At 45.7% G+C, this 126144-nt stretch overlaps 9 protein-coding genes across 9 annotated transcripts in view; 4 read left to right on the top strand and 5 right to left on the bottom strand.

Annotated features, from left to right (window-relative positions):
* The window catches only part of ptprn2 (protein tyrosine phosphatase receptor type N2), a gene marked incomplete at both ends in the record, with an annotated part of 142683 nt that extends 142513 nt beyond the window's left edge, over positions 1-170 (bottom strand). The window contains one exon of the mRNA XM_084454216.1: positions 134-170. Coding sequence (XP_084310342.1) covers positions 134-170 — 37 coding nt within the window. The remainder of the gene's footprint in view (positions 1-133) is intronic.
* A 10552-nt stretch (positions 171-10722) lies between these two features.
* LOC311322167 (protein NLRC3-like) lies at positions 10723-18632 on the top strand (the record flags this gene model as incomplete). Its single annotated transcript, XM_084454205.1, has 7 exons — positions 10723-10990; positions 11761-13759; positions 15383-15556; positions 15953-16107; positions 16868-16985; positions 17345-17388; positions 18094-18632. 7 exons carry the CDS (start codon positions 10723-10725, stop codon positions 18630-18632), a joined length of 3297 nt encoding a protein of 1098 aa, XP_084310331.1.
* Positions 18633-29777: 11145 nt separating this feature from the next.
* On the bottom strand, positions 29778-43391 carry ncapg2 (non-SMC condensin II complex, subunit G2). The gene is made up of 27 exons (XM_084450307.1): positions 43316-43391; positions 42348-42458; positions 42064-42261; positions 41769-41883; positions 41413-41570; positions 41022-41156; positions 40231-40325; positions 39826-39982; positions 38954-39046; positions 38716-38841; positions 38401-38580; positions 37758-37910; positions 35533-35755; positions 34771-34868; positions 34374-34547; positions 34066-34136; positions 33829-33982; positions 33321-33491; positions 33061-33171; positions 32685-32837; positions 32231-32330; positions 31730-31941; positions 31235-31378; positions 30750-30853; positions 30431-30531; positions 30093-30195; positions 29778-29912 (listed from the first exon to the last, which is right to left on the bottom strand). The coding sequence occupies exons 2-27, from the start codon at positions 42423-42425 to the stop codon at positions 29864-29866; spliced, it is 3456 nt and encodes a 1151-aa protein (XP_084306433.1). The 5' UTR covers positions 42426-42458; positions 43316-43391; the 3' UTR covers positions 29778-29863.
* Positions 43392-43829: 438 nt separating this feature from the next.
* esyt2b (extended synaptotagmin-like protein 2b) lies at positions 43830-70275 on the bottom strand (the record flags this gene model as incomplete). Its single annotated transcript, XM_084461567.1, has 24 exons — positions 43830-45095; positions 45243-45292; positions 45751-45856; positions 46369-46500; positions 48095-48193; positions 48494-48852; positions 50020-50169; positions 50473-50559; positions 50766-50840; positions 52265-52327; positions 53332-53424; positions 54545-54640; positions 54762-54851; positions 55048-55096; positions 55804-55886; positions 56062-56238; positions 56547-56667; positions 59508-59563; positions 62904-62993; positions 64303-64375; positions 64759-64835; positions 65289-65423; positions 66103-66144; positions 69868-70275. The coding sequence occupies 24 exons, from the start codon at positions 70273-70275 to the stop codon at positions 45050-45052; spliced, it is 2757 nt and encodes a 918-aa protein (XP_084317693.1). The 3' UTR covers positions 43830-45049.
* Positions 70276-71036: 761 nt separating this feature from the next.
* Positions 71037-83497, top strand: dync2i1 (dynein 2 intermediate chain 1). The gene is made up of 23 exons (XM_084454193.1): positions 71037-71148; positions 71397-71450; positions 71541-71857; positions 72415-72475; positions 72574-72798; positions 73039-73107; positions 73568-73642; positions 73967-74195; positions 74488-74590; positions 74698-74827; positions 74930-75041; positions 75814-75902; positions 76000-76129; positions 79271-79443; positions 79849-80011; positions 80340-80453; positions 80592-80653; positions 80767-80818; positions 80933-80993; positions 81465-81564; positions 82055-82186; positions 82681-82904; positions 83166-83497. The coding sequence occupies exons 1-23, from the start codon at positions 71134-71136 to the stop codon at positions 83335-83337; spliced, it is 2862 nt and encodes a 953-aa protein (XP_084310319.1). The 5' UTR covers positions 71037-71133; the 3' UTR covers positions 83338-83497.
* A 10725-nt stretch (positions 83498-94222) lies between these two features.
* LOC311328778 (leucine-rich repeat-containing protein 14) lies at positions 94223-98042 on the bottom strand. The gene is made up of 3 exons (XM_084461318.1): positions 97492-98042; positions 96222-97097; positions 94223-96114 (listed from the first exon to the last, which is right to left on the bottom strand). Exons 1-3 carry the CDS (start codon positions 97791-97793, stop codon positions 95544-95546), a joined length of 1749 nt encoding a protein of 582 aa, XP_084317444.1. The 5' UTR covers positions 97794-98042; the 3' UTR covers positions 94223-95543.
* Positions 98043-103263: 5221 nt separating this feature from the next.
* On the bottom strand, positions 103264-112322 carry maf1b (MAF1 homolog, negative regulator of RNA polymerase III b). The gene is made up of 8 exons (XM_084460704.1): positions 111830-112322; positions 111238-111326; positions 106288-106416; positions 105963-106125; positions 105674-105795; positions 105296-105415; positions 105020-105112; positions 103264-104611 (listed from the first exon to the last, which is right to left on the bottom strand). The coding sequence occupies exons 2-8, from the start codon at positions 111318-111320 to the stop codon at positions 104587-104589; spliced, it is 735 nt and encodes a 244-aa protein (XP_084316830.1). The 5' UTR covers positions 111321-111326; positions 111830-112322; the 3' UTR covers positions 103264-104586.
* A 451-nt stretch (positions 112323-112773) lies between these two features.
* Positions 112774-120903, top strand: shrprbck1r (sharpin and rbck1 related). The gene is made up of 14 exons (XM_084461527.1): positions 112774-113211; positions 113630-113804; positions 113957-114037; positions 114244-114385; positions 114514-114604; positions 115168-115465; positions 115697-115818; positions 116161-116331; positions 117471-117631; positions 118243-118354; positions 118792-118971; positions 119222-119320; positions 119583-119726; positions 120239-120903. Exons 1-14 carry the CDS (start codon positions 112954-112956, stop codon positions 120317-120319), a joined length of 2115 nt encoding a protein of 704 aa, XP_084317653.1. The 5' UTR covers positions 112774-112953; the 3' UTR covers positions 120320-120903.
* Positions 120904-122496: 1593 nt separating this feature from the next.
* Positions 122497-126144, top strand: part of LOC311328850 (uncharacterized protein) — a 5412-nt gene continuing 1764 nt past the window's right edge. Inside the window, exons 1-2 of the mRNA XM_084461327.1 lie at positions 122497-122757; positions 125550-125831. Of these exons, the coding sequence (XP_084317453.1) occupies positions 122628-122757; positions 125550-125831 (412 nt within the window). The 5' untranslated portion in view covers positions 122497-122627. The remainder of the gene's footprint in view (positions 122758-125549; positions 125832-126144) is intronic.

Genomic DNA, 126144 nt, shown 5'->3' with positions numbered 1-126144 from the left:
GGAGAGCTGCCATTGTGCCGTAGCCTACCGCTTGACACCTAGAGCCGTGCGGTCAAACATAACTCTCCCTGAGTTTCTCTAGAACTTTCCCTCCAGGAACTCGGGAGGGGTCGGTCGCTTCCCCGTCGCTCACCTGGCAGCTCCCGGCGACAGGCTAGGACAACGGCCATGAATTAAAGATAGCAGGGACGCCGCCCGCACGCGGCGTGAGGGCCCAGAGATAGGCAGGCCGACCTTTTTCTCGGACCCGCCCTGAATGATTTAGATGTTTGATTTTCCGCCCGGGTGCTTACAGTAAGTGGAGAATGGGACAAGTCACCTCTGTACCCCCCCATCACACTGAGCAGCTTCCAAATTTCCAATCACCCCTGCTGGTCCTATCCCCTTCTGGGATAACCAGCACTGTAGGCTGCCATCTTAGAGACACACCGAGTAGACATCTTAACACTCATCATCTGTGGGAGTCTGTTTGATTAGAGAAAGCCTGATTAAAGACACACGCAGGCATAGGCATAGGTTTGAGTATCAATAATTTTGACAAATCTGAAATGTCTTTTGTCAGTTTATCTGCTCCAAAAAGGGTTGTGTCTGAAGATGTGTTTATCCACCAAGTTAGAGGTTAAAGTTAAAGAAACTTGTAAAGTAAAATTTGCTTGAGGTGACACCAGAACCCCCCCACACCTGAAAAAAGGCAGCTCAAGATCCTACTGACAGCCTATTATTGGCCCACAGGCAGGGTTGTGTCTTGTTTTTGATGACGGTGAACTGAACGCACCCGTCTGAAGCTGTTGAACGTGAACGTGAGCGACGTTTACTCTCACAGGAGTTAACATAAAAAATTGTGGGTTTTTTATGTTAAAATAAAAATATATATCTATGAACTAGTTCATTTTTGAGACTGCCTTTGTGTCTCTAGCCCACTCAGGGGCTGAGTTGTGGGGCCCGTGGCATGGATAGTGGCGTGGTGGTGAGACTCCGCCCCCTCAGGTCAGAGCCGGTTGGGGTCAGTGCAATGACCTCCGGGCAATCTCCATGCACCCACCAGCGAAGACCGTGTGTCTCTAGCTCATTCAAAGGCTGAGTTGAGGAGTCCGTGGCGTGGTTAGTGGTTGATGGCGAAACTCGTGGCGAAACACGCCCCTTCATGTCATAGCAGGTCGGGGACAGTGTACCTCTCTCTGGGCCACCCATCTGGCAGACTAATACCCAGATTGTTTAGAATACTATGGTGTGTGTGTGTGTGTGTGTGTGTGTGTGCGTGTGTACTGTATGTGCGCGTGTGTATGGCGCGGGGTCATACTTGCCAACCTTGAGATCTCATAAATAGGGAGCATTTCAAAACCAAATTCCGGGGGGTGGTTGAGACATTCTCCTGTATCCTACTGACATTATGAAAATGATTTTTTTTTAAAGCACACAGCAACATGATTTATATTGTTCAATAATTGGGGATTGAACTGAAATTGAATGGGCAATATCTGTATAAATTAGTATATATCAGTATCATATTAGTCATATCAGTATCAAATATATCAGTATCAGATCTTATCAGTATCATATATATTAGTATATATCAGTATAATTTACATTCATTTCAAATAAGAGTTATAAGAGTTTACTTTTTACCCAGCTGCAACATGGAGTCTAGGTGCATGCCTCTGCCGATCAGGTCTACCTTTACCCATCAGGCTGACGATGCTTGTTTGCCCCTGGTGCTGTGTCGCGGCCTTTTTGTGTTTTTGAGTGTCTCCGTGGTGCTTTACGTCTGTGCGACCACCATGCTCGATACAGAAGTCTACACAGTTTACAAAAAGCATATCCCTTTCCTCTAAAACTCTCAGTGAGAAATGTAAACTCTACTTTCCACTGAGGCTGTAATTTACATGAGTATTTTTTTTTTTTTTAAGAGCTCATTCTCTCTTCTGTCAGTCAAGAGACGGTAGACGCTAGATCCTCAGGGAGAAAGTCCTGTAGACTACACAGCTACCATGGAAACCAAACAACAGTGTAGCTGTATTGAAGTCCGAGTGGAAACAGTAAAATTTGGAGCGTTATGTTGAATGAAACAGGTCGTGACTCGTGAGTAAGTCTGATTGTCAGAAATCGGGAGAAATGCGGGAGAAATATGACCCCGGGAGAAAAGCGGGAGAGGGCACTGAAAATCGGGAGTCTCCCGTGAAAATCGGGAGGGTTGGCAAGTATGCACGGGGTGGCTGTTTTTTTCCTAAAGTCTACAATCATCTCCACTGTCTTGAGAGCCTTGAGCTCTCTCTAAAAGTATTGACCTCTCTCTGGGTTAGAGGATATCTAATCAGACAGAGAGGTCAGTGAAGGGGGCCACCTCCATGTCAAGTGTCCCTGAGGCACTGTTCCAGCTGCCCAAGCCTGGGAACACGGTGGACCTGGTAATGAAGTATCAGGCTCAGCCAGCCAAAGCCAGAGTGGTGTACAGCCCAGAGGCACAACGCTGCCCAACACCATCTAGCTCTGCGCAGACATAGCAGAAGGATCTGGGGTGATCTCACCGGGCGATTGAGAGGGCCCTCCCAGAATGTACCCATGCTGCCCCAGAAGGACAGGAACGTTTCCCCCATGGCAGCCACGTAGGAAGAAGCTCCATCTAAAACTGTGCAGCCCCTCAAGAAAGCTGAGACCAACATGATGGAGGACACCTTTATCTGAAACAGTGGAGCTCCTAGGAGCTAGTGATTCGTGGATTACATTTATTGGGCAACAAAAAATAACATAAAAACATACTGTACAGCGTAAACCGGCAGTACATCAAAGCAGTACAGAATACATACATTGATACCGCATACCGCTAAGACCATTCTAAAGTACAGCTTGCGGTTAGAAATTAACCAAATGAGTAAAGATGTTGGTTTCTGCCTGAGGTAGAGTACACTGAGATGAAACATTGCTTCTGATGAAATCTCCGTCTTACAGGAAGGAGTTTTGTGTTCCTCCGGTTCTGTATCAGAATAGTGTACTGATACAGAACCGGAGTGTTTATCAACGGCCAGACGTGACCCATTACCGACGTTAATCAGAAATGGGTGTTGCTCCACGTACATCCAGCACACCTGAAGTGCCAGTGTCCTGAATGCTCGTTAGCAAATTACGTTATCCTCATTACACACCCTCACTACACCGCCATGGCTCCCTGACAATCCGCTGACCTTGTGTCTGACCTCCTCCATCAACAGTTTAAACTTAGGACCCTATAGCCCCCAGGCATGGATGGACCGGAACTGTGTTCTCTTTAATACCTGAGAATATGACCCATCTTGTCACAAATGTTTTCCAAAGGTTACCCCCCCAAAAAATGGTATTAACCAAACACTTTTTATGACATACTGTACTGTATATAATTGTCTTTCACTGGATCTAATTGACTTGTATCCTGAAAGGTACATATGCAGAAATTCAGATCTAAGCAGAGGCTGCATGCGTAAGGAGAGACAACCAAGCCCTGACCTACATGCTGTTCTGGCTGCCTGCTACATTTAAGAGGACATTAAGACATGGCTCCTCTCAGCATCTCCGGGGGCATCTACGGCACAATTCAGATGCTCGTCCTTTCGATACAGTGCGTCAGAACACACACATACACACACACACACACACACACACACACACACACAGAGTCCGTTATACTTTCTTTCCTCATCGCAATAAACACTCAATGTCAGTATCCTCCTTAGAGCATTTGTTGAGTCTCAAAGCAGCTCTCTGCTTCATCGGTGACGAGACCGATCATGGCTGCCTCCCAGCCTTGAATACAGTCTGCTTTACTGTAAGATATTTTACTGTGGCTCAATACAAAGTCCTTTGAGACAAACCAGTCGGGTGAACTACAGGCTTGAGTAAACTTAAGCACAAACTCAGAATCCGATTTTCTCTCTGTGACTCAATACAAGACATAGTGAGCAGAAGACGTACGACTGTAACCTGCATTTTGAACCGTACCCGGAATTATGGCATCTATTTTTGATGTTACTGAAAATTGGAAACTTGAACAGCTGTATCTTGGGTTTTAGCGCAGCTGAGAGGAGGTTCATGTTGCTTGTTAGTCGGTATCAATAGCCATTTATTACATCACAGAACAGACGCTGGGCAGAGAAGTTCGAACGTGACGTTAGATCAATTACATTCCAATTGAATGCAGCAGCTGGTGAGATTGTGAATATATGAAAAACAGGCTTTGCAAATGACACACCAGTGCTGGGTGATCATCATTTAGCTCAAGGTTTTCTGCCTCTCATTTTCAGCCACATATAAAGAGGGGTATTATAGTTTCAGATCACTCATTATCCTGCACTCATTCATATAGTGTGTAGTTCATTCAAAGCAGGTGTTACGTCTCAAATGTCTACTAACTCTAATAGAGGTCTGGCTTGTTTCTCTTCAGGTGTCTCTAGCTCACTTATCCTCAATGGAAGCATAAGCTAGTGTAGTAAGGTCTAGAGTTGTTGTGTTGTGTTAGAAACATAGGCTTAGGCTTTGTTAGTTACCAAGTGAAAAGAATTGGGGGCTTCTAGGTCTGAACCCTAGATCCAGGGCAGGGATTAGGTCTCTCTCTGCTGTCTGTCAGTTGACAGTTGGCAATGGTATCCCTCTCTAAATGAGGCATGGCTTTGAGGCCTAAGAGGACAAGTGCTGTCACTCGTCTGCATAACTTGTGGAGTTGTGAGAAAATAACAAGCATCCGAGTGGAGATTGGTCCTGTGGGATTGACCGGGGGTGCCGTGGCAACCCGGGGACCCACCGTAAAAACACACAGGCAACGGGAAGACCGCAGAAGCTCGCCAAGGTAGGCAACATAGGGCATCCGTCGTTTGAAGCAGCCTAAATTCAAACCGAGAATAAAGGAAGAATAACTCATTCTAGGGCAAACAATCTTTCTCACCTTCGCGTCTCTATCCCCACATCAAGTCGCATTTCAATCCGGCGAGATGATTTATAAAGTGGAAGTTAATGTCTCCACTCACTTGAGATGGTCTATGGGTTGACAGGCCCCCGTGGCTGAGATAGAGCAGGGAGACACAGCGCAGCCCCATGAATCAAATCAAACGTGTCTGGCCGTATCAGGAGATCGGCTTTGATAACCAGGAACAAAGAGAGGCGTGGACTAAACACAGGCACAGGAAGACATCTGAGGGAGGACAGGCCATATTCACATACTCTTCCTTCCGAATCCTTCTCCTGACTGGTCACAGACAGGCGATAGATCACTGCATCCGCCAGTCCAATAAATCTATCCCTAAATCCCTACCCAATCAATACTGAGTTATGTACCTTGTATCTATCCGCTTCGCCCTGCATCTATTTTCAGCTGTTCCTGCTATGTAATAGAGAGCTGGGTCCATAGGGATTGTGCCCCATGCAGGTGGTCTGAGGAGATAGGCCCACCCCTGAAAGCTTGGGTCCAAATGACATCGCCATGGATTCACTGATCAAACAGCAGCTAGACTAGGAGGCGGATCTGAGCATTACAGTATGTCCTAGGCTATATAGCCTGGATGCATTTCAGTCTCTGTCTCAGATTGTCTTCACTTGTTCAAGGAAGTGGTAATTATAGCTCAGATATCACCTGTTCTCTGCCTCCCACTCGTGTCTGGTGTCTTCTCAGTTTTCCCATACACTCAAATGTGCAGACACATGCACACACCCACACACTCACTCTCTCACACACACACACACACACACACACACATACACATACACATACACACACACACACACACACACACAAACACACACACACACAACTACTGCACCTTTGGCCATCAATTGCAAGTACATTTGGGAATGTCTAGCACTGAACCCAGATCCAGTCAATCTGCTTTTCAGTGACATGGCACAGTGCACATTGGGACTCATTAAAAACAACCAGGTCCAGCCTGGCTTATGTGCGTGGCTGGCTTGTTTCTGTTCAGGGCTGGTAGGATGGAATCTAGTCATGCCACTGAAATAGCTGTGAATTGAAATGACATGAAATAATGTCTGATAAATTAAGATAGGTCTTGTCGCCTGGACACATCAGTTCCAATGCTTCCAATACTAATCCAGTACAATAAGAGTGGGATAGCCAGTTAGCTCATGGCGGGTTCCTGGCCATTTGCACATCGAATGGCAAGCGGACCTCTGGGGGATTATTAGCGTCAGGGACAACGGTCCGCTAGTAATCTGAAATGCTCCCGCTATTGCTCCACCACCATTCCACCGGTAGTTTATTGTCTATATCCTAGGCCCATTGGCCCTAGGTTTATGGATTTCTATTGCTAAATTAATTTACTCTGAGCATTTTTTGGGTAACCCTTCCTTTCATATCCCCCAATTACTAAACATTTACCTGGTAAATACATGCAACGTATAGCCTAATATATAATGGGTAATTACTGAGATACCTATACTGTAGGTATAATTTAAAAACAGGAGTATTTCAAATGTTCAATTACTGCACATAAATTCAATAACTGACATAGCACCACCAGGTAACCACATTTTTACATAGCTTCTATAACATCCAGTGACAAAAGAAAATCTTCCCCACCGGGGCTTGAACCCCTGACCTTCCACATGGGAGGCAGATGCCCTATCCACTACACTAATATAGAAAGTGTGTAGTGTCATAGTGTATTTATTTTGGTGTGCTGGGACTACTGCCTCTTGTGGTGGCAACATAGAACTGCAGGTCAACAACGGGACAGAGGGAGGGAGAGAATGAGGGAGAAAGGGAGGGACGGAGGGAGTGATAACCAGACAAATGTTATCTATGGTGCGCTGGCTTACAGCCACGCAAAAAAACGTCTCAAACAACTAACCACACACAGACAGGGGGGACCCCTCACAGTAACAGTGAAAAAAACAGAAGCATGAATTTTAACAATGGGACGAATTCACAAATTCTCAGAGGGAACAAGCTGATTCAAAATTAACCAGAACAGCTTCTGCACTTTCATTTTCATAACGTTAACTTGTATCATTATGTATCAAAAGATGTAGCCTAACCCTGTTTTTAAATCTGAGTGCAAACAGGGATTGTCAATATCTCTTAATTCTCCAAAGAGTATCTAGCCTACCTAAGATAATATTACAAAGTTAAGATTTGATAGGAACAAATTGAAAGGATGAGAATGACAAGGACAGACAGATATTACAAAAAAAAAATGTCTGCTCTACATATACAGTAGAATAGAGAGATAGTAGAATTCGGGTGACAGAGACAGAGGGGGTACAATTGGCATATCCAAACATGCAGATGGTTCCTCCATATGACTGATCCCAGATCAGAGCTATCCCTAATGCTACCTCGGGTCACCCACTCCCACACCGACACCAGGAAATGAATCAGGATCAGAGAGGTGGAGATGATGCCTGTTTATCAATCTGACACCGGCAACTGTCACACACTCAGTTCTGCTCTGCTCTACCATCTGTCACAGCCCTTTAGTAGGCTAGGCCTACAGTCTCTGCGGCATTAACTCAACTGAAGGGGACATTTATCCACAATGGCGCGTCCTTCCAAATGCAACACTTTAGCATTTGGAAGTGTCAGAAAGAGGACAGGTCTAGCCGATCAAAACATAATGAGTGCTGATCGTGCCAAGACTGAAATCAATCAGGGATTATGAGCTTTTCTTCAGAGAATGGATTAATATTCCGAATGAAAGATTCCTTTAAGTCAAGGGCAGAGCCATTCTGTAGTTGAATGATACTTTTTCAACACAGAAACCCATCGTTGCCCAAGATAATTTTTTTTATGAAACGAATTGAATTTACAAATTGAAGACAGAGTGTGGGACTCAGCAATAGGCTAGGCTAAATCGTCTGGCAATTAGACTAAATTGCTAGGTCTTCAAATTAAATATTGCTCGGCTTTTATGATAAAACTGAGAACCTCTCCTCCCACTTCCATTCTGGCGATATTAGCCTATATCTGTTCAGGATTAACCTGGCCATGGGATGCTACAGTAGCCTGCATGTTATGAACATTTGACAAGACCATGTTTCGCTACAACCAAACAGCATCACCTACATTAGACTATCTACTCCACCCAGTAACCACACATTTTGTAAACTGAGAAAAAGTTTATTATTTTGTTTTGCCTACAAACACACCTGGGTAGGTGTTGCCTGTCAAATGCTCAGGTAGTTGAAACAACGTTGAAATACAATATTATTGAAACAGACCGAACCCAAAGAGGAAGACTGTCAACTTACCAAATTTCCTGTTAGCGGAGACAGTTGAATGACAGAGGCAGAGAGCCAAAGCAGCGAGGATGATGGAACACAGCGAATCCATTACGCTTTACTAATCCATCGCACACCTTAACTAAAACAACATGTCTACTGTCAGTTCTTGAACGGTATCTGTTTGAAACTCACAGGGACGTTTAAGGGCGATAGTAGGCTACGAATGGGAGGCAAACGATGGCCAATGCAATGTTCGGCTCGCCTCCCGTAGCTCGCGACAGGATTCAGCACCACGAACAGCAACCTTCAGAACGCGCCCCTCCTAAGTTTCTGACGTCAAACACGCATGGCGAGGGGCCCGTGGTCCTCATGCAACACAGCGCAAGACAACATGAAATACGCTACGCTGCTTCTACGTTAACAGCATAAACGGCAAGCATTGCAATTGATTGAATGCAAGCAATCAAACTATTCGGCATCAGAGAAACTATAACCTATGCATACATTTTTATATGCTATACGTTTTTTTATTTAGACCTACAACATATCCAATTTGAAGTGTGACATAGCCTATAGCCTAGGCTGTTACATGCAACCACATGACAAACAACAGGATCATTTTGATCTATACAAACTTGGTATTTATGCATAATTAACTTCTAGCTCTTACTTTAACTGTAACATAAATGTTATGTAGCACATACAGAAATTGTTTTTTTTATTGTTTTTAGAATAGTTTGATTATTGTCAATTAATTTCGAATGGATGGGGCTAGGATAAATCACAATTGGAGAGCTAATATCATTGATATTTAAATTACTGACATAAATAACGCTTGGCCATTATAAAAAGCATGCATGTGTGAACAAATCATTAAATGATGTGAATAACAGGATTATTTTCAATATTTTCCAAATCAATAAAATAACTTTTACTATTTCCTTTTGATGTGAACAAGCCAAAAACATTCATTTGAGACTAGAAGGGCATTCAAAGAGCACAACCTCCACCCCATAATGCAGGTCGTCAGCATGTACAGTGACAACCCCTTGGCTCCACTGCATCCGTCAGCGTCAACCGTCAGCTCATTCACTTTCATGTATTTCCAAACGAAAGCCGAGGCAATGAAAAACAATGAGAGCTTTATTTTTACATTTCAGGACCAATCCAGTCTTTAGGGCGTAGCTTTCGTCAGGTTTGAACCAATCCAAAGCAGTAGGCAGTCTTGTTACCGACCATTCACGCCAGTATTCTAGCAATTATTTCGGAGATCACAAATGGTATCGCGAGACTATCGATTGTATGGCAGCGGGGTTATTCTTCACATCCCATCATAAATTAGCCTTGTGAGACCATCCTGATTTTGCAAGCTCACCTCTCGCAAATCAGTCTGGATACTCTCCATAGAGATTTGTTTGTCCCAGATCAGAAAACGATCTCACCAATCAGTGTTGGTTCTGAGGAATTTGAAATAAAAGCAGCTACGCTGGGCGGGTTTAAAGTGTCTGCCCTTTTCCAAACAGTTTCCAATGGAGAGTTCGTAGATGGTTATGCGAAGCAAACAATCTGGTGTGTCAGGTTAGTCATAAATGGAAGTAAATCAAAAGCATAGCTACTGCAGAAACTGCCTGGTGAAAATATGAGGTCTATTTTAAACGTTCTGTATGATATTGCATCTATAAACGGAATAATAAATGTTTTGCAGCTCTTCCCCCATTTAGTTTTTTCAAACCAAATTGAAAAAAACCTTCAGATTGGAAATGAGACGCACATCTCTACGGTCAACAGTAGGCTAGCCTACTGTATTGTATGTTGAGGTTTTCACAATAAACATGTTCTTTTCCTTTTCAGCGGGTAGGTCTACGTTTAGAGCCGAGCTGAGGTTTTCTATTTACAATTTAGGCTACATTTTAATCATTTAGCAGACACTTTTATCCAATACAATGTTTGTCAGTGTCTCTACACTATAATGCCGCAGTCTCATAAACCCTTTCAACTACCATCAACATCTCAAGTTAATGCCTACTGTAGGTCCTGGCCTTTAGCTTAGCAGGCTTAGAGGGGTTTCCTCTGCAGGGGAGGGGAGGATGATAGTTTGAACACCGCCACACCCATGTTTACCGCCTAACTTCTGTCATATCTGATTCTCCACCTAGTATCTGATCAAAGATGCGTGGCATGGTACAACAGGTAGCCTACAGTAGATTTCAGCCGACAGCTCAAAGTTCCCAAGCTCAAAGTTCTTCTCTGAGGCAAGGTATTGGTCAGACCAGAGAGTTCACATAAATGCAAAAAGGAAGCCCTGGAGCCTATAGCATATGTGCTGGCCTTGCTCTCTCCTAGATGAGAACAATAGGTAAGGTTTGAATTGATAATTCATTTTCACCTAATTCTTTGGGTAATAATTGGGTAGTTCTCTATGATTTTCACTTGGAATGGTTAAAGCAAACCTAACAATTAACTTCTATACAAATGTTTCCCTTCTGATTTTCCATTTACAAATATTGTCATTTTAGGGCCATCATGGTGAAGACAATGTGGACACTCCTCCTGGATCATCTGGACGACCTGGAGGAGAAACATTTCAAACTCTTCAAAAAGCGGCTGAGGAATGATGTCCCTGAGGGTTTCAAATTCACCAAAGTGGATCTGGATCTGGATAGATCAGACACTGTGGACCTACTGATCGAGACGTACGGCAGCGATGACTCTTTGATCATCACGCAACACGTCCTGAAATCGATGAACATGAACAATCTGGTCCAGCAACTCCAGGAGCAAAGCAAGAATGGTGAGTATCTCCTTAGAATAGAATAGAATAGAATAGAATATTATAGTAGAAGTAGTATAGTAGAATAGGATAGAACAGAACTGATCAAGATAAATCTAGTTAACAGACTTTGTCTTCACCACACCTTTAAGATAAGATAAGCAATCACGTGATCCTGGATAGTCAAGTACAGATACAGATACAAGCACAATCTATGTTATTGCAGTACAGACTGTCTCTTAGCTCTCAATTAAATACAGTAAAGGATGCTGAGGAAAGTGAGTTGAGGTTTTCGGATTAATAGACCTTCCACTGAAGGCCAAGCGCAGACAGAAACATTATTCTCGGGTCTGCGGTGGTGTAGCTTACTAATGCATCGTTTGTCGGTGCAGCTGCCCACCGGTGACTGATGGAGTTCATGCCCTAGTCTCGCCATATCCGAGTATGGCCAGATCCCAGAGGGAGCAGCACATTGGGCTGCTGCTCCCTGAGGGTGGTTAGTGTATCTCGGCTCGAGGATTCTGTCGCGCTACAGCGACAAGTAGTTCTCTCTCTCTTTTGCATCGCCAACCGACGGGGTTGTGCAACGAATATGCAAAAGCAACAATGGGGCAATTGGACAATATGTTGGGTGTATTTGGCTACCAAATTGGGAGAAAATTAGACAAAAATCTGAAAATAAATGTATTTTAAAAAGAAAAGAAAAATAATCAGTTCTCCAGTTGCCATTGTATTTCCCACATTGCCATGGTATAAATTTCTGAAACTATTCTCTTTTCTGGGGTCTCCAGTTTGTAAATCACAAGCTTCATGGGAGGAGGCCCAACAAGAACACAAAGCAACGCTGAAGAGAAAGTATGAGAAAATACATGAGGGCATTGCGAAGGACCCGGTGCAACTAAAAGACATTTACACAGAGCTCATAATCATTGAAGGTAAAAGTGAAGGGGTCACTGTGGAGCATGAGGTGGTGTTGCCTGAGGAAGCGTCTGTGACAGCGGAGTCCAAAGGTACTGTCATTACAAGCAACAATATCTTCTTCAGTTCATTAGACCAGAAGATCAAGACTGTCCTGACAACAGGAATTGCTGGAATTGGCAAAACAGTCATGGTGCAGCAGTTTGTTCTCGACTGGGTTGAAGGAACCGTCAATCAGGACATCCACTTCATCTTCGTCCTTCCATTCCGAGAGCTGAATTTGATGAAAGACGACAAAAGTATGCTTCAGCTTCTCAGCATCTTTCACCCTGATGTAGAAGACGTCAAAGAATTCAAATATCTGAAAGTGCTGTTCATCTTCGATGGGCTGGATGAGTGCAAACTTCCTTTCAAATTCGCAAGCAACCACGGGCTGAATGAGCTCGACAAGGCTTCGTCAGTTGATGTGCTTCTTACCAACCTCATCAAGGGGTACCTGTTCCATGACGCGCACATCTGGATAACAACACGACACGCTACTGCCCATAAGATCCCACACACGCTAGTCAATCGTTTCACAGAGATCAGAGGGTTCAACAATTCCCAGAAGGAAGAGTACTTCAAAAAGGCAGTCCCCAAAGACCCAGAATTGGCAACTAACATCATCGCCCACATCAAGTCCTGCCGAAGCCTGCACATCATGTGCCACTTACCAATCTTTTGTTGGATATCAGTCAATGTACTCAAGGAAATGATGAGAAAGGAAAACAGTGGGGCAAAGATTCCCAGGACTCTCACCGAAATGTACATCCACTTCCTCCTCATACAAACTAGTGTAAAGAATGAGAAGTACCACGGGGATATCCAAGCGGCGAACCCCAAGAGGCTGTCAGACCATGACAAAGTGCTCCTCTTCAAACTTGGAGAGCTTGCCTTCAAGCAGCTGGAGAGTGATAAGATCCTGTTCGGCGAGGACGACCTGAAAGCTTGCGGCATCGCCGTGGACGTGGCATCAGTGTGCTCTGGGATGTGCACAGAGATCATCAAGGTCAAGTCGGGTCTGTACAACGAGAAGATGTACTGTTTCGTGCATCTCAGCATCCAGGAACTGTTTGCTGCGTTGTATGTGTTCTGTGTGTTTGTGAAAACCAACGGGAACCTTTTGACCACAGAGAAGAGTATCAGAGAGGTTTATAAGTTACCTCCACAGCTGCCGATGACATTCGGCAAGAAGGAGGAAATTGAAAATGAAGATTATACTTATTTTCCCAGTGCCCCTGTTCGCGAGTATGAAACAGTGACCGTCAAGTTTCAGAAGATTAAGGGAAGTAATAATTGGGAAAGAGTTAGTTGTAATGTCTTCACGCCATTGTCAGGCTTGCTCAAAATTGCGCTCGACAAGTCATTGGCAAGCGAGCGTGGACTCTTCGACCTTTTCGTCCGCTTCCTTGTGGGGATATCCCAAAAGAGCAACCAGGACCTTCTGCAGAGCCTCCTGAACCCAGTGGAAGGGAACCCTGGGATCCTTGATGAGACCGACAAATGTATCGCAGAGACTATCAAGTTCATCAATCGCAAGATCCGTGCAGATCCTGAGCCTTGCTCTATGAAGAGGGAGAGCCAGAGCCACAACCCAGAGAGACTCATCAATATGTTCCACTGCCTGACTGAGTTGCGTGACAACGCAACAATGCAGGGCCAAGTGCTTGCTTCCCTTAACTCTGGGAGACGTGACAGAGAACTGACTGCCCCAGAGTGCTCAGCCCTGGCCTACGTTTTGACGGGACCAGATCAACCTTCGGACGTCTTTGATTTGAAATCCTACAACGCAAACCCAAATGGCTACTCAAGGGTGATGCCACTCATCAAGGGGTACACAACTGTCCTGTGAGTAGTAGTACCACTTGATACTGTTATTAAATTGAAGCCCAAGGGTAGTTGGGGTGGTTAGTTTGCTGATGAGGTGTCCTATCTGACTTGTAAGCCCAAAGTTCACTCTTGGTCTAGGAGGATGTCATCCTGGTGTAATGGTACTGTAGACATTTGTGTTGGATTGCAGGAGATCCAGGTTCTATACCTTGTCCGTCACAACAGGAAACTAGGCCAACAGCTATCAGAATCAGGTTTATTGCCAAGTAGGTTTTCAGAAATTTGATTTGGTCTGTTGGTAAGTAACAATACACAAAGGGCAAGACAGGACAGTGCAAAATACACAAAGTGGCAAATACGGATACAGATGTACACATACTGTATACAGTATGTGTCTCTTTCAGGTTGGATCGCAGTAGAATTGAGCTGGAGGTGTTTGAAGCTGTGGTGTCAGCGCTCAAGGGAGCCAATAGCATTCGGGAACTGGACTTAAGCAATAATGTTGTTCCCAAGGAGAGGGTGGAGCTACTCTGCCATGGCCTCAAACATAACAGCTGTATGCTGCAGACACTAAGGTGGGTTCCCCATCAACTATGGAAGTTGTGTGTGTATGAACTATGTGTGTGTGTGTGTGTCTTCCCACAGCTGATCACTGTTTATCATTCTTTTCTCAAAAACACTGCACTCGATGAGGACATTGTCATATTCACAATCAAGGGCAGATTACAAGTCCTACCTACCAGATTCAACCTCTCTATCTGGTTTCCTTCCACTCAGGTTCCTCATTGCTTGCATCACACCACATAACAGGTTACCGAAACACTATCGCATATCTTGAATGGCTGTTATGCTTACAAAGGAATGTACATAGCATGTCATGATAGAATAGTGAACCTATTAGTTAAGGACATATCACACCACTCCCCAGCATCAGTGAAAATGTACACACATGCCTACGTCAATGCATCTATGTTCCATCTCTGTAATGACCAATATGCCTTTTTCACAGTTGTCTGCTTACACACCAGATGTTGTTGTGGTTAATGAAGACTCCATAGAAGTGTCTGTATTAGAGATAGCACGCACCTTTGATACAAGCCTCGAGGAAGCCTTTATGACTAAGGTCTTGAAATACCAACCTCACATAAATACCATCTCAGAGCTAGGCTATAGGTATACTACACTACTTGTTTTCATATTTGGCAGCCTTGGACATGTTCATAGGTTGGTTGTCAGAGGACTATGTCTACTTGGGACTTCCAAGAAGGAAGCTAAAAGGCTCACCAAGTATTGCTCTGTCTCTGCAATTATTGGCAGCCGCCATATATGGCGAAGACGTTGCTACCCATGAGTGATGTGTTTTGTATGTGAAAGACATTGTCCATGTTAGTTGTGAGTGTAGACTAATCTGTGCCTTTAGTATTTGTGTCCCTGCATGCATTGTTTAAGTATGTGGACATAAATAAATGATTAAAATGTGTGTGCGTGTGTGTGTGTGTGTGAGAGAGAGAGAGAGAGAGAGAGAGAGAGTGTGAAAGAGAGAAGGATTTTCAATTTGATATAGTTATGTCGTCTCATCTTTCCCTCATCCTCTTTTCCCCCCTTCATCAACTCCATCTTGTGAAGACTGGAGAGGTGCAGTCTGACAGGGGAGGCTTTTGAAGCTCTGGCTGCTGCTCTCAGCTCCAACCAAACCAGGCTGGAGTGCCTGAGTATCAGTGGCAACGACCTGCTGGACTCAGGGGTTAAAGTGCTGCTTTCTGGGCTGGTGTCTCCACATAGCAAACTGCATACACTCAGGTACCGTAGGTTCATTTGTGATAAGAATGAAGAGGAAAAGTTATTTTTCATGAATTTCTTTTAAGAAAATAAAAGTTCTAGGCCTAGGTTCCTTCATTGGTTCCTGCATCTTCTGCTTTTCTACCACTACATAGTTCAGGCCCGTAGCCAGCCTCGTGGAAGAGGGGGGTTGTTTTTTTTCAAAAAGTGGACCTAATCGCACTTTTTAATTTAATTGTCATGCGAGTTGTTGATGGGGGGGGGGGGCTGACAGATAGTTTTTATTATTTTCTGGACCTTTCGTCCTGAATTCTGGACCTTTGGTGGTGAGGGGGGGTTGGTTCGATCCCCCCGACCCCCCCTGGCTATGGGCCTGTATTTCTAATATCACATATTTATACTCTCCTCTGCTGACAGCCTGGAGTCTTGTGGACTCACAGACAACATTTGTGAGGAGGTGGCCGCAGCCCTGCGCTCTGCAGACTCACAGTTGAAGGAGCTGGACCTGAGCTCTAACCACCTGGGAGACTCGGGAGTGCAACGCCTCTGCCAAAAGCTGGGGGGCGCCACATGTACCATACAAACTATCAGGTTAATCAGAGATTTGATCAGAATAGATTTGATCGTTGTTATTGTCTGTTGTTGCGTTCAGTCATTCGGCCAGTTCATGCATACTGCATATGATTTTAAGATGTTCGGAGGTGATGTACTTTCCTCAAATAGAGTAAGATACAGTTAGGCTATATATGAATGGAACCTACTCAAATTATTTTATTTTTTCTCCTCCCCCATCTCTCTTTCCCTCTCACTTTATGCTTTTCCATCCTTCTGAATGTTGTTTCCATTTTTTTTTGGTAAATTTCTCTTCTACTTTTTTATTTATTTATTTAAATCTCTCATCTTTCTACTTTTCTCCAGGCTAGGAGAGTGTAACTTGACTGAGTCCTGCTGTGGGGACCTGGCGTTGGCTTTGCGTTCGTCTTTGTCTGACCTGATCTGCCTGGATCTCATGCACAACAAGCTGAAAGACCGTGGAGTTGAACTGCTCGCTGCTGCACTGGCGGACCCACTCTGCAAACTGCAAAAGCTGGGGTTAGTGATTCAGGCTTTGTCGAATGATTTTCTTTTTCAAAAGCATCTTCACCTCCCCCCTTGAAGTAGAATCAACTTCCAAAAAGTGGACTTTTTGATTAACAGCACATTATGCAAGTAATTCACTTCACTTTCTGGTTTACATAAATATATCAGGTCAACAGTATTTCCTGTCTTCCTATAGGCTGTCTGGTTGCGATGTTACAAAGGACGGTTGTGTCTTCCTGGTGCGGGCCTTAGTGTTAAACCATGTCCACCTGCGAGAGCTGGACCTGGGCCACGACAGCACAGATGACCCAGGGTTCGATCTCTTCACTCCCCTACTGGACGAACCCAGCTGCAGACTGGAGAAGCTTGTGTAAGTGTAGAGTAGATGGTTTGGATCCACACTCTAGTGATAATGTGATCCTGCCAGAGACTTTGAACTAAGAAGGTGTCATCTTGGTCTCATAGTGGAGCAATGGGACCAATTTTCATGCTGCCATCATTTGATATTCTCATCAAATCAAATCAAACTTTATTTGTATAGCGCATTTCATACACAGAGGCAACAAGTGTGCCATCTACGCATGTGCAATTCTCAAACCCAAGTCATTTACCACACAGGCTGACCGAAAAAATCATGTCAATCTCCCATTGAGATCACGCATGATACCCAGTGTTATGTTCGTAGTGTTAGTAACTCTTATTTACCCTCTCCCTCTGTCCTTTGTCCAGAGTCGGCCAGGGGAGTGAATGGAGAAGAGCAACGCTCCTGAAATGTAAGTTACATTACATTACAGTCATTTAGCAGACGCTTTTATCCAAAGCGATTAACAATAATAGGCTCTGTGCACCAGCTCCACTACTTCCTGAAACTCACCTGGCATCTTTATTTCCTGTCCTATATGATTGGATTAAGTGATTAATCAGGTGTGCGGCAGACCCAGCGCACACCTGATTAATTACTTAATCCAATCATATAGGACAGGAAATAAAGATGCCAAGTGACTTTCAGGAAGTAGTGGAGCTGGTGCACAGAGCCTATTGCATTTAACGTAGGAAAAGCCACTGTACTACTACTCGCCAGAACTCACAAGTGCATCTCATTTCTAAAACAAGTGACTGAGAGCATAATCTAGTGCTGAAGGCAAAGTGAAAGAATAGCAATCTCAAATACATTAGGTGCTTAAGAGGGAGGATCGTTGTAGTACTTCTTGAAGAGATGAGTTTTGAGCCTGTGACGAAAGATGGGCAGCTACTCTGCTGCCCTGATGTCAGTGGGCAGTTCGTTCCACACCCGCTCAAACAACAAACACTTTATTGTCCTGTCATTTTCTTCGTCACTATAGCCTACTGTCATACAATTCATATCAATAACACAGAAACACATACCACACATCAGCTGCTTGAGTACATCAGCTGCTTGAGTACATTTGTTACATCCATGTTCTCCTCTCATCTCTCTCTCCATCTTGCCCCTCTAGATGCCTGCTCCCCCCTCACGTTTGACGAGACCTCCATGTCAACGGTGCTGTCCCTCTCCGAGGACCTCAGGAGCGTCTCGTGCAGAGGGGGTCAAGGACATACGGTTCCGCCCAGTGGGTGTTTTGCCTACCCCCAGGTCCTGTGTAGAGAGGGTCTGACTGGACGCTGCTACTGGGAGGTTGAGTGGAAGGGTCAGGGGTGTCAAATCGCTCTCACGCGCCAGGGAATCCCAAGAGTGGGGGGGACAGAGGAGTGTGTGTTCGGGGTCGCAAAGGGGTCGTGGGCTTTGTTTTGCTCCGAGACCGTCTACCAGCTCATTGACCAAGGGAAAGCATCGGAGAGGGTGCCTGTAGTCGGTTCTTCGCAGAGAGTGGGCGTGTTTCTCGACGGCGAGGAGGGTCGTATCTCGTTTTACGCCGTCAGCAAGGACACGGCGAGGCTGCTGCACGGTGTCAGCGTCAGCGTCACAGAGCCGCTGTTTCCCGGATTCTACGTGGGGCCAAACACGACGATATCGCTATGCCAACCGCTGAAGTGATTTGTTGGCAGTTCCTACTAACAGGGGAAGCAGATCAAAACCTAAGAGTATTGCTCACCCCAGATTCCACCCAATTTATAATGTCATGGTCATGTAATATTTGCAGTAAAGCGGGTCCTAAAAAAAATGTAATTTCTGTTTGAATTGTTTTCTCATGACTGTAATGTCTATATTAGGTACAGTATGTGCCTTGTACCTATTGTCTACTGTAAAATGTTATATTTCTTGTAAACACTTTACTCTGTGAATGAGACCATGCAAAATAAAACACACAGAAATGTTCACAAAATCTGTATTTGTGCATAAACGTCACCTGGACTTAGTAGCCTAAAAGCCAGACTCCTGCCTGCATTGTTACACAACAATCCTAGTTAGGTAACAGCAGTAGACGCCAGGTCCTGCAGAGCGTACCATGTGTTTGAGGATGACGAGTTGAGAGCTAAAACGTCCCAACAGGTGTCTCCTAAACTCAGACATGATGTGGTCAGAGCAGAGGGAGATGGTGGTCAGAGCAGAGGGAGATGGTGGTCAGAGCAGAGGGAGATGGTGGTCAGAGCAGAGGGAGATGGTGGTCAGAGCAGAGGGAGATGGTGGTCAGAGCAGAGGGAGGTGGTGGTCAGAGCAGAGGGAGATGGTGGTCAGAGCAGAGGGAGATGGTGGTCAGAGCAGAGGGAGATGGTGGTCAGAGCAGAGGGAGATGGTGGTCAGAGCAGAGGGAGATGGTGGTCAGAGCAGAGGGAGATGGTGGTCAGAGCAGAGGGAGATGGTGGTCAGAGCAGAGGGAGATGGTGGTCAGGGCAGAGGGAGATGGTGGTCAGGGCAGATGGTGATGCGTAGTCAGTGGACAGAGATGGGTTGAGATGATGATTAATTTAGAATTGAAGGGCCTAGGACAAATCACAATTGGAGAGATCTCATTTATCATTTATATAAGAATTACTGGCATAATAGACAATAATAATAATAATAATAATAAACAATAGTTTAAAAAAAGTTAGTAAAATTTCATTTTTACGTGAACAAGACAAAAATAAATAAAATTAAAGCTGCTACGCAGCGATGAGGCGGGGCCAGGCAATTTCCGACAAGTTTAGGAGCAATAAGTGAGAGAATAGGAGGACAACAAGAAAGTTGACATTCCAATGTTCATTTTGTACATTCGTATCGTATCGTAAAACATTTGTAAAACATTTTGATGCATTGTAAGCTCGATTTTGATAATTCAACAATCTGGTCAGTGAGATTGTGAATTACAGTCTGAAGATCCAGTGTAGCAAGTTTGGTGTTAATTGATTGAAAAATATGGGATGAGATATGTTTATTAATTTTTACAGGTTTTGTTTGCTTTTCTTCATAATTGAACATTAACTTCAGCAGCTGTGTACTCAGTCAGTTGCCAATCAATCGATTTAGTCATTGTAATCCTCGGCGGGGGTTGGGTAGGGTTGCCAACAGCGATGTCTCCGATTCGTGGAGCTTGCGTTGGATTGTGGGTAACGTAGTTTTCTCTGTATGAAGTGTTGGTTTCAGAGGACAGAATTAAACATATTTTAAAAAATTAAATTTTTGAGATAAAATTCTGAAGAAAATCACACTACATCTTGGATATGTGGCCAATGTTGTCACTTTTTATGAGGATGATCAGACATTGATTTGGCGAGAATTAATAGGAACTGTATACAGAACTGTTAACAGTAAAACTTTTTGATGTGCTGTGGGCTCAATTTTTCATATTTCAAAAATCTGTGAGGCTCGTTTGGTAAGGACAGTCTGAAGATACAGTTTATCCATTTTTGTGTCAATTGAACAAAAAATGTGGGAGACTATAGGTTTGATAGTGTAGTGTATTTTTATACGGTATTACATCAATACATCTGTATTACTCTCATGTAGTAATCATTTTATTAAGAATAATGAATAAACTCCAATTCAGTAGGAACTTGGTTAACTTAATTAGTTTAACATCTAGATGACAACACATGTCCTTTCCTGAGTCAACATTCCTTTGCCCCTGAGGAACAATAGAGATGGCACCTCTGAAGAAGAAGTCAGGAAGCCTACAGGTGATCAAAGCAGGACCGGAAAAACCCCAAGACTGCCCCCATGTCCGGAGGGGGGGCAGAGCCCAGTGACACCTATTGACCAATTACAAGACTAGTTGTAAATGTACCTCCCTCGTATGCAAAATTGTTTTGTGTTCATTGGCCTGAAGCCAAGTATATCAACTCGGGTGCCACCTTGTTGAGATTCAGTACCGCCGAAATTTGACCTGAATGGCGTGCTCAATAAATTTGGTTTAAACTGCATTTTTCTCCAGAAGATTCTTTCCAAGTCAAGACAAAAAGATACGACATATTGGCGATGGTTGATGGGATGGCGCGCTTCTAGCTTACGATTTTCAAGACCCTTGAAAGACAGCGACTTCAATTAACTCTCGTGAACCTAACGGCCAGAGGACGACAAGAGCGAACGACTTTGCGAGTCTTGATGAGGTAAACCGTCTTGCGAATTATTTTATGCTTACGCCATAAAGAACTTCCAATAAATAAGGAGAATAGATTTAAAATTGTGTACGCATTGTTGTGCTGACTCGGTATGGGCATTGTCTTAGAAAGACGCATACGAGTGCGCAGAGTTTAGAGAAAGACTTGAGCATTCAGAGTGGAGTTCTATGTCTCTAAAGGAAAACCGGTTAAATTAAATGCATAGGATTGCATATTTTTGTTAAATGTGTGAGGTACCAGTAAATGTAAAAGCAGGCTAAACCGGAGTCCTGTATGTCTCGTTTTAAGTACGTTTTTAGCCGTCTGCTATTTGGTCCTGTTTCTTGTAATTGTCTAATGTAGATATTCTTACTTTCTTGAATGAATGATTGAGGAAGAGAGATCCTTTGTTCACTCTTCCACGTGTGTGTAGGCTACTGTAGCCTGTATGTGTGTGTGTGCCTGCCAGCAGCCTTTGTGTGAGGAGACGGGCTGTGTGAGGTGTGAAAGTTGAGGTGTGAACGGAGAGAGTGAAAGGAGCGTGCGTTGTGGGTTTTGTGCTTTAAAGTTTAAAAGTTGAGATTGTGTGTTTGTTGGTTTTATACATTGTAAGGTTTGAAAGTTGAGTTAATGTAAATAATATTGGCTGATATTTCCTGTTTAATTGTCTTTTGTGGGTGAGGTTCAGGCTCCCCGTACCCTGAAAATTCCTAGCCCTCTTAAAACAGCTGTGAAGAGGGGGGGGGTCGGTGAAACGCGTTCACTGGCCAGGGGGGTTGTGCTGTGGTTTGTAGGTGTGAAGTCACCCAATTGTGTTTCTCTCTCTATCTATCTGTCTCTCTCTCTTTCTTTCTCTCTTATTTCTCTCTCTTTCCTGTCTTTAGAAATTAGGGAAAGATAATTCATCCAGTGGGTCGTGCGGTGTATGGGACGACTGGATTAGATAAGAATAGTTAATTTATAAAATTCATAAGTGGATGTTGAATCCCTAGCAGCAATCCACTAGTCAATTATAACTTTAGCCAGATTTTAGGGATATGAAGAAGTCTTTCATCCTTCTCACCTCTGTTGTCCTATGCCTCCATCGTGTGGCCATTGTTAGATATGACCGCTTTCTATATATTGTATGGATTCAAGTGTATTAGGTGGTTCAATGCTGCCATCGTGTGGCCTTTGTTAGATATGACCGCTTTCTATATTTGTTTGATTATTCGTGTGTTTTAGGACAGTTTGACTTTATAGCACATTTATTTTTAATTATCATTGCTTGGTGATTAATTGGTTTTTCCCCTTTGAGTCAATCTGTTTACAGTGATATCCGGAAAAGCTTTTGTCCATGGTGACCAGTCACCATTCCCCAGACCATCCATCCGTCCACCCATCCATCACCTGCTTGAAAAGTAAGCCTGAATTGCTGATTAATGCTCATTAATTGAACTAGACTGATCACCTGATTTAATTGTTTTGAGTGGTTGACCTGCATTTAGGGCTTGGTGTTTTATGATAAGGTGATTGATTGGTTTGGTTACTTGATTTGATAATAAGGATACATGGTTAGTTCATTAATTGATTAATTCTTCAATATTTTATTGATTACTTGATTAATTATTTATAGTTATTCAACTTTTTATTATTATAAGTATTATATATATATATAATAATTCTATTTGATACTGGATATAAGTGGTTTTGTGGGTGTTTAGTTGTTAAATGGATGTAGATGGTTTGGTGATGAGCTTTGGTTTTGAGTGATTGGTGGTCTGTTGGATATCTGGTTTAAAGGTGTCTTGGTTTTTGATAAAATAAACATCAGTTTAAGCGTTGCTTTAGTAGAGTGATATAGACGTACATACATATATTACGCTTTGCATATTGTGTGTATGGAGTGAAAGGACTGAGTGAACGGACAGTAGGACTCAACTTGCTGACAGGCAAAGTGGTGTGGACATTTCGATGTCTACGTCAAAATATTTTTTATTTTAATTCATTATTTTCTGGCATACAGCAATTAATGAGGGGATTGTCCTCTGGTGCACAATACCCTAAGCTTGCGTCAAACCGGGCTTTGTGGTTTTTAATTTGCAAAAATTAAAAGTGCTTAAATGGGACCGATCGCTCCCTGTGCTGAAGACTAGGGTTGAGATTGAGCAAGATTATATCTGGTTAGGCAGTTTTAGGCAGAGCAAGAAGTGTCCTATGTCTGTGAGTGATTGAGTGTTCATTTTTTATTAATTACATAATTGATAAAGCTTCATTTTTATAGTGTTAGATTTTTAATAGGTTTATTGATAGTTTGAATTGTTAACAGTTTATCAAGTTATGAGGATCTTAAATAGTCTTGACGCTGTTCAGTAAAGTGGTACGGATACAGAACACAGCATTGGGAGCAGTAATTATAGCTCCAACCGAAATAGAGGAAGTCAACAACACAACGGACAAGCTGTTGAGTGAGTGATGCTCTGTTCTCCCACATGAATTAAGTTTAGACTTCGCATTCTTATGACATTAGGAGGTAATCTAATATGGCTTATACACAGTTACTTGTGTTAAATACTAAGGGAAGATATGTAATCAGAGATGATAATAATGACATTATGCAGAAGGGAAATGCCAGGACGACCGTTGTAACTCATCCTGATGTGAAGTGCAAAACCAGGAAGTTAGCTCAGTCTCCGACACCAGCTGAAAAGAAGAAGAAGAAGAAGAAGTAGATGAACAAAAAGGGAAAGTGGAAGCGACAGTGACTCTTCTGTAGATGAAGGAGTGGATATTGGAGGATATGATGAAAGTATTAGAAAGATTATGACAGGTGCTGTATAGAAAGGAAGCGTTGCTAATGAAACAGACTAGTAGTACTAGTGAAGAAGTGAATGAGGAGTCTGACTCGAAGGAAGATGATACAACATGGACCAAGGATGTACCAGATTAAGAAGAATGAAGGAAATTAGGAAGTAGTTGAAGGAGATTAGGAAGTAGTTGAAGGAAATTGGAAAGTAGTTGAAGGAACAGGATGCTGAGCTGAAGAGGAAACTCACTCAAAGTCAGCTCTTGAATGGAAAATGGATAGAAGAGGAGTAGTAACAAGCTGTTGTTTTGCAGAACGACAACGACAACAACAACCAATGATGTGATCTTCACTCCCGTTCCCTGTTTTCCAACAGCCTCAGACAGGGGGAGATTATTAATTCTGAAGAATTCATAAAAAAAATAAAAAATAAAAAAAAGGGGGGGGTGAATAGGAAGTTGAACATGTCATTGGCTAGATGTCATCAGCAATTTATAATACAATAAGTATTTCTTAAGTTTTTAGAATCAATTTTTTAGGAGAATGATAGCGGTGATAACCTACGTTGTCACCTCTGAGCCTGAGTTCATTATTGAAGTTGAAGTGATGAGGAATATTTTTATTACATCTGTGACATTTTGGAGAAACACTTGTCTCCAGAAGATTATTATAGAAGCAAACTAGTTGAATATGGACTCCAGAGTATGAACCATCTTTTTGTTCAGAAAAACAAAAACAAAAGTCATGTGTGTTGAATGGTTATCAATGATTTGATGCTAAGTTCAGTTTATTACAGGAATTTCATAATAGTAGGAGTATTCAGTTATGGTTTCATATAACATCAGTTTAGATAATTGGTTTACAAAGCTGTTTAGTCAATTCAAATAGGTTATGTTTCTCACTTTGATTTAGGAGTTTGTGTTTCAATAGTCAATGAATGGCCATAAGCTGTTCGTTTATGCATTCTATTGAGGAGTTGGCTTTAGGCCTCCCCCTCTGTCATTAACCTCGGTTTGTGTTAAGTGTTGTTTTACAGGTACCGCGGACCCTGGGGGCCGGGCCCTAGCAATGCCTGGTGTATGCCATCCTGGGGGCTGACGGTCATCTGTTGTCTGTATATTGTTCTCTTGTTTAATCAGGCAGCAGGGGGTCGTCTACATTTCACCTGTGTTTTTGATTCAGGTGTGTGTACACGTCTCCTTGGTTAGATTGTTCTGTTTTGTAGTCATTTAGGTTTAGTCTATGTCTATAGGATGTTCTGTGTTTTGTGTAGTTCTGTGTTGATGTTTTCAGACTATCCTGGAGTGCATTTAGTGGGCTACCAAGGCGTGGTTGCCCCTCACCAGCATGAAGCTATGAACTGTGTGGAGTCACGGATGACTTGAGGGTCATTCTTGGACACTTCTGGAGTGTTCTCCCTGTTTCGGACGGGGTGAGCTTGCCATCTTGCTACGGACATTGTTCTCTGGGTGTCAGAGAGGATTGCGACACCTGGGGGTTTGATGTCTGATTGCTCCAGCGTGGGACGTGGAGATGAGACAGCGCTGAGGGCTGTTCTCCTTCGGAGGGGCTAAGTGCTAGTAACCTCTGGCCCCCGATTTGCTTTGTTGTTGTGTGATGATTTGGTTAGATTTGGTTATTTGTATGTGTTTTGGGGATTGTTTATGTTTAATGTTGTTTTGTGTCGAGGCGTTAGGACGCCTCGAAGGGGGGATATGTAGTGTATTTTTATACGGTATTACATCAATACATCTGTATTACTCTCATGTAGTAATCATTTTATTAAGAATAATGAATAAACTCCAATTCAGTAGGAACTTGGTTAACTTAATTAGTTTAACATCTAGATGACAACACATGTCCTTTCCTGAGTCAACATTCCTTTGCCCCTGAGGAACAATAGAGATGGCACCTCTGAAGAAGAAGTCAGGAAGCCTACAGGTGATCAAAGCAGGACCGGAAAAACCCCAAGACTGCCCCCATGTCCGGAGGGGGGGCAGAGCCCAGTGACACCTATTGACCAATTACAAGACTAGTTGTAAATGTACCTCCCTCGTATGCAAAATTGTTTTGTGTTCATTGGCCTGAAGCCAAGTATATCAACTCGGGTGCCACCTTGTTGAGATTCAGTACCGCCGAAATTTGACCTGAATGGCGTGCTCAATAAATTTGGTTTAAACTGCATTTTTCTCCAGAAGATTCTTTCCAAGTCAAGACAAAAAGATACGACAATAGGTTTTACAGTTTATGAAGAAATCAGAGTGATGGACTTTTTGTCTCACTTTTTGTCTCGAAGTTTTGTCTCACTTGGGACTACATTGACGTGGTGGTTTTACAGTGATAGCACCTATGGCTGATTTGTTATGATTTTTTAAAGTTCTAAACTTTAGACTGTTGCTGTAGCGCCACCTTCAGGTTTATTGACCTACAATGCAGGTTGAGGACTTTGGGTATAGTACTGGAGCTATGTGCACATTTTGGTGATTTTTTGTCCACGGGAAGTTAGACTTAACTGGAAGATGGAGAATAATAATAATAAATATAGCTGCAAGCAGAAATGTGGGGGCCAAGCAGGACAAGCGACCAGCGCATCAAAGACTACAAGTGAAATACGCCATAGGCGTATTCGAATCTCTACTGCAGTTTTGAAAATCTGGCATAAGGTTCAGAATAAATGCATTTCCAGCTTTGACAGGTTGGTGGCGCTAGAGAGTTTGAGGTGTCGACATAGACTTGGTGACAGGGGTCATGGGACTGTCCCCGATGAGTGTGCCTAATGTGGTTATGATACATCAAAACGTTACTGAGATATGACCACACTTCCTGTTTGGCGGCCTGGACGCCAAATTTGATTGGCTGCAGCGAGCGAACGCCTTTGACAATCGAAAATCCCTGTAATCCTTTTGTGGACATTGGTCTAGAGAATGGGTAGAGCCAGTTTCATGTAGATTGGTGAACATTTCTAGGAGGAGATACATTTTAAGTGTTTTACACAAAATACAAAATGGCGGGAAATCCAATTGGTGGAAAATGACATCATAGGGTGCGATGAACTCGGCATGAGCCAGGGATTCCAACGGTACCTTACTTTTCAAAATCGGTTACACAGTACAAAAGTTGTGCATAAACACACTTCCAACTTTGACATGGTGGTGGCGCTAGAAGGTTTGAGCTGTCGCGATGACACTTGCTGCCAGAGGTCATGGGACTGTCCCCGATGAGTGTGCCAAATGTGGCTTTAATACATTAACAATTTGCTGAGATATGACCCCATATCCTGTTTGGCGGCTTTGACGCCAAATTTGATTGGCTGTAGCGGGCGAATGCTTTCGAGAATGTAAAATCCCTGCACATCCTTTGTGGACATTGGTCTAGAGAATGTGCCTACTGAGTTTCGTGCAGATTGGTCGAAATTCCTAGGAGGAGATACATTTTAAGTGTTTTTCACAAAATCCAAAATGGCGGGAAATCCAATATGCCGGAAAATGATGTCATAGGGTGCGTTGAACTCGGCTTGAGCAATAATAATAATAATAATAATAATAATAATAATAATAATAATAAGAAGAAGAAGAAGAAGAAGAAGAAGAAGAAGAAGAAGAAGAAGAAGAAGAAGAAGAAGAAGAAAAGGTACAAACACAATGGTGGCCTTCGCAGCTTCGCTGCTTGGCCCCCAATAATAATAATATAGGCAAATACAATAGGGTTCCGGGAGCTACGCTGCCTGGCCCCTAATCAGAGAAACTATTTAACAATCAGACCTATAGAAATGCTATTTAAACCAAACAAAAATGAAACTCCCACAACTGACAACAGAGACCCACCTATGTTGTATTGCTGTAGCCTAGTTTCATTTCATTAAACGTTGACATCTGGCCCACTTGCCACCACTAACTGAGGACAGCTCCGTGCAGAACAGACATTCAGCATCCTCGTCTTCCTCTTTCCTAGCATCTTCTTATTTGCTCGGGGCTCACTGTTCTTGCCATTGGCCTTCTCCTCCAGAGCTCTCTTATAGGGTGAGGCTGTAAGCACTGCTGCTAACTCAGCCCTCCTTTTCCTGGGCCTTGCCTATAGCTTTGGCTGAGGCGAGAGTGCCCAGATGAGACTTGACACTGAAGATTCAGTGGTCTCTGTGCAGGAATGACAGAAAAACAGCGCTGAACTTTATAAATAGCAATGTCGATAAAACATGTAGCCTCTGAAATATTAAAGGACGCTTTTGTTGTCTTGCCATCTCAAGCAGCCAGTTGGGAGGTGTGTGGTATCGGCTGTAGCCTAGGAGAGGTTCTGGCTCCTGGGTTACATTACATAGCATAAGGCAACAGGACTGAACCCTTCCACCCCCTTCCCCACACTGACAGTCTGGCTGTAGGCTTTACCAAAAACAATCCCAGCAATCCCACAGATGCTAATCCTCGTCCCATGGGTTTCTGGTCAGCCATCGGTCGGCTGCTTTGCTGTAGCTAATCTTCATGCCTCTGAAAAAGGCCCTGTTGAAGGGGCTGTGTTTTACTGCAGTGGGGCTGTAGTGAGGTGGAGGTGCCCCGGTCATCGTGATCTCGGGTCATTCTTTCTCAGGAAGATAAGGCACTAGAGGAACAAATTGCCCAGCAGCTTTCATCATGCACACAGGACACAGCGGGAACATGAAATCCACTTTCAGCGCCATTTCTGTACATCCAAGTTCATTTCAAACCTTTATTTATACTCGTGAAGCACTGAGGTCTCATTTACAATGATGACGAGTTCACACAGAGACACAAATCAACAAAACAAATGCAATGCACAATAATAATAATAATAATAATTAAAAACATCCCATTATATTAACCATAAGAGAGTTCTCTCCATACTGTATATTGGATTTGGCACACCACAAGACAGCCGTTTGCCCCAGTTGAATATGGCCTGGCCTCTTCAGCTGGTAAAGGGTTTTTGGTCATATGCCAAACTTCCCAGACACTGATTTCAATTATTCGCCATCTTTGATGCATTTAAGTGCATTTTCAAGAGCCTGCTTCCTCTGTTACTTGTCCTCGAGTAGATCCTCATCTATAATGCAAGAAAAATGGTTCATCTTTTTTCCCATCAACTTTAAATGCTCCCCCCCAGTCACACGCACAAACGGGTCACACACAGTCGCATTGTCTGTCTGGAGACTGACTGACTGACTGACTGTCTGTCTGTCTAACGCGCGCGCACGCACGCACGCATGCACACACACACACACAAAGCCCCCCGCAAACATACACAAACCCTAGACTACAACCTTACACTCTTTGAACCAGGCAGCCTTGCAGGAGCGAGTTAAGTTCTCCCCTGTGATTTTTTCAGACAGGGGATGCTGAATTCTCTGGTGGTCTGAAGGACACCGCACCTATAGGGACTAGCTGCTGCTGCCCCCTGTTGACCTACTAACCTACTAGCACATATGGGAGGAGGTGCAGGTGTCAACTTCTGTCTTTCAGGCGCTTAGCTGGCTCAGAGGGAGGTTTAGAAAATAAATTTAATATCCGTTTTTGTGACATTGCCTTGAACCGCTAGCCTAATTTGACCCTAACTTGTGTGAGCACGTTGACCTAGTTACAGCTAGCATCAAAACATGAAAACATACTGTACAGACTGCATATCACGTGCACAACACATCATGTTTGTAGGTCATTTACGCGTTTATTTTGTATTTTATGAATGCACATATGGGCTACTGTATCAATCTTTATTAACATGGGTCATTTTTTCTTGCTAGGCTGCCAAGGAGCCCTTCTTGGCTTGACATGACAAACCACACTGGCCTAGACACAAGTGCTTTGAGCAGGAGAAAGGCTATTATTTCTGACAAATAAACTCTGAAAGCATCTATTCTTTATGTTGTAAGGAAATATGAAAGTCAGACACATTTTGTTTTGCATCAATTGCTCATTTATATTTATACATTTACTTAGACACATTAAAGATGAAGCTCACATGAGGATCTCATTCAAGGTGTTGACTGCAGATTCATAAATTAGTCTGAAAAAAAAAGAGAATTAGCTTAGACTTAATGTCACATGCCCATATCATTGTACATCATACTCAACATATCATTGTTCCACAAAAGCTAATAAACTACTGTATATATAGAATGAATGGCTCAGAGGAATAAGACCATTTTATGAGAGTACTGGACAGTTATTTTGGTCTGGCCCTCACCTCTTGATGTGTCCCTTGTCCTCGGCTGTGACAGAGGAGAGTTTCAGCAGCTGGCTCTGGGCAGACACCGCCGCGCTCCTCAGCTCGGCTCCAAACTTACCCGCTGAGAAGAAAAAACACATGGTTTATTTGTAAAAACATCAATATAACACAACTGTTAACCACAGAGACGTGCGTTTCATTTCCGATCTGAAGGTTTGGTGAATAATGGGGGAGAGCATAAAAACAGCAACAAAAAAAAATCAATATTCACAGTTTATAGATGCAATATCATACATTTAAAATAGCCCATATATTTTCACCAGGCGGTTTCTGCAGTAGCTACGCTTTACACTTACTCCCATTTATGACGGTCAGGATGTGAAGAATCGCAGCCAATCCCGCCACACAATCGATGGCCTCCGAGTCCACAGATGATTTTAACTCCGCCAGGAAGGCCCTGAGAGACACGACCGGGCTTTTATTTTGAAGAAACGCATTTGAACTAAAACTAGATGACCAGTCAGAAGCAGATGAGGTTAGTCAGGGGGAGCGCACACCCGTGGTGATAGGCTGCTGATGTCTTTCTACAGTATGACCAAGCATCTTTATCTTAACATTTGATCAGCGTGCCGTTTGTGAAGAGCTGTGGAAAGGGGTGGGGGGGGGGCTGGTTACCTGGTGACAGGAGGTGACTTGAGGACAACGGTCAGCAGGATGCTGGAGAGGAGAGGCAGGTCTTCCACCGACTCTGGGGAGGTGACTTCCTGAGCATCGGAGATCTAACAGACAGACATGACAGATGTTTGAAGGAACAGTCTGTATGTTCTTCATAGCGGACCTCCCCTTCTCATGCGTGTGGGACTAACATTGAATTTGCAGATATTCTCTTATCATACGGGTCGTCTTTGATGAAAAGCCTAGGTTTCACAGACACCAAAATGTACCCGCTATCTCAAACCGATAGAAGACAGGGTTTTTCCTGCATAGAGGAATCTTTGGCGCCCCCCGCAAGAGATTTCTGCCAGAGCCAAAGGAAAATCACAAGATGCTAAAAATTTTGTATAAAAATAGTAATTAAAATCCTCTCCAAATGTGTTTGATAGCTTGTTTCAAGTGCAGCCCATGGAAGATGCTTCCCATCATGCTCGGTCTCCTCCTACCCTCTGGAGCCTGTGTCGGCTCTCCACGATCACGGCGGCGAAGACGGTGGAGATGATGCCGCCGAGGGCGTCGGAGGTCCCGCCCCCCTGGGCCGCCGCCACCTGCAGGAACGCCCCCAGAGCAGGGGCCGCCGCCTGGAACAGCTACGGCGGGGGCAGAGGGAGAGAGGGGGGAGACATTAACCTGACATGGTAGAAGAGGATTGGCCTCTGTCTCGCAGGCAAGATAGATGGGTCAACTACAAATACTGTATCACAGACGAATTCAGTCCACTGGAAGTCAGTAGGCGTAATGGAGCATCTTTATTTGAAATATATGACATAGCATATAGAGGAAAATAAAGATAGAATCAGTTTGTGTGACAGGTGAGATGTGAAATGGAGGAATCAGTTTGTGTGACAGGTGAGATCTGTGAAATGGAGGAATCGGGAGGAGAAGATCATAGATGGTCCAATGTTGCCATGGTGAGGATGAGGAACTTTTTTTAGCCTCACCTCCTGACCCTCTGGCTCCTTCCTCAGCTGGCGAGACAGCGCCTCCATGACCTTCTGAAAGATGTTGGCCACCACCCCCAGGATGACCGGGGCCTGGCCGCCAAGCGGGTCCACTTCCTGCTCCTCTCGGCCCAGGGCATCCTGGGAGACGTAGTTCTCAGCCACCGCCGTCAGCACAGACAGCAGCAGGGGAATGCACAGGTGGCCCTTGTCTGAGGACACACACACACACACACACACACACACACACACACACACACACACACACACACACACACACAGTGTCAAGACATTCCTAGCTCGGGCAAGTAGCTGATATTCCCTGTGAAGACGGATCAAGAAATCTGCACAGCATATCAAGTGGGCCCTTCTGTATGATGGTGAAAACAGGTGGATGAACATGAGTTTTCATTACAATAAAAAAAAAAATCATAAAAAAAAAATAAAAAAAATACATGAAACATGTCTTTGTTGGGTCTATCAGTACGAGAACACACTCACCAGCGAGAAGGACAAGGGAGCACAGGTGGAGAATCTGACCAATCAGCTCTTGGTCCGCGAGGCCGAGCAAGATGACGTCTCTGCACACCGTCAGGAAGCTCTGGATGGGCGGTGGTGGCAACCACCAATGTTTGGTTTTGTTTTGTTTTTTAACAACAGAGACAACATTTTGAAAAATGACGTGTTGCGTCTGGCGGCGCGAGTGGGAGACGGGCACTGGAGAGCTATATATAGTGGGAGCCTGGTCCGTGCTTCTTTAAAATGATTATCCCATTTGGTTACTGTGCTGGTTGTCCCCAAGGGTAGTGTTAGGAAGAAAAAACGCTTCTTCAAGGGAAACCGCGTCCTCTATCCATCCATCCGTCCGTCACTCCATCCTTCCACCCACCCGTTCATCCATCCCCCCATCCTGCCGCCGACGCTCGCCGCCGCTGGGAAAGGGGTGGGGCCTTACCTCCGCCACCTGTCTGGCCAGGCCCAGCTGCTCTTCCGTCACCCCTGCCCCTCCCTCCCCGTCGGCGGGCTTGACCAGGAAGGGCAGCGCCCTCTCCGCCACCCACGCCGCCGCGTTCTCCAGGGACGCCAGGAAGTCACGGCCCTCGGACAGCTGAGGAGGAACGCAACCATAAGGGAGGGTTACATCCCAAATACAGATGCGCGTCGATACAGACGTTCAGCTGTCTCAAAGGGACAAGATTTGATCTTATTTATTCTTTTTTTTTTTAACCTCATTTCTGAACGGGTAGGTTTAAAAGGGACACGTCCTGGGTTAGGGTCCCGGGTCCCGAGGAGGAGGACGGGGTGGTAGGAGAGGTGGAGCTGGTACTCACTTGGTGTTGCAGATGGACGCTGAGGCGGGCGTGCAGGGTGAAGGCCCTCAGACACGTCTCTGCGCTGGGAGTCTCTGTCCCGGCGGAGCTCAGGTGAGAGTACAGCACTGACTACCCAGACAAACCGGCAGTTTGGTTTACAAAGATTCACACCAGCCTCGGTGCAATGATACTAGCTCATCATGTCACTCAGTAACACCGAAACGACGGTTCTGCCGTGTCCTGGTATATATATATGTATATATATATATAGATTTTACCCTCCAGGAGCCCAGGGCCTCGTGGAGCTGCTTCAGATGCTGCCTGAGGGGGAGGATGCTGTCCCGGGACGACGGCCGGCTGAGCAGGTACTCCAGGTAATCGAGCCCCAGGTCCGGTTTGGCCTCCACCATCTCCTGGATGCGCACCTTGCGCCTGATGTTGCCCTTGTCCTTGTCCTGTGGAGGATATGAGGGCGGAGTTAGTTTCAGTGAAAAGTCAAGGATTAAAATTGGTGTGTGTGTGTGTACAGTATGTTTGTGTGAGTGTGTGTGTGTGTGTGTGAGTACAGTATGTCTGTGTATGTGTAAGTGAGTGAGTACAGTATGTCTATGTGTGTGAGTGAGTGAGTGAGTGAGTGAGTGAGTGAGTGAGTGAGTGAGTGAGTGAGTGAGTGATTACAGTATGTCTGTATGTGTGTGTGTGTGTGAGAGAGTGAGTGAGTGAGTACAGTATGTGTGTGTGTGAGTGAGTACAGTATGTCTGTGTGTGTGTGTGTGTGGTGCTCACCGCAGGCTTGGGCAGGGCCTCGGTGAGCCAGTCTGTGATGAGCTCCAGGGTGCCGGCGGCCTGGCCCCAGCCACAGAGACAGTCTATCACCTGGCTGTACTGGTCGGGCTGGGCCCCGGGCTCCAGCCTCTTCAGCCTGGACAGCGCCCCGACACTGGGACCGCAGAGAACGGGGGGGTCAGCGCTCTCTGAGGGCGTGTTTGTGAGCGAGAGATGATGATGATGACGACGACTGACCTGAACGTGGGGATGGACGCCGGAGGCAGCAGGGAGGCGAGGAGGATGAGAGCAGCGGTGCAGCGGTCATCCTGGAATACAGAGAGAGAGAGAGAAAGAGAGAGAGAGAGAGAGAGAGAGAGAGAGAGAGAGAGAGACCGCACACACAGAGAGCAAGAGACCGCACACACAGAGAGCAAGAGACCGAGAGAGAGCAAGAGAGACCAAGAGACAGAAAAAGGAAAGGAGAGAGAGAGAGAGAGTGAAACACGAGGGAACATCTAACGCAAAAAAGAACAAAGACGAGGTAAAAAGTAGGGCCAACTCACCTGGAAGACGTTGAAGTACTTGGGCACGACGTCGCCAAACTTGGCGACCGTGTACTGGAGGGCGGGCTTGTTGAGCTCCAGGGCCTTCCGGATGCTTCTCCACAAGATGGCCACCACCTCCAGCAGGCTGGCCATGGACGCCGTGTCCTTCACGGACAGGACGCCTTCCAGAACCTGTGAGGAGGAACGGCCTGTTAGGCTCTCTCGACGAGGACGCTGCGCCCGTTTCAACGTATCTGCGTTCGACCACCGAGGAACGCTTCCGAGGGTCACGAAACGGTGCCGCAAAATTCAGAGGCACGGCGAAGAGAAAAAAAAACAAGACTTTTCGACTTGTGAAAGGTCACGGCGTAACGTCCTGAAGGCTCGGTATAAAAGGTCAGAGGCGCGCTCTTACGCTCGTGTTCTCCTTGTTGCTGGAGCCCGTCTCGTTCAGGTCGTCTCCGCTATCGATGCAGGCGTTCAGGCAGCGCCGGATGGTCAGCATCAGCTTGGCTGGAACACAAGAAGTTGCGAGGTTCTCCTCTGGGTGAATGTTTACTTTTTGATTTCGGGGTCGTGGAAAGAAGAGAAAACGCATGCCGCAGTCTTGGAGAGGTGCCGGTAACGGGTGAAATATACTAGAAAGAGAAAAGAAACCGCACACTCAAGCTCTCGATGATGATGATGATTTATTTAGGCGACGTTTCGGCCTAGAGGGGTTTGTCAAAGTCTTGAAGAAGGCGGCGACGTCAGTCTGAATAAATCCCCCAGCATCGGGAGCATGAGTGTGCGGTCTCTTGTCTTTTTCGTGATCGGGTCGTGTTTCATGATCACGGCTCAGTTCCTGTGATGAGTCACAGGCAAAAACATCCGCCGTGAATAGTCGGGTTTTTACGTCAACGGCTTACTGTGTTTGACACAGGCCAGTGGCGGAAGTACGAAGGGAAAATGTACGTTTGCGTAGCTGTTCGCGTGATCAATGAGCACCTTTTACAACCTACATCTAGGGCAGAATCACCTGCATCGTTGTGGCCAGTGTAGCCTCGAGACCCCTGACTTCCCAGATCCCCGCCTCCGAAAGACTGGAGATATCTCCATCGAAAAGCTTAGTGTGTGTGTGTGTGTGTGTGTGTGTGTGTGTGTGTGTGTGTGTGTGTGTGTGTGGGGGGGGACTCACCTATGTTGGTAGGGGCCGTGTAGAGGCTGGCGTGCTGGTAGAACTTCCTGGCGGCCTTGGGGTTCATCTGAATGAGGGTGACGCAGCGTTCGCACCACACCATCTCCGGCTGGTTGACGGGGAAGAAGGAGTTGAAGAGCAGGTTGACGATCCTCTTGCAGACGGGCTGGGAGTCGACGGCCAGGCGGGCCAGCAGGTGCTCCATGGAGCAGACCTTCCAGAACTGGACAGAGGGTGGACGCAATGAGCATCCGTGTCTGACCAAGACTGGGTGACACTTAAAACTGAAATATCATCGCCCTTAACAGTATCACACATGCACACTGGATGAATCGCTAGTTGTGCTTACATAGAGCATAACTGTTGTGGTTTTCACATGCCATGATCTTTCGAAACGTCTTTCGAAACGAAATAGCTTCCTCACTTGCTCCAGCACTAATGCGCACAGCACGCAATCGTTGCTCCAGCACGCTGTGCGCATGCGTGCTGGAGCAAGTGAGGAAGCTATTTCGTGTCTAAAGATCATATTACAGAGGCATGGGAAATAACACAACAGGCCTATGCTCTCTATGTAAGCACAACTAGCGATTCATCCAGACAGATTGATGAAAACAACCGTTTCGCGGCAGAAAATAGATTTTTAGAAGCTGCATTCTCGTTGCCCCGATCACCGCCATTACATGGATATACTGGCTCGCGCTGGATTTTACATTTCTTCTACAGGCCTCCGAACTACATCAAAGTGATCTCGGTGAGTCAAACGTCTTATAATATGTCGTAAATAAGGTCCAGGTTGTCAAAAACGAGCATTGTCCTTTAATTTCGTTGACGAGAACTATGACGAAAACTATTCGTCAACGACATTTTTTGGGTTATCGTCACGAGACGATAACTAAATAAAAATGAATGTATGATGACAAAAACTATGACTATATCTATTCACATTTTCGTCAACAAATAAAAACTAGACTAAAATGGTTATGGAGGGACGTATGGTTAAAGTTAAAATCAGAATGTCGAGGTTCGGGATGTGCGCAGTTGGATCATGGATGTATTAATAGAACGAGTTGGATGCAACCTACAGGTAGCCTGTGTGTATTTAGCCTACATTTGAATAGTACCGTTGCTACACCGGCCGGCGGGAAGTCAACTAACAGCATACGACTGCTGCGCCTGAACTGTTCAGTAAATGTTCAGAAATGTCTTTGTCAACGTTCGCACACACCGGGAGAAAGAGGAGAGCAGACATCTGGATAAACTTCATATTTGATGCAAAGGAAAACAAAACCATTTGTAAACCGTGTGGGGTGAAAAATGACAAAAATACAACAAACTTAAAGCAACATTTGGAGAACAGTCATCCCGAAATTCACGAGAAGGTAAGCCCCCCCCCCACCCCCGGCTAACGTTACTGTATTAGCTAAACCCAAGCTGGTGTGTTTCTGAAATACTTCAAATACAATACAAGCTAAAAGAAACCAGTGTTTCACGTAGGTTTGTGGCGGTGGAGAACTGAAGTGTCTGATCATTGCAACGCTAACGTTAGTGGCTAGCCAATGTTGGGCACAGGTTAGCTAACGTTACACTGTGTAGCAACAAGTGGGGCTATGCTTGTGGCGGCTGGCGGGGGTATCTAGCGTTAGCTAGTCTGGGTAAGATAGCTAAGCAACTACTGCTGCTGTCTAATGTTATACTGTAGCTAGATGGATAAGACACGAACAGTTAGCTACCTGGCGCCGCCATAGCCCCTCTCCTCCGGTGTGACGTTAGCTAGCCTGTGCCTGATGTTAGCTAGCCTGACTAGCCAACTAGTGCTGACATGATAATGTTATAGCTTGCTATATCAGGCACAGATGTATCTTACCAACACCGGTATGACTGTCTGAATGAATACTGGACTCTGTAAAGCGCTCTGGGTTTCATGAAGGGCGCTATATAAATCCAACTTGATTGATTGATTGAACTAAGCCTGTTAAATTTGAGTTGTCTAAATCTATGGTAGATTTTGTCGACCAAAATCGTAATGATATTTAGTCAACTAAAACTAGACTAAAACAAGTCAGATGACTAAAATATGACTAAAACTAAATGGCATTTTAGTCAAAAGTCTATGACATTTTAGTCAAAAGTCTATGACTAAAACAAAATCATAATTTGCTGTCAAAATTAACACCGACACGTGCACGCACACACACGCGCACGTGCACGCACGCACACACATGCACCTTGGCAGCTCGAACAGCCTTGGTCTTGAGCATCATGTCCAGGAAGGCCACGCGGACCTTCTCTGAAGTGTCATGGAGGCTGTTCTTCAGAGCGGGGAGGAGGTTCTCCAGCAGAGGGTGGCTGAGGGCGTTGTCCAGGACGATGGTCAAGCACTGGAGCAGGGAGTGGAGAACAGAGAGCACCATGTGGTCACCGTTCACGTCTGCTGGCGGACATGACCTTTATGTAACATGCCGTAGACACTAAAGCATTGGCTTGGAAGAACAAAGAACAGAGGAATACTTTATTGCAAGATGACAAATCTGGGAGGAACTATTGCAACAAGCCACCCATTCTAATAATAGCAATACTAATAATAATACAGTTAATTTATATACATAATAGATTATTTATATAGCACTTTTTAAAACAATGTCACAAAGTGCTTCAAATTCTAAAGATACAAAGATTTAAAAGTTAAACTTGGTTAACTTGGTATAACACGCTCATCACGCCCATGCCAAGAACATATCTGTTAGAAAACCTTTTCAAGAGCCACAGGGCTTTATAGTCCTGCTGGGGGGTTTAGAGGGCGGGGGAGTGTTGCTGGGGGGTCTAGTGGGCGGGGGGAGGAGGGCGTGTCTCCCCTCGCCGTGGCCCCACCTTAAAGACGGAGCAGCGCACGTCCGGGGAGCTGGCGTCCGAAGCCAGTTCCGTCACCAGCTTCTTGAGGAAGTCGGAGATGACGGCGGGGGGGATGAACTCCCAGCACTTGGCCAGGATCTTACACACCCCCAACGTGGCGGAGGAGCGCACCTGTGGCTGAGGGTCCTCAAGCAGGGACTAGACGCACGCAGGCGCGAAGACAGGGAAACACAAACAGACATTTGAAGTTTTCTCCTTAAAATGCCCTGTAGTTGCCTAGCTGGGATAAATACAGCCAAACGTGAAGGGTCATAGGAAATGAGTAGCACTCACCATCAGTATGTCCAGTTGTTTCTGAATGGCCTCCTCCATCTTCTCGCTGCTCTGGTTGGGGTCATGGATGGGGAAGGCCTCAGCGAAGAGGAGAGTGGCATTGGCCCGCACCTCTGAGTTGGTGGCCTGCACAGATAGGGCAGACACTGCTCTCAATGGTATAGAACAGACACTGACAAGGATTCAAGAGTGAGTGAATGTGTGTGTGTGTGTGTGAATACAGAAGCTTTGACTGTACACTGAGAGCTCTCCAGAGAATGGGTTGGTAGAGCCTGTGGAGCATCTTGTCCAGGTTGGGACGACCCTTCCTGGCGTGGAAGTAGCTCAGTATCTGCAGGGACAAGAGGAAGGTTAAGGGTGGCAAACACACTAAAGCACCGCAAACAACAACAACAACAACTAAAAGAATCAAAATCTCATCATTCAATGAAAACTTATCCGACTAACTAGTGAGCAGTGAAAGAGCTTTGCAAAAGCTTTGCTTGTGAGAGGCTGACGCCTAAACCGTTTCCTTTTTTTGTAATAAAACATTTACGTTCGTCTCCTTTGTAATGCAGCTCAATGTGTACTCAATGGCAGCTTAAAGTCCAAGACTCGCTGTTCCGTTTAAAAAAGTATTAAGAAGCCTTTATTATTTCAACGGAACAGTGTGCCTTGGACATTCTGTTAAGATGCCCCGGAAGTATTCAAGACACTGAGCTACATTACCCATCCCCAAGCCCCATCCGGCATCTGAACTTGCACTAAAACTACCTCAGGCGCACCTAGCACCTGCTGCACTTTACATGTGTTGTGTGCTGCTGTTTTGATGTTTGTTTGATGTGATGAGCGAACCTGACACATTCCTATCAATTTATTGTTGACATGGAAAATAAATTATTGAATTAAATACAATACAAGGGTGACACACTTAAATTATCATTATTTGATCTAACCTATCCCAAAGAGCACCTGATTCTTGTTTGTATGATTGGAACAGCACACAGCATTCCTACTACCTAATCATTTCATAGTTTCCCTTTTTTTTATTTTCAAAGAGGAGGATGTAGGAAGTATGTTCTTGTGGTCCCAGCAGGAGGACGTCCTGGAGGTGGACGTGGAGCCCTCTACCTGTCGGACTCTGGGGAGGACAGGCGAGCTCTTGTGCAGCAGGACGGCGTGCTGCATGAAGTCCTGGACGCAGGCGTTCTCCATCTCCTCCAGGAGCAGCCCCGACGCCTTCTTCCACGCCCTGAAGTAGATCTCGGCTATGTGGTCAGTCAGGGTCCTGAGGAAGGAAATACAGTTGAAGGCCCTCTAAATCATCCCCACAAAAATGCCTACTTCCTTCCTCTCTACCTTGGAAAATCACAGATCTGACAAGACAGGCTGGTAATAGGCTGTTACGAGGAGCACATGCTTTCCCTTATCCAATCAGGTGCATTTTAAAGAATTCACACTGTCTTCCATCTTTGAATAGGAGATGCCTGATGCCATGACGTTGACTGTGAGAAGATCGCAGATGTGAGCCCTTACTTGGTAAAGAACTGGAGCTGGTTCTTGATGGTTCCGTGGATCTTCTGGATTAAGGTGACGTCACAGCCCAAGAGGAATACCATCAAGCGCTTCCCCTGGGGGAGAGACAAGCAGGTTAGAGGCAGCAGGACACAGGGAACCACACCCAAACACTGTGACCAGGAGTCACTAAAACACCTTTATTACTACTCTAAAACACCTATTACTACTCAAACACATATTACTACTCTAAAACACCTTTATTACTACTCTAAAACACGTATTACTACTCTAAAACACCTTTATTCCTACTCTAAAACACCTTTATTACTACTCAAACACCTCTATTACTACTCTAAAACACCTCTATTATTACACTAAAACACCTATTACTACTCTAAAACACCTTTATTACTACTCTAAAACACCTTTATTACTACTCTAAAACACATACTAAAACACCTTTAATACTACTCAAACACTACTACTAAAACACCTTTATTACTACTCTAAAACACCTTTATTACTACTCAAACACTTATACTAAAACACCTTTATTACTACTTAAACACTTTACTACTCTAAAACAACTCTATTTTTACTCAAACACTCATACTAAAACACTTACTACTCTAAAACACCTTTATTACTACTAAAACAACTATTACTACTCTTAAACACATTTTACTACTCTAAAACACTTATACTGAAACACCTTTATTACTTCTCTAAAACACCTTTATTACGACTACACACATTAAGTGGCACACTTAGTCGCTTACAAGGGTGCGCACGCGCACACACATGCTTACATTATCATTTTTTATGTGATTGACGCTAAGGAAGCACTGGAGCAGCAGGTCAGTCATCTCCATGTTGTCCTCTGATGTAAAGTCGACGGAGAGCAGGACGTCATGTAAGAACCACAGCCTCTGGATCTCAGGCCCCTGACCACACAGAAAGAACGCAGGGACAACGCTATGGCAACGTTGACTAATTACAGAAATCTCATGTCAATAATCCCGAATGGACAATGTTGAATTGAGTAAAATTCAGCGCATGGAGAGTCAAAGCCACAGTACACGCACAAGAGCCAAGCAGTACTGATTGGTTTTCATCTTATTTTTCCCCAATAATAACACCCTTACCGCATAGGGGGAAACAATATTGGACAGATAATGCAACAGAAACAAGAGTACTGACTGGTTTCTTAAATATGAGGCTTTTCTCCAGGCAAGAGAGGAAGGCAGTGCGTCCCAGCTCCTCTCTCCCCAGGAGCCCCTTCTTCCACCAGGCCTCACACAGACGATGGACAGCCTGCCGTAGGACCACCTGGGAGGTTGGCAGGGAGGCCAGGGCGCCTGGGGGGGGGGGGTGGAGAGAGCAGAGCGAGGGGTGGAGTGAGATGGGATGAGACCATATCCACTTCCCTTTTCTGGTATGCAAAAGAACCACTTTTCGTTTTGGTGCGAGACATTTCTTGAGGCAAAAAACATGGAACATGTACAGAACGGTACAATAGCTCGTCATCTAAACAGAACTGAGATACCATCACCTACCATTTAGTATGTTGGCGCACTCCAGGAGAGAGTTGTAGTTGTCTCCGTCTTGTATGGCAGCTAGAGAGGCTGTCACCACCATCGTCACCGCCTCCATGACAGACATGGTGTGTTTCTGGAATGAGCGGACAGTGCTTTTCTTACCACAAGCAGAGTTGCTTCATGAAGCAAGCACAGATAATGGAAAAACGAAAGAGAGGGAGACTGAGGAACAAGTAGCACTTCAGTTCAACTGGGCCCTCTCAGTGTGACACGTAGAGATACGTCATGTGACACGACAACAATTAGTCCTCACCAGATCCGGTGACGCCTCCACCTCCATGTCGTCCTCCCTGTCGCCCTCTTCCTCTAGTCCAGTGTTGCAGCGCTCCAGAGGGAACTCGGACAGCGCACCACGCAGCAGACTTGCAAGTCTCTCCCACAGAGTCTTTCGCTGGGCCTTGGCAAGCTCCTGGACCACCTCCTTCAGGTCGAAGGGTTCGGCAGTGTCCTTCTGGGGAACAGAGGGGCATAAAGGAATGTCAGGCAGATAAGGATGGGACTGGGCTGCCGGTAAAAAATGAAGTGTAGCCATCTTACATGGAGTTTTGTGAAATTGAGGAAGTCCTCCACATTTTCTTTGCAGACTGCGTCTAAAAACGCCTCTCGCTTAGACATGTTTCGGGCGTTACGCAGTTCCTGTTGTTAAACCTGAATGAGAAGAGATGAGAACAACCAAATAATATCTAAACACATAAAAGCACTACCCTCGGCCTGCCGACTTGTCTGTCCGCGGCCTGTCTGTCGATCTATCTCGACTTTCCTCGGACACCGTCAGTCTGACAGCATTCATATTTGGCACGGATATCCGCAGGGGTCCCAGAAAGACCATGACAGGGATGGATTTTTAAATAATTTACGTTTTGGCTATTTTTAACATAAAATACACCAACCAATGGAAATGATGCTCTGAATAGAACCTTGCTCCAGTGTTCCGGCTGCCTACTATAGAATTATAGTATTATAATTCTATAGCTGAGCTGCAGCTTTGCCCAAAATTAGTGAGGCTGCCCTGATGCACCGAACTACTTCCTCGCGCCAGCCAACTCAAATTATTTTTTTGTTGCTCAGCTTTGCCCAACATTAGTATGTCCACCCAATAGTAGTAGCTAGCTAGCTTGCAAACAATAGCCAAACTATGCAAGCTATCGTTCAGACGGGACTTGCCAAACACATATGTCCACTGTTCTGTGGGGAGACGGGCATATTAATGCTGATTGCTCTAACGACTAACGTGATCAAGACTAGCAAATAAGTTGATTGGATGGGCTAAGATGGAGTGATAGTAGATGTACAGTATTTAGATGGTGTCCAGTATTTAGATGGTGTCCAGAGTGCTCCTACGGGTATCAGAACTAGTTTTGTACATTTTGACACAAGCCGGGTACGTTAGCACAGCTGATCCTTGTTTACGTTTTAATGCACTTTGCTAACCTAAAACGTTATTTACTGGCCGAGTGTAGCGCTAATGTAATATTGTTTCATAAGATAAAGTCATGAACCGTTACCTTATTGTATCCTTTCGTTGGCCAGCTACAGTTGTTTGATAGCATAAAAGTACTTTACGAGACGATAATCTCCAAACGCTCACACAGAAGGTCGCGCCAAAATTTGATTTAACGTCGCTTTATAAAGACGTCATTGCAAACTGTGCTGGCACATACTGGCCTTGACCACCAGATGGCCCCCAAGTAGCGTAACAAGTCTGGTTCGGTGATAAAGTGTTTAGAATACGTTTTCTGCAACCATGTGGATCTCCTTGTCTGCCCATTATTCTTTGCATGAAAAGTGCTATACAAATAAAGGTTATTATATTCACGGTGGACATAATATTTGATACAAATCGTGATTTGTATTTCTATTACAATGTACCACATCCATACTGCTCCTGCATAGACCACTGAAAGCCATTTAATGTAATACTGTACTGGAAACAGTCCTATACTATGTCTTGAAAAGTCACAAGAAAGTCCCTATCAACCATCAACACACACAAAAAGCTTTACATTTCTCCAAGTAACTCTTTATTATTCAAAAGCCATAAGGCTACTTATTTGAAACGTGAAACCTTCAAGATGCCAAAATGTATTTTTATGTACAGTGATTTTTTAAGGCACAGGATATGTAGATAACGGAGGACATGTCTATGATATGTGCTGTAGGTTCCAACAGTCACCATTGTATGGTTTACATTAGGAAGGCTACTGTCATGTTGACAAAGAAAAACACAACTTCAAACATTGCTGCTCAAAAAATGAGCATAATCCAATAATTGACATGTCTGCTGTAAAACCGTTCAGAATATTCCTCTATTCATTTACACACAATCTAAAACTTTATTCAAACTTGTCCAGTATTCTTCAAACATACTACAACAGTACCTTTGTTTCATAGCATAATCTACAGCACTGAACCACAGCCCTGAAATATTCTTCAGACAATATTGCACCAAGTCCCCCAAATCTATTCTCAACAATCAACTATCCTTTGTGGATGTTTGCATCCCTAATTGCAACTTGTAATAAAGTATAAGAACATGTACAAGTAAACAACAACCAAATAACACTGCATGGCAGAGAAAACACCAAAAAATAAAAAATAAAATAAACTTATTGGAAATCTGCTACTTTCAATTACTTTTGTGGCCCTATCAGTCTCTTTGGAGAGAATGTACAATACATCAATGTAGATATTAGAGAATCACTGAGTGTCTGACAATGTGATTTCAGCATTGGTTCCTTATAAGGACATAGTAGCATTAAAGTACAGTAATCAATAGAAACCCCTGCAAACGGTGATTGGTGCTAGCCTGGGTCCAGACCTGAGGCTCCGCCCACACTGACCGATTCTTGAACTTCTCAATGGAGTGTAATGAGTTGACAATTCTGTCTGATATCAGGCTAGATTGGTACTGTAATATTTAGCCTCATTATGCATATTTACATAAAAATGGACCACAAGGCAGTCAATGTGCCGACACATTACACTTATTCTTCTGTTGGGCAACACTTGCTTGGACAATTATTGTGTGACACTTTTCACTTAATGGGTAATGCAGGGAGAACCCCAGGCTACAGTACATTTCCGTATGTGCCATACAAACTAGAACTAAAAACATGACAATGATGTGCCCTTCAATTATATCACTATCTAAAGGGGAGGGTTGTGTATTTCTGTAAACGTCAGCAGTTTAAAACTGACATGTGTTTCATGATTGTGAAGGTGAAGTCTTGTGTCCCTTTCTATGCCTGGACAGTCTTAGAGGTGCCATCTTCAGTGAGGTTGTACCTGAAAGAGAAAATGAGAAATTGAACAGTTACAAAGTGCACAGAAATATTATGTCATGCGGGACGTTCAATCACTAGTAACAAGTTGCATATCAAACTTGAATCCAAAACAGCTGACCATATGGATTAGACAGGTAAAAGGATTTACCATTGTGTCCATCCTTTCGCTATATCCTCGCTGCTTAAATCCACCAGTGCCTGTAAGGTAACATAAACCACAGTCAACTCAGTCTAAGATCTCCTTTATGTTTGAAGTTGCAGCACAGAACTTTGCTATAATTCTAGCATCTAGTTCTGCTCCTGGTGCTCACGGGACAAAAAACCTGTATAATGATGTCATGTATCCCTGTACGTGGACAGTGTGACGCCACAGTACGCACACAAAGCTCATGTGTGCCACATTACACGACGTCCCTGGACATCAGTGTTCAACATTCAAGCCCTTGGTCCTGCCGCCTCACACAAACAAGTAGGGATAACGTGGCTGGACAGGGCAGGAAAACCAATACTTGTTTACGCTAGAGCATAAACATACAGTACTGTTCTTTCTTTTCGGACCAAAGATGTGGGGTTAGAAAAATAATAATAATTTGTAAATCCTCTTTGCGACATCATTAAGGACAGAGGGCGAGGTGTTTCGGGCGGTCTGACAGTACCTTCCCGAGGAGTCCTTTGTGTTTGGACAGTAGACCCCCTCCATTCTTCACAGCAACGTCCAGAGTTCTCCTGTGCAACTCCACCATGGACACACTGAACTCAAACCTGCAGACATTACATTACATTAGTCATTTACGTAGCTGACACACCAACAAACACACACACACACACACACACACACACAACCACTCAGTTCATCAGACTTGGCGTCAGTCAAAAGACTGTTCCAATAACAGCGGGCATCTTAAGTCGCTTTTTAGAAGTCACAACGTGTCGGCCTGGAAATCTGTAAAGTCTGTAGAGGACTGACATGCTATAAAGAAGAGACTGTCCACATCACTGGTATAGCTCATAGCCAATAGCCTCTATTTATTGAGTTAACACCCAAGCGTGTAACGTTTCCAGCCTTCCCGGCTCTTCCCCAGACTGACATGCTATACCTGCTTCAAAACAAGGATTCTTTTTTTTTTTTCACTATTGCAGAAAGTTCATTTGATGCTTTGACGCTGTGCGCAGGAAGGCAGGGCGCCACACCTGTTTTCCACTGAGGTGAAAGCTCCCATGCTCGTGCTAGCGGCTGCTCCAGACCGGAGAACACCCCCCGCCCGCCCGCTTACGTGTGATCGTAGACAGGGTTGAGGGTCTTCTTCAGGGTGCCGGTCTTCCTCCGGCCGGTCCTGCTCTTGTCAGGCAGCAGGTAGAGGCGGATGAAGGGGTCTGACCCGTCCTTGGTGAACGCGATGAGGTTCCTGAGGGAGACATGGGTAAACATGCCGAGGGTCGGCCGTAATAAGAATAATGATCATTATTGTTTTGTATCATCACCACCATCAGAGGTCTTCCTCAGAGGAACCTTCACGTTACAATCTAGTAAAGAACTAGAAAAACCGCGTAGCGGCTAAATGCCTCCGCCCAGCAATGCCAGTTGCAGTTAACCTAACTAACCCTATCCCTAACCCTAATGCTAGCTAGCTAACGGTAATGCTAGCTCTAATGCTAATGCTAATGCTAGCTAGCTAAAGCTAGCATTAGTGTTAGAATTAGCGTTAGCTAGCTAGCTAACACTTATCCTAATGATAATGCTAGCTAGCTAATGCTAATTCTAACACTAATGCGTTAGCGTTCAAAGTGCTTTTTGTGATGTCATGGTGACCTTGGCCTTTGACATTTGAATACCAAAATCGAATTAATCTAATTAAGTCCAACTGGACATTTGGCCAAATATGTACCAATTCTGTCAAGCTGTTCTTGAGATATTGTGATATATCACAAGATATTTATTATTATTCTCCCCAGTTTTTGTCTCCTTAACTACTTCTTCATACTTTGTGCTATAAACTTCATTCAAACGTTAAAATGTTCATAATATTTAGCTCTTTAAGGGATCCATTCAGATTTTTTATAGTTTTTTAGAAATTTAACTTTTAAAACTATTTTTTGTCCCATTGAAACAGCTTGAAACTGCTTTTGGAATGTTCAGAAACGTTATGTTTTTAGAGTGGTGGCAGCAGTTACTTTTAAAATACATTGTGTAAACTGCAGGCACTCACACACAATTTTGACAGCTCACACACATATTATATATCAAAATGTTCACACAACTGTGCTGATTCGTACAATGTAAGTATCTAAGCTTTGTGACGTACAGTTTTCGCTGTATGACGATTTGTTCGACAACTGCGCTCCCCATTGAAACATATGGTGCCGCACTAACTTTTGAGCTGCTAATTTTGCATTTTTACCCTTTTTCTAACTTGTCGCCATGCCTACAGTGTTTAAGCTATACGAACATATTATACATAGAAATGTTCTGCAAGTTCTCAGGATTCCTATGGTGTCAATATATATAAGCTGTAACATTTATAGTTTTCGCGATAGAGCTGTCTGAAGTGGACCATGTCTAGGATCAGAGTGTCAGTTGGGATTAGAGTGGTGGCAGCTGTAGCTTTTTTTGAATTTGTGTGCATGTGCAGGCTCTCTTAAAGGTACAGGCACCCTTTTATAACTAATGTGGTAGCACAGAACTTAGCCAAAGTGGAATAGTGACACATGATCTTTACTGGTGGGGGCCGGTGGGTAGCCCGGAGAGGAGTACTACGTCCCTGAGTGGCTATGACCGAAAGGGGCGGAACCTCGCCTCCATGCCACTATTCACGCCACAGAACCCACAATTCATCCCCTGAGTGGGCTAGAGACGCATGGTCTTCGCCAGTGGGTGCATGGAGATTGCCCGGTCCATAGTAGTTCTAGCAGTAGCTGTTACATACAGCTGCAGCAGCTAGCCCACGTCACATTTTCTCCAGGAAATGTACTTTCTAGTTTCTATCTATTGTTCCCACTCACCGACAGGCGTGCACCACCACGATCAGCCGGTTCCGCTGGGAGCTGTGGCGGACCGTCAGCTGCACCTCGCCCAGGGGGTACTGGCTAGCGGCAGATCCACTGGAAAAGCAAGGTTTATTAGGTCTGTTTGTTTGCTTGTTTGTTTGTATGTTTGTTTGTGTGCTAGTGAGTGAGTGCGTATGTGCGTATGCGTAGATAGATAGATAGATAGATAGATAGATAGATAGATAGATAGATAGAGATAGATAGATAGATAGATAGACGGATAGATAGATAGATAGATAGATAGATAGATAGATAGATAGATAGATAGATAGATAGATAGATAGATAGATAGATAGATGGACAGATAGATGGACAAATAGATGGACAGACAGACAGACAGACAGACATACATACTTGTGCAGCTGGTGCAGCCTCTGCTGTAGCTCCAGGGTGGCGAAGGGCAGGGAGATGTCCGAGGCCAGGCTGGGCGTGGACTCCCTGTGGGCCAAGTGCTTCTGGGAGCTGGAGATGCCGGCGCCCAGGTCGGCACCGCTCCGGACGGGGCTGGCCGAGTAGGGCTCGCCATCCCCCTCGCCACGGGGGCGGGGTGCGCGGGCGGAGGCCTCCGGGGCTGGGGAACACTCCGGGGCAGAGGGCCTGGGGGGTGGACCGGGGGGCGGGGACTCGGGGGACTGGGGGGAGGTGAGGCCCGCCTTCCTGACCTGGACGGAGGAGGGCTGGCGGGACGCGCTCTGCTTCTCCAGGCACAGGAGCTGCACGGCAACAGAGCAGAGGACGGCGCCTTGTGAACAGGGGCGGGGCTTCGTCGCCTGTACGCAGTGGCGAGCGCAGAGCGCCTTTGGACCGCAGAGCTAGAGTTCCAGTTCAATCATTCTGACTTGCAATCTTTACAAATTTAATTATGCAGAATATACAAAAATACACAAAGCATCCAATAAACAAATATCATGATAAACATCATTAAACATTCTGTCCTTTAGAGAGAGTTAAAAAGTCTGATGGCGCTGGAGTTTCTCAGTCTGTTTGTTCTGATCTGTGTGATTGACTGAGTGCTTTTCCTGAGAAGCCGGCCGGTCCTTTCTCCCTGGCTGGGAGGGAGGATGCTGTGGCGTTGATGGTAGGGCTGTAGGATTGTATCGATACAACGATGCATCGCGGTACGTAGTCTCGCGATACTGTATCGATCTTTCAGCCTGGAGTATCGATACAGCCGGGCGCTGTAAAATGTATTTATTTTAAAAAAAAAAAAAAAAATTGATTAAAATTTTTAAATCCAGTTTAAAAAGCATATTCTACAATATTAAGTTAAAAAAGCATACATATAAATAATTTTGAAAAACCATAAATACTACAATGTTGACAGTTTAAAAAGCATGGATATCAAATGTAAAATATTTATTAGCTAGCTCTCTGTCCAGTCATTGAGTTTGAGTTATCTATATAGTGCATTTGAGCCATTCAGTTTTCAGTCTTGAACACTTAAAATCTTTCAGTAAATGATGTGTGTATCGCAATACGTATCGTATCGTATTGTATCGTGACCTCTGTATCGTGATACGTATCGAATCGTGACCTGTGTATCGTGATGCGTATCGTATCGCGAAATCCAAGATGATATACAGCCCTAGTTGATGGGGAGGCCGGTCCTTTCTCCCTGGCTGGGAGGGAGGATGCTGTGGCGTTGATGGGGAGGCTGATGTCTTTGATCAGCCTCACAGAAGCCTCTTCTCTTCCAGTCTGGAGGTCTGGGAGGTGCAGAGGGCTGTTTGTGGACCTGGTCATTATTCTGACAGCCCTTTTCTGAACTTTGTCCATGGTGTAGCGTTGTTTTGCTGTACAGCCCAACTAAATCTCAACCAGGTCTATAGGAAGGGAGCCCATTTCTTGACTTAACTACTCAGTGTGCAGTGAATGTTTACCCTGAGCGCCATCTTGAGCTTGATGGTGGAGCTGGGCCCGGAGTTCTTCAGGGAGAAGTTCTGGGTCAACGTCATGTCCTCCTCCGCCAGCAGGCCACCGAGCGAGACCGTCACGTTGCCCAGGGTGCACTTGTGCTTGTCGTCCTTCACCTGAATCGCAATGAAAACGGTGCGCTGTACACTTTACTGACCCTCTGACCAAGCTGAGAAAATGCATTGTTTTCTCTGTCACATATCATAGTATGTGAGAAAGGAGATGCACTTGTGAGTTCTCTCAAGTAGTAGTACATTAGCTTTTCCTACGTTGAATGCAATTATTGTAAGTCGCTTTGGGTAAAAGCGTCAGCTAAATGACTGTAATGTAATATAATGTAATGTAATATAATGTAATGTATTAGACGTGAGCACCGCAGCTCATTGGAAAGAGCTTATGGGTGTCGAGTGCAGAAGTACCTCCACCTCCAGCTCCTGTCTCCTGGGGTTGTGAACCAGGAAGGAGAACGCTTCCTCCCAGAGAGGATTGCTGGTCTTGTAGCGTATCTAAGGAGAACACAAAAGCCGCCATTGATCTCTTTGCAACAGAAGACGCTACGGCCGGCAACCATCAAAGCGGAAATGGAGACGCTGTTATTAAAATCCGCAGAGGGCGTTTATCCATCAATAGAAGAGGGTCAAGAGGTAAATGTGTTCCATTTATCACATAGATGGACAGAATGTGGAAGGAGATACATTCGATCCTCGCCTACCTTACTATGAAAGCTTTTGTTGCCAACTGTAAACTGGACGGTGGGACTAGGCTCGCTGCTCCCCTTCTTCCCTGACTGTGAGAGCACAAGGAGAGGAGAGGAGAAGACTGACTTAAGGCAACCAAGGATGGACACAGCGTTCTTCAATAGACGACACACGTTATTGCTGTAGACACACACCATCCCTGTTAGGATTATTTCAACTGAAGTATTAGCCTCTGACAGGCAAGGCTGCTCGCACGGCAGCTGCCAAGGAAACAGACAAGCCCAAGTCTCCTTGGCACTCTAATTTTAGTCGTTGCGTGTTCTCGGGTTTCGAAACGCAAGAGCATTTAGTATTGGTTACAGATTTACAATAGCCTAGATACCACAAGAATAAAACAATGAATGCATTTAAGGTAATCAAGCTTCAGGGTATCGCCACACAAAGACAATAACCCACAATGATTTAGGCTGTATTGTATAACAGAGAACTGTGCAACACAGACAGAACAAGACAACAACAAATGACCACATGCCAGGGCTGAAATTCAATAAGACATTCAAAAAGACATAAGTAATAAGACAAAAGCACCAGATGATGAGGTCTAAAGAAGGTTGGTTATAAGGGGGGGGGGGGCGTAGTGGTCTAAAGCATCATGTTTCGTGCAGCTGCCCACTGGGAACTGGGGTTCGCACCCCGGTCTCACCAGATCTGAGTACGGGTCAGAGCCCAGAGGGAGCAGCCTATCGGTCGGCCACTCCCTGAGGGTGGTTAGTTTCACCTCGGCTGGAGGGTTCGTCACACTACAGCAGCCTCGGCTGGCGACGGAATTAGGAGCTGAGAGAGTGGAGGAGTTGTCTCTCTCCTGCACATCCTCCAACAATTAGAGGGTAATTGGACAGGAGCTCAGGGTCAATTGGCTGCTAAATTGGGTGAAAACAGGATTAAATCTGAAAATAAATGTATAAAAAAAAATAATAAGGACGAGCGGCAGGGGAAATCATTTGTCAACTCAAAGATGCTCCAAAGCACATTCAAAATCAATCAATTCAATGCACGTTACACACACTGAAATACTGTGTGCGAATCCTGTGTGATGTTTCCATTTCTCTCCCCAGTCCCTCACTCTGTCACTCACAACAGAACCAGACAATCCGCTTTCTTTCATTTGTCATTCGATATCCTACTGTGTTCTAGGCCAGAACACAGAGTGATTACAAACAGGTCCAGGTGTGAGAAAATCCAGGAAGCATTATGAGCGAGGATGTGTAAAAAAAAAAAAAAGCCAATGAGGCACATGTCCGAACCATGACAGAACAGCAGCATTTCAACGCCATCGTCCATTTGCGTGCATAGATATCACTGAGAAATAAGTGCCCATTTTACACGCAAGCGGTAACGTAAATTATCGCGGTGTTCTCATGACTTTGGATGGCGCAAACTAAGGGCACAGACACACACACAGAAGCAGCAAGTGCGTGAACTGTGCATGCGAGCCCGCTCTGTTTTACTGTACCTTGAGTGCCTTAAAGACTGAGGCTTGCTTCAACACACCGTGGTTGAAATCTAACAGGCTCCTCTTTTAGCCCAAGGGAGGAAGGGAGACAACCACACCCTCTGTTAGTAGGATGGGGGTGACGGCCTGGGTTAGACTGGATTAACAGTGATTATGTGAGAACAACAGACGACATGGGAGGAACTCGGAGGTGGGCCGACGCTATGGAAGCTTTCGCTCGTTGTTTCTGGGAGGACCGACACTATGGAAGGAAAGCAGAGCTGTCTGGAAAGAATGAAGCTTTGGAATGAACAATGGGCAGAAACTGGGAATGAGTACAGAGGTATCTGCTAAAAAGCTGTTCAAGTCTGGAGATATGAACACTACAAGGCTGTGAGAGGGCCTGCTTCTACAGTTGGAAAATTCCAAGGATATTCACAAACTTCCCCAAATTCCCAACGGGAATCTATGGGAATTAACTGGAATAAATTGGACATTTATGGGAATTAACAAGCATAAATTCTGTTTTCCAGTTTATTCCTGTTAATTCCCATTATTTCCTGTTACAGTAACTCCCATGGGAAGTTTGTGAATATTCCTGGTATTTTCATGGGAAGTGTGAATATTCCTGGAATTTTGCAACCCTACCTGCTACTGTACTATGCAAAAAGGTACTCAAAGCTCAAGTAATCCATGGCTGCCAGCTCTTTTTAGATCGTGTGAGAGGGACAGACGGCCCTCAACACGCTCTTCATGTACTGTGCCTCGAAGCTAATCCATCCATCTATAAACCTGACAACTGTGACTAATGTGTCTATTGAAGGACCATGCTTTCTCCCCTGCAATCGATTGCTACGCTTCAGTCGTAAACTCCCTTAAATTCAAATGACTCTTCGTAGCAATTACTTTAGATTCAATTAATCACAAGGGCACTTAAAATGAAGGTATTATTAGAAAATGCGCCATGCCGAGAAGTCACTTGACATGCTTTAAAGTAGAGGACGCCGGTTACGGTTTCAACCCCACAACACACACGGCTAATGCTGACACTAGCGCTAGGATGCAGAGTAGCCTACCAGAGGACTCACAAATAATGTTCTATACACTGAGGTACTGTTCTCACAAAAGACTAGGCCGGACGCCCTCCTCGCGCCGCAGGCCAAGCTGCCAGTGAAGACGCTCTTTGTGATGGAGGAACAGAGAGAGGAGAGAGGACAGGGGTGAGGCCTAGAATGCTAAAATGCTAAAGATGCTATACTGCTATAGCAGGGCTGCCCAGTCTCACGCATTGAGCAGGGTAGGGGGGGGGCGGTGCTTGTGACTACTGTAATTGAAAAAATTTCACTTCAAACTTGGCAGCCCTGGCTATAGCTTCTTAAAGGGACACAGTCACATACATAAATTCTGTAAGTTTTGCTGCCGTATGTATTTTTAAAATCACAGTCAGTGTAGCCGTTTCCTGTATATGGGAAATACAGCGGCAAAACTTCACACCAATGGCAGCAGCTGCCATGCAAGGCTCATTGGGAGCAATTTGGTCCAGTGTCTTTGCCCAAGAACACTTCAACATGTGGACAGGAGGAGCCGGGATTCGGACCGCCGAACCCTACGATCATTGGACGACCTGCTCTACCTCTACCTCTAGCCGACGTCACTGGACTTCAAAGGGTGATGTCACTGGACGTGTTTGGGATGATGTCACTGGACGTATTTGGGGTGATGTCACTGGATGTGTTTGCCCCTTGAGGTTTTGCCGTGGTATTTCCCATTTAAAGAAAACGGCTACACTGACGGTGAATTTTAAAAGGCATACACACAGAATTTAAGTTGAGTTAATATCAACTGAAACAAGGATGACTGTGGCCCTTTAATGATTGGTTGTCTTCTTCTGAGGCTGAGGTCCAGATATGTCATAGATTTCTTGGTTATGTGTCCTCCTTACCTAAAACAATTCAAGGGGCCCTAACATAGAGCAGAAGAGCTTCAACTGGGGCCCATAGTTTTTCTTGGTTTGATAAAACAATATATCTAATACCCCTAGGCACAGATTACACCTGATCAATGAAGTAGTCAAGAGAAGAAAAAGAGCATAGTTGTGGTGAAGGACAAAGTTGACAGAGGTAAAGAATGGACTTTTGACAGACACGCAGATGAAGGCAATGATTTCATTGTACTGTACAGTAACTGACCCAGGTCTGATTGTGACAATACAATGATAGCAAATGATATAGAATTCCCTCTTCGCCCCTACTCTCTCTCTCTGTCAACACCATAACAGTCCTGCCGCCCGACTCTACTCACCGGTAGGTTCTTGGCTGAGTCCAGATGCACCACCAGCAAGGCCGTTGAGAGACCGTCATTGGCCAGGCTTCTGTCAGCACGCACACTGCTCAATACCTGATTGGACGAAGGGGACAGGAAGAGGAAGTCAACGCTGAGTAGGACAGAATGACTTGAGAGATATGAGAGGTACTGTAAGACAGTGCTGAGGTTTTAATGGGTCTGTGACACACTATACCTGGTCCATCTTCTCTGGAGTGGAGAGAAGAGACAGCCACTCCAGTTTCAAGTGTAGTTTTCCGGTGGACGTTTCTTCAAGGTCAAACCACTGAAATGACAAGTGGGTTCGATCTCAATAGCGTAACTAGATCCACAAACAGTAACAAATGGGTGGTGATAAATAAGATGGAGAATATGATATGTTAGTTAAGAAAATTATAGATAGATCAATACTGTAGATAAATCAATAACTGAGGCTCATTCCTCTTGTGTCTCTTTTTATACTTTTCACTTCGTAGATTTACCTCATCGACCTTCTGCTCCTTGTGAAGCTCAGTCATATCGATCATCAGGCTGAAATTAAGAGGCACAAAAAGATTTAGCCAGGGAGAGATTCAGCCTAAGGGAGTAGGCCAAATTGATTCTCTGAACATCTGACCAGAGCTTAGAGCCAAATGTCTGTCAGTGTCTTGGCACTGTGCCCTGGTCAGATGTTCACACCAGCCCCGCTGTGGTATAAACTCATCTGCCCATGAATCCCAGCCGCTGCTCCATCAATGAGAGCTTTTTATCTGGGACTAGCAGCTCAACAGCTGGTCCACAAACATCAGGCCTGGCAGCACACGCACGCTTCAAATGCGCGTACATTCTTGCGGCTATTGCGAATGTGCGCTTGTTCAACCGTCCAGACCATCAATCATTTAAAAGCGTCAAGTAAAAACGCCCCTGGTACTGTAACGATGTTGCACCCCCCCCCCCCCCCCCCAACGCTTTACAGGAGGCAACAAGGCATAAAATCACATAACAAAGCATAAAAAAGATCAAAAGTCAAGATCAAGAGGACAAGGTTAAAGTAAAACTAAGCCTACGCAAGCAAACAGTGTTCGACAGGTAAAACATGGTACATGGCGCGCGTGTGCTGGGCCAGGGCTGTGCCGTAAAGGCCGTTGAAGCAGAGCGTGATATTGGGTGAGATGACTCAGGGCAGACGGTAATAATAAGCCTGGCTGAACACGTCTGCTGGTGATAAGTCAAGTCTAGTATATACGGTGTGATCGTACCTCCCCAGGAAATCATCTTTGTCCGGATCCTCATCAAACAGCTCAATCTCCAAGTGCTGGCCCGAGTGCTCGTACACCAAGGCCTGTCAATGACAACGACATAATGGTGTCAGTGTCGGGGCAACAAACACTGCAAGCCTGAGTACATTGAGAAAAAGAGCCCTCATGTCAACCGGTTGTCTTCCACACGTTTCGAGGCATCGCTTGGCGAGACGTCACTCGGCAGGCCTAATGTCTCCCTCCGTTGGCTTTTGTCACCTCGTAAACTTCGTTCCATTTCGGGTGGAGGCTCTCCTTGACCGTCTTGCTCTGGAAGAGGTGATTGCCGATCTGAATGATGCCGTACGGGTCGGACTTCCCCTTGATCAGCCCGCCCAGAAACTTGTCCTTCCCTTCCAGATCCTGCGCCTCCAGGAAGTGGATACGCAGGACTCCCTGAACGAACGCGAACACGGATATGCACACACGCACACAAACACAGGCACACACACAAACACAGGCACACACACACACACACACACACACACAAACGTACACACCATGAGGGAACACTTCAGGAATGGGGGGGGGGGGGGGTTATAGCACCTGGTGACACTTTGGGGTCATGCCAGGGAGAGGAGAGCTGACAGTATGGGGCAGACTGCTTGCAGCCGTGTGAAACATGTAGCTGCTGTTGTCGTACTATATATATGTAAAATAAGGGAAATCAAACACAGCGTGATGGTGCGTGTCGGGCCGGGCACCTTGGGCATGGGGAAGCGCAGCTGGGCCAGCTCCACGTCCCCCACCAGAGGGATGGTGATCCGGTTGGGCAGCACCAGGTAGCTGTAGATGATGTCCTGGATCAGACTGTCCGAGAGGCCGCTGGAGAGCAAACAGATGAACAAACAAATATAAACAAACTAGGGCAACTAAATAAACAACAGCAGCAGCGCGAGCATGCCCTTAGGATATAAATGACGTCATAATCTGATTTAGGATCAAGCGAATGCTGTTTTTCCTCTATATAAGACAGGCAGGCTAATATTGGAATGGGTTCAAGTGCATCGTTGCGGTAAGCCGACAAAGCCCTGGTTGTTGGAGTCAACACACTGACATTCAAAAGACCCTGTAACTCTACTGTACAACTGCACAAAGAACTACAGGCTGCTGTAAAATAATCTCTAATACACCTACATACACAAAATAATCCTACATACACAAACTACAGGTTGCTGTAAAATAATCTCTAATACACCTACATACACAAACTACAGGTTGCTGTAAAATAATCTCTAATACACCTACAGTACATACACAAACTACAGGTTGCTGTAAAATAATCTCTAATACACCTACATACACAAACTACAGGTTTCTGTAAAATAATCTAATACAGCTACAAAGGCTAAACTACAGCACAGTAACTACAGTCTGCTGTGAAATAAGCTCTAATACCCAACATGCAATGTCATGTACAATGCAGATGAACTAGCTCAGCTAGTTCCAGCTAAATCTGGCATGTTTACACAGTCATGTACTTGTATGTGTTCATTAATATGCACTGTCCTCACCAAATACACCAATAAATAAATACATAAACAATGAAATGCTCACTTGAGACCTCAAGTCTATCAAATACATAATCTTCAATACATCTTAATACAGTTGTGCTGCACTGCATCGAATCATGGTTCCCCTCTCTGTCTCCTGGTGTACTCCTCGCTAAACAGATCACACAGGCGTTAATGGGACCATGAATCTCTGGAGTGGGATCGATCGGGGCCAGATGTACACACACAGCACCGGGGACGGATCAGGGCCAGATGTACACACACACAGCACCGGGGGCCGAGGAGGATTCCTGCCACCTCAGGTCTTCATCTTTCCCTCCTGACTGCAGTGAGGGACCTGCTGGCTGGGTTGACTCCAGCAGAAATAACATTATAGCTCCACAACACACACACACACACGCACACACACACACAACGCAGTATCTGCCGGTGATGAATGCGTATCACGAGGGGGGGGGGGCAGAGAGAGAGAGGGGGTACAGCGTGGTGGGACGGTCTCTGGAGAAGCGGGTGTGTGTGTGGTTTCGGCCGCCATGTGATGCCGATGGTAGGATGCAGCTGTCGCCGTCAGTCCTGCGAGTGTGTGGGAGCTTGGGGGGGGTGAGACGGTCAACTTATCTGTGTGTCTCCTGACCCCCCCCCCGTCTGTTCTCAACACCATCCCCCCGCTAACCCTGCACGTGAGCGCTGGCCTCTGCACACGTACACAGACACGCACACACGCACACACACACACACATACCGTACAGTACACACCCCAAACAGAGCCACAGCCACTGGCTGTCCAGATCAATTACGCATCTCCAGAGAACAGGTGGTGATGTGGCGTAGGACAGGTTGTGTGTGTGTGTGTGTGTGTGTGTGTGTGTGTGTGTGTGTGTGTGTGTGTGTGTGTGTGTGTGTGTGTGTGTGTGTGTGTGCGCGCGCGCATGCAGAGTGCCCTCTGTGGGGGAAGATTTCGTCACTGGGCTCTGGTTATGTCGGCATCCATGTCTAAAGTGAGGTTGAGACAAGAGCGACAAAGTACTGAAATCTTTTATCAACTGTTTTTATCTTTTATCAAGTTGTTTTTTAATCTTTTGTCAACATGTTTTATCTTTTCAACAAGTTTTTTCATCAAGGTGTTTTGATCTATTGTCATGGTGTTTGCTACATTTCCTCAACATTGGTAACTGGCTTACTGAACTAGAAATACCAGACATTTGTAAACTCCCTTTCTGTCAACCATGTGTTTACAAAGCAATTAACGTATACTGTAGCCCCTTTGTCCCCAAATGAACCACAAGTCAAATGCCAAAACAACCACTGAACCAGTCCCTGTTTAGCTCGAAGATGACAGGACATCAATTTTGATCCAGGAAATTAAAATAGCCCATGTCAGTTCATGAACTCAAATAGCCCAGCCCCGTTCTTTCCAGTTACAGGAAGCCTTTGTTTTTGGCTGAAACACCAGATTGGCTAAACAGTTGCACATTAGAAGACACATCTGAGCTCTTTAAATCCAACGCTCAGTGAGAGCTCCCAGAGTACCCTGGTCATTACCCATAATGCCCGAGTAATGTTTCAGTTTAAACCCCACGGAGAGCCGGTGCCGGAGCCCAATTTAGAAACTAGATCCGCGGCGATGGGCTGGAATGAGATGAACGACCTGCTGAACAAGACGAAAATCAGGGTCTCTAAACCTGGCTGTTTTCTGCACCGTGGACCAAAAGATTAAAAGCCACACACACACAAATACCTGCCAGTATAGCAAGAGGTTGGCCTGTGACTGCAGTATCTCTTTCCCCCCTCTGCTACGGTCAGGGAAGAGATACCGCTGCTACGGTCAGGGAAGAGATACTGCACTCACACGGCGAGCACGGAGAGGCTCAGGAGGAGCTTCTTCCCGCGAGCCACCCGGCACCTGAATGACTATCTAGAACATCTAGTGTATATAGAATATGTAGTGTACATACTACATAGCATAACCACATGCAAATGCAAATGTCACTACACCTAACTCCCCTCACCCCGGGATTACTGATTATAGCTATAGCATGTACATAACACACCCATGCAGCAACGTTTCACTGTAACACTGTACATTACATGTGAGAAATAAAGAAATCTTGAATCTTGAATCTCTTGAAAAGCCACTTCTCTCTGACTTACTTGAGCCCGGGAATGTCTAGTATGTTGGTCAGGCCTGTCCAGTTGATGTCCAAAAGCTACATAGAGAGAATGAGAAAGTGAGAGAGACAGAGTGATTACCAGTCAATATAGAAATATATGCTTCAAAAGAAAACAAATGTGTCTCTGGTGATTATGTTATTCACGTTAATGGGGTCTTTACGGAAGGTCTCAGGGGATGGCGTCAGTGTGAGTGCAGGAGATCAAACGGCTTAACTTAAGTGATTTCTGCACTCAATTTTAATGTTTTGTGACCGTAGTATTACAGTACAGCTACACCATTTACAGTCAGTGAGAGAGTTGAGCACACAAAGACCTTGATTGATACAACAGCTACGTACACAGGCACAATGGCAGGTGTGGCACACTGAAACAAGAGCCAAAAAGGAAAACTATTATGAATTGCTCGACTTCTATACAAATTATCTAAAACATAATGCACATTTGACATTAAACAAGACCCCAGATTGAAGACTCGCTAAAACATTTCATTGATCTTTTTCTTAACATTTTTCACCTAATTTTGCTGGGCTATTTTCCGAATGCTTCGTAGTGTAAAAGGGGACTCGGCTCACCCAGGCAGCAGAGCTAACACCTGGCATGCTAAAACATTCATAACCATGATGGTCTTTTGCAGAGCGAGAATGAGGTCAAAGACTGTGTTAAAGACTTTCCATTATAGGTCTCCTATCAAACACTTGTGTGTCTGCCAATTTATCGAGTGGGAGTGCCAACGCTTGTTGTTCTGAGCAACAGATGCCGGTTTCAAAACACGGCTTATTTGTAAAGCAAAAAAAACAACAAACACACAAACGCTGGGAAAATCCTCAAAACCGCAGACAATGAACAGGAGAGATTTTTTCACAGACAGAGATGTGCCAGACCCTCTTTCTCAATGCTAGAGTTTTCTCATCTTCAGGCTCAAGGTATGGGTTTCAACGTGATTTAGCTGCCTCTCACACAATTACCTAGTTGCTTACTCGGCACCACGCTCTTTGCGGTAGTGACAGGAGGGGACACTGCAGGGCTATCAAGGCGGTCTCAGAGCAGTCCTGCATAAACAGGCTACGGCTGAGTAATCAGGGACTCGTCTAACAAAAACCCACCTGTTAGTCAGGGTCCAATGGGGGCATGAATGAACGCAAGTGTTGCAGTTACCGCCTCTTATGAGAGGCTTTTATGAGAGGCAGTGGGACAAAACAACAAACTTGAGATTGGTATTTTCAGGCATTTTCAGCATTCTTCCAAATTATGAATAATTGATTAGGTATGTTAGATATGTCAGATATACTGTTTTGTGTACTTATATCAACACTCTTCTGAAATTGTTCTTATAAAATATAAAAAAGTGAGACTTCCTTAGTGTATCAATGCAGAATGAGCATTCTCTGTCCTGAAACATGTATTGTACTGTAGCAGTAAGGGACCGTTTGAAATTTATGGGAGGGGGTCACTGGAGAACTTTTGAGTGCTCGGAAATAAAAATGCATGACCCTCCCTCCGACAGAAATATATATTTTTGACCCTCCCTGAGATATAAAAAAAAAAGAACAAAAGATTGACTCTCCCTCACCAAATAGGCAATATTCATTTGAATATGGTGTCACTTGAAATACAATGTCTTCCGTTTTTGAGTCAACACAGTTTCAAAGTGGCCCCTAGTTTTGCTTATTATAGGGTCCTACTGATTCCGTTATAGGCTACAGTACGTGTTACTGTAATGTCAGTAGCAAATTAAAGAAGTGAAAGCACACAGCAACGACCAGCGACAGTGAAATGCACAGCCACCGAAAACAGATGGGATGCCTGTATCAGTTCGTGATTTAGATGCTTTGTTGCTAAATCGTCTCTGTCATCACCAGCAGAGCGCCACTGGTTCACCAAACGACAGCCCACACTGGGTCATACAAAACAGCTTGCTGAATTCCGAAAAGATGAAGAACCTATTCTATTTTGATCAATTCAAATTTGTATGACCCTCCCCTGGCCTCAAATTCAAGAACAGTAACACTCCCCTGGACTACAATTAAAAAAGCACCTGTTTCCTCCAGTGACCCCGCCCCCTCCCCCCCTCCCCATAAATTTCAAATGGTCCCTAATCTCATAAACTGTACTTGTTGTTCCGCCAGGGCAGACACACACACACACACACACAATGTTTTATCCCCTCATTACTGTAGCATCCCCCTGACAACACAACTCTGACGGAGGCTTCGGCTATTATGGTCTGGGAATGTTTTCCTTTTGTTTGGCACAGAGGATCTGACCATTTAAGGAGAGAAAGCTGAGAATGACCTACTGTAAGCAGTTCACATCACTGGGATGCATTCTGGTACATGGAGTGCATAGTCGTTTCATATAGTCCTACTGTTGGCTCTTGATGGACTACAAATTCGTCAGAACACAGACATTTCCTCTTTCTCCACTCCTACCGTTAATAAGCATTTCCCAGGACCAGGCAAGCGAGGGAGAGAAATATAATGAGGCAGAAGGCCACAGGGACAGCTGCTGGTCCAGAGCCTGTGGTGTGTGTGTGTGTGTGTACGCTAGCACATGTGTATGTACCCTTTATGCATGCCTGCATGGTATGTGTTTGTATGTGGTGTGTGTGTGTGTGTGTGTGCGTGCGTGCATGCGTGTGTGCGTGCGTGCATGCGTGTGTGTCTGTGCGTGTGTGTGTGCATGTGTGTGTGTGTGTGTGTGTGTGTGTGTGTGTGTGTGTGTGTGAGATTCCTCCCGTCTCCTGCAGTACAGTATTTCTCCTCTCTGGTCAAGTCTGTGTGCTGCAGAAGCACTGAGGAGAAAACCCAGCAAAGTAGGGCTTGTCTGATCTGGAGCTATTTCAGGCTCCAGAATATCCACCAGGGAATCCCATACTGACTTACAGTATATCGGCCAAACGTTCTGGAGCTCTGATGGGCGACAGCAATGAAATACACACTGTCACACATAGGGATGTAACGATAACCAATATAATGATAAACCGCGATAACGTTAGATTAAATTTATCATGATAAAATTAAAATTTTCGTTCTTTGAAAAACTCACAGTAAATACTGTCCGGCATCAACCAAAGTTAGCAACAATCTAAATTATTTTAATGTTTATGCAAACAAAAAGTGCGTAGTGCTGCTATTTTTATTTGTGGTTTTGAATATAAAACTTGGTGAAATGATTTCAGTGTGTGTATCAGTAGTTTTTGAAAATGTTCAGCACATTTTATAAAACCGCAATATTATTGATAACCGCGATAATTTTGGTCACTATAATCGTGATATTAAATGTTCATACCGTTACATCTCTAGTCACACATTTGGTATACAAGCATGTGCGACTGAAAGTGGTCTAACATGTAGGAGGGGAGGGGGGGAAGCTCACAGGTTTCTTGAGGAAGAACAACGACAGGGCTCCGACGAGGGGCATGTCACCTAGCAACGGCTCCATGACAACGCGCAACACTCCGTGGAGCTGTGGAAGCAAAAAAAAAGGATTTTGAACACACTCACTTGGATACACAGACACACACATGATTGAATACACACACACACACACACACACACACACACACACATTACATAACATTAAGAGAGATTTTAATATCAGCAAACTAACACACTTGGGGCCCTTGACCCAGTGTCCTCCTAGTCTCAGTGTGTGATCTGGAATGTTCCACAGTGAGGAGCCCTCAGCAGGACATGGCAGAGAGAGACAGCGTTCAGTCGGCCACTGGGCACATGGTGATACTAAAGGCCAATTTATACTTTGTCGTACGACAGAAATGACATCACTGTCGAGACTTTTTTGTGTCGGACAAGGGGTGTCTCGCACCTAACCAACTTTATAATGTCGCAGACGTCGTCACTTTCTTCGCACAGCTGTGATTGGATAGCTAGATAGAAGGCACGTTCATTGCCATGGATCAATCAGCCACGCGTCTGCAAGTTACCATGGAGGTGATCAGACACTTCGCTGAAGTATAAATGCTAAATGTCGGCTGACATTTTTTTTCTGTCGACAGACATTTGTCGTACGACACTTGTCAACTGAGTATAAATTAGGCTTAACTCAGCCCTTGTACTGGAGTACGTCTCCCTCCACACTGTAGAAAACGGAAAACGGCTTTTCCGTTAAACTCAAGTCTCAATGTATGAAAAGTCCATCCAGACTAGACTCTGTGACTAGACTGTGTGTGTGCGTGTTTGTGTTGTGCGCGCGTTTGTATTGTGCGTTGAATAATAGAGCTGTGTGGATATAGAGCATAGGCCTGTTGTGTTGTTTTTCACATGCCTCTGTAATATGATCTTTAGAAACGTCTTTAGACACGAAATAGCTTCCTCACTTGCTCCAGCACGCATGCGCACAGCGTGCTGGAGCAACGATTGCGCGCTGTGCGAATGCGTGCTGGAGCAAGTGAGGAAGCTATTTCGTTTCGAAAGACGTTTCTAAAGATCATGGCATGTGAAAACCACAACAGGCCTATGCTCTATATAAGCACAACTTGCGATTCATCAAGACAGATTGATGAAAACAACCGTTTCGCGGCAGAAAATAGATTTTTAGAAACTGCATTCTAAGTGCCCCGACCACCGCCATTACATGGATATACTGGCTCGCGCTGGATTTTACATTTCTTCTACATGCCTCCGAACTACACCAAAGTGATCTCGGTGAGTCAAACGTCTTATAATATGTCGTAAATAAGGTCCAGGTTGTCAAAAACAAGCATTGTCCTTTAACTGTGGAAACATGTTGAAACTGACAAAATGTCTAATTTTACCTGGATGCTTTTTATACCAGCTTTGCAGTAGTATCTTTTAATGTCCACATCAATTTCTGTGTTCCCGACAAAACTGCAATGAAAACAATTCTCAGCGTCATCGATTATTCATTCAACAGCTTATTATTATGTTTAAAGGAGTAGTAAAGGAAAGATGCATGTTTAGCCCTGTTTTAAGGTTACTTATGATCATATACAATGGTTCAGATCAAAACGTTGACAAAACTAGCACTTTTGAGAAAGTCTGATAATTGATCTACCACCGTTTAGGTCATACAATGGATGTGGGTGGGCACCGTGAAAAATCTTTACTTTACTTATCTAATCTTTACTTTACTTCCCTTTACTACTCCTTTAAGTTAGAGCAAAGGACCCGGAGTTCTCCCCAGATGGGTGTTTGGGAAAATCTCCTGACGGTCCAGATGTTACATCCCATTCCCCGTAGGTCCAGGTCACCTGATCTGTAGATCCATGATGATCTGACGCTTGTCCACGTTCTCAGTGTAAACCTTGACCCCGTTGACCCTCAGGGGCTGTGGAGAAGCAGGACGCAGTTGATCACGTGACCACGTCTCGACTGACTCCTCCAGCTCGAAACCGAGGCTACAGCCACCCCCGTCCACCCTCCCTAATGGTTCGACCTGGTGTGTCGTTCCCCACTAATGTAAACCCCACGTGGAAACTATTCCGGAAACATCCACCCACTCCCCCAGCTGTCACTACAACACCTGCTAGGAATCGTATTTTGTCTTGAAATACACAACCAAAAGTCGACTTGTTCTTTCCTAAATTACTGATAATACACCAACAGAACATTGGATAACTTAATAAGACTAGAATATATAAAATCTAGATACAGTATAACACTTTGATTGAGTCTGGCAGTAAATGCTCATTTAACTACTAACTAACTACAATATCAACAAACATAAAACTAACAATTCATGGGCGAGAAAAACGAAGCACTGCCAAGCAGTGACACTCACTTTGTCTCCCATGTCGATCTTGCTGAAACAGAAGGTGCTGAGGTGGCCGTTGGCTCCCTTCACCGCCGGCTCGATTGTCTCCTTGAACAGCTTCTCCACAAACTGGCAGATGTAGGGCCACATCTGTCTCACTGTCTGAGAGGGCACATGAGGGGAGGGGTCAGGCTGGCACCGTGGACTTGGGCCTGGCAGAGTTACTGGACTTGTGACGGTGCAGCGTTGGTAGTGTGGCAAGAGCATGGCGCATTACATTTCTAACAGCTACGGGTTTGATTCCCGCTGGTGCATCTTCTAATCTTAAACAGTATATTAGGCTATATTGTAACTGCAGGTAATCATCGTCCAAGATTGTGATTGGCAGGTTGCGGTCAAACTATTTTCCACCGGATCCATTCATGTAAGGACACTCCCTGGTGAAATTTTCCCTGTGTTAACGTTCTACAGTACAGATAAATATTTCAAACTTGCCCATGTCAAACGACCAAAGTGAATGTGACTGGCTTCCTGATGTATGAGTATAGTGCTGCAAAAACAGAGTAACTGTGTTTCAATGTGCCGCAGTGTTCATCTCGATGCCTACTTCTATAGCTCGGTGAGAGAGAGAGAGGGAGAGGGGGAGGAGGAGGGTGGGGGTCTATATCTCTGTGACTTCTAGAGCCCAGATGAGCGGGAGGGAGAGGGGGGTGGGAGAGAGAGAACGAAAGAGAAAGGGGAAGAGAAGGTAGCTCCTCATCACAGCCCTTCCACAAATGCCAGTTGGGCTTCACAGAACAACGCCAGAGAAACAGCTGACCATCTTCTGGTTGTTTTTTACCTTGTTCAGCCACTCCACTCTCTCTACATCTGGGAAGTGGACCTGAAATGGAGCAAACAAGAGACAACAATGAAGTGTGCTGTCTAATTATCGATACAGTCAAGTTTTCCACACGCTGTATTTTCAGGCACTGATTTTTCATTTTGAAATATATTGCTGCGTATGAGATTCTCTGCTAAGCTTCAACTGTAGTTTGTTTTGCTGCAATCTGCCTGAACTACCCCCAGGCCATCACATGGACAGTGTCTGAACAGCCTGCTGCACACGGAGCACCAGTGGGTGGGATAAGAGCCCTGGACATGTACCCATGTGCTCACTCACTAACTCACACTCACTCACGCACGCACACAGACAGACACACACACACACACACACACACAGTCTTGTATGTGTATAAGTCCCTAGTGCAGAGGATACATACCCAGGACTCTCCTCTCTCCTACTGAAATGTATTGCAATAAACTCTGCACACGGGTAAATCTTCCTACTCCATAGATACTTGGTTAGATAAAACAAGAAATAACTCTTAATTCATCTTATTCCGTTGTATTTACTGTACCTCACTAGGCCTATGTAATTGATAAACTGTGAAATAAAGCATTGAGTAATGAGAGTGTGCCACTAACACGCCCTGTCATCCCACAGAGAGAGTGCAGCGTCATCTAATACTCCCCAGGCGGCAATATGCCCAGTGATGGAGCAGGAAAGATAGCCTGGCATGGCCTGAGACAGCCGCTGGTGACAGGCTGGGCTAAATGCTAATGTCTGTGAGAAAGGCGCTGATCCAGCACTATCCAGGCTGAGCGCGAAAGGATAATGAGGGGAGTGGGTGGACGAGGAATAGAAAGTGTAACTCGACTGGGTGCCTCGAAGCGTTCGGGCCCGGCTTTTCCAGAAAGTGGAAATGACTCAGCTATGCATTCTGGGAACACTCACAGGTCGTTGGCCAGAAACGGGAGCTAACGAGCCCATTCACACAATAGGGTACAGAAATGCCCTCAAATGTATTGCTTGCTCAACAAATAGCATGGCGCATTGCTTGCCAGTCTGAATAGGAAATCTGATCTATAATGTCAAGACTCGTCAAGAGCTATAATGTGGACAGATTATATGTAAAGGGGTTATTTTTCACCAATTCTAAACACGTGCAGGGAATGCGGATGGTTCTCAAAAGGATGGGGATTGATTTTTCTTTCCACTACATCCTCCTGAGAACTTGCTGGTGTCTCCCTGCCTGGGGTCTTAAATAAGCCGTGAGAATGTATTGGTTCTCACTGAGTATGCAACGTTAAGCAGTCAAATGACTCACTCTGGATTTATTTCCAAAAAAGCCAAAGCAGACTGAAGCAGTAAGCCCTGTACAGAATGCTAGTGCAGCATATTTCTGCTTCTAGCGCAGCTACCTCACACCAGCTTTTCCAAACCTTTGATCATTTGTGAGTTGTACTCTTGTGGTAAGAAGACCACCATACAATGCACAGGTCAGGGATGGACCAATAGGAGCAGGGGCAGCGCTGCACATGGAGATAATGTAAGCTCTGCTTTATTCAATACTGTATGAAAAATGGGACAAACAGAAGATTGACAAGTCTATCTATCATAGTGGCTTAAGATTCATCATGGGTAGGGATGAGACGGTATGGATTTTTGCATTACGGTAGGGTACGGTATCTAGTTACACGGTACAGTTTACAGTATTTAACGGTATGCGACATTTCACCTCCCCAACACACATAAAAAAAACAAGTATTTTACTTTGAAGGAACTACTGTAGCCTACAGTGCAACACATGATGGAAAATACACACTATTGTAATTAAGCTCAGTCTATTAATAGCAAGCTTATATTCAATTACAAAATAAACTGTTGCAAGCAACTTGAAATGTGAAGTTTCAGCAGCGCATTATTGTGTAATACCGTAAACGTAATACCGTAAACACAGGGAATCTCACGGTTCTAATACCGTGGACATTTTATACCGCAGTTCACGGTTTTACGGTATGCCGTCTCATCCCTAATCATGGGTGATGGGTTTAGAACTCACTGTCAAAAATTGGAATGGTCCTCCCTTGAGCTCAGGAGAATACAACATGAAGTCTTATTTATGTATAGAGCCCTCATTGCCAAATCCCCCGTTCCTCTCCAGCCTCCACTAACTCACACGTACCACTAAGATCAAACATCCCTACTGCACACGTACCACTAAGATCAAACATCCCTACTGCACACGTACCACTAGGATCAAACGTCCCTACTGCTAGAACGGATTGGGGAAACGCTGCTTTTCGCTAAGCTCTGGAACTTCTTTCAGAAACAAAACCAGCTTCCATCCTTATTCCCCTGCAAACACTTAAATAATTATTAACTGATAGCTATGGGACTGAAGTTTGTAAATGCCACTGATGCTAGTCATTTCCTTACTGTACTTTAATTATTATACTCTGTATTCCTGTACTTAGTCACTACATTTGTATTTTTCATACCCTGCTACCATACTACTGTTTGTAAGTTTGTACATTATCATTGTTGTCTGCATGCTGTCACTGTTCTTGTATTTCTCTGTTACTGTATACAGTATGTTGTTTCTAAGCAGGGTACATCTGTAAAAGAGACCTGGTCTCATTATATTCTTCCCGGTCTAAATAAAGGCTTCTTTCTATCTTTCTGTCCTTCCGTCCGTCTGTCTATCCATCTCACTCTTGCTCCATAGGAACACCAGCTCATGTGCCCTTTCTAGGAGTGTCCTCAAAAGGCTTAAAAAAAAACTCAGTCTGATAGCCTACTGACTCGGTGGTTGCTGCTACCAGCTCGCTCTGAGGAGAGACAGACATTTAATCTACAAGTAAATTAAATCAGGTCTTTTACCGGAGCCTCTGGGTCAATGTTTCTACATAGCAATATCCTTCTGAGACGTCAACATACTGAATCTGATGAGACTGGGAACATCCTGTCCTCAAATAGCAGCAGCAATAAACTTTGATTCTAGATTTGATCTCTATCCAGTCTCCAATTAAAAGCCTCTGAAGAACAATGTTTATCTCAAGAGCTGACAAAAACCTCCCAGAAGACTGCGTTTTAGGAAAGAGAGCCCACAAGATATTGTGTGACAATGCCAAACATCTTGGGATAAAAATAAGTGAAAATTGGTCCAGATATCCCATGTTTTCCCACTGCAAAATTAGCAGCCATCCTGTCAGCAGGGAGGGCATAAGAAATGACAGTTGGTCTGAAAAAAACGTATGACTTGGGCCGTCATAGTTCAGCCCTTGGTCGCATTGAATACTGCACTAATCAGGTTAATCTGACTGCATATGTACTGTATCAAGTTTGGTTTTGTTACAGTAAAGTAGTGACTAGGACCCCTAGCCTACCGCAATCAGACAGGAGGAAAAGTACAAGTTTAACCAACATGTCAGGATAGACTGAATACATCCTCCAGACATAGTTGCAGGATGGTTCGACTTCAGAGATGGCGTGTCTTAAAATAACAGGGTCCCTGTGTGGGCATGTCTGTCTCCCAGCTCGGTGTCCGGTTTACTATTGTGCCTGGCTGTATTTAGAAGGCGGCTCAGCCTAATGTCAGTGAGAACAGCTGGTCTGATCAAGGATTTACAGGTCAACACAGCTCAGGTGATGGTTTTCCTAGAAACCCTAAAATAAAGTTTCACATGTCCAACACACATAACCTATAATTAGAGATGAAATACACTTTAGTCACAGTCTACAGTCATGAGTGAGACATCATATTGGGCACTGCCATCTTACCCATGGTGGCAGATCTGAAGTGCTCAGACTTTGCTTGACTGTTCTTTCCTCTTGTTCAAAGAACGACAGGGCTCTGCTCAGTCTTGTGTTCTTGCCTCCCGTATTTCTCCTCCACCAGAAGAATATTACAAGTCCTATCAGTAGCCAACTGAAGCTGTATTCAAAGTATCCCAAAACGTATATCGGGAAAATAAGAACAAATGTCTTTGCAAACTGAATCCATGTTTGAGTGAGGTCACCCACCGTGGACGCGGAGCTGTCATCGGCTAGTTCCGCCGCAGGTGGAGGCACAAAGTTCGGATTGGTCGGAAGTGGGCTTGGTGAGTTTTGTCCATTTTCCTTGGATCCGGTGGAACTTGCATTGTGTGAATGGGCTCCTCGTACAGCCGTCATGCTGTCTCTTGACATTGTTTTCCCCTAATGGTTAAGGTTGTTCATAGCCTAATATTGTTCAGAGTTCTTCAGCGATCCTCCTGCCAAACTGGTTCCCATGCGCAAATAGAATTAAACATAATTTTTGAAATGCCCATGAGACACGTTCACCTTACGTCAGATCATGCCAAACCATTTTGCCCTGAAAAGAGGGTATATTGGCTAATATTATTCGTGCCTGCCGCTTTGTGGAAAAACATGTTATAAATATAAATTATCAAATCAAGGACACAATAGCATTTTCCTTCACACCAAAAGCACACCCATTCCGCGTACCGAACAGTCCACTTGCATCACCGCAGTTTCTGAAAACTGGTCAGAGAGGGTAGGAACGCAAGTTGTTGTGCGCACCTTCCGAAGCACGTGAAAGCCCTCCTAGTGCCACCCCGTGGTCATCGGCACACACATCCATGCACAAGAGACTACATAAAACACACTCAAGAAACAAATTCGAAAGCCAATGAATGTATGAGCATTTCATTTGAACAGTTAGCTACGTTTAGCTAAACTGGGCAAAAATAGTATTTTGCTAAAAAAAAAAAAAAAAAAAAAAAAGCTTATCTAAATGTCAACAACGAGAGTTTGATTGATTTATCTGACATTGACTGATCGAGACTGTGTATCCATGGTGATTTGTTGTTACCATCATGGATCGCTCCTCTATCGTTTAAAAATCCTGTTGTCAAGATGACGACGCGCTTACCTTAGTTTCAGTCTACTGCGCTTGCGCAATCGGAATTTGTTATCATGGAGGTGCTACAAAATCACAGCTAGCTAAGCCTTCTCTCACACATCATTCAAATTTCTTTACAAGGGTTAATTACAAGGGATAGTATGCAACCAGAGAAGGTAATGTAGTAACTGGGAATACACAAAGAATCTAAGTATGTTGTGCATGCCAAGTGAATGTAGAGGTCCACACCGCTAGCTAGCCAGCTAAACTAGCTTAGCAAGAATGCAATACTTAGCCGGCGAGTTCCATCTGTGTTGCTAGCTAGCTAGCTAGCCAACTAGATAGTGTTATCTTTTCACCTAGGTTTAGTAACGTCAGTAACTATGGATAGCTTAACCATGTTTTAAATATCCCAATTCTTTAGAAAATAACAAAGGAAGACACATGGAAGGCAGATGACCTGAGGAGACATATCAGGGTAAGTCTATGACAGGATTCTGCTGCGCATGAAAACACTGCTCTTATGGAATCATCAAGTGCACATAACAACCGCAAGCTGCTTTTGCAGGGTGGCAGACACGAGGAGGACCATGGCAGGAGGCGAGAGGAATATGAGAGGAAACGCAGAGGCGGCGAGTCTGTGGAGAGACGCCAGCGAGACCCGGAGAGAGAGGCCAGGAGGGAAAGAGACAAGCGCAGAGAGAGAGACAGCACACGAGATAGGGCAAATCCCAGAGACGGAGAGAAAGGCCGACATCCCGACAGGAGGACGGAGGCCTCGAGAGACAGGACAGGTGAAAGGGATGAGAGAGAGATAAAAAGAGAGGATAGAGTGGTCGTTAATAGCAAATACAAGGGCGGGGACAGAGAGAATAGGGACAGAAGGCATGACAGGGAAGAAAAGGAAAACGGAGAGAAGGACAGAGAGAGGGAGAAGACAAGAGAGAGGGAGGTGGAGAAGGAAAGGACCAGGGACAGGGAGAGAGGCGAGCAGAGAGACAGGGACAAAGGGAGGGAGGAGAGGGACAGGGAGAAAAGAAGGGAAGAGAGAGATAAGGAGCGAAGGGCGGAGAGGGAGAGAGACGGAGATGAAAAACGGGGGGAGGGAGGGAGAGACGGGCAACGACAGCACGAGAGAGAGAAGAGAGACGGGCAGAGGGGGAAGGAGTATCTGAAAGAGGGCGAACGGCACAAAGACGAATCCCAAGACAAGCGGAAGGACAGAGAGGGAAGGGAGAGACATGAGGACAGAGAGAGAAGAGAGAGACACGCAGACAGAGAGAGAAGAGAGGGACACAAGGACAGAGAGCACTCGGGACAAAAGGAGGACAAAGGTGAAGATGAAAATGAGACATTTTACACTATACCACCACTAAACTACTGTAGCTGACTGATGGTGTAACGCACAAAGGTTTTGGAAACGTTTTCATTTCAGAGTACAGGGAGCAGCGCAGAAAAGAGAGAGAGGAGCAAGAGAGGAGGCACAAAGAGAGAAAACAACTTGTAAGCATCAAATGCCACTAGGCTGCTCTACTAGCTTCCTATTTTCAATTTGAATTTAGAACTTTGACCTCTTCTGGGATTGTATGTTTGCTGGTTAGGATCCGGCAGAGGACCGGAGACATGGCGGCGAATCCAAAGAGGTGGCACGCGGGGACCGTAAGGGATCGGAGGGTCGTCTCCGTGGCGAGAGAGAGAGAGCAGAGAGAGACAAGCGTGGGGAGAGGAGACACAGAGATGGAGGAGACCTTGAGGGAGACCCCGCAGAGACCGGCAGCACCAAGAGATCATCCTTACACCGGGATCACGAGGCTGTGAAAACAAAGGTTGGCTTCACTCTCCATTTTTAAATGTTAGTCCTTAAAGTGATTGAAATAGGAGATTGGAATTTGTATTTTTGTTAAACACATCTAATAGTTTTAGCGGGAAAACTCTGTACAGGGGCAATTGAATCCATGGTACCCTTTATAACATGACATTTGTTTCTCATTCTTACATCAGTTGATGCTCTTCTTAAAATACAGGCATGGGGTTTTATTCTCCTGTGTCTCCTCTCTGTGACCCAGGAAACAGTTGTGCGATCAGAGTCCGTGTGGAGGTCTAGTCAGACGCAATTAAGTGACACAGAGGAGCCCGTAAGACTCTTATTTTGAAAAATGGGATTCCTCTCATGGCCGTTTATCCCTCTGCCAGCATGAAAACACAGCATGGATGCTGTCAACCACGGCTGCTTTATAATATGCTTTATAATATCTCCAATTCCCAATGAGACAATGCTTTATTTTACTATGCACCTTTTAAAATGTATGTACAGTAAGCAAAGTGTTTTAAATATAAATTTGTATGCCGTGAGCAAGAAATGTTTAACCGCAGTATTTTCCTACATTTTCTTTCTTTTATTCATTTTTTCCCCAATCCCTTTATCTACTATAGGTTTTTCTCTGCCTCCATTACTTGCCATCACTTTGTATGCGCCTGCTAGTTGCATGGTGACAGTCACATGGGATTGGATTGCTTAAACAAGCTGACAGTGGAAATACTACAGCGAGGCTGTCTTAAAATTAGCTGGTAAATACAGTTGTACTGAATCTGCAGGTTGAAAAGGAGGAGGCTCCAGCCGAGGACCAGGCTGATGATCAGGAGGCTCAGGAGTATGAAGAAGACTTTGAGGTATAAAGGGATAAAGAGCTTAGCTAGAAAAACTGTATGAAAAAGCGCTTGCATGTTTACAACACATTATTTTAGTAGTAGTAGTAGTAGTAGGTGCTTTTTTGATCCTCTGGTGGGAAATTGCACAATTTAATATCATTGCACAATATAATATCATCATGCTACATACTGTATACTGTTTTGCATGCTCTAAACGGATTGCTTTTCAAGAAAATGGTGAGTGTTCACATTCGTAGTGAAACAGTACCTTGATAACTCATACATCTTGTGTAGAGATGTAGAGATGGTATGGGCTGTAGTGGTGGTGATGTTTCTCTCCATAAGGACTATGAGGAGGATTTTGAGGATGCGGATGAAAACGATGGCGAGGAGGACAAGCAGACGCATGACCAACAAGAGAGAGGAGAGGGGAAGGAGCTAAGCCCGCGAGGGAGGGAGGAGGTGAAGGCCATACAGAGGGCCATGGATGAGGAAAACGAGAGAGTAGGCTCGGCCCACACCAGGCTCAGCACCGAGGAGGAGGAGGAGGAGGAGAGACCGAGGAGGACTAGAGGTATCAGATGACCATGGTGTTCGTCCTGCATGGTTGTTACTGTATTTTCAAGACGGGACAAGTAGCCTCTGCATCGTCTTGTTTGACGATGTTTTGAAGAGTAAAGTCTCTAAAGTTGCAACGTTTTGGATAGAGACAAGAACACTCGATGAAACTTTCAGATTGCAACGCAAATCTCATTCCAATACAGTTCTGCTTGAAAAACACACCGTGTAAATCACAGCGAACGGTGTTTCCTTTTGTGAGTGACACAGATACTGAGTTGTTTTTTCTTCCAATTCTTTACCCACAGACTCTGAAATGTCTCTGATTAAAACTCCTCGGCACGGGAAGTTTATCGACTTTGTGGCTGCGAAGCATCGCGAGGTCAGCAAGAAGGTCGCCAGCAAACAGAAGTAGGTCTAAATGGGACAGAGTGCAACCGTTCAGAGAGAGAGTCAGCAGGTTGAATTAGTCTTCTCTGAGACTGCCTTGCCTGTGTTTGCATATGAACATTCGACAGGAAACGCAGTACAGAGCTGCTTCGGCTGATCGACCTGGACTTCTCAATCACCTTCTCCCTCCTGGACCTGCCACCTGTCAACGAGTACGACATGTACATCAAAACCTTTGGGACAACCAACACCAAACAGGTGTGTGTACTGTGTTCGTTTTGTCATTGGCGTCATAGGTACTTTGTTTTATTCCTTTATCAGAGCTATGGTAACCACAGGCGTCTTATGCTTCCTGTCCAGGCGTATGTCCAGTGTAATGAAGACAACATTGACCGGGACGTCCAGACAGAGGAGACCGATATGATTGAAAAGTGGACGCAGCACCCAGCAGAGAGGAATGTTGTCTGTGGAGGTGAGTAGACAGTTAAACACACGATTCTTTGCCGTAAAGGTTAGAGGTCGACCGATCAATCGTCTGGACGATTCATTGGGCCGATATAATTGGTATATATATAAATATATATAAATATAGTCCGATCTGTCACAAGGCCGATATAAAAAAAATTGCAGAGTATGTCAATAGATGTCAATAGCCTGTGGTCTACTCTAGCATGTCTGAGCCTAACATTTTGTATTTTTGTACCCAATATTGACTTGTATTGTCAATTCTATTTTATATGATAATAAATCAGTTTCAGTTGTCAGTTTCTATTTTATATGATAATAAATCACATAAATTATATTTTATTCAGATTACAAATCTGAAAACAGCGTGATATGGGCCTATATATCGACCATCGGCCTCCCTGCTCTCTCTCAATATAGGCATCGGTAGATCAGCCTAAAACCCATAATGGGTCGACCTCTAGCTCTAGTAAAGATAGTTCTGCTTCCCTTGTTCAGATTCTGATTTTATTTGTCACATGTATATAGTACAGTGTCCAATGTACAGAGAAATATCACTGCTGGCTTCATGATGTACTCTAAAAAATTACAAATTACGCAAAAACTATACAAATAAATGCATGGATATATTACTGTATGTACATGATATAAATATAAATAATCCTGGGGGAGATATACTGTCATCTGTCACATACTGTACCTGTACACTATAAACACATACTATAGTGACACAACTGTATGTACACTAGTTTTATGCTGTTTCTCTGCTATTGTAACAGGTCCCAACCTTTCTCAAGAGGATGATTTCATGAGTAAGACAAACATCGACTCACAACGCCTGGCCAAGTTTTTGCGCTCAGCCTCACAGGTACACAAACCCTTACGTTCTCCCTGAATAGATAGGAAACCAAATGGACTCGACTCCCTGCGGTCAACCAGATCTCACTCTCTGTTGTGGTGGTCAGGTGGTGGCAGTGCTGCTGGAGGAGGACAGGGCGGAGCTGCAGTCACACCAGAAACTTAGGACCCAAGAAGATAAGCTGTCCTTCAGCGATGGCTGCTTACAACTCAACACCAAGCTCCCATTTCTTCATGGTATGCCACCACCATCACCTCACATCACAGAATCAGCTTACTATTATCTGACCTATTTAGAGTCATTCCCTGATCAAAAACGGGCAGGGGGATTTCGGGGGTCTGTCATGTATTATCCCGGGCCATCTGAAAGTTTCAGGTGTGGGCGGGTCCCAATGTTGGGAGACTGGCCAGTCCGATGAATATTCAAAACAAGAGAGATTAGATTGCAGTGGTAAATGGACAGCACTCATATAGCACTTTTATCCAAAGCGCTTTACAATGAAGGCCTCTCATTCACCCTTTCGCACACACATGCACACACCACTAGCGGCAGCTGCCATGCAAGGTGCTAGCCTGCTCATCGGGAGCAATTTGGGGTTCGGTGTCTTTGCCCAAGCACACTTCGACATGTCGTCAGGAGGAGCCGGGATTCAAACCGCCGACCGTACGGTCATTGGACAACCTGCTCTACCTCCTGAGCTACCGCCGCCCCACTTGCACTAGACAACAGTAGCTCTGTTTACATCAGGTTTGGGCTACATGCAGGAATAGGCTACAGTCAGAAATGTGTTTTAACCACTGCACATTATTCTATGCAAGCTACTTTAACAACCGACATCAAATTCTGTGATTTTGAATTAAAATAGAAATGAATTCCTCAACATTTAGCTTTCAACTTAATAACAACCCCATTCGCAATCAGTGTAGCCTAAATGTGGATAATGTTATTTCACCAAGCCAGCCTATTTTGTGCTTTCTCCGATCTGAAAAAAGAATATTAGTCAGTCCAAAGCATTTCAATGTGACCTATGGATTTGCTAATTTTGTACACATCATTATGTGTAGGTCAAGGTCAAGGTCAACCTATATAGCACATTTAAAATCAACCGAAGTTGCACCAAAGTGCTTTACAGTATAAATGAAATAAAAACAGACAATACATACAAACAATACTGAATATAAAAGTGCACCATTTAAAAACTACACAGTCATACCAGGGCCAGGGGTGTATGACTTAACTAGCCTCAGAAAGCCATTGAAAACAGGTGAGTCTTTAGCTGTGATTTAAAAATGTCTAGGGTCTGGGCAGACCGAATTTGTAGCGGCAGGCTGTTCCACAGCTTCGGGGCAGCCACTGCAAATGCTCGATCGCCTTTAGTCCTTAGCCTAGACCTTGGGACATCCAATTTAAGCTCATTTGATGTCCTCAGTGCTCTAGCTGGGGTGTGAACATGGAGAAGTTCAGCTAGGTACTGAGGGGCCAGGCCATTCAGTGCTTTAAAGACAAGGAGCAATATTTTAAATTCAATCCTGAAGCGAACAGGGAGCCAGTGCAGGGAAGCCAGCACCTGTGTGATGTGGTCTCGCTTCTTTGTACCAGTCAGGAGGCAGGCAGCAGCGTTCTGCACTAGCTGCAGGCGTCTAGACCCACATACAGACCACTGCAGTAGTCCAACCTGGATGAAATAAAAGCATGGATAACCCTCTCCAAGTCATTTGGAGAGAGGTAGGGCTTAAATTTGGACAGGAGCCTTAGCTGGAAAAAGGAGCCTTTTACTACGGAGGCTATTTGTTTGTCAAATTTAAAAGCACAAAAAGCAAAAGGAGTGAGAGACTCCCTCTCTTGGGGGAGTGGAGGGGGTGGATCCTCCCTGGTGAGTACTAGTGGGAGGTGGGAGTGAGAGACTCTCCCTCTTGCAGTAGCTCATCAATTTGGCTGAGCTTCAGTGTGGCAGCTTTGATGAGGCCCTTGATTGGTGAGCGTGGTGGAGGAGGGGAGGGGCATCATTGGGGTGTTGTCGGTGGGGGGTTGGTGTGAAGATTCTTCTTCCTGGCGCGGGTGTCTCCCATAATCAGAACTTTGTTGAAGCGGCAGCTTTTCAAGGTTTCTGCCATGTTGTGATATGTCTTCCTTCTGTTTTGGTATTTCTTGTCTCTTGTCCTTGACCATGGCAGAGGGAGCAGATGGACGACGCAGAGAATAGAACAGATTGGAGATAAATAGTTTTACTGCTGACCTGTTAAGGCAGAGTCCATTTCTCTGAAAAAGATGGTATCGTTCCCCAAAAAATGGAAAATTGTCAATGTAGCGCACTGAGTGAGTGGTACAGGCAGTTGAGAGCCATGTGTTCAGTGCCAACAGTCTGCTGAATCTCTCAACCCCTCTTCTGACTGGTGGTAGAGGGCCGCTGATAAACACCTCCGCTTTCAGAGAACTGACTGTTCAGCAGATCAATAAAGTCTTGTTTAAGAACTTCCGACTGCTGTTGCGCAACGTCATTTGTCCCCCACGTGCACAATGATGTTTTCCACAGTTGGATGTGTCGCCCCGATATGCAAGATTTTTTCTGTAATTTCAGAGACCATATCCTTGGGAAAGCAGAGTATTTTGGTGCTTTCACTGCACATGCTTCTCACATCTTTTACAGTAAAGTCACCCACAATCAGAGTTTGAGGCCCAGACGTTAACTTTCCTTGTAGCCTTTTACTTTCTGATTTACTCTCGGTCCTTACCCTGCTGTGAGGGGAGATGTGATCCAAGTCATCAGACGGAGATGCAGGATCCTGCAGCAGTGGGGCAAATTTGTTCTCCAGTTGTATGGTTGATTGTCGGGGAGATCTGTTTCTGGTTCTCCCTTTTGCGGCTGTCCACGGCAGTGTCCTTCTAGGGAGAGGGGCTGAAGAGGCACTCTTCCTGGATGATAATGCAGGCCAGTCAGTCGCATAGTTCTCCGGGCACGGGGCTCTGCCTTGCTCTTATGATCGGTCTTATGATCCACAGTATCAAGGCCGCAGTTAGATCTAATGTTACCAGGATAGCAGCACACCCAGAATCAACAGTTAAGATCATTGAACATTCTTAACAGAGCGGTTTCAGTACTATGATGAAGTCTAAAACCAGATTGGAACTTCTCATAGACATCATTTTTCTCTAGAAAAGATTGCAGCTGAATAGAAGCTACTTTCTCCAGAACCTTGGACAGAAAGGGCAGTTTGGAGATGGGCCTGAAGTTTGAAAGAACAGTGGGGTCCAGACATGGCTTTTTGATTAGTGGCTGCACTATGGCATGTTTAAAAGGAGCTGGAAAGACTCCTGAACTAAAACAGGCATGCACTAAAACCAGAAAGAACGAGCCAACTGGTCTCCCCTGGTTCCAGGTCGTGCTGTCAGCCTGGTGCGCTTCTCCCAGGTCCAGAGACAGACCATGCTGTCCGTCCACAGCCTGCCGGCCGTGCCCAGCGCCGCGCGCCTCGACGCCGCGACCGTCATCTGCGTCTGGAACATCTGGGAGCCTTCCCGTCCTCAGAAGATCCTGGTCTACGAGTCCGAGGTGCCACCGCTGCTCACAGTAGAACCAGGAATGATGTACCTGTCCGTGATAGCCTGTTAGCAGACATTGCAGCTCAGTACATAGATAGGACTAGGACTAGTTCCTGACCCGGTGACCTGAAATAGCCAGGTCCTAGATACAAAAGGCCAAGAAGACATCAAGTCCAGCATTCATAACCTTCGACCTCTCTTGTACTGCTTACATTGTTTTTTTTAGTTTCAAAAAGTTAAGGATAGAGGACATTGGGGTGTGCGGGAGTATTTTAAAACTATGAAGCTAAATACCCTGGGTTCAAATGTGGCACTCCCTGCACCACACAGAAGACCAAACATTGTGGTGTGCGTGTCATCTAGACCTCTCTGAGTTTTTTTTTGCCTTTAACGCCCGCCTCCCTCTGCCGCCCAGGTACGTAGCTGCTGCTTCAGCCCGGGAAGAGCCACGCTCGTGTTTGCGGGCACGGCCGTGGGCTCCGTGGTGCTGTGGGACCTGCGTGAGCAAGCCAGTAACCACTACCTGCTCAGGATAGGGGATGGCGAGTGGACCCTCCGACACCCAACCTTCTCCACGGGTCAGTGCCGAGCAGGACATGGATAAACTGTACTGTAGTAGGTTATCTCTGGTGTGTTTGTCTGTTTCTCACCTCATGTTTTTTTGACCAATGGGTTTTTAATATGACTCACTGTTTTTGTCAACCTGCTATTGGTGCTCTATGTTAGGATTAGGACTGCTATTTAAATTATTCACTAGACGTTTGAAAGATCCTGTTGACAGTGGACATTTACCTTGTGTCTAGACTGCCTTACTCTCTGGGTGCACAGGAGGCCGCTCCTCTTCCCGAGGTAGGGTAAATTATATGTGTAGTCGTTATCACCTCTTCCGTCACCCTGTCATCGCAGACGCAGTGCTGGCGGCCTCGGGTCACATGTCCCCGGTGTGCTCTGTGGAGGCTGTCCCGTCCTCTTTGGTCGGGGGACTGAGTCTAGAGCTCCCCCTGCTGGCGTCTGACGAAGGTACGGTCTGGACGCCCGAGGCGCTGGTCCTTGCTAGAAATAACTTCGTTTAGTTCAGCGCTGACATATTTTCAGGTTAACAATGGTGGCCATTTTTGAGCTTCTCTCTCAAAATCTCCCTTTCTTTTCGCAACACAGAGTCATCTGGATTGTCATTCCAGTTGGCGTCACTTGATGAAAATGGGATTTTAAACCTATGGGTCAGTGTGATGTCAGCGCATGTCACCCTCTTCCCTGTTTGCTGTGGTTTCCTGTGTTATGTGACACTGTTAGCGCTAGTACTGACGGTCCCCCAACCCACTCTGTCCCACAGGTCGTAGTGGAGCTCCCCACAGCCAACGAAGCAGGTTCTCAGACAGACCTGGGTGAGTCTGTCTGCCACGTTCACAACCAGGCTTCCTGTTCAAAAACAGGCTCCTTTGAAGTTCTTTCCTTCTTTTCTCCGCCCCGTCAGCGTTGTCACTCTTCCCCTCTCACAGGGCTCAGGCCGGGGGGCAAAGTGAAGCTGCTCCACAGATCCACCCTCCACACCGGTGAGAGGTGAGACAGATACATTTTCCCCAATTAGGGTTGCAAATTTCAAGGAATTTTATTAATCGATAACTGTTAACCTTAACAAACAATAGTCAATGAATTGATAACGACGTCCTACGCTGGACTGCGCTTTGCTCGCTTTATTTTTGTGTCTTCTTCCCTTGTGTCGATGAAATTTCCTGGCATCCCAATTAGCCATCACTACATGACATGGCGCCCTCATCTGCCTCATCTGAGTCAGACCTTAAATCATGATTACATTTCACGCAACTCCTGTTCATAACGGAAAGTTCCGTTCCATTAACAAGCAATTAATCAAGTAACCAAATCTTACTTAAGTCAATTCTTATCGGCAATTAATCAATAGTCCATTAACTGTTAACATCCCTATCCCCAATCATTAGTCACTGCCTGACACCGGTACAAAAATATCACAATGTGTACCCACAATGTGTCTCTCTCTCTCTCTCCTTCCAGGAACTCACTACGGGACGCTGCGAAAACAGGACCAACGCAAACGCTGCTGTTAAAATTCCTGCCCTCAGACTCCAGCCAGTTCTTCATCGGCACTAACATGGTGAACACATTCCCTCCTAACATTAACGTTCCTGATATCACACTAACATGGTGAACACATTCCCTCTTAACATTAACGTTCCTGATATCACACTAACATGGTGAACACATTCCCTCTTAACATTAACGTTCCTGATATCACACTAACATGGTGAACACATTCCCTCTTAACATCAACGTTCCTGATATCACACTAACATGGTGAACACATTCCCTCTTAACATTAACGTTCCTGATATCACACTAACATGGTGAACACATTCCCTCTTAACATTAACGTTCCTGATATCACACAGGATTTATTAGCGGGTCCTTGGTATATATGCCAAACATACTTAACTGTATGGTCATAACCTTCACTGTTCCCTATGGTAAACATTGTGTGTGGTTGTTCATAGCATAGATATAATAAATAAGTAAATAAATAAATAAGTACATAGATAAGTGAATAAGTAAATAAAAGGTTAATCTTCTAATTCTATCTTTCATAGAGTCTTGTGAGCCATGGAACCAGTCACGGGTTGAAGGCTCGTCCAAAGTTCTATAGGCCTCAAGTGGTTGGAGTCAGACCTGTAGATGTCACTTTCATCAACTTCTCTCCCTTCAGAGAAGCCTTTTTTCTGGTGTGTTCAGCCTCCCTCTGTATGCTACTACTACTGTCCAGTTGTGTCCTATAATATTGACTTATAGGATACAGTTATTTACATAATATGCAACCTTAGGGTTGATTGGTCACAAAACATGTACAGTACTGAAAACTAATTATTTTTAGTCATCAGTGTGTGTAGTCAGGATATGTACGTAAATAGCCATTTAACTTGTATGAGTATATAAGTCAATGTGTTTTAGATTGCTATTCTTGCACTTTGCCTTCAGCACTAGATTATGCTCTTAGTCACTTGTTTTAGAAAGAAGATGCACTTGTGAGTTCTGGCAAGTAGTAGTACATTGGCTTATGGTTATTGTACTTACTAGTACTTACATGTACTTACTAGCTTTGGATAAAAGCGTCTACTAAATGACTGTAGTGTAATGTGATTAGTGTGCATAAAACTGCGTGTTTTTTTGTATGTTGATGACGTGAATGTTGTAAGCTGCGCCTCCGTGCGTGTTCCAGGTGGGCTGCGGGGATGGCAGCGTCAGGCTGCACACGGTGGCCAGCGAGCAGCCCGTCATGGAGTGGAGCAGCAGCACAGCAGAGGAGCCGGTGGTGTCGGTGGAGTGGGCCCGGACTAGGCCCACCGTCTTCTGTGTCCTGGACGGCGCCTCCAGCCTGCACCTGTGGGACCTGCTGGAGAAAGACAACGAGCCTGTCATCACCGAAAAGACGGGTGCTGACAGGTAGGCTATAACGGGGACCTATTCAAAACATAACCGATAAATTACTTTGTTTGTTAACCTTTTGAATATGACTGTTTCACCGGCAAAATGTAAACAAATATCTAAAAAAAAAAAAACATTCCAACACTTCCTGGAAGATGAAAAACTGAGCTTTCTAGTAGGCCTATAGGAAAAATCCTATTCATATTCGTAATGTTGTTATTGTACTCACTGTACTAAAAGTTGTGTATTATAGGCTCAACTCTACTTCTCTGTCCCCAGGGTGACTGCAATGGCAGTGTTTGGAGACCCTTCGAAGCAGAACACATTTTCAGGAGTAGCGTTGGCGCGACAGTCGGGGAAGATTGAACTGCAGTATTTTACTAAAAGATTCACAGTGCCTGTTCCTGCGGACCTGGAGAAACTTCAGAGTTTGGTGGACGAGGCTTTCTGAAATTAGATAATAATTGTCCAATTTGTACATACTGTTTCATAAGCAGTAAATATAGAGATCAAATACATTTATGAGTGTATTTAAATATGAATGAGTATTTTTTCTAATGACACTCAGTGTTGTAGCAGTATTTTTGCTCTGTAGCCTAGGTGGCATACTGTATTAAGGTTATATATAACAAAACAATACTGAATTAAACACCATATCAAATGTATATAGGTTTTGATTTACTGTAATATCTATTTTGTCTACTCTGAAACAAATGTATTTATAATTTTTCAGTTTTTGTTACCAAATCAAATAAAGGGTTGCTCATATGCTCATGTCTTTTATTGAAAATATCTTATCAATTAAACCACGTTGCTATAATGTTTTATGTAACCATCAATACATTGATCTGAGATGGGAAAAACATGGTTGAGTTTAGGCTTTTTATTGCAGTTATTTATTAATGCTGCACAGGTTTTCAATAGGCCTATTGAATATTGCACAGGTATTGTATGACCCATTGATTTTTTTGTACCTATTCTGTTCTATCTTTCTGCTGCTGTAAGGCGCAGTTTTCCCCTCCTGGGGATCATTAAAGTTATGATGTGGGGGTCTATTTTACTTGCTAAACCGGGCTGCCGACTCTCCTGCCCAATCCGTTCCTTAGCAACGAACGGTGTGCCCTAGAGTCTGAAAGATTTTACAACATGGAAAGAAAAGTGACCAAGCCCGCGTTGCTGTTGTCCCTCATTCACTGACAACGTCTGTCTCAGAGACGCACTGCTGGGGAAAGAATGTGGCCATGTTCACGGTCAGTAGCGAATGTTTGAAGGTTGAACTTGAACCTGTTTCATCTGTTGGGTCTACTAGTAGCCTACTCAAAACAAGAGATTAGTAATAGTGAATGTAGCTAAAAGGCTATGACAGCAGAAGCCTATCTCTGATGGATAGGTTACTAGCCTACAATCATTTGATCTGAGAGAAACGGAATGACAAATCATCATGATGGAATTTTTAAATGTCTAGGCCTTGCCTACATGAGCCTCTCTCAGAGCCGTTATTGTGGGTGACTTGAGTAGGCTCTTCTGTGCAGACCATGATGGTTGAATATGGTTTCTTGTCGCAGACTTGATTCTGACATTTCAGCTGCAAATATGATAAAATATTATAGCAGGACAGTCAGAACTGTTTTCCCAGTGTTTTCGATTTCGCTTGACAAACAAAGTTAGCCTCGTGAGACCAACTTAAATGCATACATAAATGTCTCTTTTTTTAATCAAACATGTCTACATTGGAAGCTATTCATAGCTGTGGCTAGTCTGGTTACACAACTCGGGTTTGTCTATCCATTGTGACATTTTTATAACAACCCTCTTAAACCCTACTCTTTCTGTAGGAATATCTTTGACTGTCCCATGGAGTCTTACTTGTTTGGCCGAACTACAGAGCACAGACAAATTAGTCATTAAAACACCCCCAGACCTACAGAAGCAGGAGGACAGAGCATTGCAAAATGTCCACACCCAACTCAACGGAAGACACAGATGAGGAGAGCGGCTTGGCTCAGGTGTTGATAATGTCCTCCCCTGCCCTTGCGGGGCACACCGAAGGGGATTTGGAGAGCGCCAGGGAGAGCAGAACGCCAGCTCTCACCCCTTGCCCCGTCACAGGGGGCACGGGGGGCGCAGGGAGGGGGGGCAGACGCTCACGGGCATCGCTACGAGGGAGGGGTAACTCGGAGGAGCAGGACACCGAGGGGAAAGCACGTAGGATGTGGAAGAGGCTCAGCTCTGAAATGAAACAAAATGTGGACAAGGTAGGGCTCTCTTACAGCGGGTTGAAGGTTATGCTGATGTAAAATATCACTCTCCCATGTCGAAACCCTCTCTCTCTTTCTTTCTCTCTCTCTCTCTCTCTCTCTCTCTCTCTCTCTCTGTCAGATCAGACGCTTTGACGTCAAGCCCAGTGTCCTCACCCACGGCCTGCAACACTTGCGCCATTTCCCCTGCGATGACCCGGTGCTTCACATGACGTACGGGGAAGGCGCCGCCGGGTTCATCAGCCTCCACGAACGCGGCAAGGTCCGCCTCTACCACCCCGACGGGCGTCTGCGCGACCCGCCGACCTCCCCCGTCTCCGTCCCCTACGCGGGCCTGACCTCCACCCAGCTGTCCGGGCGTCTGATAGGCTGGGGGCCCGGGGCCACCCTCACGCTGCTGGACGGCGACCTGCGGCCCCTGGCCGAGGCGCTCGACCCCCCAGACGTGCGCGTGTGCCGGGCCACGGAGCGGTCCCTGGAGCTGGTGACGGCGGGGGCGGGCAACGTGTGCGTGTGGTGCCTGACGCACATGGTGTGCAGGGTGAGGGTGGTGGAGGGCCTGGGGCGCCACAGCGTGTTCTCCCAGCTGGCGTTGGCCCCGCCGGGCCCCGAGAGGCATCACCGGGCATTCGCGGTGTATGGCAGGGCCATCGTGGTAGTCGACCTCACCGCCGGGAAGGTCCTGGAGCACAAGAGGAGCCTGCATCTCCGGTGTGTGTGTGTGTGTGTGCGTGTGTGTGTGTGTGTGTGTGTGTGTGTGTGTGTGTGCGTGTGTCTGCCTGCGGTCTATTTAGAGCTATCGTTATGTCGTCTTTTTTTGGTGCTAAGTGAAGTTCACTCCACCACTCAGTGAACATGTTTCTGGTCTCTCTCTGCAGAGATATCACTGCGCTGGTGTACTGCTCTCATCTGGACTCGGTGGTCACTGCATCCAAAGATGTGTCCATCAGAGTGTGGGGTCCTGATTGGGGGCTTTGCATGGCCTTCGTAGGACACAGTGGTAGATGATGACCGGCCCATCTCTGTCTTCTATCTCCTACTCTGTCTTCCTTTCTCCTTGCTTCACTTGTCTTTCTGTTTTCCCCCCAAAATTCTTCTTTTTTTTTTTGCTATTTCCCATGATATTTGTAATGTACATGTGTGTGTGTGTGTGTGTGTGTGTCTGTCTGCATTTGTACGTGTGTGTAATGCAGGTGTGGTGACCTCCCTGGTCTGCTGCCCTCAGTCCGGCCTGCTGCTCTCTGCCTCTCTGGACGGAACTCTGCGCTGCTGGAGTCTGGAGGCAGGGGACCAGGTCCAGTGTGTCCCCATCGAGGGCGGGGTGCCCCCTCTGGCCCTGGGGGGCCCCTGCCAGGGGGGCACCTTCTTCTCCTTCTCGCGGCATGGGGTGGACTTCTGGACCATCAGCAGCCTCTACAGCCTGCACTGCATGCTGGGAGGAGACGCGCCGGGGGCCCCGGTCAGGCAAATTGTGGTCCCGCCCTTCCCGCCGCCCTACCCCTCCCGGGTCGTCTGCGTCAGCGGTGCTGGCGACGTCACGCTGGTCGCCGCCGAGACGGGAGCGACCCTCACCTCGTTCCGGGCGGGGCAGGGGGTGCGGTGCGCCGACTACTGCCTGCCCAAGGAGATCCTGCTGGTGCTGACGGAGGCGGGCACAGTGATCAGCGCCAGCGCGCTGACCAATCCGGCCACGGTGCTGGAGGAGTGGGCGGGGAAGGGCCAGGGGCCGTGGCGGAGGGAGGAGCAGCCGGACAGGGAAGGGGAGCGGACTCCGCCCGGGCCTGGCCGGGCCTCCTGCCTGGTGCTGTACAGCAGCGTGGCCGACGGGCCGAGAGCCCTGGAGGAGTGGCAGAGCCTGCAGGAGCGGAGAGGCCGGAGGCCGCCTGGCAAGAAGCCTCCTCACGACGCCAAGAACAAGTGAGCCCCCACCCCCCCCCCCCCCCACATCCACGCCTCGCCATGTTCCTCAGTAGCACTCACATTTTATCTTCACAAAGTTCTCACGTTCCTAGTAGTTGGCAAATGAAGGAGATCCTATCATTAAGCTAGCCTGGGTCCATACTGTACATTCGAATGCGTCCACTCCACCAAAGTTGACCGATTCTCGGTCTGGTGTTGTTGCTACATGGCAGCTGTTTCTCCAAGTAAAAAATGATCGGACTAATGAGCGCGGCGGGTCCTAACGATTAGCCAGTCGTTAGCCGTTAGATTAAAGCAGATACGTTGGTCTTTAGTGATTCTCTAGGGAGAATCAAATCTCCCTCGCCCACAGAAATCAGTTAGAATGGAAGCAGCGTCAGACTGAAGATCTCAAGTGTGTAACCAGCTGACGTTCTGTCTGATATCAGGCTATCATTTAGCCACAAGTGATGTATCTAACACTGTGTGTGTGTCGGCGTGTGTGTGTGCGTGCGTGTCTGAATGTGCACTTGTGTGTGTGTGTGCGTGCGTGCGTACGTGTGTGTGTGTGTGTGTGCCTGCGTGTGTGTGTGTGTGTGCCACCAGGTTCCTGGTGATGCTGGGCCACGCGGGGGGTTGTGTGAGCGTGCTGAAGCTGGACTCGGGCAAGGTCCAGTACAGGACGCCTGCACACAACGGCCAGAAGATCACCACCATGCAGGCGCACCCAGAGGACAGCTACCTGCTGACCGCAGGTAAACACATGGGATAATCCAGGTGAACCTGTCTTGCAGATGCATGTAAAGACTGGGATGTTTGTGCAATTAACAACATACTAACTAGACACTTACACTTACATAGAGTATGGCAGCTGTTATTAATGGTGATGATGATGATTTTAATGATGATGTTGATGCTGATGATGATGATGAAGATGATGATGATGATGATGATGGAGGTGATAATGATGATGATGATGATGATGATGATGGTGCGTGTGTCACCCCCTCCAGGCGAGGACAAGGCGGTGCAGGTGTGGAGGGTGTTCCCCTACGCCCAGGAGTGTCTCAGCCTGCACCTCAACCTGTTCTGCGGCCACCAACCCCTACACCTGGCCCTGCTGTGCCCCCTGCTGGCGCTGGCCTTCCAGGAGCACCACAGCGCCACCTACAGCCTGGTGTGCTTCAGCCTGACCGACCAGGGCCGCACAGACCACCCGCCCAGCGAGGACCACGTCGACCATTTCACGGGTCAGAGATTTCCACGCATCTTTGTAAATTACTTGCAAAAACAGACGTGTTGTGAGGTATATTTAGCATTGTAGCCAGAAGCTCTCAGTGTGCGTTTGTGTGTGTGTGTGTGTTTCTGAATCTGTGCGCTCGCAACCGCAGGACTCTGCGTTTGTCCCCAGCTCCGGGTCTTCGCCTCCAGCAGTCGCGACAGGACCGTTCGGATCTGGGACGAGGAGAACCGCCTCCTCAGGTCCGAGCACGCCGCCTCTCGCCTCTCCTTTCGTCGCGATCAACAACAACAACACAACACACTGTTACACGGCTGATGTTTATTTTGAGTGGGTAGGTGTTCAGCCCGCTGTCATGGTGGCCCCCCCTCCAGGACCCTCCAGCTGAGCGCGGAGCCCGAGTGTTTGGCGTTCAGCCGGGAGAATGGAGACCTGCTGCTGGGCGTCAGGGGGGACCTGTTCAGGATCCACTGCACCCCGCTGCTACCTCACGACTTCCAGCTACGGGTACTCTCAGTAGGGCACAGGGGATCCGGGGGAGAGGGGCAGATCGCAGGCACGGGAGCACGAGGGAGAGACGTAGAGAGAGAGACGTAGAGAGAGACAGAGAGAGACACAGAGAGTAACGCTAAGAGACGCCGGACCGGGGGAATGTGTCTTCGGACGTGTTCAGTAACGCCGATCGGCAACGCACGTCCAAAGATACCCCCCCCCCGTTCAGCACCTCTGCTCTCGTCAGAAATAGAGGATCCAACATGGCCGCTGCTGTAGGGGTACATTCGTGGCCGGTGAGCGGAGCGGACGGTGCGCTATGAACGCTGACTTTTTTTTTTTCTCTTTCCGCATCCACAGCTCCTCTGCTCGGAGCGTTCGGATCCTGTTCCGGACCGGCCCATCTCTCGCACCCCAGCTAAGGCCAATAAACGCAAGTAAGAGGAGCCCCTCTCACACCTCCTGAGGAAGTAGAACAAGGGCCCCTGCTGGGAAATAGGTGAACAGATGTGTTCAGTAGTTAAAGTCCAGCTGAAGCGGACATGTGAGATCATCTAACGTCCATAGTTTGACGTGTTTCCGACTCAAACAGGCAATAGGGGCCGGACATAACGTTTAGAGGAATTTTACTGAAACGACAAGTTGGCGGATTATAACAGCTTTAGACAGATTCGATAGACCGATAGCGTTGATTGACGGGTGGATGTCGTGAGATTATTGGTTGACCTTGCTCTTGCATTGCAGGAAGAAACAAATCATAGGATTTGATATGAGATTACAATGAAACGGAAATTTTGAAAATTATTTGGCACATATTGTTAAATAGGTACACACTATGACCAAGGATGTGATCCAAAATCGAACAAAAAAATACATTTTTGATTTCATTGCATCTTTTTATAATCAACCAATGTCTGCGCCATCAGGACTGAGGCTTCTACCCGAGAGGAACCCAAGGAAGACAAGCAGGAGATAACCAGAGATCCAGTAAGTTTGAGAGAGAGAAAGAGAGAGAGAGACAGAAAGAAAGAGAGAGAGAGAAAGAAAGAAAGAACGAAAGAAAGAGAGAGACAGAAAGAGAGAGAGAGAAAGAAAGAGAGATAGAGAAAGAAAGGAAGGAAGAAAGAACAAAAGAAAGATAGAAAGAGAGAGAGAAACAGAGAGAGAGAGAAAGAAAATAATATGAGCATATCTGTTTCTACTCGCCCCTCCCTCCCCTCTCTTATTCTCTCCCAGGAGTATGAGGCCCTACTGACGAGGAGCAGGGATCTGGCCTCCCTCCAGCAGGGGACAGCAGAGTGCAGGAAGAAGAGACCTCCAGCCACGCAGCACACAAGGAAAGAGGCCTTCGACCGCTACATGAGCATCATCTACAGGCAGCCCCTCGGCATCAAGGTGGGAAACTCTAAACACACAAATGTCTTGGAGCGTATATTCAAGTGCATTATACTTTCGACACTTACTAAGTGCATTCGTCGGCTGTTTATGATCGATTTTGGTTTCTTCGTTAACATGAATAGCCAGTCCGATAACACCGGTCGGCACTGCTTAGAAAAATGTGAAGTATTTGCTCTGATTGCAGATTGGCAAGGAGGATATGTTCGATCTGCAAGCCACCCTCTTCCCCCCCAAGCTGCCTGAGCGCAAGCCCCTGGCTCCTCCCACCCTCAGAGAGGGCTTCTTCCCCAGCCCCAGCCTGGCCACGCCCCTGGCTAAGGGAGCTTCTGAGGTCAGATGTTATCAGCTCAGTCCACATGTTTGTCCAAGTGTTTGAAATATCTGAAGGGCATCCTCATGCCTGGTGAAGCTAGAGTCACAGATACAAGTTCTGTTAGCACTCTCTATCTCTCTCTCTCTCTTTCTCACGCTTTCTCTCTCTCTCTCTCTCTCTTTCTCTCTCTCTCTCTCTCCCTCTCTCACGCTTTCTCTCTCTCTCTCTCTCTCTCTCTCTTTCTCACGCTTTCTCTCTCTCTCTTTCTCTCTCTCTCTCTTTTTCACGCTTTCTCTCTCTCCCTCTCCCTCTCTTTCTCACACTTTCTCTCTCTCTCTCTCTCCCTCTCTTTCTCACACTCTCTCTCTCCCTCTCTTTCTCACACTTTCTCTCTCTCTCCCTCTCCCTCTCTTTCTCACACTTTCTCTCTCTCCCTCTCTTTCTCACACTTTCTCTCTCTCTTCCTCTCTCTCTCCCTCTCTTTCTCACACTTTCTCTCTCTCTCTCTATCTCCCTCTTTTTCTCACACTTTCTCTCTCTCTCTCTCTCTCTCTCTCTCTTTCTTCCTCCCCAAGGAGCCCGATGCAGAGCCGGCCCCAGCCCAGACCAACGCTGTGGGCTTCATCCCCAACTCGGTACTGGTGGGGAAGCTGTGGCCAGATGTGGTGGGGGAGAAGACCCTCCCCAAATCCCCCTTCAGACTGAGGGACGACCTGGACCACGAGAATGAAGAGGTGGGAGGAAATCACTTCAATATGTCGGCCATCTTGGGATATTCGGCCATCTTGGGTTTATACTCAGATGGAAGCCCTGGGGTATAGCGGGACCTCAAGCTTGGCTGGTTTTGTTTCCAGAGGGGTTCACCTCTTTGTCGAGGGGATCCACATGGGAGCAAGATGTTACGAAGGCTTAATCTTGGTGTTAGCTTTTGATTCCTCACACAGAGCGATACTGAGGAGGTCCAGTTCATGGTGTACGAGGATGACCTGCAGCGGGATATTGTCTCCCCCGTCAAGCCGGTGGAGATCCCACCCAGAGAGGTGACCCCCCCGCCTTCGCCTCCCGTAGTGGAGAAGGTGGTCTACACACTGAGGGTGAGTGGCGTGTGAGGCGCTTATTGATTTGATTTTAACTGTTTATTCGATGGATCATGTACAGTTTACAGAATTAGCATTTCATGCATGATGTATGATGTACTCAGAATAGCCCTTGGCCAACAAAACTAATACCCACCTGCAGTTGCGTCGTTCGGTAATATCTCTTTCCATTCCCCCTCCTAGCCTTTCAAGGCCCTTCCTCCTATAAAGAGGCCCAAACCTACAACCCCACCGGCCCCTCCGCCCGAACCTCCGACCCCGCCTCCATCCCGCTCGCCATCGCCTCAGTTTCCAGAGTTCCTCGTTCAGTTTATGGAAGAGGACTGGTTCGACGAAATGTACCCAGACCGATTGGTAAACCATTACAATATTCAGAAGAAAAACAAAGCCTTGTGAAGCCTGGTCTTGTGAAAAACGTGTGTGTGTGTGTGTGTGTGTGTATGTGTGTGTGTGTGTGTGTGTGTGTGTGTGTGTGTGTGTGTGTGTGTTTACAGCATATCCGGCCGTCTCTGTGTCCCGAGGAGTTCTCCATGCAGATGCTAAGCCACATGCCGGGCTGCAAGGCCCAGCCCAAGCTGAAGATCCTGAGCGCACTGCTCACTCTGCGCAGACAGGGGGAGCTGAAGAGCACTGACGAACTCTGCAACGGGCTGATGGGGTCGCTGCGAAAAAGCACCACACCAGGCATGGTACAGGACGTCCTCCCTCAGCACTGGGAAATTATTATATAAATTAAGAAGATATGTTGAGACTGTATTTTTTTTCAATGATCGTGTCGTTTCGAGCACATGTGTGTGTGTGTGTGTGTGCGTGTGTGTGTGCGTGTGTGTGTACGTGTGTGTGTGTGTGTGTATGTGTGTATGCGCGTGTGTGTGTGTGTGTGTGTGTGTGTACATGTGTGTGTGTGTGTGTCTGTGTGTGTGTGTTTCAGTCAGGTGAGGAGCAGCGAGTGATCAGTGAAATGCTCAACGTGTTAGTGTGTCTGGGTCCTGAGAGCCACGATGTCATCGCGGAGCTGCTCACTCTGCTGGCACATAAAAAACTGGGTCTACAGTGAGTGTTTGTGTGTGCTGCACATGTGTGTGTGTATGTTCATGTGTGTGTGTGTGTGTGTGTGTGTGTGTTTGTACATACAGCCTGTTCCATAGAAACCACAGTGATCGGGGGTCATGTCCCTTCTCCATTCCTCACCACAGGGACACGGTGCTCTGTCTGCTGAGGGCGATGGGGGTGGAGGAGGCTGACCAGTGGCTGGGGCCCGAGTTTGACCCCTGGGACTCCATGCTTCCGGGCGACCCCGACCCCTGGGAGGACTTGCATGAGATGGCCTCCGAGTGGCTGGAGTACTGGACCTCCAAATACAAGGTGAAAAGTCCACTTCGGGTCTGTTGTTCCTTGTCATCCCGCGAACTGCTAGCCCTGCGTCTGGCCTGGGGTGTTTGTGTGCCCAGAGAAAGCTTTATTTCGAGGGGCCCTATCAATAGTCTAGATGCTCAGCGGCGATTATACCATCAACAAACTTCAAACGGACAAGAAAAAATAGAAGTGCGGGTGTTGGAAAAATGAGAGGTCAGCGTTCCTGGAATCGCGTCCAGCCGTCTGCTCCCCATGATGTCCCCATGACCCCCAACGCCTCTAAATAGGAGCACATGAGAGCCTGTCATGGTGTTGATGACTGCCAAGGCCAGGAGAACTCCAGCTGAACCGGTTCTGACCTGCCAAGGGCAATAATCCGGTCACCCTCTCCTCTCTCTCATCCCTCTCTCTCTCTGTCTGGCCTCCAGGTGCAGAACAGGGATTTGTTCCTGAAGAGCACGGGACAGAAGAACCTCTTCACGCCCGTGGACGTGCTCAACTACTTCTGCTCAGTCGAGAAGAAGAGACATAAGAAGGCCACGCCCCCGCCGCCGGAGGGACGCAGGGACACCGTGCTGCACCTCCCCCGGTCCGACAGGTGCTTGATAAGACCCACGTCCCACCAAGACATGGCATACACACCCCATGTGTTTTATTACCAATTATTATTATTTGTTTTTATATCTGGGTGTTTGTCCACCCCTAATCAAGCTCCCAGCCAATCCAGCGCCTCGGAGAGACGTACAGCATGTCCAGGATTCGAAGGCAGCCAGGTTAGGCTTCACCCCATCCTGCGCAGTGAACGGAAAACCCGTTATTTCCTGTTCATTGATCCCCATAAAAAGTCAATCTCTTCTAATCTCATACCCGGGTTCTTTTGGGTTGTTTTCCTTCCAGCTATCATCCTGCCTCCCCTCGCAAACCGGCCAGTCCTGATGGGTTTCACCCCCTTCCTCACCCTGCCCATACCCAGGGTCAGCCTCTTCCCCTTCCTCACCCTGCCCATACCCAGGGTCAGCCTCTTCCCCTTCCCAGCAGACCAGCACTGTCTGAAGGCCTCGCCCCGACGCTATTTCATACTGGAGCGCTCCTACGTGCACTACTACAGATGACATGGCCCCCTAGGCAGCTAGATATCCCTCCCCCAAACACGACAGACACCTGTGAAACAGAGAGAGATGCTCTGGTCAGAATTAAAATGGCTCTTGTACTTAGCGTTTTTATTAACTGGAAAAGCACTTGTTTCATTTGGTACATTAGTGAATTTTTGTGACCGGCCCCGCGTTGTGCAATTTGGATACAACTGGTATTTTTTATATGAAAGAAAACAATTGACATGTTGAGAGAACACAACAACATTGTAGTCTGGAATAATATGGTGAAGCAAACAAAAGAAACATATTAGGACAACAAAAGGAAGAATCTTGGAATAGCTAAGGAAACTTTGTTTCTGCAGCAGAAAGAAAATGGCAGACTTCAAACATAAATCATATCAATACATCCATTGTGCAATCATGCAGTGTCGAAACATCTGTGCATGACCCAAATGTTTATTTGCTCAAACATTTCTAAGCCTCATCAAAATGATCAAACGCACTCATAAATCCAACTGCTGACACGCAAAAACACAACCTTCACTGTTAACAACAGGTCACATGTTTAAACGTGTTAACCCGGGTTTGGGACACGACCCTTCTGATGTTTTTCTGGACGCCGGCCTTGTGCGGACAAGCAGCGGTGATGGACGTGTTGGCACGTGGGTGTAGAAAATGTAACCCAAGCCAACTGGGAGTTAAAGATGCCCCCTCAACTATGTTTCCTTCACGCTTACAGTAGCTAGTGCATATCCAATAACCTGCGTTTGGCACAAACATATACCGCTTATAATAACTGCATTTATTCTTTCTTAGTAAGAAATAAGTACACAGTGAACCTTCCGCCCCCCACCGATGATGCATGTCATCAGCATGTACAGTTAAATGTGTAAGTGGAGTTCTCTAGTTTCGATGTGTCTATAGAACTGGCATATAGTGTACTGTAAGCTCTGAGCTCTGTAGATTTATAAAGTACAGTAGGTGGGCTCCTGAGTAGAATAGACTATATACTTTTACTGAAACACCAAACATAGTTTTTTTTATGTACAAGGAAATGGGAAAAATTAATCTCTGCTATCTCTGTATGACGGACAAACGAACGCACGCACTAACGTACAGGGGTCAATTAAATTGTCCTCCACGCACGCGCTAACATACAGGGGTCCAACTAATATGCCCCCCCCCCCCTCGATTTCATCGGGTGGGGGACAATTAAGTAGGCTTTTTCTTTTATTAACCACTTGAATTGATATTGTTGAATGCTACTGTCCAGTCGAATATATTTTGTTAATGAAAGTAGCCTATTATTGCAAGAACTCAATAACAAAGTCCATTGTCAGATTCACTCCAATGGGATCTCCGACCACTATAGATAAACACATTGAAAAAATACCTATTTGGTTGAGTAGGATTGTCAGGCACTTCAGTACAATGGGCTTTTCACACAAATGAAGGCGGTTCTATCCGCCTGTAGCTGGTGACAGAGGTGAGAGGTCATCCTCTGGCCTCCCTAGTCCACCAGGTCTTTGCAGTAGCTGAGCAGATCTCCGGTGACGTGCAGGTCGCTGCGTCCGCTCTCGGCAAGGATCCTCTCCAGCTGGAGGCCGGTGGCCTCGTGCCCCTCCGTCGGCTCCTCCAGGGGCCAGTCCAGCAGCTGGGCACTGGACGGCAGGGCGGGCAGCCCCGGCTGGTAGTCCTCCAGGGGGTTGGGGTACACCAGCTGCCGGAGCGAGGGCAGCCCGACGGCCGTCCTCACCAGGTCCAGCAGCCCGGCCAGGGAGAGCGGGTTCAGGGCCAGGCCCAGGCTTCGCAGGCTCCGGCAGCGGCCCAGTGAGGGGAGCAGCGCCCCCAGCAGGCCGTCCGTGAGGCCGCAGCCGCTCAGGCCAAGGTGCATCAGGCAGCCAGACGCCCGGGAGAGCAGGCGCCGCAGCGAAGGCAGGGCGCTGTCGTCCAGACGGTTCTCACTCATGTCCAGACGCTGCAGCGAGGCGGCGTGGGGGCTGCACGACAGGTAGGAGAGGTCGCCCGGGGTCAAGCTCAGGTACGGCAGCTCCAGCACCTCCAGAGGCTGGGACAGAGACCTGCGAGACAAGGAGGCGACGTTAGACAACCGTTTGTTAAGTTTTACAGCTAAGTCTCGTGTCGGTAGTTGGACGTCAGACTGCCGTCCTCTCTCTCGGTGTCTTACCCGAGCAGCGTGCGCAGGTGTCCGGGCAGCCGCAGGGCGGTGAGGCTCAGGCGGCGTAGCTGGCCCAGCTGCCCCAGCCCCCGGGCCATGTCCCTCAGCGCCCCCTCCTGGCCGGGCACGTCCCTGCGCACGTCCAGGTTGCAGTAGTGCAGCCGCAGGGAGGACAGGGCGGGGAAGGCAGAGAGCTGGGGCAGCAGGACGGCCAGGCCGGCCACCCCCAGGCAGCTGTAGCGGATGTCCACTCCGAGCACGCACCGGCGGGGCAGCAGGTCCAGCAGGGTGCCGATGCTGGACACGGAGAGCTCCTCCACGCGGAGGTAGCGGCACTGCAGCCCGAGGGGCCCGCCGGCACCCAGCGCCGCCCGCACGCGCTCCCAGGACCGGGCGTTGATGAAGAGGTCGGCCCGGACGCACACCACCCCCGCCGCCGCTTCGCCGTCCCGCTCAAGGCCCCCCTCCGGCTCGGCCGCCCGGACGCCCGCCGCCGCCGCCGCCCCCTTCCTCCTCTCCATCTCCATCCTCCTCCTCACCCCCCTCGCCCGCCCCCCCTCCTCCTCCTCCTCCCGCCCGCCGCCGCCGCCCGTCGTCTCCGGCACCTCCCTCCCACCTCGGGCCGACTCCTCCCCAGAGCCGCGCTGCCCTTCCTCCTCCTCCTCCATCGCTCTCTCCCTCTTCACCACGTCCTTCTCTCTCTCGATGGCCAGCACCCTCTTCCGTTCTCTCTCCCCCTCCCGTCGGTGGGCCCTCTGCGCCCCCGCCCGGGCCTGGACCACCATGGTGGAGAGGGCCACGGTGAGCGACCAGCCGCCCATGGGGTCCCCGGCTCCGCCCTCTTCACACTGCAGCCCGCAGAGGTCCAGCGCCTGGAGAGCACAGCTGTTGGGCAGAGAACACGGCAACAGGGAGGCGTGATTAACGTGATGATCAATGATCATGATGTTGATAAATAAGGACGATAAAGAACGTGTGCAATTTATGTAGCCTTTTAGGACTTATTACAGTACAGACGGTCTGCATGATTAGTCCATTAACATTTTGACGCTATGGATGGACAATAGTGTGATAGTCAACTTCAATAAGTGGTTGAGCAGGCAAAAAGACGCCTAGGAACTTCCTGCCTCTTGTAGCATAATTAGGACTTATTACCGTACATGCAGGCTGCATAATAATGAGAACATTAACATTTTGACGCTACAGTGTGATAGTCAACTTCAATAAGGTGAGGAGAAAAATGCAAAGATGGGAATGGTTCCTTGTAGGAACTTCCTACCTCTTGTCCGACAGTCCCCGAACAACCGCCAGTAGCAGAGACTGAACGCAGAGCCGATTTGGAGCACTCTGACCCGGCCTCCTTCCGCCACCAACCCGCAGAGTCCTATCGGGCCATCGCTGTACCAGTTCTCCGACAGCCAACGGGCGACAGTTGGTGAAAGCAGCCTCCAGTAAAGGTTTGTACAGTTCCCTAGGCACACAGTTGAGCCAGGACGCAGACGAACTGTGATCACTCACCACCTCCTTGGCACATATATTCACCAAGGAGGGCACCATTGCGACGCGATCAAGATTCAACATTTGAGCCAAGTGAAAACTAAAGCTTACTTCACCGAGGACTTCAGCGATGTTCTTGCTTTTTTGTAATTCACATTTCTGACCTTCCACTCGCTCCAGAGGCGATGGACGCGAGCAAGATCTTCTGATTGTCACCGACACCGATTCGAAATGTCTATAATATCCCAATAAACTATAAAAAGAATTAATATGCTCAACCGATATCTAGATAATAAACGTCCAGAAACTATTCATCGTTAGCTGGAAATGCCTCTCGGGTCAAGTAGATAATGTTGCGGCTCATCGATGTCTGTGGGTTTATGGTCCAGATGCACTTCTCTTCCGTAGCTCAAACTGTTTATGGTGCATGCAGATGACGTATGACGTAGCGACAATATTCGACGATGGCCTAGGGCCAACAACTGAGTTTATTATTTTTTTAAGCTTCTGAGTTTAAAGTCAGAATTTCTGACTTTAAAGTCAGAATTTCTGAGAAAAAAAGTCAGGAATAACTTCTGAGATTAAAGTCAGAATTTCTGAGATTAAAGTCAGAATTTCTGAGAAAAAAGTCAGAAATAACTTAAGAATTTCTGACTTTAAACTCAGAAGCTTAAAAAAAAAAAAAAAACTCAGCTGTTGGCCCTAATCTTTTGTCTGGCTTCTAGCCAGTCCCAAAACGAATAGGTCTAGTCAATATTTCAGATTCATACCAATGTTTACATGTGGTGAATTTCAATAGGGACTGCTCTATTTCTTAATTATGTTGCAAATAAGCATCGTTAAAAGATCTAAACAACTTTTTTCTATAATTGTGATTTGTTTTAAATATCAAGTTGATTGGTTGATTGATCTATTGTAAAATAGCCCATAATGTGAATCATATTGAACTAATGCAGACTTTTTTTCCCAGAAAAACAAAAGCGAATAGGCTATAGTTTTGCACCATTTAATGGTAGTATAACGCTATACTGTAGCCTAGGACACGTGTTTCTCTTCTTTTGCGAAGGAGCACATGGAAAGCATGTCATATTCATTCATCAAGATCTGTTGACAGGGGCCCAGTTTAGATTCTATGTAAACAACTGTTTGTATGTGTCCCTCTACATCTACCAGCTACCAGCCAAGCTACTACTGAATTTTACCATGTGGGATGAATATGATCCTATATTTATATCTAACAACATGATATTTGATATGTTGTTGGTTACGGGCTGGAGATAAACAGGAAAATAGTGGTTTGTGCCAATATCTTAAGAGGTTCTGATAGCCTAAAAGCCAATCAATTAGACTGATCTTTACTAATTTTGTTTTTAACAATAGCCAAGTGTGTACAAGGCTGTATATCTCGTCTACAGGCCATAGACGGATCATGAAAAAATGGGCCCCTGGGCCTGGATGTGTAGAGGGCCCCTCCCTACCAACACCCCCCACCCCCCTGCAGCCTCCACTGCAACACTGTTGTTCTCATCGTTTGTTTTCTTTAAAAACTGGAAATGCGAGGAACCTGCTGTAAAGCATCTTACTGCCTTGACTCTTTTTCTTTTCAGATCTTTCACTTTGCTGCTCCGCTTAATATGTGACTGTGCTCCGTGTTACATGTACAGTTCTTTGTCAAGATCAAACAGATTGAACCAATTTACATTGTGACCTGCACCTGTGTGATCTGTCTCGAGTTCACAAACTTTAATAGTGCCCTCTATAGACTAGTTTTATAGCCTACTCATTTATCTATGGAAAGAGTACCATGTACCTTGGTACAATGACAATAAAGACATTCTATTCTATTCTAAAGGTAGCCTACATTCTCACCCATTAGTTTAACGAGTAGGCTATAGAAAATATGTAGCCCACACAAGCTTCTCTCTTTTTTAAAAGACGTGAGCCCCTATAAACTGTTCAAAATATTAATGTTTTTTAATGTTTGTGTAAGGAATCTCACCCTAAATTTCTATCGGTGTCCCTGCAACAAGAAATGCAAAGGGCACCCTGAGGTCTTGGGCCCCTGGGCCTGGGCCCGGCAGGCCCGTTCGGTAATATGTCTTTGCTACAGGCAGGACTGGCTGCTTGCAAAACTGAGGTTTCCCTGTTGGAATGCTCAGCCATTTTGCAGCCTACTGACCAAAAGGAACCTATGACTTTTTACCTTTGGAACTAAGATAACAAAAATAAAGCTTTGCAAACCTATTTTTATTCCATTTTCTGTTTTTTATTCTCTTCCTCTTGATGAATGGACCCACTGGGCCTGACAAAAGAGTAGTTTACTGTATGCTTCAAGTTCAGCCATAACAATTTATTATAGCTCATCATTAATATAGCCTAATAAACGTGGATTATCTGTACTATGATCTTGAGGTCTGAAAAGTATAATAAACCTACGGTAGCATGTACCATAAATCCATTTCAACATTGTCAGCTTGACACAAAAATAAATGTGAGGTGTTGAGTAAAACAGGTGTGTGAAACCCTGGAAAAGGAAATGTCTGATTTAGAAAAAAAAAAAATCACTATTATACCTGTCGCACTACCTGTACAATATCAGAATTCAAGTCTCCCAAAACAACACCTTTTTGTGTCTCAATGCCTGCTCGTCTAATTTCTGTTAAATTTCCATTACTGTACAGGTACGGCATATCAGTCAGAGTGGGCAACGTGTCTTTATCAAGATTAAGAATAGTTTTGGGCGGTGAGGAGAAGCTCAGTGTGCAACACCGTTCTTGGCAGTTAGACGTTTGACGTCACAGCGGACACAGAGTAGCACGAGCACGGCAGGGGGGTGTGCATGAGAGAGCTGTCACAGTGATGGACACCCCAGGCTGAGAGCATTCCGCCCTCTGAGGAGACACCCCTAAGGATCTTGGTTGAGGCATGTCACAGTCTGAGCTGGTGCAGCCTTGGCGCTGGCCTCGATACCCTTCTTCTGGTCATCCCAGTGCGTTTGGACCCAGAGTAGAATAAGGGTGCAGCCCAGCGACTGGAGCGTCTTTCCATTCAAAGGGTCTGGAGACACACCATACTGCAGTTCACACGTGCTCACCTGCTGAAAAGATAGATAGAAGCGTCGAGTACCACCTTGAGGGGGCTGGAAAGGCATTCCGGGAGCTCTTGGAGAAATGCGTGAACAGGCATCATGCCTTTAACTATGTGAAGGAGTCAGAGTGCTCCTAGAGATGATAGAAGAGATGGTGGCACGGAATGTTGGGGAGTGCTTCAGCGCAAGTGACGTTGTCTGGGACATGAGGGAATTTTACTCTTTTTATTTATTTATTTATTTATTTACTTACTTATTTACTTATTTATAGCCTTTATTTAACCAGGTGAAAGCCAGTTGAGACACTGGGTCTCTTTTTCAAGGGTGACCTGGCCAAGAAAGCAGCAGTCAGTCATAAAAACAGAATTTAAGAGGATGGAACACCTGGACATGCCCTTCAACCAAACACCGGCCCAGTGGGAGCAGATCTGGGGGGGGGGGACTGAGACTCGAGTTTGGTCGACTCAGTGGCAGATATGGGCTAGAGGACATGAAGGAGCCAGAACCAGAAGGAGAACCTGCAAGGTTCACCTGAAGAGTTGAAGGGAGAGCAGGAGGAGTCCACCAAAGAAGGCCTGGAGAACGAGGGATTGCTGAGTCAGCCTGCAGTCACCTGGATCTGCTCAGAGCTGAATGCAGCAGCTGGTAAGTAACTCACAAAAGTAAAAGAAATTCAAACTTCATTATTACTCAAAGGTTTTGAGTTGGCAATACATAGATGCACTGTGTGTGCTGATTGTGTTGGATCTAAGATATTACTTTTCTCATGTAACCATTGATGTGCAGAAAAACCTAGTCCTTCACATCAGACAGGAGGTGGTTCGTCTAGAAGAGATTTGGATGATGCAGTTCTTGAAGGGGCGACATGCAATTTCAGAACTTCTATAGATAGAATTTCTATATTGCTCTTCAGCTTGACGAAGCCTGGGAACTGGGAAATTAGATGAGCATTTTCCCCAGAGGCTGATGCCTGTGGAGAATACACATGGAGAACATGCTGAGAACATCAATGTCCAGAGACGGATTCCTGACAGCAGTGCTATCCTGGGGCTACGGGGGAAGATGGTGCCAGAGAGAAAGATGCTCCACCTGTCAGTAAGGACAGCTGTGATTGGCCACCTGAGATAGAGAGTGGACATGACCACCACCAGGAAGGCAACATACAGAGAAGACCTCTTAAAGGACTGCAAAGCAGCAGCATGCACTGACACTTTGATTTCTTCGGTGAACAGGAAGATGGTGAGCAACAGCAGAGAAGAAGAAGGGTTAAGCGAAAAGCATGGAAAGACCCATCAAATTTGGCAGTGTGTGAATAGTGGCACATACATGGGCCTACTTGGTTCTCTTAAGTGGGGGTATTGAATCCCTGACACATAGATGAATAATTCAGATGCTTGCAAAGTTCAAAGACTGCATACTGTCTTTCAGAGTCAACACATTCTAGAGGCCCACACACAGGAGGACCAAAGCTGTTCAAGGTCACTAGGGTCAAGGTAAGGTCAAAGATTATTTACCCCCACAGAAAATAAATCAATCCACACAGCACGTGCCAGTATCAATGCAGCTCATGATTTATTTATGTTTTACTCTTAAATTGCTTTGCTTGTATTACCATATAATACTTTTGTTTTTACTCTTAAATTGCTTTGCTTGTATTACCATATAATACTTTTGTATCTCTCAGCTACAGAAAATGGATATCAGTGGTTGGAGAGACACCGAGCAACCATGTAGTGCAGTGGGACCTGCCAAGCAAGAACACAGAAACAGTCTGAGCAGAATCGTCAGCTTGGACAGTGGGTCACTATCAGTGTAAAGCTGCTGCTTATTCCTGTCAGTGAGGTTTTGAATGTTATAAAATCACTGAGAATACGCTCACACCAAAGCTTCTCTTTGTACCCACTGGTGACGGCAGCATAGCTAGTGTTAGGCTACAGCTGCAGATGCAGCTCAAAACATAAAAATAGCTCTATGCGCCAAACAAACTGAGCAATGTGAGCAACAAATGAGTGCTTTTCATAATATGGTTCATAGATAAACAACAAAAGACACTGGCAGGGAAATCTCAGGTAGAAAGAAACTATCTATACCTCATGCTAAAATTACATGGTGATACTACCATCTAGTGGCTAGTTTTGTTACAGCCTCTGTACGTGTTTGTATTATGTTGAATTCGATTTTTAATGGTTTTTATCACTTTTATCTGTCCTTATAATATTGGCAATATAATATTCCTCACCAATCCCTATAATCTTAAGAATATTATGTCCGCTCAAACCACCCTCCAGAAACATCCATTGTGCTCAGTACTGTTAGCATTACATTTTATAGAAAACAATTTACAATCACCCTTCATGCTTTTATTTTAGATTTCATAACCAATGTACTAGTGGTAATATAAGTAGTTAATATAATTGATGCTGCTTACGTTCTCTTTAAAAAATCTCTTCAGTTAAATCTTTTTGTCTTACATGTATTTCTGTGTTGATTTATTTGTCAATCCTGATGAACCCAAAACCAAGGTTTGGTTCAAACACAACTTTAATTCACATAATATACTGAACTTTACACTTGATAATCAAAAAGAGGAGCGGGTGGAGAGGCAACACTGACACAGCGAAAGGAAATAATAATGGGGCTCTTTGAACAAATACTGTAAAACAGGTTGACAACCATTTCTGGGTGAGATTTCTACTCGCATTCACTCGCACGTGGAGCCAAAGACTTAAAAACCTTCAACAGAGCACAGAAAGAAACTGGCGATTTAGAAAGATAAAATAAACATATGTGAGCAACGGAAAATCACACATTGGGGGGGGGGGGTGTGGTTAACTCAAAACAAGAACGAAATGACGTTGGCTCTTAAAAAAGTGATATGTTTTATAATAAGCTGCAAATCCAATACCCATATTGCTTTCTGTGGCAGTGTTGTGTTCTCTCTCTCTCTCTCTCTCTCTCTCTCTCTCACATCAACAGCAGATACTGTGCAGTAATAAAAGTTACAAATGCAGAATTTATTTTCAAACTCAGTGCTATAAAAGTATTCAGTTCTCACAGTAACATCACTAGTCAAACATAAAGGCCCACACAAATAGGAAGCGAAATGCACAAATTAATATTCACTGCTCAGCCGGTTAATCCCATTAACTTGCGTAGGCCAATATAAGTAAGGGATTGGAAGGAAAGTCAAATAATAGCCCCTCTCCTTTCATTTTCTCTCATTGATGCTGGTGTTGTGGACTTTGCCTCCATGTTGACTGGGGGAAGGTTTATGACATCATTTCCTGGAAAGAGACTGTGCTCGCTCGGTTATCCGTCTACGGTCCTGGACCCCATCCAACAGTCTTTTAAAGTGGGTAAAGCCGGGGTTTCTTTGGGCGACCAGCATCCATGTTGGGGTTTGTGGAAAAGACAAGCAGGTCTAGAGAGGTGTCCCCACATGTTTCAGACTAAACTTGTCGTTGGGTTGCAAAATCACAGTGGAAGCAGGTTTGTGTGTGTGTGTTTGGGGGGGGGGGTAGAGGAGAGGGGCTAAAGCTGGTTAGATCCCATTAAGAGGTACCCTGGGCATTTCGAAACGTCCTTCATGATACCCTTGTATCCAGCCGGAAGATGGAAAGCATGCAAGCTTTGGGCTTCCATGGTTGGACAGTAGAGAAGACGACGAGATGGACATGAAAAACAACAAGATAAAAGGAGAAGTGGGGAACGAGTGAAGGGTGAGGAGAGAGAGGGTGCAGGATGAGTAGGCCTGGGCTTGTCTGGTCCCTGGGTGTCTTCTGGAGAGCGTTACACACACAGGGCTCTGGGGAACCTGAACAGAGGGACAGAGAAAAAGGGGGGGGGGGGGTCCTTTATGGTTTGGCCACAACAACAGCCTCCACTCCCTAACGCCACAACTCTGATTCGAGTCCAGTTAATACACTTTTACCTTTCATCGCCCTAATCATCAGGGTTCGATTGAAATTCGGGCAAGTGCACCGGAAATAAAAAATATGCTTTGGATGGTTTTGGTTATGGTTACGCTATAGGCCTATCATGGAACTCGGGGAGGGACAAACTATGACCAAACAGACATTTGGATGCAACAGTAAGTGATGTATTTGTTGTGTTTTATATGATTTATGTTTTTTATCCTTCTCCTTTATGTAAAGCACTATGTGCTACATTGATTTGTATGAATGGTGCTATATAAATAAAAGGACATGGACATATTTCCCACCTGTCCTCAGTGAATCCGTCCATCTCCTCCTCATCATCCAGCTCCATGTCCAGCTCGTTGTCCAGGCAACCGCGGCCATACCCGCTCAGGACACTGCAAATACAAACCGTGAAGAAGAAAAAACCCCCACCAGATATTAAAACACGGACGTGGAACTTTCCACATACTATAACTAACTCAGCATATTTCCACCTGAACTAACAGATTAATATCCAGCGTCCAGTGGTACGTAGTACATTTGGTGGTGGTGGGGGGGGTGTCCTATTGGCTGCTGACCTGACGGAGCGACAGGTGAAGAACACGATCCTCTTGAGCTTCTTGTTGTAGAAGAAGTAGTTGAAGGACCAGAGGCTGCCGTCCTCTCCGAAGGGGTCAGAGTCCAGGTCTGGGTTGTAGCTGCGGACAGAGAGGGGAGAGGTGCCGTCAGTTTCTGGGGCGTTAGGGAGCCCAGTGGTCAGAGCATCCAAACACCGGGCCAGGCCACTTGACGAGTGATTCCACATCAATCATTGCCTAATGCTGTGCCCACCTAACCCAACACTAGCTTATAAAAGCATCTTCTAAATGACTAAAACGAACATGTTTAGTTTAGAGGACTGTGGATACAAGCAGAAATGTATAAGAACACACACACAGACACAGACACACACACACCTGTAAATGTCACAGCCCTGCAGGTTGATTTCCTGGTCGATGGCATTCCACAACTCAGGCCCCAGGGAGTTGAACCCTTCCCCGACAGCAGAGAATAGGCTGCTGTTAACGGCATTCGCCACCTGGGGGAGACAGCGCATAGAGAGACTGTTGGCACAAGTCGGAGAGGCCCTCTTTCCCTGTTCTAACAATAAGTAACCATGGTGGGCTAAAGGCCTATTTTGTATGTGCTGTAGTGATCTGCAATAAGATATTGAGAGTATCTTTGTGTGTGTGTGGTACCACTGACCCAGTTGAGGCTGGGCTCGCGGCTGAACTCGTGGGCCCGCGCAGCGCTGAAGTCGTAGTCTGGTCTGAACGACTCGTTGAGCGTGGTGATGAGGGAGAACAAGGTCTTCCTGCAGCACTTGTCGCTCAGAGGGTTCTCCCCGTCCTCGCTGCTCTTCCCCAGCCTGCGAGAACACGGACACGGACAGCATTTTGGCACTGGTGATTTTCCTTTGGCTGTTTGGGGGGGTGCAAAAAATTCCTCTAGGAAAACCCCTGACACACCTTCGTAGGAAGCTCTTGTGTGACCAGTATGTTAGCGGCTGGTTCGTGTGGGTGGTACTTACTGGGTCGGGCTGGTGGCGCTGGACTCAGGGGGCGAGAGGGCCTCCAGGACATGTGGCTCCCCCTCTTGGCAGAACTGCTTGAACATATGCTTATCATCCCCTGCCATCTTACAAGAGTAGCTCTCAATCCTACAGAGAAGCACAAATCCAGACACAAGGTTAAACGCATTGTCTCTATGCGCCAAAAATCCACAATTGGTATTTAAAGTCCAGGTTAACCCAGTTCAAATTTTTGTTATGAGCTTCACACACCACAGGAAAACATGTCATTAACCACCCAGCCAAATCTGAGTGATTAAAAATGTCGCTAAGTATATAAAATAAGGCTTCAAAATCGGTTAAAAATCGGTTAAAAATCAGCAGCATTCTCTGGTCTGAGACTGTGGGGGCGTGTCTGCTGAAGGCACCGAAGCCACACCCAATTGCGTGGGGAGGGGGTGTGGAGGGAAGAACCTGTCAAATAGTACCGTTCTCTGGTCTGCATATTGTCACACTGGCACGCCGTCTCTTTTGTGGTAGGAAGGCACAGCTTTGTGAAAACAGAGAGGAGTTGAAATTACACTTGTCTAATGAGTCAAACGCACAGATGCTTCCTCCTAACCTACCTCCTGACAAACAACACAGGTAAAACTGTAGCTACTCTATACCAACGCGCCAGTGTTACTGCCCTTAGATGCAAAATGCAAAAACAGGCTACGAGGAATGTATGAGTCTGTCCCTATTTTCTCCCTGCCACCTCCGGACCCATTCCTTTCCCTCCCAGGCGATCCTGTCGTCCCTTGGGATCAATGGAAAAAGTTGTTTAAAACGTACCTTTTAGTCACTGGCTTGAACAGCGCTGATAGCGCGAAGAAGCATACACTACCAGAGTTGATAATCGGGACAGACTCATCCACTCTCGTTGGCAATGTTATGTGTGAGAATAACGAGCACTCGGCTTCAACTTTCCCGCAACATATCCAACAGAACTGGAATGTTCAGCCAATAGCCGCCGAGCACTGCTTCACTGGGAGAGGGTGCGTCTTTCTCCAGCTGCAGCTGGTCTACCTAACCATCCCCCTCGCTCCCGCCTCCCGGTCTCCCGCTGGAGAAATATACTGTAACCATTACCGGTGAACCCATACGCACACCAGGTGCCACAAATATGGCAGGCAGTTTCTGTATAGTTAACGCTTATAGTCATAATGTATCATCCTTAACGTTATTTGGTGGGTGGTCGCCTGGTCGGTGCTGCTAGCTATGTTAGCTAGACTAAGGTTATATACACACTCCCATCTGCAACAAACTACATAGCTAATGTTAGCTATAATTCCTCCTAAGATTACATATAATTCATCATAGCTGACATTACCACATAAATCTCAAGACACATTTTGTAGATTAACGTAGCAGTGTATTTTCCTATTGCTTACGTTACCTAGCTAACGTTATAACGTTAATTAGCTATAAGCACACAAGGCAGCGGTGTCGGCACCAAAGGTTGATGCGACAGGAGGAGAATGGAGGCCGGGGAGGGAGATGGTTGGCTCCGCCGAATTCACCAGGACCAGTCGTGAGTCCGTGAAACCCAAAAGCCTCATATTATAATTGCAGAAGCTTTCGGGAGTGAAATGTTTGCTGCAGAGGCGGGCGATAGCGGTGACAGACTCCTCTGTAACACCATGGCTCTTCAAAAATGCTAACCATTTGCTTCTCATTTCAGCTTTACTCGGGAGTTGAAAGAAGGAGACCTTATCATCCCATTCCTGCTGGCATCCAGGCATTTTCGTTTAGTTTTATGCATAGGCATTGCTAACTAAGAAAAACTAGCTAATTCTAGACTGCTGGTTAAAACTAGCTAATTCTAGACTCAAGATTGAACAGGAGAACCGAAGATTCAAATCCGTTCTAGCTTTATATAGTGTTAGGGCGGGGATATGCTAAGAACACCGCTCTACGTCAACAAGTACCGTTTTAAGCCCGCCCAGAAAATCCTGAAATCAAAACTGGTCAAAAACACAAAACTGGTCTAACTTCACAATTCAGTACTACACATGGTTCATCCCATTTTTACATGTTATCAGCAATGCATCACTAACACATAGAATGTGTTTTCAAGCAAATCTCTGATTTTGGTTAACTGGGACTTTAAAGACAAATCTCCCATCGTTCATACGGTAGACTGAAGGGTGAAAACTCAGTTGACATATTATGCTTGTCGTGTCCCCAGAACGAGGCCACAAACATTTGACAGTTCTAGTGCTTTGTGACATACGGCTTGCCACAGGTCTGTGTCGCAGTTTCACTGTTCTTCAGGGGGGGTGGGTCAAATGCCACAGGGGGTAGAGTAGAGCCAAGCCAGAGTTTGGTATGTTTATTTTTCCTCTAGCCTTCTTGCTGCACCAAGCCCCCCAGGACTTATGTAAGACCAGAAGGTTGAGTAACTCCCCGGTCACTGTCTGAGAGAGACACTGCAAGGCGAGGTCTAATTATAGGGAGGTGCAAAGGTCGCCTAGGGGTGGGGGGGGTGTCACATGATTGAGATACCTGGCCTAGTTTCTGCCCAGACTGAATCAGAGCAGAACTACAGAACTAGTTGAACAAAATACAGTCGGCATCTAGCTAGAATACAGACCATGTATTGGAAACATGTTGCTGATTTGCACTAGCCGCAGCCAAACTTGAGAGTGTGGGTTTGTTAAATATGAGTGTGGGCAATCCTGGGCACTGAATAAAAGTATAAATTCAGCTGAGCGTTAGGCTACAAGCTCTACCATAAGCTCTTACATTTGCTTGGGGTTGCAGTTTTTTAATAGGGGTTGGAGAAAGGCAGTTCCCTGCCTGGGTCCACATTGTGTTGAAATCAGCTTGGATACTGCTGCCATCATGGTCTGTACTAATCCCGTAAACAGGCGTAAGACCAATGAACTTGGCAGCTCCAACTGCACTCAGCTGTGCCGTGTGAAACTGCCGTGTGTGTGTGTGTGTGTGTGCATAGGAGTCCCATAACACACTCTCCATTACACAGCCTGAAAATAGCCACAAAGGCCTGTAAGGGGACACCGTGCCCTGCGTCACTCTAGGTCCTAGGACCTGCTGGGTCACTGTTAGGACAGGGGTCACAGTCAGCTTCCATCCACTGCGCCCAGTAGATATCCTAACCTCCAGGCCTTTACACACGTGCACGTACACACACACACCCCACTATAACCCTAAACCCTGTTGGAACTATGCCTAAAATCCACCTCCTCCTTGTTGCGTAACAAAAAAAAACATGCTTGTCTAAACAATAAATTCATGGTGATCAAGACTTTTCCGAGGACATGTCGTGGCAACCAAACGGTTCAAGTTTCCTAGTAACATGGGCAGTTCCGATGGGATTTTCCATTGCAGTGTCCAACTTCCCAACACCTGATATCATGTAATTTGATCTGGGACACGACACATATTGGTATATCAGCTGTATCTCTGATCTTTAGCACACAAGGGCCGTGTTGCCTAGCCTCACCTTGTGAGGCAACACACCCCTTTCTGACTGCATGCCAATCTCACCCCTGACTACGTTTGTCTGCATCTTTGAAGCAGAGAAGCCGGAAATGCCAGCGAGTGTATAAAATAGGCAACAGTACAGGCTAGGGATGTTAAACAGTCAATCGACTATCGATTAATTGCCGATAAGCATTTACTTAATATTTGGTTACTTGATTAACGGCTTGTTAATGGAACAGAACTTTTCTTTTTTTGGAACGAACGTTATCAATGGGAGTTGCGTGAAATATTATCATGATTTAGGGTCTGACTGCACATGAGGGCGCCACGCCATGTAGTGAAGGCTAATTGGGATGCTGGAAAATTTCAATGACGTGTCTTTGAAATTGAGAGTTTAACATGTTTTTGAATGATTTTTCACGGTGCCCACCCACATCCATTGTATGACCAAAACGGTGGTAGAGCAATTATCAGACTTTCTCAAAAGTGCTAGTTTTGTCAACGTTTTGATCTGAACCATTGTATATGATCACAAGTAACCTTAAAACAGGGATAAACATGTATTTTCCCTTTACTACTCCTTTGCTGCAACTCTTGGTTCTTTTAAAACAAGCCTGAAGACTTTTCTTTTTGCCACTGCTTTCTAAGAGGCGTTATGTTTATCAGTATACTGCACTGTAACTTTTATTCCTGTATTCTATTTGTCCTGCTTTTTGTTTTAAATGTCTATAATGACTTGCTTTTTGTTTTAATGCTTTTAATGTCTCATGTAAAGCACCTTGAATTGCCCTGTGGCTGAAATGTGCTAGATAAATAAACTTGCCTTGCCTTTAAGGTTAACAGTTATCGATTAATTCCTTGAAAATGCCTTCAAATTTGCAACCCTAGTACAGACCAAGACAATGACTCCACTCCACTATTACACATAGGCCATATGTGTAACATACAGGTCACATACAGAAGCAGATACATAGTGGATAATATAAGCCCATACAAACTATCTTAGATTTCACAACACTTTCCCTATGTCTTTCCAGTATGACCAGTCCAGGTTATAAGCTTACAATGTTCCTTCTCCTCTCTCTCACACACCCGGGGGCCTCAAAGTGTTAATCTGGCCTTTTAAAATAGAACCTCCAGGCCCAAACACAAACACACCCCTGAGAGAGGACACTGGAGGCACGCCACAGAAAGGAGACGGGGGTTGTTGTGGTCCGTGTGTGTGTGTCTGGAGCTGATCCTCCAGTAGTGAAATAGAACAACACAGCATGTCTTGGACAAGTAAACATCATAAAGTCTCAGCTAAAAACTGTATTATCACTTCACATCATCCGCATGTGGTTTCACAAATGCTTACATCAAAATTAACATCATTTTATGGTGTCTTGTCTTTCTGCATATTTGTGTTGGCACACAAGTTTTATTCTGGGCATATGTGGGCATTAGATTATGTTGAAAGTGCAAGGGTAATTTGACATTTACCTGCCAAGGATGTGAGACTCTCCTGTTTCAACACAGAGCTGAGAGCTCATGGCTTCAAAGCTGGAGTTTTCCAACAGTTTCATGGTTTTCTGTTGAGAAATAAGCAATAAACACAAGACTGGCCAGTCATTTCAGGACAGACTAGAGAATCAAATTACCTGCTGTCATTAATTAGGCCGAAGTACCAAAAACAAGTGCTATCATATGACTAGTCTGGTGGTGTAATTGCATTTTTTGGCAGAGGGTCCTGCAAAGAAGGTCGGCAATATAGCCCCAATTAAATTAGTTAATTGACGTTGAGGTTGTAAGATTCTCATACTTTACTTGTAACTGGAAAATATATCAATAGGTATCCATCACACAAATACATTTTGTTTTAACTTCGGGGCTCATCATCATCATCATTGTGGGTAAAATACGGTGCCCGTAACCTGACAACCGACGCAATTCTTCTTCTTCTTTATCTGTCACCTATCTTCCCCTCCCCCACACCAAATAAACTTGAAAACAATCAGTCTTCCTGGTTCAGGGTATTTTGAATGTATGTTAGTTAATAGTCACCGTCTTGACTATGACCATTAAGGTGACTAACCTCTTCACAAAGCCGTCCGCGTAGCTTGGGGTCTCTGGCTCGCAAAAAACAAGTTTTTGTTCGGATGATATTGGGTTGCCTGGTTAGCCGTTAGCTTGCTGCTAGGTGGCTAACGTTAGCTAGCTGTTAGCTGGCTTGTTGATATTAGCAGTACAGCTGATGTTTAATTGTTTGCAAAGGCGCTCGGTCGAGGTTGACTTCTTATGGGAGCATGTACTTTTATAGAAAAACTGCTCTCCCCAATTAAATGCGACGACATTAAATCCAAAAATGGTCTGAATTCGCCTGATTCCGTCTGCAGCGGCATCCCTTTTTGACGTACTTCAGTATCTGGGAGAGATTAATTTCTGACCAAGTCGCCTTTAGCGAAGCGACTCGACCAAAGTATTTGCCGACCTAGGGCAAATTTGCAGAGAATCTGTGATTTTATGGCGTCAGAGGAAGATAAAAAATATTCTACTATTCTTGCAGCCAGACAGATCAAAACAACGGAATCCACTGAACTGTACACAACCCCCCAGACACAGTGGTATACATTTCCGATGACATAGACCACACCCACAAAACCAAAGCCCTGCGTCTAGTGGCTCTCAGACATGCCCGTATATAAATGTAAAGATATGATTGGTCAATACTTTGTGCCATCATGCCAATATAGAAATACATTGGTTGAAATAAAAATTGTGGGCCAACCCTAATGTTTATACCAGAAAAATCATTTTTAATAATAAAGATTCGAGTCTTTTCTTAAACGTCAATAAATCATCATCCTCATTAGGCCGAAAATAGTTTTTAGTTACTTTTCTTTTTTTAAATAATTGAAAATAATGGCATGTTAGCACTTTTTACAACACACGAGGGCGCTATGATCCACGGACTACAGTGCAGGAGGGAGTTGCTTGACAAAGTGTGCGCACTTGCTTCCTGTTCGTCAGTTCTGAATGTTGTAGACCGTGTTGTGGACCGTAATGCTAATGTTTACACAGAGAAAACTACGATGAAACATACCCTTTCATGGGTACACGAATAAGGACAAGGGCAGCTGGCAGGGCTTTAGTGGGGATACACACACCAGGAGGAACGGTGTCTCGACGTCTCCTAGCCCGCATGAGTCTGTTGGCGAAATGTCGTTGAGTTCAGGCGGGTGGACTCACACCCCTCCGCCGGACTCATCTGCTGTCCCCGGCTACGGCGCTTCGCTGGCTGGCTGCAACACCGTCTTGATGTCGGTTCGGGTATCAGTTTGTCATTCGGGTATTCGACCACTCTGTCTTCCAGGAGCAGGGGATGAGTCACTCCGTCTCCAGCTCAGTATGGACCCTGGGAAGTTGGGGGAATTCCGCCTCTCGCTACGGGACGCCAGCGGAACAGCTCGCAGTGTGGTAAGGGAAGTCTTTCATGTCAACAAGGGAAACGAATAACGTTAGTGAGACGAGAATAGTGCACCCGTGACAAAAACGTGCTTCTATTGACATCGCACAGTTGGTGTTGCAAAATCAGATTGCTGTAAAACCACAGAAATAAATAAATAAATGTAAATCACGTGGTGTTTTTGTTATCATTGGTGCAAGCACGCTAGCATTGATAGCTGGCCTTGTATTTCGTAATTTATGCATATACGATACATTATTATGACATTTTCAAATTCAAGTTGGTATTTGAATTAATGCATCACCCCATTCCTGCATTTATTGTGACTACAGTTAGGCTCCAGCTAGCTGTAAACAGTACAACTGATATATATATATATTTTTTTAAACGAAACCCATTTCTCGTCATCTTTTCCTCTCTCTCTTCCAGAGCATCGCAGACTTTGACTTGAGGTCGGTGCACTATGAGGTGAAGTCACCCAAGTGCCATGAGCTAAGTTTACCCACACCCCCCCACAACCGCATCAGTTTCAACTTCCGCTGTGAGCAGGAAGCCCAGGAGTGGGCAACGGTGATGATATCATCGCTGAGAGAGGCACACAGGGGTCAGTCTGTCCCCCCCCCCCACACCTCTCTGCTATCTCTTTCTGCTCTGATCTGTTTGTTTGTTGACCACTGCTCCTACTAGTCTCTCCGTGTTCTGTTCTGATGTCCAGCACCTCTCTCTGTCTCTCTCTGTCTCTCTGATAACCCCCAGTGGCAGAGAACTCCGCCGATGACGGACAGCTGCCCCTGGAGGCAACAGCACCCCGGAACTCGGCTGCCTTGCCCCGCACAGGTAGGCACACAGCCCCACCGCTTGCCCTGCACAGGTAGGCACACAGCCCCACCGCTTGTCAGAGCATATAGGCTCCTTTGTTTTGTGTCCGGTGGGGTGTTGGTCACTTTTTATGTATTTTGTTCTTTCAATGAATCACTACCTGCTTTATCCATCCATCCATCCATCTCTCTTTCTTCCTTCCCTCTCTTTCTCTCTGTCTGTAGAGGAGATGTGTGATGAGCTCACCCGGGCCATCGAGGCGGGCGACATGCAGGCCGCCTCTCTACTCGCCACCACCCTGGCTCGCCAGCAGGCGGCTCTCAAGATCCAGCCCTCTGTGAGGAGCTCTGAGGACGCCGAGATCAGGTGAGAGAGTTGGGATTGGAAACGACCAAGAACATTCAAATGGAATCAAATAGGATCATTCCGGATGCAGAGTTAACTTGAGTTTCTGTGTGTGTGTGTGTGTGTTTGTGTGTGTGTGTGTGCAATAGCTTGGCTGTAGTGGTGGAAGATTCTTCGTCGTCTTGCTGCATCACGGTGAAAGTCTTCCCTCAGATCACCACAGCGGCACTCAAACAGCAGGTCTGTCCGAAGCTTGGGTTGCCATGCTGGCTCTGCAAAGTCACCACCGTTTATCCTCACTCTCCGTGTCTGTCTGTCTCTGCTGTGTACAGGTGCATCTCAGAAAATTTGAATATTGTGAAAAAGTTCATTATTTTCCGTAATTTAATTCAAACAGTGAAACTTTCATGTATTCTAGATCCATTACACAAAGTGAAATATTTCAAGCCTTTTTTGTTTTAATCTTCATGATTGTACATTATGTTCAGTATGTTCATTTATACACTCAATAATTGGTCGGGGCTCCTTTTGCACAAATTACTAAATCAACGTGGAGCGTGGCATGGAGGCAATCAGCCTTGAAATATTTCACTACATGTAATGAATCTATAATATATGAAAGTTTAACTTTTTGAATTAAATTACGGAAAATAATGAACTTTACACAATTTTCAAATTTTCTGAGATGCACCTCTACTCAGCACTCTATCCATTGGCTTTGGTCTTAGAGCCACCTCTCGTTTTTCCCTGTTTATTCTGCCTATCTAGCTTCATGTCCTCTGTCCTTTCCGCTGCCTCGCCAGGTGTTCCTGGAGTACGGTTTCCACCCGCGGGTGCAGCGCTGGGTGATCGGCCAGTGCCTGTGCGCCGACCAGCGCTCGCTGGCGTCGTACGGCGTCCGCCGGGACGGGGACACGGCCTTCCTCTACCTGCTGTCGGCCCGTCACTCCCGCCTGACGCGCCAGCTGCTCCAGCAGGACCAAGAAAGCACCCTCCTCCTGGCCTCTCACCCTCCGCCCCTCGGCAGCACCGGCGGGCCTCCGTTGCAGGACCGGAGGGCTCCGAGCACCGCGCCCCCCAGACCGACCCAAGGCAGCGCGGGTGAGCCCGACACACCTCGCGCACGTGTATCCTAGTGAATCGTGAGTCCTGGTAAAACCCTCGTAGAGGGAGTGTAGTCCTCCGAGGTAGTGGTAGCGAGTAGCTGGTGAAACTCACTCCCCTAGTATAAAGGATGTGCTGACGACCCTGCCAATAGGGATATCTCTCTTGGCGTAATTGTCCTGGCGACATGGTTCTACTGCCGAGCCACTGACCCTGTTTCTCCCGTAGTCATGGGCACAAACGCCGCCGGAGGGATGCCGATGCTGACGGTGGGTGAGATCCGAGAACTCATCAATCTGAAGATGCCTCAACTCAACCAAGCACTGACCCCGAAAAAATCAGGGCTTCAGGTATGGATTGACTTTGTATCGTTATCAATCATTAATATGAGAAACGATTTCATGTCTTATACACAATTTAATTATGGAATAGTTTCTAGAATATATCAGTGTCTACAGTATTGTGTAGTGGGTATCACCCTCATTTGTGAAAATCAAGACAGTATGTTTTATGACCTTGTGACCCTATCTGGAAAAACTCTGAGCCCCAAGCCGTTGGCCAGAACCAGAACATGGACTTACTCCCGGTCAAGAATTACAACTGCCCTAGACATGGGTCATGTCGATGCATACATTGCAGTCAGTTCATGTTGGCAGCCACTCATGTACTTGTACTATACCTGTCTTTCTCAGGGTTGGGCGTGTCCTTCTTGCACATACATCAACAAGCCCACACGTCCAGGCTGCGAGATCTGCAGCACAGACCGGCCGGAGAGCTATATGGTCCCTGGCGGCTACAGACCCGACCCACTGGAGCTGCGCCGAATCCAGCAGGAGAAAGAGGCTGTCAAACAGTACCAGCTGGTAGGGGCCCTCTGACGCACACACACACACACTCGCACACTCACACATGCACTTTGTCATACATGCACACAAACATCAACATAAATGAAGCCATCATATACAAACAGGCAGATGAGTAAAGGATGCTAGAGGTGAATCTACAGGATAGATGCCAAATTTTAGTTGGAGAAGAGGCAAATTCACGGTAAAGACGGCTGTAGGAGTGGTAGGATGCGCTCTCTGAGGCTGACTCTCTTCTCTTTTGTCTCTGTGTTTTTTGAAGGAGAAAGGGAGAAGAGAGGAGTTGAGGAGTGCCGGTGCTTTAAACAGCTCACTACTGCTAAACCTGGACCAGGACTACTGACACACACACGCACGCACGCCACATCGCTAGCTACATTACTACTGGATTGTCCTCTTCAATTCCAACAGTCACACACACACTCTACGCCACTGCAACAAATGTGCTATAACTGTAAATCATAGGCAAACCAACTGCCTGTCAATTGATTTTAATACAGTTGTGTCAGCTTGACTTTTACGGTTTATTTTTAATCACGTACATGTAACATGACTGTTGAATGTATGTGACTGTACAGAATTACTTTGCATGAATGACAGTACAAAAAATGTAATGCAAAATCCATGTTTCGTCATGTTTATGCAGCATGTGCCAACCAGTTAAACCCTGTTTTCTCAGAGAACGTCAATACATGAGCATATTATTTGATCTATGGGTGGGTTGACAATGTGAAATCATATTTTGAACTGACATCAACTGAAGGAATGTGGTTTTTAATGTAGGATCATCCGTTACATACATAATTGGTAAATCATTTCTGTCTTCATATTGTGTTTTGCATTTGTATTTTACTGACTGCAAAACCATAATAAAGCACTATATTGTGTTTTTGAACCACAGGAATGTGTATCTGTATGTGTGTACTTACATTTATCCATTTATCTGCAGTGTGACTATTATCGTCAATAAATCAGAAAAATCGGAAACAGGTTTATTGCCATGTGGGTTTTCACATACGAGGAATATTCTTTTGGTCTCTTGGTATAATATAACTGCTACACCTCCAGGCCTCGTTATAATACACAGTACATCCTGTGATGTGGTAGTCGCTGGTCTTACGGCTCTCTCTCATACTCAGGCCCGCGAGGCTGAGCGCCGGGAGAATTTCGCCCGGCTGGTGATGATGGACGGCCAGGACCTGGTCCCCAACCCAGAGGCGGTGGACTGCAGGATCTGCTACCTGGACCTGCAGCCTGGGGAGGGGATTCTGCTCAGGGAGTGTCTCCACTGCTTCTGCAGGTACAGCAACGACTCCAGGACACCAGGACAGGACAAGGATAAGCAGAGGGGGACTTAAGTGGCCGGTTCAGATTATCATGTTACAGCAGATCAGAGATCTATGGATGGTAATGGTATAATGGGGGATGGTAAATGGACTGCACTTATATAGTGCTTTTATCTAAAGCGCTTTACAGTGGCCTCTCATTCACACACACATTCATACACCAATGGCGGCAGCTGCCATGCAAGGTGCTAGCCTGCTCATTGGGAGCAATTTGGGGTTCAGTGTCTTGCCCAAGGACACTTCAACATATGGACAGGAGGAGGTGGGATTCGAACCGCCGACCCTACAAAACAGGACGTAGGACGTTGGATGACCCGCTCTACCACTGAGCCACTGCTGCCCCAGGGAGGAGAGATTATTTGTGTGTGTTATCAATACCTAACTTCCACTTACCAGGGGGGTGGGTGCCACTATCACCATGCTATGTACACCTATCCTGTTTGTTTAGATCTACTAGGGTACCTTTGTGAGCAATTGATTTGGACTCTTGGCAAGTGTAAGGAGAGGCTAGAGAGTGTGCGATACTATTCTATGCAGAGATGCACTAACTGTGTGGCGTCCGCAGAGATTGCCTGCGCTCTGTGATCCTGATGTGCGAGGATCCGGAGGTGGCCTGCCCGTACCGAGATGACACCTACGCCTGTGACTGCACTCTGCAGGAGAGAGAGATCAGAGCTGTGAGTACCCCTCCTCTTAGTAATACATACATGGACTATATTATACATACATGGACGATATTATACATACATGGACGATATTATACATACATGGACTATTATACATACATGGACGATATTATACATACATGGACTATATTATACATACATGGACGATATTATACATACATGGACGATATTATACATACATGGACTATATTATACATACATGGACTATATTATACATACATGGACTATATTATACATACATGAACTATAAGAATACAAGGAAAAGTTATGTTGTGTTCAATTCTCCACACAACAGTTCCACTGTAGCAGGCAAAACCTTTTAAGACATTGACTAAAGTAGAACAGACATCATTCAGTATGAATAGTAATCTAATACTCTCTTTTTTCTCTCTCTCTCTCTCCATGGCCCTTGTCCTCGCACGTCCCAGTTGGTTTCAGGAGAGGAGTATGAGCGTTGGCTGCAGAGAGGGCTCTCTGTGGCAGAGTCCCGCTGCGAAGGAAGCTATCACTGCGCCAGCCCAGACTGCCCTGGATGGTGTGTGTACGAGGACGCGGTCAACGTGTTCCACTGTCCCGTCTGCAGTAAGCACAACTGCCTGCTCTGCAAGGTACCGTACATGCAGTATACGCATGCACACACACACACACACACACACACACACACACACACACACACACACACTGGGACTACAGATGAAAACTAGCCTTATTGGCTAATTTGGGTACATTTAAGTTAATGTACACTGTCCCTACCAAATAAACAAACACACCCAGGTACACATACAGTACGTAGCATGCATGCACAGAACCCAGGCCTGTACATTTCCACACAGCTAGCGTTCTTTCTCTCCTTCTCAGGCAATCCACGAGGGGATGAACTGTAAGCAGTACCAGGACGACCTGACGGCCCGGGCTGTTAACGACTCCGCAGCCAGGAGAACCAGAGATCTGCTCAAGGTAGCCTACAATCGCTCACTTTGACCCTAATGCTCTGATGATAACGGTGATGAACAAAGATTTTGGTTACTGGTGAGTAACCAGTGCTCGCAAATCAAGCTCTTCTGTGGACCAGCAGAATTATGCAGAGTGGATAGTCGTGGTCTTATATGGTCTTTTTTTTTTACCCATTAGCACTCTAATCTACTTTTGGGCTATTTTTTTAGGTACTTGTTGTTTAATATTGATAGCCGATATCTCTCTTTCTCTCTCTCCCTCTCAGACCCTGGTTCGTTCGGGAGAGGCCATGCACTGCCCTCAGTGCGGCATCATCGTGCAGAAGAAGGAGGGCTGCGATTGGCTGCGGTGCACTGTCTGTCACACTGAGATCTGCTGGGTGACCCGAGGGCCACGCTGGGGGCCGGGGGTAAGAGACACACAGGCATCGAGGAACACACCGGTGCTTGCCCTGCTCTCACTTTCAAAGTGATGGGTGCAATTAGGGATGCACGATATATCGGCAATCATACCGGTATTGGCCGATGTTAGTCATTTATTAATATATTGGTATCGGTCCGATGTGCACAACAGGACCGATGTGAACAACCGATAATTATTTCTGTCTAGCTGCTGTTGTATGTGTTGTTTTTGAAAGCAAACAATGTGGTAAATCTATTATGTATCGGCTTAATCAAATGTTTTGGAAATAGAGACAGTGTTTCCATTTGTTTTTAATTATGTATAACATTTGTTTGTCATAGAAACTTGTTTTTATACAGAACATATCGACATCGGTAAATATCGGTTATCGGCCATAACAGCAATCTGTTAACGGTATCGGCCAAAATGTTCATATCTGTGCATCCCTAGGTGCAATGCAGTATCTTTCTTTGCTCTCGTGATTATCTCGCTCATTTGCACCTGTCTACCGCCCCCTAGGGCCCTGGAGACACCAGTGGAGGCTGCCGCTGCAATGTGAACAAGCAAAGATGTCACCCAAAGTGCCAAAACTGTCACTGAGAACGATGTAAAGCTTTTGTGTGTGAGAGTGAGTAACATTTGAAACTGGAAGAAAGCAAGTGATGATCAGAAGATAGGGAACTATACGCCAAAGAGAATAACTGTGCCGGACAAATTAGGATTTTGCGATTGCACTGCATCTTTATCTATGCATGTTTGTTGTTTACTTTTGTTGGGACATTTTCTTCCTGAGAGTTATGCAGTAGTGCTCAGGGAAAACTTTAAGATAAGTAAGTGCCCTTAAATTTGATCAGTGCTTAGTAACTTAGGTCTGCCTACGACACCAAAACAGTTTGTTCAGGAAATAATGCAATTCTGCACAGAACCAGAACAAACATGGCTCTGTTGTATGTCACTGGGTTTAATGTGTCAGTCGATCCCCACGGTGTACTGCAGGTTCATGAGTGTTGATTGTTTCCATGTCTATAACTGATCAGGATGGATTCCTGGCTCTGATATCTCAAGCTGATGATGGCGAAGCGTTACTGACTGTTCTATTTATTTTTACTAACATATTCTGAGATGTGACAGACAGAATGTCCTGAGGCCTAGAAAAAACATGTGTGTATGTGTGTGTGTTTGGAAGAAAGAAACTGTTTTCTCAGGATCTGTCTGCATTTGTGCCTTATAATATGCTTATAAACCCACTTTAAACACAAAGTCTGTGTATTTTATGAATGTTGATGAATGAATGAAAATACATTTTACATCCAATGATATGTGTATCAGTGTAATTTAGGAAATTTGAATAAGCCTTCCACTGTTTAGACCATGTTAAAAAAGGAGCCACTAGATGGCAGGGTTTTTCCTGCATAGAGGGTTTTTTGTTGCCCCCCAAAGAGATTTTTGCCAGAGTCAAAGGAAAATCACCAATGGCAAAATGCTAAAAAATTTAGAATAAAAATAGCAGTTCAAATCCTCTCCAAATGTGTTTGATAGCTTGTTTCAAGTGCAGCCCATCCCCCTTTCTTGCATTGTCCATGGTTTGGACCATTAGTAATCAAGATGGTTAATAGACAGGTTATCAGTATCTTAAACATTTTGTCTTCCATTTTGTCATGTTGGGAGATTTCCTGCGATTGTGAAAAGTGAGCTCAGTCAGAACGACGGCAAAGAATATAGGCCTATACATGCTGTTAGGCTACTTGGCATGAAATTGAGGTTTCCCCCCAAATTGTGTGCGCATCACCCCCCAAAGACCCATTCTGAGCCAGGAAAAACCCTGGGTGGCATGGTGCTGTCAAATAATAGGCCAGAAACATCAGAGGCCTTTGTGTGATGATAGCTGAACAGAGTAACACTGCACACACTAAAAGTACACATGCAGTCACATAAACATGTACAACATTGTCTTCACAGAAAAGTGACACTCAAGACGTCAAAAGTGTTGAGTGACGGTTTCAAAAGTGGCGGTTTTCAGAAAAGTGCTTGGGCTTTACACTACTGTTAACCCTAAAAACTATTTTCTTTTCTTAGGCCTATATCTCTTGATAATGGTCTGGACTATCACTCCTTCAGTTCATCTGACTACTTCAGCTCCTCACTCCTTCAGTTCATTTGACTCCTTCAGTTCATCTGAGTCCTTCAGTTCATCGCTCCTTCAGTTCATTTGACTCCTTCAGTTCATCTCTCCTTCAGTTCATTCGAGTCCTTCAGTTCATTTGACTCTTTCAATTCATCTGACTCGTTTAGGGCATTGATCACTATAAACTCATAAATAAACTCAAAACAAATCGTTCCTTCAGTATGGGTCCTACTCTTTCATGATGATTGATGCACTTGTAGGCCTAGCAGTAATTGTTTTAGAAGTTAGGGTAATAATGTTTTTTGTGCTTTGGGGAGAGACTCCATCTGGGTAGCCGAAACACTTCCAACACCAATGTGGATGATGTGCACCAATATTGTCACTTGTTTGTATCCCTCTCACCCTCCTGAATCCATTTCACCCATAGGCCTATTTAGGATGCACAATATCTCACATTAAAAATTGAGGAAAGCCTAATTTGGGTCTTGCATGGTGTGTTGCACGGCTGATAAACCTACCAATATGAATAACATTCGGATTCCTTTGGGGTAGCCTACTAAGCCTATGTTTTCACAGTCAACAAGTTTTGCGGGACCTTTATTTTGAAATTCCTTGAAACAAAGCTCCCGGCGACGGATGTGAGTTTCGTAAGGCTAGCTAGGTTCTGCTGTAGAGCAACTAGCGTCTCCTGATTCTATACCGTAAAATGTCAAAATTACAGCTATTCAGAGATTTTGTCAACGAGTGATTGGCAGCGGCTGCTTTGGAGATTATTTGGTCACTATGAAACAAACGCTCGCAGAGTGCCAAGAAGAAATCTGTCGATCCAGAGAGAACAGCGCACCACTAGTACAAAGGATGTTGGACATGGACGTTTTCATTAAGCAGCCCGAGATCAAGCTACACCGAATAGGTATATTTGTACCCTCATCTGCAGTGGTTATAGTCACTATTTCATGTTCTGAATTGAAATTACCCATTGTTCTAAACATTTAGCTTGTAACGTTAGCAAGGTAGTCAAGCGAGCTAACATTAGCTAGGCTAGAATTCCCAGACCCTTCCTGAATTTTATGTAGCTGTTCTATTGTTCACTCCTTGGTTCATGTTTATGTAAAAATGATGTTAACCCTTTCACGAAACTGTGTACGTCACACTTGTACAGTTTGGGGCCCTGGACATTTTTAGAAATGGAGCTATCGAAAAAATGCCTATGGCGGCCATTTTACTTTCTGCTATGTGTCGCCATGTGTCTTCCTGTATAGGGCCTACTGTAGCTACGTACAATAGCTGAATCCCAAATCGCGCACTTAGGCAAAAGTGCAGAGCACTTGCGGCATTACATGCGCGTTCCCGCTAAGTCCAAGGGCTCAGGGTAGTCCCAAAACGGAATTGCTAGGTCCACAAGTGCGCCACTGCCGCCATTTTGCGCACTTTAACCGCACTTACCGAAAGTCCGCGGACTTCATGGGTGTATTAATAGAACTGGATACAGCCACTCCATTCACGGACCGCTATCAGCAATGAAGCCCTATTGAACCGCGCCATCTTGGCAAATTTGTAGTCATTGGACCATTTCCGGTGACTTTTGTACTTGCGCAGTTGTGCTTTTCTGGCCTTCCGGTGACTTTTGTACTTGCGCAGTTGTGCTTTTCTGTCCTACGCGCGTCCACGTCCACGTCCACGGTCAACGTTGGCGTTGACCGCTTCTAGCTATCGAATGGCCGACTGGTGTAAGATGGATAGCCTAACGTTAGAGAGATAAATGTAGTCTATGGTTATGTTAATAAAGCTAACAATGATGTTGTAACATGCATGCAGCACTGCCGATCTGAACGATTGATTCATTATTACCATGGATCGGTATTGGGATTGATCAAGGGCGAATGTGAAATAGCAGCCACGAACTCAGCGGGATATCCGAGATGCGGTAGCAGCGGCCAAAGCTCCTGCTGGCGGGGAGTGAAGCTCTTCAACTCGCTTGTCACTGGCTCCCTGGAGGAATTTAGCCTGGCTGCAATAACGTTATCGCGAACGGAATGAATACTAGCAAACAAAACATCTTATCTTAAAACATCAGTTATAATTAACCTGTTAAAACTAAGATGCCTGGATGAAAAAATAATTTCTCCAATGGATATATTTTATAAAAACAGGTTAATATGCAAGCCGGTTTTCATTGCTAAATCAAAGAGGGGAGAGCCGGGAACGTGCGTGGACGCACGTAGGACAGAAAAGCACAACTGCGCAAGTACAAACGTCACCGGAAATAGCAAAATGACAACAAATCTAGCCAAGATGGCGCGGTTCAATAGGCCTTCACTTTAGATTTCGAATCCTTGGGGCTTGGCGGACTTAGGAGCAGAAAATACCCACAGTCCACCGCGTCTCATGTGACAGTGCTTGAGTGCATCCGAGTCATGATCCGAGTGCATCACACATAAATGATGACATTTGCCGATAACACAACATTTATCTTGAAATCCACATGATGCAAATATATCCCACCTAACATCATTTTAAAATTATTATTAAATTAAAACAGACGTCAGTCGTTCAATTTGCAGAGCCGAGCGGAGAGCTGAGGAGCGCAGCCTCTGCGTCGGAGGGACGCGGCAGCCAATGAGAACGATGTGGGAGGGGCATTGAGCTAAACTGGCTTAGGAATCGTTTGCACGTCGCTGGAAGTGCTGTCCCATTCACGGCCCTGCACCCTCTGGCCCTTCCAGCTGACGTCAATTAAGTGCTCAGGCCGCAAGTACGAGGGGCCGCAAGGGTGGTTTGCGCACTCAGATTGGGATTCAGCTAATGTTTCATTCATTCAACGTTGGATAGCCTACTACTGTATTACAAGCTTCTGCCTGCCTCGGCTTCTAGCTCATGGATGTATTAAACTCATGCCGCTATAGCTGGGCTAGTAAGCATATATGGTTAGTTATCTCAGACCTCGCCAACAAATTTTTCCATGAATAACAACTAGACAGCTCGCAAGATAGACTGACGGCATAGGTGAAGGGGATTAAGATATTAAGCGAGTTGAGTGATTTATGCCAAACAGTTTTTGACTTAAACTTTAAACTAACTGACAACTTTAAACTAAACTGATGCTGAACTAACTCTGCTTGCCGTTGGCTCAGCTGGCTAACGTTTACACTCAGTCAGTCTCTGAATGCTTCGCTCAACTGAGGATTTCTGTGATAACCCCAGAGGGAGGGAAGGAAACCAACTCCGGCAAGGTTTACTGAAAAAGGATTGAACTTTTAATGAGACTTCCCCGGTACAACCATGCACTTGCCCGTCTAGCTCCTTCTGCCTCCCTAGCCAGGAACTACGCTAGATGCAGCCTAAAGCCCAGCCTTGAGGACAACTCAGTATATTACAATTTAATTCAGATTTCATCGCTTAAAGTGGGTGGAAACAATTTCAGAGTAAAAAAAAAAAGCATCGCCGAACCAATGTTAAATTGTTCAGAGCAATAGGGGATCAGAAGATCATGAAAGTAGGGCACAGAAGCTGGGAACAGAATCTTAAAATCAACTCTATGGTCAACTAGAGAATAGAGCAAATTCGAATATGGCTGTGGTTAGCTGTTTTAAAAAATGAACTCTTCTCTGAATTAGATTGCAAGGATTTTCATTTTCAGACATATTAGGTTGTAGAATAATGAAGCAGGCTTTATCGTAATATGTATCTTCCCTTTTCCTTCAGATGCCCAGCAGCTCTCTCTCCCAGAAAATCCACAGATTAAAGAGGAACAGGAGCTGTGGACCAGTCAGGGGGGAGAGCAGCTTCAAGAGCTGCAGTCTGATACTGCTGACTCCATATTCACTTCTCCAACAGTGAAAATCCACTATGATCCAGAGGACTTGTATCAACTCCCACCTCTTGACCAAACTCCAACTGTGGAGAACAGATCCACAACACACAACACAACTGAGGAACAAATCAAAGCAGAGTCCGATGAAGAGGACTATGGAGCACCAGAACTAGGTGGATGCAGAATACTCTTTATCTATCTATCTATCTATCTATCTATCTATCTATCTATCTGTCTATCTGTCTGTCTGTCTGTCTGTCTGTCTGTCTGTCTCCACAGCAGAGGAGTTCTGTAGGAGAAAGCTCTGCCCCCGGATGTCCTTCTGTTAATCTGCTGAACGGGCCAAAGCAAGAGCAATAGGGGATCAGAAGATCATGAAAGTAGGGCGGTGCCAGGCCAAAGCTGGGAGCAGAATCTTAAAATCAACTCAAAATACTCAACTAGAGAACAGAGCAAATTCGAATATGGCTGTGGTTAGCTGTTTTT

The sequence above is a fragment of the Borostomias antarcticus genome (assembly GCF_949987555.1).
Source record: "Borostomias antarcticus genome assembly, chromosome: 2".
NCBI classification, from domain to species: Eukaryota; Metazoa; Chordata; class Actinopteri; order Stomiiformes; family Stomiidae; genus Borostomias; species Borostomias antarcticus.
Note: the sequence above shows the minus strand (reverse complement) of the source record. Positions and strands in the feature narration are given on the sequence as shown.

Bases quoted from the DNA above. Each gene is read 5' to 3' on its own strand.
- dync2i1 (XM_084454193.1), top strand. The intron at 73,108-73,567 runs GTAAGACTCTTA...CTGAATCTGCAG, and splicing joins TAAGTGACACAGAGGAGCCC to GTTGAAAAGGAGGAGGCTCC. The intron at 74,196-74,487 runs GTATCAGATGAC...CTTTACCCACAG, and splicing joins GAGACCGAGGAGGACTAGAG to ACTCTGAAATGTCTCTGATT.
- shrprbck1r (XM_084461527.1), top strand. From the start codon at position 112,954: ATGTCGTTGAGTTCAGGCGGGTGGACTCACACCCCTCCGCCGGACTCA. The intron at 114,038-114,243 runs GTAGGCACACAG...CTCTGTCTGTAG, and splicing joins GGCTGCCTTGCCCCGCACAG to AGGAGATGTGTGATGAGCTC. The intron at 119,727-120,238 runs GTAAGAGACACA...ACCGCCCCCTAG, and splicing joins GGCCACGCTGGGGGCCGGGG to GGCCCTGGAGACACCAGTGG.
- maf1b (XM_084460704.1), bottom strand. From the start codon at position 111,320: ATGAAACTGTTGGAAAACTCCAGCTTTGAAGCCATGAGCTCTCAGCTC. The intron at 105,416-105,673 runs GTGTGTGTGTGT...CTCTGTCCGCAG, and splicing joins CAGGGCTGTGACATTTACAG to CTACAACCCAGACCTGGACT. The intron at 104,612-105,019 runs GTGGGAAATATG...CCCTCTGTTCAG, and splicing joins GACGGATTCACTGAGGACAG to GTTCCCCAGAGCCCTGTGTG.
- LOC311328778 (XM_084461318.1), bottom strand. From the start codon at position 97,793: ATGTTGAATCTTGATCGCGTCGCAATGGTGCCCTCCTTGGTGAATATA. The intron at 97,098-97,491 runs GTAGGAAGTTCC...TCTGCCCAACAG, and splicing joins CGGGGACTGTCGGACAAGAG to CTGTGCTCTCCAGGCGCTGG. The intron at 96,115-96,221 runs GTAAGACACCGA...CTTGTCTCGCAG, and splicing joins CACCTGCGCACGCTGCTCGG to GTCTCTGTCCCAGCCTCTGG.
- ncapg2 (XM_084450307.1), bottom strand. From the start codon at position 42,425: ATGTCTAAGCGAGAGGCGTTTTTAGACGCAGTCTGCAAAGAAAATGTG. The intron at 34,548-34,770 runs GTAAGAGCGCGC...TCCTCCTCACAG, and splicing joins GCAACAAGGAGAACACGAGC to GTTCTGGAAGGCGTCCTGTC. The intron at 29,913-30,092 runs GTGAGGGCCAGA...TTTTTTTTTCAG, and splicing joins GACAAGGGACACATCAAGAG to ACTAATTTATGAATCTGCAG.